This window comes from Helicoverpa zea, chromosome 31 (genome assembly GCF_022581195.2).
Source record: "Helicoverpa zea isolate HzStark_Cry1AcR chromosome 31, ilHelZeax1.1, whole genome shotgun sequence".
Taxonomy (NCBI): domain Eukaryota; kingdom Metazoa; phylum Arthropoda; class Insecta; order Lepidoptera; family Noctuidae; genus Helicoverpa; species Helicoverpa zea.
Genome location: NC_061482.1, coordinates 12,434,020 through 12,543,333, shown reverse-complemented (window position 1 = coordinate 12,543,333; position 109,314 = coordinate 12,434,020). Strand labels below are relative to the sequence as shown.

The 109,314-nt window shown below is 38.4% G+C and overlaps 5 protein-coding genes across 10 annotated transcripts; 4 read left to right on the top strand and 1 right to left on the bottom strand.

The window, feature by feature from the left end:
* Positions 1-14,943: 14,943 nt before the first annotated feature.
* On the bottom strand, positions 14,944-62,854 carry LOC124645170 (intraflagellar transport protein 122 homolog). Its single transcript, XM_047184932.1, has 23 exons — positions 62,620-62,854; positions 61,444-61,674; positions 60,924-61,134; positions 60,501-60,648; positions 59,889-60,043; positions 59,042-59,239; positions 58,552-58,689; positions 57,476-57,604; positions 54,214-54,378; positions 53,357-53,497; positions 52,154-52,251; positions 42,381-42,534; positions 41,312-41,470; positions 39,219-39,379; positions 32,906-33,034; positions 31,099-31,244; positions 30,386-30,542; positions 26,081-26,269; positions 24,892-25,000; positions 24,272-24,440; positions 23,622-23,803; positions 20,762-20,917; positions 14,944-18,655 (listed from the first exon to the last, which is right to left on the bottom strand). Exons 1-23 carry the CDS (start codon positions 62,679-62,681, stop codon positions 18,485-18,487), a joined length of 3,558 nt encoding a protein of 1,185 aa, XP_047040888.1. The 5' UTR covers positions 62,682-62,854; the 3' UTR covers positions 14,944-18,484.
* A 557-nt stretch (positions 62,855-63,411) lies between these two features.
* On the top strand, positions 63,412-71,713 carry LOC124645120 (nucleobindin-2-like). Of its 3 annotated transcripts, none has more exons than XM_047184868.1 (10): positions 63,412-63,567; positions 64,011-64,129; positions 66,048-66,155; positions 67,091-67,198; positions 67,336-67,506; positions 67,784-67,906; positions 68,347-68,449; positions 69,189-69,422; positions 69,982-70,085; positions 70,780-71,713. In XM_047184868.1, exons 2-10 carry the CDS (start codon positions 64,016-64,018, stop codon positions 71,461-71,463), a joined length of 1,749 nt encoding a protein of 582 aa, XP_047040824.1. In that variant the 5' UTR covers positions 63,412-63,567; positions 64,011-64,015; the 3' UTR covers positions 71,464-71,713. The 3 variants fall into 3 exon arrangements, with proteins under 3 accessions (XP_047040824.1, XP_047040823.1, XP_047040825.1); XM_047184867.1 differs by lacking the exon at positions 68,347-68,449 and adding an exon at positions 68,195-68,297; XM_047184869.1 differs by lacking the exons at positions 63,412-63,567; positions 64,011-64,129; positions 66,048-66,155; positions 68,347-68,449 and adding exons at positions 66,770-66,832; positions 68,195-68,297.
* Positions 71,714-74,939: 3,226 nt separating this feature from the next.
* On the top strand, positions 74,940-76,661 carry LOC124645099. Its single transcript, XM_047184843.1, has 3 exons — positions 74,940-75,372; positions 75,769-76,182; positions 76,370-76,661. The coding sequence occupies exons 1-3, from the start codon at positions 75,195-75,197 to the stop codon at positions 76,423-76,425; spliced, it is 648 nt and encodes a 215-aa protein (XP_047040799.1). The 5' UTR covers positions 74,940-75,194; the 3' UTR covers positions 76,426-76,661.
* Positions 76,662-80,908: 4,247 nt separating this feature from the next.
* Positions 80,909-100,809, top strand: LOC124644992 (chitinase-like protein EN03). 4 transcript variants are annotated; one of them, XM_047184705.1, is made up of 10 exons: positions 80,909-81,082; positions 93,134-93,405; positions 94,423-94,555; positions 95,092-95,262; positions 96,400-96,568; positions 97,328-97,458; positions 98,456-98,581; positions 99,164-99,205; positions 99,906-100,005; positions 100,442-100,809. In XM_047184705.1, the coding sequence occupies exons 1-10, from the start codon at positions 80,974-80,976 to the stop codon at positions 100,551-100,553; spliced, it is 1,365 nt and encodes a 454-aa protein (XP_047040661.1). In that variant the 5' UTR covers positions 80,909-80,973; the 3' UTR covers positions 100,554-100,809. The 4 variants fall into 4 exon arrangements, with proteins under 4 accessions (XP_047040661.1, XP_047040662.1, XP_047040663.1 ...); XM_047184706.1 differs by having other exon boundaries at positions 80,910-81,082; positions 93,155-93,405; XM_047184707.1 differs by lacking the exon at positions 99,164-99,205 and having other exon boundaries at positions 80,910-81,082.
* A 1,384-nt stretch (positions 100,810-102,193) lies between these two features.
* LOC124645171 (kunitz-type serine protease inhibitor A-like) lies at positions 102,194-108,614 on the top strand. Its single transcript, XM_047184933.1, has 5 exons — positions 102,194-102,302; positions 103,010-103,091; positions 107,268-107,377; positions 108,100-108,193; positions 108,485-108,614. Exons 1-5 carry the CDS (start codon positions 102,203-102,205, stop codon positions 108,612-108,614), a joined length of 516 nt encoding a protein of 171 aa, XP_047040889.1. The 5' UTR covers positions 102,194-102,202.
* The last annotated feature ends 700 nt before the right edge of the window (positions 108,615-109,314 follow it).

Below are 109,314 nucleotides of genomic sequence, written 5' to 3'. Positions count from 1 at the left end.
ACAGTAGAATGCATTATATATTATATTTATTATCACTTATCGATATACATTGCAAATTACAACAAAAAAATTGCTCCAATTAAAAAGTTTATGCGACTTGTGACAAACATGACATGACAAAAAATAAAAAATGCTAGGTACTCTCTGACCATTTTGAATCCTAAAATTACGTCCAGAGTATATTCTAACCAAACCACGTTCAGCTGTGTGATTTTATCGAAGCGGCGAAACTTGTCATGAAGTCAATTTCGGGAGCTGCCCTCTCATTAAGAGTGGAATGGCAGCATCCAGCTAACTTATCCAAAGCTTCAAATAGCAAATTGAGATAGCATTTGGAGGAAATGCAAACTATTCTTAAAGCTAAATCGAGTTGGATATCAATAAATAATACAGTTTTCGATTGCGGGTAGAAAAATTAGAGTTTCGGAACTAACAAATGGTCGTTTTTATTAGACTTCTGAAGCTGTGAAGCCTTTTATAGTCAGTCCGGAATCGAGATTTAAACAAATAGAATCGAAACGATACCTTTTATTGTGTCTCCAAAGTTATTGCATTTTACAAAACAATACTGCTCAAATATGTTATGTTTAATTATTTATTACAGAAAGTATGTCTAGCAGTTTAGATTATGCTAGGCATCTTCCCTGTCTAAACACATGCATCAATATTCATAACATTTTTGCAATAGGTACATACCTAAAAATATATTTGCACATAATAAGTTAGGTATACATCTATTTTAAAAGAAGAACCCAAGTGTCATGGCAGTCCTTACGGGTAGTCAGAATCCAGAAGTTAAGTTTGACAACCAGTCTTACCAAGAGGTATTGGGTTGCCCGGGTAACTGGGTTGAGGAGGTCAGCAAGGCAGTCGCTGCTTGCAAAATACTGGTACTTAACTGCATCCGATATCCGAGACTGGAAGCCGACCCCAACATAGTTGGGAAAAGGATCGGAAAATGATGATGATATTTCAAAATTTCACATTCCTGTTAGGTGACCTATATAGGCCTCTAACATCTTTAAACGTCGAATACGTATGTTAATACAAATAAAATGAAAGTTCTTTAAAAGGAAATCTTTGAAAATTTCTCTCTTGCATCCAATATGCAGTATTGGTTTAGAAATAAATCATATGTCGATAGGGATGACAGAACTGTATTTGTAATAAAGCTGCAATCACTGTGAGATATGAAATAGTCTCTCGATATCTTATAGAGTATACTGTAGACTTTTTAGTCGGCCGATAGTTGGTTTAGGCTCATAAATCAGTATGAAGATGAATGGTACATACGTAACAACAATCAGGTGTTGCGAAACAAGTTTTTTAATAACTAACAATATCAGGTATTTGTCCGATATCAGACAGACTTAACAACTTTGATTAAATTCAGGATTACCAAGAAAAAAAATTTTTGTTCCGACTACTGGGCCAACTATCGCCCAACTGTTTAGTCTACAGTGTACGGGTACTCCGCCCTTAACCTGATTTTTTATATTGCTGTAGAACTCTCCTTTGAATCGTTTGTAACTGTTTTGGTTTCAATTTTTTATGTGGTGAAAAACCATTTACGGCTTCTGTATTATAGTTTTTATCTAGCGCATGCATGCTACCACCATTGTCATCGTTATATTTTTTTATCAACATAGAAGGATTTATTTCGTAGGTACCACAATAAGCGCTTACATCACATAGAAATAGCAGCCTGAAGCGTTTTCAGGTTATGTGTGTTCTAGCACCGTTACTTAGCGGAGATCAGCGTACATCTAAAAATTCATCGTCATCTGTCCAGTCTTTTCCCAACAATGTTTAGTACACAGACTTTTATTTGGGTGCGGGAAACACTTCCCTCGGGACACGGGTGAAATTGCGACCAAAAGCTAGTAAGTACCACATATTTTTTTTTACATTGGTACTATACACTAAATGACACATTCACTAACTACAAACCGATTTTGATTCCCGCATAAAGACTTCATTTACGTGAATAACATAATGTGATGCACCCATTTATAGTCATTTCAACGTTTATGTTGAATGGCCATTCAGCAATTTGATATGAAGCCAATGAAACTGGCCATTTTAACAGTTGATTTCCCACGACATGTGCTCTTCGGCCACCTGGCAGTTTTAATACGTGGTTACAGGGTATGGTTACAAATTCCTCGAAAGTATAGCTAAATACTTCGAGCACCATATTAACGTGAGAGCTCAATTTTTGATAAGATCACAGAGTTTTGGTAAACAATCTTACCAAGTTTAAAAACTTAAAAATAAAACTGGGCATTTTTTTTGGATGGTCTATGTTAAAATTCTGTTAAGCTGAAAAATTGTTCAAAATACTTTTCTTGACTAACTGCCAATTTCTTCATCTAAAGTAAAAGTAACGGTCAAATTCGCTTTTTCTATTAGTTTTTCTGTCACTTTAGCCTTGAAAAAACGAATTTGACCGTTACTTTTACTTTAGACATTACTTTGACTTTTATGTTTGATGAAGAAACTGGCCGTTATAGAACTAAATATTTATACTCATTATACTCATGTCTAGCTGTTGAAAACAACATAATTAGTAAAACTAGCTCGCAACTAGTAGGAACAACTTCACACACCAGGATGAAAAGTTGGTATCACAATCATAGTTTGCCTGCGTCGTCTATGAATGGGCTATCTAAGTATCTAACACTGAAGTAAATTTTCAAATCGAGCTAGTACTTCCTGAGATTAGCGCACTCACACAAACTCTTCAGCTTCATAATATTAGTGCAAACATCTTCTATTTAATTAACGAACAGTGTCAAGTAAGACTATGTTTAACCACAATTTGCTTCTAGTAATTAATTTACTTTGAGTTGCTCATTATATGTAGTTGCTGATTTCCCTTTGTTTACTGTTAAATTATATTAATTAACGGTAGCTCATTTAAGGAACTTGATAGTCTTGTGTTGTCAGAAATGGATATCGCACGTGAAATACGGATTGACCGAGTACGTTTACTGTGCATAGTTTCTTAGCAGTTGCAAATTAAGCATTCATGACTATAAAACAATACAACTGTGTATCATACCTATCCATCGCCACACACGTCGCCTATCTAAATAAAATGCCTTATCAGCGCTTGACGTTTCCCTATCGAATATCACAAAAGCTGAGCTATATTTGTGCACTTGTCTCGGGGCGACTAGACCACTACTCGCACTCCCGAGCTTACGTATAAAAACAATTACATACAGGCAGTACATTTAAGTATCACAAGTATGGCCACCCGCTATTGTGAGATAAAACAACTATATATGTATCAGGATGTATCATGTCCAGTAAGTATCAGACTCCCTTTAATTGAAGAAGGTGACTGATTATCAAATGAAGTATTAACTCGCTCGTAAAAGAATAATGTTAAGAGATAGGTAGGTACTTTAATTTCAAATTGTGGAAGGGTCACAATTTTTCCAACCATGAAACTCGCTATAAAGAAACGTTTCAAAAGTTGTAATAATCGCATCCTAGTTTATTTATAAGCGACTAACAGTTAAGGAGAAAATCTTGCGAGTTAGTTCGATTCTCACGTCATGCTTGAGCTTTTAATGATGTACCATTTGACGTTACGACTGTAAAAGTGAGTGCAAGTTAACAACACAACATCGCTTGCTCGATTATCGACTACTTATCGAGTTATTGTAGCGATTGGTTCCTTCTTATTCTGAAACAAACTGTCAATTTATATTATTCTCTTCAAATGGACAGAATTGTAGAAGACTTCTATAAATATGTTCGACTGCACCGAGAGTTCGAGATGTTAAGAAAGACTGGCTGTCAAGAGCAATTCTGCTGGCTGACCGACCAATCCGATTGTAAATTTAGATAGAACCTTTGTATCTCGAGACTGAGGAGATGTACTTTTCAGTCTGCAAGGTAGATTAAATTTGTAATATGAACGAACATAAATTTCATCTGAAACAATTTAAACCAACAAACAAAGAAAGCGCTAATAAGTACACAATTCTTTGGAATAACTTTATAATCTATAAAGTAATTCTTGATAAATTATAACGGGCTATCGAATCAAAACTACTGAACTCCTGTAAATAATTTGGTACAGAGAGATGAGAGGATGAAAGCTTATACGTTAATTAAACGCGGGGAATAGCTACTTTTCAGTTAGTAAGTACCTATATCGTAAAAAACTTACAAACAAACAAGCACTGATTTTACAATGTATCAACTATCCTCCATTATGTATATGGAAAATTTATACAAAAAAGTACAAAATAACCTGCGTTCAATATGATCAAAACAAACTATATCGTTACTGAATACAGGCTCGCTAGCTGAAGTGTGTAAATTAGCCTCGTGCCGGCGGATGTGCGCAGTGCAATGTAGCAAACTTACTTTAATGATTCGCTTCAGCTTCATTGAGTATGTAGGACTTGAGAAATGTCCTTATAGAAATAGTTGTTAATTTATTTATTTATTTAATTCATTTATTTAATTCATTTATTTAATTCATTTATTTATTTAATTTATTTATTTATTTATTTTATATCTGAGGGATAATACCTCCCTACTTACAATATATGATACCTCCCTCCTTATGCGCACGAAATACGAGTTTCATCAAAATCCTTCCAGTAGTCGTTGTGTGAAAGAGGAACATTTTTATTTAGTTATATACCAAATCTAGCAGTTAGTTTTGCTAATATTTCGATATTTATTTACACTTCCATAAACTTTTGCACGAAACCGGGACTCGTCAATAATATTGTAATGTAAGGAAAATACATACCTACTGCGCCACCTCAGAGATCATAACTGGCACACTTAACTAGCGAATCCATAAGTGCGTATTAATTTATTCAGCTGTGTAAGTTACTTCCATATAAAGGGTTATTAGTTATCACTTATTTGCTTCGAAATCAGTGCAATCAGTGCACTATGGGCCTTTAATTTTTTACCGACCGAAATATAAAACTTTTCCCTTTATAAAAACAACATTGATTTTCATTTTTATTCCAGCAATCTCTGATATTCAGAGCTCGAAAAGCATGCATCTAATCCGTTTAAAATTTCACCTAACAATAACACTTTACAATTTTTCTGCACCATTTTTTTTTCTAATATTCGTCAATTAGATTTTTTAATAATATTATAATACGAAAGAACATTATTTCTAAGTACAACCCTACTATCAGAGTTCAAACGTGCATAGAAACTCTATTCGTATGAAAAGACGATGCGTGAAAAAGGCAGCCTCTACGAAACTTGCACCAAGTTAAGTCACCATCCAACTTTAGCATACACACGTAACTATTGAACCGATAAAAATAGCTGCAGAAATATACTCAAAATGCTTTGTCACCGTCCACGGTCTACACAAGTTTTAAGTCGGCTTTAGTTTTCTGTATACGACACATAACGTGTACGGGAATATTTTCATTTTATTTTCAACTAGCCGTTTTCCCGCGGTTTCACCCGCGCTCCGTGGGAACTACGGCAAGTAAAGGGATAAAATATAGCCTATATTACTCGGGAAGAGTGCAACTTTCTAACGGTGGAAGAATTGTCCAAATCGGTTCAGTAGTTTCGGAGCCTTAGACAAACAAACAGACAAACAAAAAAAATCCTCTTTATCATATTGGTATAGATTTTGTTAAAGTTACGACGCAACGTTTCTGTGGTATATTCGAGACCTGTAAAAGCATAGCTGTGGTTGCGTTGAAAAACATCGATGTTTTTGTACCGACACACACTGGTGTACCGTTGCAGTGTTGTTTCGAAATAATTGGTGAATATTTTTGGCGGATTTCAGACAGGACTGCCAACACATATGAAATATGCTTTTGTGTATTTCTTTCGATTATTTTGGAATGTGGAATTATTTTTGTCTGTTTGCTATTTCACCAAAAATCGGATTGACGTGATTTTTTATAGAGAATAAAATCCTGAGCATTAATAAATTCCACGGAATTGGATAACGGTGGGATGCAGCGGGGTGTCAGTCACTAAGGTGGCCAAAGTGAGTTTACAAATAAAAAAACTTTCTGATATTCCAATCAATGTCAAATTAAAAATAATTTCAAAATTATGAATTACATCATATTTTATCGCTAACGATGGTGTGGTAAAAATATACTTCTGAAACCATTTTTAATGTTCATGAAGCCAAGAAAAGTATGAAAATCCGGAAACCTGTTTCAACAATATGCGATCAAATATATTTGATACATCGCAACAGGTAAGTATGTTTATGGTAGGTACATGTTAAATCTGAATCAATTAAATCTGTTTAACCAACAAGTGGAAGGCTTTCAAGGAACATCAAAGGAGCTCATTTCAGACTTGTAACTTGTAATATTGGCGTATGATACGAGGTCCCGAATACACGTGCTGTACCAAGGTCTTAGAAGCTTGAACAATTTAATTTCCTTGTCACATTTTATGCTTATTTTATTCCTGTAAGCAATCATTTGACAACTAATAGTGTATTGAGAACACTGTAAAATGTTAGTCAGCCAATAATTTAATATAAGTATTCAATGAGATTTAAAAAGAGGTACCTACCTATTTAATGTTGCTAGTATATATTTCATATCTTTATAACAAGAAATATCAGTTACTCGTTTACACCTTTGCCTATTCTTTAGCTAAAAATTGCAATCGTTCAGCAGCCGGGTATCTAAGTAACTTGCAATGGCATTATACCTTAATCGATTGCTTACAGAATTGCCAAACACAGATCTTTGCAATGTGGAGAGAGAACTACAAGCGATTGGAACTAAAGGTACCAAACAATATAGCGATACGAGTATCTGTAAAATGTTAGTCGGCCAATAGTTTGTATGGATTCAAAAATTGGTATGGTAGTGGGCTGAAAACCTTGATTGACTGAAAACTTTGATGGAGTCAAGAATTTCTTTAAAAAAATGTTTGCCAATCGAAGCCAATCTAGTTGAGAAAATGCTCAGGAGATAATGATGTTTTCCAATTATCGGGTCAAGTGTAGGCCAACTGTTTAGTCGGCAGTGTGTGACAGATTAAATCTGTAATAGTGAATCGAGGAGCTAGGCTACTGGAACTAAGTATGTTGTCTATACTAATATTATAAAGAGGAAAACTTTGTTTGTTTGTTTGGTTGTAATGAATAGGCTCAAAACTACTGGACAGTTTTTAAAAATTCTTTCACCATTCGAAAGCTACATTATATATATTTTATCCCGGTACGGGCAGTAGTTACCACGGGACGCCAGTGAAACCGCGGGAAAACGGCTAGTATTAGATATTAGAAAACTTTTGTGTCTTGAAGTAGTTAATTGAAGTAACATTCTTTTGAAAGTAATTGAATGAACACGAGCTATTCTGAATTATGACCATTGGTTAGGTTCGTGGGTGTTGAGGTTTTTTGTAGGTACAATATGAAAATCTGTAGTACTTACTTTGGGTTCTCATTGTGCTTCACAATTTCATTTTTTGAACACTAAAATGATGTGCCCATCGTTGAGTATTAAGTAAGTTTTAGGGTTCCGTATCCAAAGGATAAAACGGAACCCTATTATTTTCGCTCCTCTGTCCGTCCGTCCGTCCGTCTGTCACCAGGCTGTATCTCATGAACCGTAATAGTAAGAGAGTTGAAATTTTCACAGATGATATATTTTTGTTGTAAACTAGTACAAAACTTGTTTGTGAAAACTAGTATAAAATAAATACTTAGGGGGGCTCTCATACAACAAACGAGATTTTTTTTGCTCATTTTAAATAATGGTACGGAACCCTTCTTGCGCGAGTCCGAATCGCACTTGGCCGGTTTTTATCCTAGGTTACGTTAAGTTATTTTTTTTCTTATGTCAGTTTTAACGCATTTTACATCTTAAGGTGTTCGTTCTTCAAAAAAAGCGGTACTTGTGTAAGACCACTTTGTTGTCTATCTGTCTCGACGCTTCATTTCGGACATGCAACGGAGGACTGTATTTTATTTAAACTGTATTTACATAGAAGATGTCAAAAATTAAACTTAAGTTTATGTAAAAAGATGCTGGCGTTTTCCCATTCAGTCAAAAGATGCTTTCAACACTCTCAAAAGAATCAAAACCTACAGCGCAATACCCGTTGACTTAGAACAGTGAAAGGACAATGAGCGTTTTGGTCTACCTCTCCTCTAGAATTAAGTGATACATCGATAGAAAGCTTATTTCATGTATTTTCTTGTATGGCGGCTACTGTCATTTGTAAGTATTAAAGGCGTTATAACGTGTTTAATGAAATGCGTTATAACGCGTCAAAAATCTGCTCTAAGTATTTATTAATTTTGTTTGAATTTTTTTTTTTTATTATTACGTTTTTTTTTTTCTTTTTACGTAAGGGGAGTACATAAGGGTAGTACATAAGGAAGTACATAAGGAAGTTTATAGATTTGAAAAGATAAGGGATTACAAAATTGGAGTATATAGGTAAGGGGAGAACATAAAGGGAGTACATAAGGAGAGTATATAAGAGGATTACATAAGGAAGTTCATAAGGGAAGTACATAATAAAGAACATAAGGGTAGTACATAAGGGTAGTAGATAAGGGGACCCGATAACATAAGAAAGTTTATAGATTAGAAAAGATAAGGGATTAAAATATGGGAGTACCTAAGGTACCTAAGTACATAATGGGAGTACCCATTTCGCCCATTCTCCTTTGGAAAGAAATTTTGTAGATCACAGTTCACGGTTGAGAAAATTGCATGCAGGCTTCCAGCTTCAACCGTTTTAGCGTGAAGACGCGACAGAAAGATTTACTTTCATTTGTAACTACGAATTTCCCGCGGTTTCGCTCGCGTCCCGTGGGGACTGCTTCCCGGTAGTTATTCGACTGTTGCGACTGTTGTTGTTTCGCTGTAGAAACCATTCTTGGACTTCAAAAAAGAATAAGTAAAATTGGTCCAAGCGTGAGTTATGGGGTTATAAACACATTAAGCGATACATTTTTATATTACCTACGTATAGATATCAATAACGATGTATGTATCATGTTCTTTAAATTAAAGTGAAAGTATACATTTTTTATTACTTGTTAATGGCTATTTAAATGGAGTACAATGTATCGAGATGTTCGCTCAAAAGACGGGATGCGCCCCGTTTTTTTAGTCTCGGTTATTGCAAGTATTGTGTCAACGAGCACATGGTTTAAGCACCTTTGGCTCGCGAAAGATTTATGTAACAATAGTAGAGGACAAACAATACATCGGCAATCTATTGTAAACACCACATGACAGTCAATTGAATAGGAAATGAACCGCCACAGCGGGCTGACTCGATCTATTTTCTGATTTCACTTTATCAGAAAAATGTTAGACTGTATTTTTATTTTAGGTACCTAGATTACAAAAAGTATTATGATATTTTTTTGATTTTGCAATCAGTCAAATGTTTAAATATCATAGAATATAGAAATAAAGTATCATAATACTATTACTGCACATTATTATCCTATTAATTGTAACTGCTCAATTTGTTTTTATTCTTTCAGTTCGTGAGCTGAGATTTTCCGTAAAGAAGGGCTTTTGCTGTTAACAAAAATTTTTTTATCGCCTGCATCTGACTAAGATTAGCAATATGCTAGGCTTATTATTAAAATGGAAATTATATCTCTTATGTACCTACCTATTCGCTCTCCCTCAAATAGATCTTCAGTTTTCCAATTAAAATTCTTACTACACTAAAAAGACAAGGTTTATTAAGAAACTGTCTTCATTTTGATATCAAAATAGAATTAAACAGATTGTTATTGTTTTCATTCCCAAATCTGACACCTGGTATGTTCGCTCTATACCTACATACAGTTGATACACCTATTTGCAGAAAAGCCGGTCAAGCCTGGACAACAGCACACAGAATCAATTAGGCCTTAAGTTCCTGACCAAACAAATGTATTTAACCGCAAAGCCTACGTTATTTGTAACTGCGGTCGGGAAATTGCACAAAAGGAGGTTTGCAAATGTGCATCTCGCCTTTATTCACGTTATGTAGAGGTAAAAAGGCTACTGTCGCACAGAGTACGGTAGCATGCAGTTTTCTTGTGTCGGCGAACACTATTATGAAAAACTATATTTTTAGTCGGATCGCCTCATTAACCTAGTAGGCAAGTTGATAAGCAAACAACAATTGAATATAAAATCTTGGCTATAATGTTATTGTATTCCTGAAAGTATCTAACATAGAATTCATAAACATTTAATGTGCTACTGATTTATTTAATGTTGCTAGTGTACAGTAAATATCAGTCACTCGTTTGCACTAGTACCTATCTTAGCCCTTGGCTGAAAATTGCAATCGTTCAGCAGCCGTTGCAGTTATTTGTATTTTTTAATTAAAAAGTACTTGGTTACAAATGGCGCAATACAAACCCTTAGCTAAGTAAAATGCGCTCTTCTCTTGATAAAACGTGTTCACTTCAAAGATACCAAAAATAGTCTAATACAAAAAATGTATTTTAAGCCCCTTCTAATACATTCACAAGTCTTCCTTAATCTTGGATGTTTTCTGAACACGAGTGGGTAAGAGTCATTGTGCAGACACCGAGGACTCGACTTTTCAACATTTTCCGTTTTTAATCAGAGTCCCCTTTTGTCTTGAGCCCTCTGTTCTGGTAAAAGGGCTTGCGTAAAACGAAAACATTGTCCAAGCGTACGTTGCTCGTTGTACCGTATGACTACATATTCATCTCAAATTACGTTCTAAGTTCAAGGAAAATACAATGTGTGACGGGAATGATAAAATATTGATACGAGATTCGTGTATTTTTATGCCGTTCAGTGACATTTACTTGTTATGCGATTTTATTTAAATTAATATGAGCTCGTGTACCTATGTATCTACTTATATGAACTAGGTATTCTACTAAAATGTATTTAAAACTAAACTAATATTACTCGCTGTACTAAAGGAGTTTTTTTTTTCATACCCACTCTTCTTAATAAGATGACACTTAGTACTTAGCTATAATTTATTAATTTCCATATTGAAGAACTGTGCTTTTGCTGCTGTAGCACAGCTTTTGCTTAATTTGTAATGATTTTATGATTATGTTTCATGAACGGATAGCAACATAATATTTAATTACTGCTGATGGACATAATGAAGATTCATGCATTCGGAATTACTCTGTTGTTGAAATGATCATTATATTAATACTCCGAGCAGATTTTGGTGGTACTAGGTACTTCATTCTATGAATCGTGTTAATATCTAAATATAAGTAAGTAACTACTTGAATATATAAAAGATTGATCGCTTACAACAATTAGCTACAACAAAAACATCAACAGAAAAAATCTTCATTGCATATTGCTATCTACTTCACCTTTTCGAGGACGCGTGAGCTTGGCCCGTTCACCCACGTGCTTATTACTCGCTCTTTAAGGAATATGAGAGAATTTAAACAGCCGTAAACTGCTCTGCAGGGATTTAACAACTGTGTGGGACTAATGTACTAACACTTACGAAGTTTTTTCGATGATATAGGCAGCTGTGTTTTTGAAGGCAACGAGGACAGCCGGTGCGTGCCCGAAGCGCGCGCTCTGATACTTTTGGACCACATTGTTATTAACGACAGCTGCAGCACACGTCCCTTTATTTTATATGCGACAGTTGAACATCTTCCATGGATCTCGGGTTCCGCGTAGTGAACATTTTTGAATGGGTCTTTGCGTGCGTAGGCAAGCACTCACTTAAATGAATAGTTAAGCTGTGTAATTAAAAATGTGTCTTCTAAGAGCTAAGTATGATGAAAATGGATAAAGTAAGCAGCTAAAAAGCTTCTGTCTTTACCCGCTACTTATCTGAAAATCCTGAAGCTGTTAAGACTTAGCGTTAATACTTAAAGCATAGACAGCAAGTTCTTGAATCAATCAAAGCTTAATAAAGTAGGCGCTTTCTCTATCGAGTTTTCTCAACACTAGCCAGTAGTTTACAAAGTCCACAATATTTAGCGGCTGCTCGCTGGCTCGGTGAAGTTGGCATGTAAGTTCGTCTTCACACAGATACCTACTTACAAACTTAACAGCATACTTTGTACTTTGGACATGCTTCATTACCCGGCAAATCTTCAACGCTTGACAACTTTTACAAGTGACAAGTTTAAATTTTTATTTTATTGGCTTCATTTAAAGTTATCATTCTACTGAAGCGTTTACACACCTGCTTTAAGGAACCCTAAAATTAAATAGGCACAGCCGATCACTTCTACCTGAGCCGCATTTTTTTGGTTTCCTTATTTCTGGCTGTACCTTTCATGTTGTTTATATTTCGGCATTAAAGATTCGTTCGCTCTTGACTGCATAATTATTAAAATTATTATTTAATTAACACCTGCCTCCAAATTAAAGACATTAAAATGCATGCTTCACTCGTTTCGAAAAAGTAATAAACTTTCATAACTTTCTTATAATATCCAAATTAAGCCAATATATTGGTAGGTAGCGTGGTAGGTAGATACATTTTGAAGGATATAAAATTTGCACACAAAAAATCATATGGATAACAACCAACTGCATACATGCGGAGCTGAAAATTATGTTTCATAAGGAAAAGTAGGTGCTTTGTTAGAATGAATATTCAAGGACGGCATGGGTTCACTTTTCACAGAAGCATTTCTCAGATGTGCACTTTTAATTTTCTCGTAGCTTCATAGGTACTTGTCCTTCAGACACATGAGTCACCAAGTCTTAACTAATTTTCCCAATCTTAAAGTTCTTTGACCGATGTGGATGAAGATGACTAAGAATTTACTTGTGCAATATTCTGTCATCGAAGTTGATTCGCAAGAGCCGTGTAACGAACACATTTTGTATCTCTACAAAATCAACAATCCTCTCAACTTGTCGAAGTCATTAACTTCGCTATCTACCAGGAACAAGTTTGCCACCTTGGCAGATCAACAAATCCGAGCTTCGTATAGATAGATGAGGGCGCTTGGTGGGAGTGGCGTGCGTCCGGCCGGCCGCGCGGGCGCAGCGCATATGCCGCGAAGCATCTGTCCTATCTCGCGAGTCACGTTAGCATAGTACCGCACGGGCCAACGATACAGGCTGTTGCTTTGTGTTTAGGTAAATAGTGGCACGTGGTATATTTTTGGGGTACTTTTGGTAATTGACCTTGTGTGACTGTGGGTTGATTAAGGCTTACCTACATATCAAAGATGTAGATAACATGTGTCAACATTATTTTTCATTGAAGTTCCCTGGGATATGGCTTCGGCCCCATGTTCGCCTACTGAAGTCCGGGACTCAGTAGATGCTCGGGCATGGCAAAGGAAGAACAAATCTTTGTTTATCAAATACCTTGGCTGATTTACCAGGTGTTCCTATGTCAAAAACAAACACTTAGATACCTACTTACATCGATACTTAGTAAAGCCATTGAGTGAGAGAATCGATCGATCAACATCAACCTGTGTACCGATATCGGCTGAGATCGCGGGGACACCTGCGCGCGCACCTGCCCGCCTCTGATTCGCCAAAAACGAACACGACGCATCACCTGCCGCCGCATCGATACTCCGGCGCAACCACTATCGATACTTTATACTTTTATATCGAGTGTAAACTCGATCTAAAGTTTGTTAATCCATATTTAAATATGCAATTATGAGTTATTTTTGGTTTTTAAGTGGGAATATTTTAGGGGGTCAGTACTTTTTAAGTTGGTACCTATTGTTGTATAACTTGACAAAACTTTCACGTTTTGCCATCCTGTCCTGTTACAGCCTTTTTATCGTCCCACTGCTGGGCACAGGCCTCCTCTCACACGGAGAAGGATTGCCATATATTAGGAGGCGTTTTGCCATATTCCAATAAAAAAGCAGCAAAAAGTATTTAGGGAAGGTGCTTACTAAAACGTACCTACACGTATAAATAAATATGTTTTCCTGAAAGTATTCAAAAGTAAAGAGAGAAATTACCGTTTCCTTAGCAAAACCTGTGCTAAAATTGGCGGTACATACAGACAGCATCAAAGCAGGCTGTGTTTTGCACATGCCATTGATTTACTATCATACAGGATATTCATAAAAATATTCAAAGTACAAGTATAAGATACAGTTGTAAATTCAGTCGCAAACAGTGCCACTGGGTCACAATAACATACCATTTACGACTCGTCCTTCCAGGCTAGAACCTAATTACTCGCCTTACGTTCGCTCCATCTGGTATACTTTTATGGGTATTCTAATGAAGTGTCTAGAAATAATTGGTGCCTACATGCAAGGTACAGGAACGTAAAATTATTTTATTTTTGCAGCTATGTACGTGCATACATACCGTCTCATTACCGTTCGCAGGCTGGACATAATACATTTTTTTTACTCATGTAAGTAAGATTGCAATTTCACGGTCTTTACCATATTTTTCGAAATTTTCTTAAAATTGCGAAGACCAGTCTTATCATTGACGTATCATAATTATTTAATTCCACCAAGCCTCTTCAATTTATCAAACCAATGATATACCTACAGATATGAGCATTGGAACATGGTGGATATGTCGCAGTCATGCGGTTGAATCTGCTATTTGATTGAATGACTAGATCTAAGACTGCCTACATGAGCTTGCCGCATGGTGTCCCCGCCACAGTACTTTGTACTTTTCCAACAAGGTTCACTCGAATATCTGTTTTCATTATATACTGTGTTACAGTACCGAGTGTTACACGACAGTACTTTTAAGTACATTATTATCATCCATTGTGCCAACAAACCGCAGATATTGAATACATAATTGTCTACAAGGGACAAACAGTTCCTTTAAAAAACCTTACCGCGGCTCATAAAAACAAGCAGCTGACATATGGCAGATTCTTAATAAACTAAAAAAAACTCTCAAGATGTATAACAGGTGTATGCAAGTATGGATTGCGTGGTTACAAGTCTTTTAGGAAATCAGGGCTCGGGGCATTTTAAATAATAAACGGTCATTTTGTATTTACATTTATTAAACAGTCGTTGGGACGGTCGCTTTTATCACAAATGTTTTCCATTCAGTTACAGAAATGCAAGTATATTTAACAGCTTATTTTCTTATTAAATATAATTTAAAAATTCAATTCCAGTCCGACAAATAAAAATACTGCAACAAATGTGGTTATTAAAAACTTATTGATACATTTTTGCCTTTTCCAATAAAATTCGTGACTTCATTACATGCCAATTCTACTAACAATTTAATTTTTGTACTAATTTTGGTGGGAATTTTAAAATTATTTATCAGTGGTAACATCCCTAAAGTTATACCTAATTATAATACTTACAATACTTTCAATAGAAATAATTATTAGGTGCGTTATACACACTGTGCTTACTGCACTTGATTGATGAAACTAAGTATATGTTTATAATGTAAAACTTTCTAGGCTTTTCAGGAAACCTTTCAAATATTGTTCAGAAAACATGGACTTAATCAAAATTAAAGCCTGCTTGTTACTTCGGTATAAAAGGCCTTAGCCCTACTTACTGCATAGATATTATCATTAATACAGGCATTTGATATTTTGTTACATCATATCGAAACTTATTCAATCTACACCTTATTTATACAAGGACGGAATATTCATCATATTGGCCGTGTAAAATTCGTACATTAAAATATTACTTCTAGTTAATACAAATGCAAATGGCTTACTATCTCATTCATTGGCCCTCATTTCGAAAGGTAACTTTTTAGTTTTATTTAAAAAATATACATTTGTGCCAGCATTACGAACATTTTAAAATAAGAACAAACGAACCAGACAGATTAATTACGATCAAAACAAAAAAGTGTCTACACTTAAAATAAAAATTAAAAACTATCTTATTGTAAAATTAATCTTATTTTAAGTAGTCATCAAAAAATCATTTGTAAAATATATTCATGACACTTTTTACAGGTAAGGCGGGTGTACCAGCTTGGACTATTAAAGTCATTTCGCGAATAATTATTGAGTTGTTACTGTGGTTGTAAAAGGATAAGGCAAGGTGGTGAAAACCAATTATCAAAGTGAACGTCTGCTAATTAATATAGCAGCTCTTCCAATCGCTCTGGATTCTCGAAATTAAGAGCTTTTATCTCCTCAATAAAAATTGTACATCAGTGAATGATGTAAATAGTATTTGTTAATCTTTTTTGATACTTTAACTGCAAAACAATTAAAGTTTTTATTTTTATGGAATGATGTATGCAATTAGCTACAAATAAATTAAAATATTGTGCTAGCTATCTTCGTATATGAATGTTTATTTATTTACGAGGGTAGCAATTGGTAGCAACTAATGGTAGCTGGCAGCAATTAGGTAGCTGGCAGCAATTAGGATCGGTGAGGAGTGACAGCGAAAGATTTTGGTTTGTAATCTTTCAAATCAGAGCATTGAAATTACTGATACTGGATGCAAGTTAAGCTTCTCTACGTGTGGACACACGTAGAGAGAAGCTTAACGTAATACGTACAAGTAATAGAGAGCGGTGAAGAGATCAGAAAAGTGAAATTATGTTTTATAGCATACACTTTTCGCTTTACGGGTATTTTAGTACCCTGTATAACAAACAAATTTCGACAGCAACATGTACGATATCGACGGCCCCTGGGTAAATCATCGAAACTGCAAAAATTGCATTTTCCTTTGTTCTAGTGGTAAGTAGATAAAGATCTATAATTCTATATAGGAATTATGAAAAAAATCATTCGTACAGCTAAGCTCTTTTGTAAAGAAAAGCGGCCACGTATGCAAAATTTTGGTTTTAACGAGTTTTTATATGTTTCAACGTTACATACGTTTTAATGACCGGAGTAAGTTATTGGCCAAGCATGCGCAAAAGTGTATTCTAAATTTGAATTTTGGAGAATTGCTAGGAAATTAGGTTAACATTGTTCTGGATAAATTCTTAGTAGAAACTTTGTCTGCGTTTTGAACAGTTTTCGATGTGGTTTAAGGAAACTGATAATGCAGTTTTAATAACTAATTAATTTACCTTTCTGTGCTTTTGGAAAACTCTGCACATTTGGGGAAAATGTCACCTGTACTAAATGGTCTATGCTGATGATGGATGGCAATGTTGAGAGTTTCGGTATTTTTCGTGTGAACCGTTCTACTGTTTGCATATTGTACTCGCGCGGTTTAAAATATCCCTTTCTCACAAATAAACACAATTTAGAGGAGTATTAGTACTTTGGACTGCAATAAAACCAATTTAAAGTTGGTAGGGCCGATCACAACCTTACTAGAAAAACTTATAACGTTCGATGGTCAACTTGAACATTTTGTCATAGAACAATATCGAAGCTGGCATATACGATTAAAAATTACCAGCGGTAACCAAGTAAAGTATCGAATGTGCTAAATTAAAAAACTATAACAATTATTGGAAACTTTAGTAGATACTATAAAACAGTCAATATTTCTTATATCACAATAAATATTTCATTACAACTTTCAGAAAAAAAAAAAAATTGAAACTTCAAATTGCTCTCCTGTAAAGTAGAGGTTTTGCAGTTTGGCCCGAGTCACACCGAAATGGCAGTGACGCGGCGAATACTTGTAGTGTGAAATAATCGGCGCCGCAGGCGGTCTTGTGACCTTTTCAAGCTTTTCAAGCGACACAGGTTTTTTAAGATGAAAGTTTAAAATGTTTTCACAGTGAAGTGGTCGCCGCGTCTCTGCCGGCCGCTGCTATTCCGGTGTGACTCGGACCTTACGATGATTTACGTGGAGACCGTCGATATTTTGTTTAGGAAACCACCTTAAACTTGGCTCTCCTGGTGGCTTGTACATCACACCACCAGAAGAGTCAAGTTCACAGTGGTTTACCTAAAGTTCTTCAACTATAACAGTCGGGATGTGTTGCGGATACATTTATTGCTACAGTCGTCGTTCTGTCAACCAGTTGGCTAAGACATTTGTAGGTACAATTTAACTGGAGGAACGCCTAATTTTACGTCCTTACGTGTAGTAAGAAAAACATGCTGTAACTATCAGACAACTACTATTTCTATATTTCAATTTTCATGTTACAAAATTGGAAGTTGAATATAAGCTAGCCATTATCTACCAAAAACTGTAGTCATTATAAGGGCCTCGTAACTCCTCACCAAGTATTCGACAAAACGCACAAGTCTACCGTCACTAGTAACTAAATTAACAATTAAAAACATCTACAATTTAAAACAGATTGTTCAATCTTCGAAGAACAAAGTTCTTTGTAGAACATACAATACGAAGGAAAGTTCTCGAAGGAAGCAAGTACCTATCACCAGGAATCGCGGTCGTTATCAGAACTCGTTGGTGTAAGACTGAAATCGTTTAGAAGCGAGTCCTAAGTTTCTTTTTCATCACCTCAATTCTTTTCACCAGGTATGCAACAGACTTGTGTATATGTATTTCTTCACTAGCTACTACATAAACTGTTCAAACATCTACTTAATACAGTTTGTTCATAGTACAAAATCCTTACGGTGGAATGTTCTCGAAGTATGCAGGTACTTATCACCAAGAACTGCGGTCGTTGCTAGGACTAGTGGGGGTGAGACTGGAGTCGTTTAGAAGCGAGTCCTCAGTTTCCTCTTCATCACCTCGGGGCTGTTCTGCTGGGTGACGGCAGAACGGACAGTGGCCTTTTGTCACCACCTGGATCTCAAAGTCTTCGAGGTAGAATAGCTGGAAATTAAAAGGATCTTAATTTAAATTGTGTTCTCTTTTCGTTAAAGTAGGTGTAAGACTGGGTTTGTCCGAAAATGTGCTGCATTTGTCATGCGACCCGGCTGACCCAGCTCCGAGTCTGCGAGTGTTAAATTGAGCACTTATTTGCAGGCGACCAGACCCCAGTTGCTGAAAATATTACTAGAAGAATCATCCGCGTGGACCACCTATCTATTAGGAAACGTCCTCACGACCCTGCTCTGATCGGAAGTCAGTCGGTGGATCTGTTCTCAGATGAGGAAGGTCTGCCCGCCCCGAAATTGCTGACCACGCTTCTGCCAATCCCCCCTCTCAGAAACGCAAAAGCTGTTGCGTTGCGTCCCAAAGGACCAATGATACATACTCCGCGTTCCGTAGCTGTGATGCTCACGCTGCTGAGCCAAGAGCAAGATCAAATTGACAGATCTTGATCTTCAATCCGTCACCCTCAGGCCGGCTGCCACGAGTGCGCGGCTGTTTGAGGTGGCCGGTACTGCGAGCGGCAGTGCTGAAAAGGCTGTCGCTCTGGCCTCCAAGCAGAGGCAGGTCAGGGCACCTAGAGAACGTACGGCGTCACCAGACCAAGGAAAACATCAGAGGTGCGGATTGCTGGTCTGGACGACTCCGTGACTTCTGAGGAGGTGGTCGCGGCCGTTGCCCGAAGCAGAGTGTCCACTACAGACGGACTGCACATATATACCTACACACCGTCGCCACTGGCCTGGGCATGGTCTAGGTTCGGCGAAGAGGAAACTCCTGCAGCCGGCTTTGCTTCGAAATACTGGTAAAATAACCGTCAAAGTTCAAATAAACAATAAAACCTCTTTTTTTCTGGGCTCTCATTTCCCGCTAATATTTTTCTAGAATTATAAAGTCAGAGGCCGCAAGGCGTTGACTTTGTCAAAAATTTTATGGCATTCAAGGGTCCACCAATTGCGGCTCAAATGTTCTGGGGACTTAGTGAGCTTCGGTAACGTAACCATAGCGCGATGCAAAATTCACCCCTATTTGACGAACGCCATCTATCGAGCTCGCAGTCAGACTCAGTACTGACTGTTTCCGCTAGGGCTAGAGGATAAAATAACAGGTTCAAAGGTAGAAAGGGAACCCCTCCTTGGGAGCTCGAGGCATGGGTGCTCGCCAGAGTGTGCAGAGGGTGCTAAACCGGCGCCTGGACCCGATAGAAAAGGAAGAGGTGCGTGAGGAGGCAAGGGAGGCAATAACTCTGCACTGAGCCAAAGACTTTGCCTCGGCAACGTACGGTCGCTGGACGCTGGATGCCATCGGGCCTGTCCTGAACGGATGGCTCGATCGGCGGCATGGGTGCCTTTCGATGCGTCTAGTGCAGGTGCTGTCCGGGCATGGCTGCTTCGGATCATACTTGCACCAGATTGGGAGGGAGGAGACTCTACAGTGTCACCAATGCGAAGCCACGGTGGATACGGCAGAGCACACACTTCAGGTGTGCCCATCGTGGATTGACCCCGCCGCGCCCTGATGGCAGTGGTCGGGAACGACCTCTCGCTCCCCAGCGTGATTGCTGAGGAGACATGGGAAGCATTAGCCTCCTTCTGTGAGGACGACATGTCACAGAAGGAAGCGGCGGAGCGCATACGGTAGAACGACCCTCTCGCGGTGCCGCTCCGTAGATGAAGAAGGGGCCGAAGACGGCGAACACGATGTCCGTCCTCATCCTCCCGGGTGATCAGCGGGCGACCGGCGCGGGGTCACCACCGCCTGTATCTAAAGGATCACCCCCTGTGCTCCGCCCGTTATAAGGACCCTTCCCCGCTGGGGGCAGGTATGAGGGACATGCCGTAAGGCGGGCAATCGCCGGTGGGGGACTGGACTGGGCCTTTTTAGTGGGTATACCGGGAACGTCTTTGTCGGGGAATCCCATATACCCCTCTCCCGTTCCCCGACGGGAAGGGTATGCGTAATAGCATTTTTAGCCTAGCGACAAAAAAAAAACAGGTTAACGTACGGTCAACGACGTTTCCACATATTATAGTCGGATTAGGGCATGCATACAAGTATGGAACGAGCTTTATGTGGTGCTAGTGTATGTTCGATCAATGTACTTACATTGTGGCAGTGCTGGCAGGCGGTGGCAGGCAGTTCTGGCAGCATGTTGCGGTACAGCAGTGGCGACAGCGGCGGCCGTTGGATCACCACCACGCTGGCTGGGCTCAGCTGCAGCAACGCACCGCGACTGCATACAACCACGCCTAGGTCGTCGTCCTGGAAATTAAAAAAGAGGAATCTGATAAACTATTATATTACTGGACAGTAATAATAATAAAGCTTCATTCAATTCCACATTAATAAAATTTACACAGTAAAATGATCTTGGCATGATTCCATTTACATAATATCCAATTCTTACGAATGATAAATTTCAGAACTAAATGCTATTTATATAAATTCATTATTATTAAAATAATTGATTCGTGAGTAAAAATAATAAAATAAGGGAAATTATAAATCTAGCCACAAAATTATTTATTGGACACATGATTAAACTTCTAATTTTATAACTAAGCAACGGGAAAATGACATAGCCTCTAATAAACTAATTCGTCTTTTTTACAACGCCAACTACTAGAAAGCTTCAATAAAAGATCATCAATTAGTGTAACTTGTCCTTCTTATTTATACATTGTCATCTAATTTACTAACTCGGCCTCATTTTTCCAAAAAAGAGCCAAGAAAAACGAGATCAACGTTTTTCTTGGCTCGTTTTTTTTTTAAACGGTTTTATTTAGCTCACCCCGTTTGTTTTATTTATTCTTGGGTCAAATTTAGTAATTCAAATTTCACCCTCTTCCTGTCAACCGATTAATCTGAAATTTTGTATACACCTTTAATTCCGATGACAATACAATATAGTAATATCAATAACATTGTAAATCCAATATGGCCGCCGGCACAAAATGGTGGATTACATATTGAGGGGGTAGTCCCCTCAATATGGGTATCAAATGAAAGGGCTACACAAGTAGAATACTGTCAGCAACCCCAGCGGGGCCCAACAGGGCCAAGGCCTGCCTGGGCTGCGGGATTGTTTGAAAGAGTTGGTACATAAAAGGCCTACGACGAAACATAACTGTTTTTAGTCAGTAAGAGTCTGGCACTCCCTTACCGCTGCTGACCCAGGGAGGGGTCACTTGATGATTTTTGGCGTCGTTAAAAAAAATATACTTTTTTTAATTAGATTGTAATAAATTATCAGGTAAGAGACCGTGAGGCCCCGTGAGGTGAAAAACGTGGGGCCCCTCTGAAATCCTACCTATGGCAAAGCATATCTTTATACTTTGGTAGATCATGAGCTCGGCGTTCGCTGGCGAAGCCGCTACGGCTGATTATTGATTGTCAAAATCTCCAGTTACGATTATAGTAAGTCGATGCAATCCACACCTATTATACCTTTAGAAGAAAGTACTACAGCAATAGTTAATGGGCCCCACGTTTTTATTTTAGTCTAATATGACCGGGACCAACTACGTAGGTTGACAGGTAAGTAACTCTTTTTTTATTTTCTAGTTTTCAGTGCACATAAGATAAAACCGTTTAACTTAAAAGTTTTTTTACCGATTTTTTATTTTGATGGTAGAATTTAATTTGAATTCATTTAATTTAGCATATTGCCATTTATAACCTTCAATTAAAAAACATTGTATTAAAAATTGAAGTTAGTGACGAAAACGAATCGCTGCAAAACCGACTCCACGTAGTCTTGTCTGCCCTACCCCTAGAGTGCAATTCAAAACCGCGTAGGCGCGGAGGGGCGAGGCGGCCTGCGAGCTGAGGCACAGGTAGTTTCAGCGCTCGCCGCCGCGGCTGAGGCTGGCCGGCTCGGCCGGCCAGCAAGCCGAAGCTGCGGTGGTGAGCGTGAAAACCATCTGCGACGATAAGCTCGCATGGGACCGCCGGAGCCCCGCAGCGCCGGAGCCGTGACAGAAGCCATGCTTGCTGCATGTTGCATGCTTACTTCTATGCTGGGTCAATTATATGGGGTGTGTTATATTTAAACAAAAAACTCAGTACGAGTTAAAAAATTAGAAGCTAAATAATATATTTTATGATGTCATTTAATAGTATTTAAGAAGTTTACTGTTAGAATGCATGCGACAAATGTAGATGCAAAAAAATAACCATCATGCTGAGTTGTATTTAGAGTGGAAGATAACAAGTGGCTAAAATAGTATTATTAAGATGCTCGACGCTTTATTAATTGTGGCCGACTTAGTAATTTAGAAGGCAACATACATTTTTGGGGGCGAATAATGACATTAAAAAGAAGCCTGTTTAATTAGCACCCATAAAATAATATAATGATATGTTTTTTCAAAATGATTTATTCTCGCAAATGAGACTAGAAATTTATATAAATAACTAGCTTCCCCGCCTGGCTGACCCACGGATTCGGCTGTGTTCCAAAACTACTTTCCATACCCGGCTGGGGCTAAAAAAAGTATCCTATATCTCTATAGTCTCCTGGTTAACTTTAAAGAAACGTAACTAACACGATGATCGATGGAAGGTGCACTTGTCACAAAAGTTTTGGCGACCAACACAGATCACCATCGACTTGTTAACACTGCGTTCGTTTCTCACAAGTAAATAAACAAAAAATGCGTGTGTTTTAGTTTTTTTAACTATTATTTTTATTTTATACTTTTTTTGTATCCAAGATAGCAAATCCTTTCATTTGATACCCATATCATGGGAGTGGATTTCAAATAGCCAGTCCGCCATTTTGGAGAGGCCACCATATTGGATTTGTAATGGCGTTTTTCAGCTAATCATGTATTGTCATTAGAACTCAGAGCGTGTGCAAAATTTTACCGGGAAGTGGGTCAAATTAAGATTCCAAGATTTTCTTACATACATAGCTACAAGTGAAGCTAATATAAGCGTGTTAAAAATGCAAATAAAATCTCACCTCCTCAACCTTATCTAAGAAAGGATCGCTGCCATCAACGTCCCTGTCTATCCTCAATATCTCAGCGCCGTCCGAGCTCTCTGTGTCCGTCGACTCGGGCAGCGGAGCGCGTTCTATGAGATCGAGCGCTTCTTCGTACGTTATACCCTCGGCAGGCTCGAATTGTACGAGGGGTAGCACTTCTGTGGGAAATAAGTTGGGTATTAGAGAGTGATAATGTATATTGTTTTAATATACGTTTCGTCCTGGCTTAGTGGGTAAAGAGCCAACTTCTCGAGTATGAGGGCGTGGGTTCGATTTCAGATCAGGCAAGTACCAATGCAACTGTTCTAAATTGTATGTACTTTCTAAGTATATCTTACTGTAACTGTAGGTCCCGGCTGTCATTGAACATCCTTGGCAGACGTTACGGGCAGTCAGAAGTAAGTAAGACGCCAGTCTAACCATGGGGTATCGGGTTGCCCGGGTAACTGGGTTGAGGAGGTCAGATAGGCAGTCGCTGCTTGTAAAATATTGGTACTTAGCTGAATCCGGTTGGACTGGAAGCCGAGCTCGATGTAGTTGGGTAAAAGCTCGGGATGATGATGATGATGAACTGACCGTGTTTCCCAAGGAAACGGCTAGGCAGATGATGCAGATGATGAACTCACCGTGTGTCGCGAGCGAGTGCGCTAACGCGTGCCTGCAGTAAGGACAGCGCGACGCACACAGCGGCGGCGCGTGTCGCCGACACCGCCAGCACAGTGGCGCCACTTCATCATCACGAGACTCAACCCCTGTGCTAGCGCGGGTCTTCAGTATTAGCAGTTCTACGCTTTCCTGGAAACCACAAAAAAAAATGTTAGTTGGATGATGTCCTCCCAGTCGATTTACTATCGGCAACGGCGGCTGTTCTCATGTAAGGAGGTCCGTCAACTGCGCAGGACATATTATAGTGCACAAGATTTTGCTTGGACACCGGTGCACTCACTATTTCTTACTTCACTCTCATGACGCGATGGGACGGCAATTCGACACGACCGGAGAGAGATCACAAGCAGGACCGACATTTACGTGCTCTCCGATGCACGGGTGTATCAATCACTAACTTCCAGGCTTCGGGTTACTTTGTGAAAGTTTCTAAATAAAATCCACAAAGCGATTTTGGCACGATCCGGGAATCAAACCTGAGACCTCGTGCTCAGCAGCCGCGCTTGCGAAAGCTAGACCAACTAGAATAATTTAGATAGAATACAGGTAGAATAATTTAGATACATATTTCGGTACTTACTTGAAACTTATGTGGTATCTGCAATCCAAGTATTTTGTCTAACATCTGACGAGCGAGCGTATTTGCGTTCAATACCTTAGCTTGTTTCGATAGACATAAGTATATACAACTGGACTGCGATAAGGAAATTATTGTTGTATAACATAATAATTACTGAGATTTAATAATTCAAATATCAATAACGTCGGGACAACCGATAGTGAAAACGTGTACATATTGTGCGAGACTATTATAGACCAATAGAAAATTCGTATTACAATTGTGTTAAATGATCAACCAATAGGAAAATTGAAAATAATAGGATAGATCAGTTCATAGTATAAGTATTCTGATAGTTAAAAGAATTTTCTAATAGGAATTCGTATGAATAAAGAGCAGATTGTCTGTATCCACACAGTCAGCAGACGACAACAGAAGAATAAACATCGAGAAAGAATCTTCAACCCGTGGTTTAATTTCAGCAAATCCAGCTATAGCAAATGTATCTAGCACATATAGATATTTTGGTATTGTTATATGGGTGGACCGTAGATAATAAAAATGCAGTGTACTCTATTTTCGAGATGGGAAATTACCTCTATTAATCAGATTCAATACATAAAGTTGTACATTAAATCAAATCTTGAATTTGGTCTTCCATATTTTATTCGTTGCCTGTCTGAAGTTGGAGTAGGCTATTAGTGACTTCATATCACTCAAAATATATGAACATGCGCCCGCGCAAGGCGACACACAGCTCCGTAGACACATAAGAATATCTGACGGCTTTTCTACTCTTTACGATCATCATCAGCAAGCAGTTAATAAATGTCCGAATGATTTTGTAATTTTTCAAAATCATGTTTTTTAGTTTTAAAACTATAACTTTCATTTTATACTTTTTTTACACCACATTTCAAATAGCCATTCCGCCACCTCGGGACGTCGGCCATATTGGACTTAAGTCACGTGACAATCCTTTCATTTAATACCCATATCATGGGGTTGGATTTCAAACAGTTAGTCCGCCATATTGGGGAGGCTGCTATATTGGATTTGTAATGATGTTTCCTAGCTAGTCATGTATTGCCATCAAAACTCAGAATTTCAACCTCATCGACAACCGGGAAGTGGATCAAATTAAGATTCCTACATTTTCTTACATTCATAGTTATGAATGAAGCTAATATAAGCCTGTTAAAAAGGATACAACATAGAAACTCCACTCGGCGGCTCGGTATCAATCAGTGCGAGTATATACCGAGCGGCATTGAGCAACGCCTCGGGCTGGCTCAGAGAGAACGGCTCGTTGACGCACCGGTGAACAACGTCGTACGCGTGGTAGATGCGGGCTAACCGATCGTTGTTCCTGTAGTCACGGAGCGCTGTGTTGCGGTCCCTGAAACGAAAATGCAAAATATAAGCACATTTAGTACATTTATTTGTGTGTTTGAAAATAATATGGTACGTTTAAATAAAACTACTTTTACTGTGATGGAAAATGGCTGCTGGGACAGAAAGCGGGTGTTGCATTAGAAAACGTGTGCTGGGACAGAAAACGGGGGCTGTGATGGAAAACGGCTGGTGGGACAGAAAACGGATGCTGGAACAGAAAACGGGTGCTGTGATGGAAAATGGCTGCTGGGACAGAAAGCGGGTGTTGCATTAGAAAACGTGTGCTGGGACAGAAAACGAATGCTGGAACAGAAAACGGGTGCTGTGGTAGAAAACAGGAGCTGTGATGAAAAATGGCTGCTGGAGCAGAAAACGGATAATATCATGAGAAATGGATGCAAGAACAGTAAACGACTGCTGGGATAGAAAATGGCTGCTGGGACAGAAAACGGGAGCTGGGATAGAAAGCAGGTGTTGCATCAGAAAACGTGCGATGAGGCGGAAAACGGCTGGTAGGACAGAAAACGGCTGGTAGGACAAAAACGGCTGGAAGGACAGAAAACGGCTGCTGGAACATAAAACAGGTGTTGTGATAGAAAACGGGCGCTGGAACAGAAAACGGGTAATGTGATGGGAAACGGTTGCAGGAACAGAAAACGGGTAATATGATGGGAAACGGTTGCAGGAACAGAAAACGGGTAATGTAATGGGAAACGGCTGATGGGACAGAAAACGGCTGCAGCGACAGAAAACGGGAGCTGGGATAGAAAACAGGTGTTGCATCAGACGTGTGATGAGGCGGAAAACGGCTGGTAGGACAGAAAACGGCTGCAGGAACGGAAAACGGCTACTGCGATGGATATCAGCTACTAGGACGGAAAACGGCTGCTGGGACAGAAAGCGGGTAATGTCATGGAAAACGGTTGCAGGAACCGAAAACAGGTAATGTGATGGGAAACGGCTGCCGGGACAGAAAACGGCTGCTGAGACAGAAAACGGGTGCTGCATTAGAATACGTGTGCTGGTACAGAAAACGAGTATTGGAACAGAAAACGGGTGCTGTGGTAGAAAACAGGTGCTGTGATGAAAAATGGCTGCTGGAGCAGAAAACGGATAATATCATGGGAAACGGTTGCAAGAACAGTAAACGACTGCTGGGATAGAAAACGGCTGCTGGGACAGAAAGCAGGTGTTGCATCGGAAAACGTGTGATGAGGCGGAAAACGGCTGGTAGGACAGAAAACGGCTGGTAGGACAGAAAACGGTTGGAAGGACAGAAAACGGCTGCTGGAACATAAAACAGGTGCTGTGACAGAAAACGGGCGCTGGAACAGAAAACGGGTAATGTGATGGGAAACGGTTGCAGGAACAGAAAACGGGTAATATGATGGGAAACGGTTGCAGGAACAGAAAACGGGTAATGTAATGGGAAACGGCTGATGGGACAGAAAACGGCTGCTGAGACAGAAAACGGGAGCTGGGATAGAAAACAGGTGTTGCATCAGAAAACGTGTGATGAGGCGAAAAACGGCTGGTAGGACAGAAAACGGCTGCTGGAACAGAAAACAGGTGGTGTAATGGAAAACGAATGCTGGGACAGCAAACGGACGCCGGAACAGAGAACGGGTTATGTGATAGAAAACGGTTGCAGGAACAGAAAACGGCTGCTGCGATGGATATCAGCTACTAGGACGGAAAACGGCTGCTGGAACATAAAACAGGTGCTGTGACAGAAAACGGGTAATGTCATGGAAAACGGTTGCAGGAACCGAAAACGGGTAATGTGATGGAAAACGGCTGCAGGAACAGAAAGCGGCTGCTGTGATGGATGTCAGCTACTAGGACGGAAAACGGCTGCTGGGACAGAAAACGGGAGCTGGGATAGAAAACAGGTGTTGCATCAGAAAACGTGTGATGAGGCGGAAAACGGCTGGTAGGACAGAAAACGGATAATATCATGGGAAACGGTTGCAAGAACAGTAAACGACTGCTGGGATAGAAAACGGCTGCTGGGACAGAAAACGGGAGCTGGGATAGAAAGCAGGTGTTGCATCAGAAAACGTGTGATGAGGCGGAAATCTGCTGGTAGGACAGACAACGGCTGGTAGGACAGAAAACGGCTGGTAGGACAGAAAACGGCTGCTGGAACATAAAGCGGGTAATGTCATGGAAAACGGTTGCAGGAACCGAAAACAGGTAATGTGATGGGAAACGGCTGCCGGGACAGAAAACGGCTGCTGAGACAGAAAACGGGTGCTGCATAAGAATACGTGTGCTGGTACAGAAAACGAGTATTGGAACAGAAAACGGGTGCTGTGGTAGAAAACAGGTGCTGTGATGAAAAATGGCTGCTGGAGCAGAAAACGGATAATATCATGGGAAACGGTTGCAAGAACAGTAAACGACTGCTGGGATAGAAAACGGCTGCTGGGACAGAAAGCAGGTGTTGCATCGGAAAACGTGTGATGAGGCGGAAAACGGCTGGTAGGACAGAAAACGGCTGGTAGGACAGAAAACGGTTGGAAGGACAGAAAACGGCTGCTGGAACATAAAACAGGTGCTGTGACAGAAAACGGGCGCTGGAACAGAAAACGGGTAATGTGATGGGAAACGGTTGCAGGAACAGAAAACGGGTAATATGATGGGAAACGGTTGCAGGAACAGAAAACGGGTAATGTAATGGGAAACGGCTGATGGGACAGAAAACGGCTGCTGAGACAGAAAACGGGAGCTGGGATAGAAAACAGGTGTTGCATCAGAAAACGTGTGATGAGGCGAAAAACGGCTGGTAGGACAGAAAACGGCTGCTGGAACAGAAAACAGGTGGTGTAATGGAAAACGAATGCTGGGACAGCAAACGGACGCCGGAACAGAGAACGGGTTATGTGATAGAAAACGGTTGCAGGAACAGAAAACGGCTGCTGCGATGGATATCAGCTACTAGGACGGAAAACGGCTGCTGGGACAGAAACCGGGTAATGTCATGGAAAACGGTTGCAGGAACCGAAAACGGGTAATGTGATGGAAAACGGTTGCAGGAACAGAAAACGGCTGCTGGGATAGAAAACGACTGCTGGGACAGAAAACGGGAGCTGGGATAGAAAACGGGAGCTGGTATAGAAAACAGGTGTTGCATCAGAAAACGTGTGATGAGGCGGAAAACGGGTGCTGGGATAGAAAACGGGTGTTGTGATGGAAAACAGCTGGTAGGACAGAAAACGGGTGCTGGGTCAAAAAAGGGTGCTGGGACAGAAAACGGTTTCTGTACTGGAAATCGGCTGCTGGGACAGAAAACGGGTGCTGGAACCGAAAACAAATAATGTCATGGAAAACGGCTGCTGGAACAGAGCACGGGTGCTGTGATGGAAAACGGCTGGTAGGACAGAAAACGGAACACCCGTTATCTGTCCTACCAGCCGTTTTCCACGCAGTAGAAAACGTGTACTGAGACAGAAAACGGGTGTTGAAACAGAAAACGGGTGCTGCGATGGAAAATGGTTGTTGGAACAGAAAACGGGTGTTGTGATGGAAAACGGGTGTTGCATCAGATAACGGCTGCTGTGACGGAAAACGGCTGCTGGGACAGAAAACGGGTGCTGCGATGGAAACCGGCTGGTGGCACGGAAAACGATTGATCTTACCTACAGCGGAAGAGGGTAATTTAATGACTTCCCATAAAAAAGACCTTGTAACATTCCTCGTCTCCCGAACACCCGCATTTCGGCTCACAACTTACTTCGTAAATTCTATATTATGACATCTCCGCTAATCATGTGTTTTATACAAGATGTTAATTTGCATTTGTGCCATATTTCAGGAGGGGGACATAAAACACGTAAATAATCGATTGGAATTACAGTAGACGGGAAATAACTAATATGCACAGCTTTTTTTGTCATTGTACGAGTAATGTCGTAGCATTTCAGAAGTAATCCAATTTTATGAATGAAATTTATGAGTGATCGTTGCGTATGCTTTGTGTTTGCGTTTGTGTGAAGGCGCAGCACGGTTTTAAGGCCAGTGACACCAATTTTTTTGTTGATTTGGGTCGAGAATCATTAGCATAATGACGTCCTTGAATATGGCACGGATGCAAATCAACAGCTTGTATTTAACTTACTTATCAGTAGTAGCAGCTGCAGCAGTATCAAGGTATTGCGAAGCCAGCAGATGGTGTAGGTACCCTGCGTCACAGAAGCGCTCTTCGGCGACCGCGTTGCCCACTAGTATGGTGAACACTCGCATCGCTGTTGCAGTCTCTCCTGCCATGTGGTATGCTGAAATGTTATTATAAAACATATGTTATGTAGGCTTATTTATTTTCAAAATCCTGCTAATGTCATCAAAGCGAAAATTTGGATGTTTTTTCGTCTATCACGCAAAATATATCGAAAGGATTTGATGAACCATGGAAGTAATTTTACTTATTTATCAGAATAGTACCTCCAGGAAGCGGCCAAAACCACCGGTAGAAGCTAGAATTACAAAAGTTTTGTGTAGGCATGAGATTCTATGAGACAAGCAAAGATGTCTTGGCGCTGAAGTGATGATGATGAAAATTAGACATCAAATGATTGAGTGAACAGAAATTAAAAAACGATCACTCAGTTTACAAGAGTTTCTTTGTTATAATCCATTTCCTATTTGACGTTTGGATTTCTTTTATTCAGGAATAATATTTATTATCTTTGGACATCATCTGCATCTATGGAATTCACATCGTTTTGATTGAAAAGGTCTTTTCTTTATATTTTATGAATGAAAATCATAATTTAATATAGCCTGAATATACGCATTAATAAAGCTATATAGATATGCAATGCCAAAACGAACCTTTCTGAGCATCAACGAATCTGTTCTCTTGTGCCATTCGATGCGCATACGGTAGATAGACCTCCCGCTTACACTCGGCATGTTCTCGCGCTAGATTGAACGCGCGCGACCATTCGCCCGCCGCCACTGCTAATTGTGCTACTTTACTGGAAAATACATAGAAAATAGTAAGGTTATTCTGGTACAAATAGATTTCAAGGCAGGCAATTTGAAAGTAACTGTGTAAAATTCTGTAGTACAAGGACAGATTCTCCTCCCCACCGACGGTGTCTCCACGTTATCGTCGTGGTGGGGCTAGCGTGCCTCTATGATCTTGGAGCTATAGCGGTAGAAATACTTATGGAAAGGTTCAAGGGGTCAGACGAAGTGGACCCCAGGGGCCGCTCTTGCAGAGTCGACGCTCGAGGACCTGGCCTGAAGGATACGTCAAGGATCCGCAGAGGGGTGCACCGAAGCGCTCGTCTGTCTTCTCGTTTATCAAAGAACAAACCGGTCGGACGGATAGCCAGTCGGATAGCCGGACATGCCTAATGCTGCTGCAGAGAGCTTGGCTTAGCTGCCCGGCCCAGAGGATGGACACCACAAAGTTTTTTACTTTTCGTTTTTCAGTGACAAGCATTGCATAGTTGTCAATATCCGCATGAGTAGAAAGTTCTCATCACTACGAATAATATAAGCCCACACAAGAGGTAGTTAATATGTACCGTTGCCGAGTTCCCTCGACCTTCTCTCGTCTCCATCATCAGGTCAGCTTCAAACCTTCACTACTGCATAGTGTTATCAGACATACGCCTCAGTGACCAGTTTTTACCCTGCGCATGCCCACAACTTTCGAAACTTGCTCTCGATGCATGGTGAGCGCAGGGAGCACCAGGTCAACTAGCGAGCTCAAGCGACCAAGACCAGGCATTGACTCAGAATTGGACTCGTCCCTGAGCGAAGTAGCGGTGCCGCTTAAAGCCGGTATTAAAAAGGAGAAAAGGAGGGGTAGGCCAGCTGCGAAATGCTGACGCGTCACTAGGACAGGAATACTTGGGAGGGAGAAGACTCCAAAGTACCACCACTGTGAAGCCGCGTTGGATACGGAGCACACACTCGAGGTGTGCCCATCGTGGGCTGAACCCCGCCGCACCCTAGTGGCAGTGGTCACGAACGACCTCTCAGCGTGATTGTTGCCGTGCTGGGAAGTGAGGAGGCATGGGAAGCGGTAGCCTCCTTCTGTGAGGACGTCATGTCGCAGGAGGAGGCGGCAGAGCGCATGCGGGAGAACAACCCTCTCCCGGTGACGCTCCGCAGACGAAGAAAGGGTGGAAGACGGCGAACCCAACGTCCGTCCCCATCCGCCCCGGGGGGTGATCAGGGGGCGCCAGGCGCGGGGTTGCCACCGCCTGCATCACAAGGATCGCCCCTTCTGTTCCGGCCATTATAAGGAGCCCTCCCCATTGGGGGGAAACATGAGGGGCCTGCCGTGAGGCGGGTAATCGCCGGTGGGGGGCTGGACACCATAGATTCCCAGAACCCCTCCACTCAGGTCGGAGTGCAGCTGGCTTTTTTTAGTGGGTATGCCGGGAACTTTTGTACCGGGGAGCCCCACATGAGGGGTATGTTGGGGGGCGATGGGAAGGGCATGCATAATATGAGGACGAGGATGCCTTCGAACATCTGACAGGCCAATACCTGTCGGGCCTGCGGAACAATGCTAACAAACTGTAAACAGTAACTTTGCTAAGAAATATTACTGAAGTTGTTACTAATAGTAACATTTACATTGCTGCCCTTACTCTTAATAAATAAACTGTTTACTCACATATAATCTCCAAGTCGTTGATACACGTCAGCAGCAGTTGCTGGCTCGCCCGCCTTCACTAACGCCTCGGCCACGTAGCGAAGCGAACCGCTTGATCCCTTGTCCAGCTTACGTGCTAGCTCTATTAGCCTGAAACAATATTGTTTTAATTATAAGATATGGAGCAGTAAATAATCATAAAGTAATAAGTATGCATTACCTATCTTTAGCGTATTCTTGAACATAAAAACTGTATATGAATTGATATTTTACTCCTCTTTCGTGCAAAAGGGATTTTGATGGAAGTAAGAGAAAGCGAGCGCGAATTGTTTTCTTAATTTGAGACTTAAGACAAAAAAAACCGACTCCCAAAAATACCGAAAAGTAAAAAACTATTCTTGGGTGCACCTGTCTAGAAGTCTAGTGTAAAAAGTTTTATATTTTTGGCTTTTCAGTGACAACTATGCTTGTCCGCATTAGTGGAAAGTTCTCATCAATACGAACACCATAAGCCCAAACACGAGGTAGTTTACATATTCAATTGTCGAGTTCCCTCGACCTTCTCTGGTTTCCAGCATCAGGTCAGCTCCAAACCTTCACTGTTGCAAAGGTCTCATCAATACAAATAATATAAGCCCAAACACGAGGTAGTTTCCATATTCAGTTGTCGAGTTCCCTCGACCTTCTCTCTTCTCCATAATCAGGTCAGCTCCAAAGTTTCACTGTTGCATATTTATCACACAAACATCTCATTGTCAGGTTTTTAACCTACGCATGCCAATCAGTCTCCAAGCGCCTCAGAGTAATCGGTGACGAAAAAAAAAAGATCGCGACTAATTGAGAACCTCCTCCTTTTTGGGAAGTCTGTTAAAAAGAGCTTGTGTACAAGAGTGTGCGAGCGGAGCAAGCACGAGTTCTTTGTTAGTTTGAGGACTAATCATAGAGAATGCTGGGGCAGAAAACCTCCAAGTGGTGCGAGCTATGCATGGTGGTGTGATGGGGCGGCATCTCCCCTTAGATTTTTCCTGAGGATAGTCGGTACCCACATGCTGATGCTGTCTGGCGAAAGAAAAAGAAGACGACCTGGGGTCTTTCTATGGAGGTCATGGGGTTTCACCCAAAAAGAGGGACAAGGGGCCAGAAAGCGGGAACCACTGAGGGAGGAACAGCTTAAGGGAGCTCCTCCGAAGAAGACTTAGCAGTCGCCAGCTTTGACAAAAGAGCGATGAGCAAACTCCGCGAGGCTGTGGCTGCTTTTCGAGACCTCTCCTAAAGCGAGGACATGGCTTCCGCCTCAATCATCGCAGCAGCAGGCTAATTTTAGGCAGGCTTCCAAAAGTAAGTTGGCCAAGCTGCAGGAGGAGGTCACTCGCCTCACGGCTGCGATGGAGCTACTCCTGGAGGAAAGTAGGAGTCTCCGGCCGGATCTGACAAAGACGCGCGAGCAGGAGTCCGAATGCAGCGAGGCCACTTAGGAAGAGCGTTGGCAGCGACAGCGGGCACAGGCCTTTCTGCGCCCACCCCTCGCGGCACCCAAGCACACGGAGGGCCAAAGGGCAGCTTCTTACGCGGCTGCGTCAGCATCCGCGCAAAGAAGGGGACCGCCGAGCACCAGCTGGCGCAGTGCCGATCAGGCCGTCCGGAGGGCTGCTGCCCAGCCAAGGCCTAAGGGCGCAACTACGGCCCGGGTGCCGAAGATCCCGGCACCAGCACCGTCAAAGGCACCGGTGGCGAGTCGACCACCAGGGCCGACTCCGCTTTCGACCCAACCTTCTCTTGCCACGGAGTCTGACTGGCAGGTGGTGGAGAGAGAGAAAAAGAAGAGGCGAAAGGTGGCTAAGGCGTCTAAAAAGAAGGCGCAAAGACAACGGCGCAAGGGGGAGCCTTCGCGTCCAAACTCCGCGCTCCTAACACCGTGACTAAACTACAGGACGCGGTGAAGAGGGGCACCACGTACATCTCACCAAAGCTAAGGACGCGGTGAACCTGGAGAGGTGGGAATCACCGAGGGCCTTCGGCCCAGGGTGACCGAATGCTGGAGGTCCCAATAGCGGCCAGCGGGCCCGCCGCAGACGCTCTGGCTGAAAAGCTCAGGACAGGCTTATGGTAAGCGCGGACGAGGCCTCCGAATCTCCAGGCTCTTCAAATGTGCAGATCTGCTTGCTACTAACCGCGCCATTGCGTTTTTTTCCAGGTGAAGATCAACCACTGGCTCGTGCCCAGGACCTGTTACTCCAAAACGCAGTGCTCGATCAACATCGCCGTGGTCACTGAGCCATACTTTGTCCTACCCAGGTATGACTGAGTGAAGGACCCTAGTGGCTCAGAGACCATAATATTGTACGCCGTTGATACTCCTTACCTCGAAGGAGTGAAGAGCGGAGGAGCGTGGCAGCACAGTTCGGGAAAATAGTTGTGATGGGTGTCTACTTCTCCCCGAGCAGAACTCGCCTAGTTCCACTACTCCCTCTTGGAGTTGTCAGCCATCGTCGGAAGTCATTCCCTCCCTGTGCTATTCGGGAGCTTCAATGCCAAGAACTAGGCCTGAGGTTCTCGATTCACGGACGCGCGGAGTAGAATTGTCGCGGACTGGAAAAAGGCCTGGTCGTCCTGAACCGGGGTTCTATCCCCCCTGTAAGTCGGGGCTTATCAGCGGTAGACATTTCGTTTGCCAGCTCCGCCCTGCTACCACGTATCATTGACTGGTGCATCGAGGAGAGTACAGACCTACTAAGTTCACTGGTACATCCAGTTCGACGTCTCTGCTCAAAACCCCAACGAGCCGGTCCTACAAAACCCAAATGGTCTACGTTGAGTGCCGAGACAGCTTTTCCAGGAGATTCTCCTCGAAGCCTCAGTCGTTCGGGCTTCACGACGGCGTGTCATTACCGGACAGGCTCGCTGACGTCACGAATAGACGGAGTGGTTCTGGGAGACCATTTACAAAATCTGTGACGTAACCATGCCCCAAGTTAGGTCAAGTGGCGCCCGGCACCAGGTATACTGGTGGTAGCGCGAGCTTGCGTCTCATTGGGAGGCGTGTATCCCCTCGGGACACTAGTACACCAGACCCAGCAGGCTTCGCATTCGCCCTCTAGATGCGGAGGCCAGGATAGTGGAGTCCACAGGGATACAGAGCTGGGAAGACCGACCTCCAACTGCCAGGCCTTAGAGCCAAAGAGGCCAAAGAGGTAGCCATCACCCAGGTGAAAGAGGTGGAAAATGCAATATGTGAGATGCTGGGAACTCTAGACCGAAATATGTGGAGGCGCCCATATAAAATGGTACGGAACAAACTCGACCCCTGAGCCATTCCACTGACAGTCTCCGACCTCAGCTGGTGGAGGAGGCACTCAGTTCTCTTCGCGCATTCGCCCTGCCCATGCGTCCGCAACTCGCGGTGCCGGTACTAGACCACAAACCCGATGATGTTGTCCCAGAGGTGACTGGGGTGGACCTTAGAGTGGCGGAAGCCAGGCTTAAAGACGAATATACCGCCTCGGGCCTTTACGGCTTGCCTGGCAAGACCTGAGCTCCCGAGTCCCACTTCGTTGGAAGGCAGGGAAATCCTTATTTGGAAGTGTCATCATCCCATCGTGCTGCTAGACGTGGTTGCACCAAAAGGTGGCCGACGCAACGTGGGGTTTTTATAATCATCGACAGAATCTGGCTACTGGGACTGGAGGTGGCCTTGCACAAGTCCCAGGTTATGTGGTTTCGTAGGCCTCGGAATGCGCCACCTTTAGGCTCCCAAGTGGGAGGGATTCCCATCGGCTTCAAGCGGGCAATGACTCGTCCTCGACTGCCGGTGGAACTTCATCGAGCATTTCCGACGTCTGGGCCCCAAACTTGAGCAGGCAGGCTCTTTACGGTATGGGCACATTCGGTGCGGCTGCGAGCTATCCACTACCTGAACGTGCCCCAAACAGTCATAGACATAAGGCTGATCCAGGGGTATCGCACGACCTCCCACGAAAAAGCTGTTCTACTTGACGGATTACCTCCGTGGGATCAGGAGGCGAGGGCCCCTCTCACGCCTTTACGACTGGCGCGAGGAGTCACTGCGCTGGGGGGAAACTGTTGCTGCGACAAATTATCGCACAACGGGCGGTCTTCCGGGGCGGTCTCATGGTGGCATGGTCGCACCACAGTCGTGGCGATAAGTGCCCTCATTGAGGAGTGGCTCAGGAGGAGTCACGGCGCCCTCACGTACCGCATGATACAGGTCCTCACCGGACACGGTTGCTTCGGGAGGTACCTGCATGGGGTCGGGCGTGAGGTGGTGCCCGGGTGTCAACACTGTGCGAACAGCCCTAGGCACATGGTGGAGCAACCAGTCTAGTTATGCCCTGCCTGGGAAGGGCGTGTCGCCGTGTCCCCGTGGAGCCAATTGGCAACGGCGACATCTCGCGCCCTTGCGGCCCTAGTTCAAGCCTTGGTCCGATCGAGAGGGAATGTGATGCCGTCGCCTTCTTCTGCAAAGCAGTCATGCTCGAGGAAGAGGCGGCGGAGCGGCTGAGAATTCGCACTTCTCATCCCAGCAGCTGCGGTGGACATTTAAGACCACGGTCGCTAGGTGTCGAGAGACGACTACCGGCCATCGTCGGCGTGGCTCTGTGAGTTTCGGCTGGCTCATCGTCCGTTACTAGGAGACATCAGGCTAGTGTCGGCAGGTCGCGTTATTCTCAAAGAGAGTCAGCCAACCCTAGTAGGACCCACCAGGACCAAAGCCTGCCGGGGCTGCGAGCGTGTTCGAAAGAGTTACCGCGGCCATGGTACATAAAGGGCTTCAGAAGGAACATTATGAGTTTTAGTCAGTAAGATTCTGACACTTCCTCACACTGCTAACCCACACCGGTCATTCCCATCAAAAATGATGCAACTTTGCTAAGTTTGTATTTGTTTCGCAGGGCACTTTGAACTGTAGGTCCCGGCTGTCATTTAACATCTTTGGCAGTCGTTATGGGTAGTCAGAAGTCAGTAAGTCTGTCAACAGTCTCACCAAGAAGTATTAGGTTAACCGAGTAACTGGGTTGAGGAGATCAGATGGGCAGTCGCTCCTTGTAAAACTCTGGTACTCAGCTGCATCCCGTTAGACTGGAAGCCGACCTCAACATGCACAAAATGCTCGGGAGATGATGGTCATTATTCTATACTAGCTTCCGCGGACGGCTTCGCCCGCGTGGTGTGTTGTAAGAATGTGTACAAAGTTTCATGATGATCGGTTAAGTAGTTTTTGCGTGAAATCGTAGCAAACATACGGACTTTCGCATTTATTATATTAGTAGGATTTTCTGACTAAAGCAACATTCAACCAGGCCTCTGTCACTCGACGTACTTGCGAGCGATAAATGCCTACCGCTCGCTGGGTTACCGGTAGCCCCACGCGGCTCAGGGCTTTCAATAGTCACACGCGCCGCGCGCGTTCCAATATTATTATTTTTATTTCGTGGCATGTTATGCTGTTGGTTTTTATTAGGTTTTTTAAGCTACCTAACAAACTGATGGATTATTTTGAGTTGGGTTGGTTTATATGCGACTATTGTAAGATTTAGAAACATTTTCTATTTATGAACTTATCTAGTAATTCTATTTTTTTAAATAAATTAATACTTATCTACTTTATGATTTTAACAACAGAGATCATTAGGTACTTATTTTACTTTAGATACCTACTTAGTTATATGAACTGTATTGTGAGTTTTGTAGCTCAAAACACATCTCGAGTGTAAGTAGGTATAGTTCTGGCCCAACTTAATGACGACTCGGAACATTACGCGTGTCGCTACGCAGAAACCAATTTTAGGTATGTATCAACACACTCGACGGAATTGGACCATATGGGGTATGGCACTTGTGCTCAAAAAATAGTTGGAAACCGCCTTTGATTTTGACGAAAGCTTTACTTAAGTATTTACCTATGCTTACGTATTAGTTAATATTTAGTAATATGTACCTACACTCCATTTTAGTTGGCAATACAATAGTTAACTAAAGAAAAATATTATTGATATTACTTTTTATTTAAAAACTCAGTTTTAAAAAAGGCTATCTTAAAATAAGCGTAACTTTGTTTTCCTACTTAAATATTAATTAATTGTAAGAAGCAACCCTAAGCACGGCCACGGCACGGTTGCGGTCACTGAACTGTGCGCTATCGCATTGGAATAACAATCAAGCGCTCGAGCTTTTAAGGTTCATTTTATAACGCAGCTAGGAATTTGTAGGTAGTTGGGGAACTTGTAGGTGCTTATAACAGTAGGTATGGACCTTTTTGTATGGAGTGATTTATCTGTTACGTAGTAACTATTATATAATCTGTGATTCAACTCACATATCCCTCCTCCCAGTTTCGGCCATGAGTTCAGCAGCGCGTTTCACGTCGCCAGCCGCGAGGTACATTTCTGCGGCGGCGCGGGGTTCGTTCACGTGTCTCGCCCATTCAGCACGACGCCGGGCTAGAGCTGCTAGGCCTTCACCCTCGCCTACGTATTCCTGAAATGGAAAGTCGAAGGTGAGTTGCACCATTTAACTATAAAGATAACCAAACCGTTGTCAGTTGCGAAATCGCTGATTTGACCAATGGTCGGCATTTTCTCGGTGGTTATAGCTATAATAGTTAAATAGTGCAACTCACCCTTACAGTCTTTTATTTAGCAGATGATACAAAAAAGGAGCAATTTTGCATTTTAGGAAAATAAAGAAAATCCGTCGAAAGTAAATAATAGGTTTAACGTAGTAAAGTGTCTGTTTAGTAGTTAAGTGGTGTAGCATAACTTGGGCTATTACAAAAGAATAAAGGTTGATTATGAGTCATCCGGTTAGACTGGAAGCCGACCCCAAGACAGTTGGGAAAAAAAGCTCGGAGGATGGATATGAATCCTAAAGTGCTATTTTTTACTGTGTCATATAAATAAATGTTTACTTTTGATTTCCGCAATTCAACCGAATTTGGGGTTTCAAACGAGTTATAATAGGTGCATTTTATTTGTTTTCGTGTGCAATTTACCTGGTTAGCATCTCTATCAAATATCTATTGTATTAGCAGGTATTCTTGCAAATTCTTGTAAAGGGCGGACATTTTAGTGGCTGTTTAAGGTGTTGTGAAAATTTGACCTTCAAAAAGTGCTGATTTTCAGCCTAATTGGAATAAATGACTTTTTACTTTACTTTAAAATCAAAGAACAATGTCAGACGTCCATAGTAACTTAGGTTCAATAAAAAAATTTCATGTACAGTGAAAATTCGACTGTATCATGGAATCTCGAAGTTCAAAATGCCGAAGTACTGAAGCCATAAAGTACAAAAGATCGATGCACGTGACTTAGAATGTACGCTACATCGAAGTACTGAATTGCGAATGTTCATGATACCGATGTACGGAATATCGAAAGTTTGTTATAGCGAAGTACGTGATTGCGATTGTTCTGAATCCCGATGTACGGAATATCGAAAGTTTGTGACACCGAAGTACCTAATATCGAAGGGTTTAAAATCACGGTATCTGCGGTAATTGGTAATATCAACCGGAAATGCTTTAAATATCGTATTTTGATCAATTTCCAGTAAAAAATGCATTGTTTTAATGTACTTGTGTTAAATCTACGAGATCTTATGTTGTTATTCCACGACTTTGTTTTCGATTTCTGTCGTGGTTCACATTTATTCATTATTATTTGCCGAGCCTTTCCCAACAACCACCCACCCACCTAACATTGTATTGAGGTCTGCATTATATATTATATACACTTTTTGTTTTCAGCATTATATTGAGCCTAGCCTTTCACCAACAACAATGTTGGGGTCGGTCTACGAGATCTTATGTTGTCGCTCCTTGTAAAACATTGATGCTCCGATTGGAAGCTGGCCCCAATACAATGCAGAAAACAAAAAGTGTATATAATATATAATGCATCCGGATTCAGAACAATCGCAATCACGTACTTCGCTATAACAAACTTTCGATATTCCGTACATCGGTATCATGAACATTCGCAATTCAGTACTTCGATGTAGCGTACATTCTTAGTCACGTGCATCGATCTTGTGTACTTTATGGCTTCAGTACTTCGGCATTTTGAACTTCGAGATTCTGTGATACAGTCTGAAAATTCTTACAGTTTTTTGTGTAGTTTAATGTCAGAAGCTTTTCTATGTTTTCCACTTTTGAATTGAACTTCTCAAAACCAAATTATTCCAAATTATTAAATCGAAAAACCTGAACTCGATAAACAAAATAATTACTTATTAAAATGATTTTTTTTTTTGGAAAAGTTCTAGATAACAATTAAATATTTTATAAGAAGTTAGTATTTTATATTTAAATTGTTGTAGTAAAGAACTTTGTGTCCGTGAGAATTTAGTTTTAAAAGTTGAATGGGTGGGCCGAAACCTGACATTGTTCTTTAGGTATTTTAATTTTCTTACCTGAGCTTTATTGAACATTCTAAGGTCCACGTACAAATTCAGTGCCCTCTCATCACGACCAACGCTTTTGAAAGACCGCGCGGCATCGGCGTATCTTCCGCGGTATGCTAATACTTCACCTAGCACGACTGCCCTTTTCTCACCGGCTTCAAATCGTTCCTGGAAGTAATATATACAGATTATATTAATGATCTTATAAGAAAGAAAAGTAAGAAAGAATATACATTTATTAACGCGTATGACACATATACAAACAAAAATTATAGTAAAAACTGAAAAATAATCGACTACAATAAGAAACAAAACGAGAAAAAGTACATTACGGGAATTATGTGTCACACCCATGGGAAACAGCCTTCGCTCGGCATAATGCAGACACTATATAGGACAAAGATTCAGCGCTGATTTTCAGCGAAAGCCGGTAAGAAATACTGACTACATGTAGTTTTAAACTGGTGCATTTTTTGTGAACCTATTATGCTTGGATTAATTCTTGCGTTGGCTAGAAGTTGGAAGGCAATTATTTATTCAACATCACATATGCCTCCTATTAGGAAGCACTTTAGAGTGGTGAATCTCGACTGCCATTGGTAAGTCTGTCTTTGGAAGTCGTCATCGGTAGTCAGAAGCTACAAACTCTGGCCCGATACCCCTTGATAATAAAGCAAATTTTACCAACGGGCTTTCGGCCCGAGTTTTAGTGGTAACATAACCAGTCTTACCAAGAGGCGGCGATGCAAGTCAAGGCTGCGGGATTGTTCGAAAGAGTTACCGCGGCCCTGGTACATAAAAGCCCTTCGGAGTAACACTATGGGTTTTTAGTCAGTAGTGACACTCACTCGCCGCTGCTAACCCACAGCAAGAGGGGTCATTTGGTTATTTTTACCATTGGAAAAAAGTCAAGGTCAAGGTCAAATGGTTGCTCGGGTACCTTGTTTAAGGAGATATTCAAAGCGATCCACAAAAAATCTAAAATCCTCTTCCAATTTCTGTAGTAAATACATCATCTACTACAACTAACATAGTCCTACGTAAAAAAGTAACAAAATTATTGCTAAACTTTGCTTACCTGCAAATGATCAATAAGATTTAGGAACACGATGTTCTCGCTTCTCTGGAAGGCTTTCCTCGCGATTTCAAAGGACAGTTCTTCTAAAGCAGCCACGCCGAGCCTCTCCCAGTCCAGTGACGTCACACCCAGGCACGCTACTGAATACGCCTCGCTGAAAACATAGGAAGATGATTATATTTAATGCACTAACACTTGTCTAAAAATTGTCCTCCATTTGAGAATGCACGTAACTAAAGGCAATCAAAGAAAACTGAAAAAATTGTTATGATGATAAAAGCTATACTTTGATCATCAACTAGAATAAGTGCTTTCTGTAGTATGAAAATTTGCTGTTCCTCGCGGTAAGGGTCTAGTAAGCTATCATTGCACCTTTTCACTTGCATCTGTTAAGCAGTTCAGAAGGCGATGAAGCGAAGACAAACAAACAGAATTATTTTCGCATTTAGAATATTAAGTGATACTTTGGACAAGTAGATACAGAGAGAAAGACAATTACAAAGAAAGAGGCTATAATTAACGAACAAGTTCTTGAAATAAAATACATTAGGTTTTGTAATCTGTAGATTCAACACAGCTCATAGAGGATGCGAGTTATTTGCCAACTACCATTATAAAAAAATTAAAATAACTAGAAAAAATCTAGAATCAGCAAAAGTATAAAACTTCGAGCATAGAAAAGCGAGGGCATTTAATAGCTATAAATAAGAATTTGCGCTATTCACCTGTGATTCTCATGACGACTGTGGAATCTTGATTGACAAACAAATGAAACAAAAACATATCAAAAATCCAAATTTATTCAATAATCTCACTCAAATGTCATTTTCACATAGTTAATTGAACAATTATTGTTTCAACAAATGCACCAAAAATTACATTTTATCGCAAGCACAAAACAGATTCAACATTTGAGTTCAGAAACATGTAGTTATTCTTAATAAATGCAAGATGATTTCTTCCAAAAGTATCTACAGATTAAATTTGTCTTATAAAAGTAATTTCTATTATTTCAAAGCAATTTCAAGTTAAATACATAGTTGAATATTAGGACCACTGTTTACAATTATATTTGTTTATTTGTAAGATAATCGTGAACTTGCAAGTGTGGTTTTTTAAACCCAAACAATACAATTTGCGATAGTTGACAAACCAGAGCGTTTTCCCGAAACCTTATAAAATGACTATCGCTGTTATTCACAAATATTTTTTCTTTTAAATCAAATTCAATTTGTAAAAGAAAGTATGATAATATTGTAAATTATGATTTCGTTATGTCCGAAGGTTGGTGATTTATTTTTAAGGATTTCATTCAGTAAAGAATCTTGAGCTTTTGTTACTACCTCGGTATTGTCCAAAACTATAGATTTCCATCACAATAAATTCGCACCGGGTAACACTTATTGTTAGTCAATTGTTTATTTTGGTACCAATGTCGTAAGATTAGATTATTATATTTAAAGAAACTTTTAAGATTTGAAGTGGTACAATTTTCTTGTAATTAATTTATAATTAAATGTTAAGGCACAAAAACAGTAGCCAAAAGAACTATTTACTAAAATTACTTATTTAACCGTTAAAAGCAAGTAAAGCATTTTTTTCAGTCCCAAACAGAAAATGTTAAAACAGGCTCTTTCTAATAATAATGAAAAAAAGAATCGATTTTACAAGCTGTACCAAAATTCAGCAAAAGCGATTTATTGCATTATCAGGTAGGTATCATCATATATTATTTAAGTCTATTTAAATAAATAAAAAATGCAGGCGGAGTATGTATCGACAGATATCAAATACTATGCTTATGAATGTATCTACGGGTAAGATAATTTAATTACAGAATAAGTATTCGTTGAATGTTCAGATAATACTCTTAATATGTAAGGTTCAGCAGCGGGATATTAAAAGGGCTGTATTTATAATTATATACTATTGTAAAATAAATATTGTAAGTTCATTTCTGTAAGTCTTTTTAGGTGGTATGATAAACGTAGAATAGTAGAGAAATTAAAATAAATATTGTTTGCCAAATAATGATAAAGCGTAGCAAAGAATTCTCAACGTAATGTAAAAATGGGGGCAAAGTAATGCAAATCAAGGGTTTGGTAATGGGTAAAGTAATAGATAAGCATATTAAAGCATGTTGTACCTTTTTGTACAGCATTAGGGAAAACCTTTAAATTACAATTACAGTATAGTCGGCCAAAATGTGGTCTATTTCTCGGAAAAGTGAAACTTGGCGATATGTGATCTAAAAGAAACTTTTGTCAAAACTAGTAGGAACCTTTTTGGTCGACTTCACATGAAAGCTTTGTATTGATAGCAGGTAAGTATACGGCACTGGAGAAGGAAGAATAATCACTAGGTTGGGTATATATTTTGATAGGGGATTTCGTGGCAGGAATAAAATTAACAAAATGATTAGGATATCGGTGGATTATAGACAGTTATAGGAAAATATTTCAAATAGAGGGGGTGATAAATTCAAATGGACAAGATATAGGATAAGTAACGCATGGATAAAAGTGGAAAAAATGGCATAAACTAGAAAAACACAGTTAAAATTAGCATAAAGCTAAAGGCAAAAAAAGAAAACAAATTGAAGCATCGAAATGCAATGGATTGACGTGGATCATATTAGTCCTTAGAAAACCATTGAAAAACTGCAGAAAATGTTTGAAGGCAAAGCTTGTAAAGCTAGAAAAACACTTGTGGCTATTCAAAAACACTATTAGAAGAAAAAATAATAAAACACTCAGTATTTAAATGTATGATTACGCTAAGACGATTCTATGACACTATTCCTAAGAAAATACCCAGTGTTCCCATAAATAGGGGAAATATGAAAAAACCTAGCTCAAACACACAGAAACACTTATAGGCACTCAAAGTAAATAAACTATTATGAGGTAAATTGTATGGTCTTATTGATTATGAGGTAAAATGAGCTCATCTACGAAGACATGTAAATAGATGCCAAAAATAAAATAAATAAATGGCGTTGAATTGAGAAAAAAAAAACAGAAAAATGGCTATATCACACATCACACTAAGAGACAATCCTATACCAATTTTTTAAAGATATACCTATTTTTTAAAGATAGGTTATTGTAACATGTTCATTATTTGAAGTAGAAAGTAAATATCTAAAAGCTTTTCACAAGATTTTCACTAACGAGTACCAGACTCGTTAGTGAAAATCTTGTGAAAAGCTTTAGTTATTATGACCATATTTAAAGTATTAGCAAAGGGTGACTTAAACTAGTGGCAAAGATACTGGCATAGCAAAAACGCGACACAAAAACTGCTAAAATGTTAGATATCACACAAGTATTTGACGATTGGATTACTTCCTAAGAAGCTAATGAAAACTACAAACAAATTAAAGCAAGGTAAGTTAGGGACGAAGTAGTTTAGGAGAAGTTAAACTTAGCCTTTTGTATTGAGAGGTCCAAATTCAGTTTTTATTAAAAGTATTAGCAAAGGGTAACTCAAATTAGTAGCAAAAATAGTGGCTTAGCAAAAAGGCGACAAAAAATCATAAAGAAAAAATAAACTGCAAAAAATGTTTGATATTGATCAAGTATTTGTCGAATGGAAAATTTTCATTACTAACAAACAAATGAAAAGTAAAAAAAATTAAGCATATTAAGTTTAGGGAGGTCCAGTTTTGGAGAAGACAAACTTGGCTTTTTGTATTGAGAGGTCCAAAATAAGTTTCTTATTCAAACTATTAGCAAAGGGTAAGTAATTAAAATAAGTGGCAAAAATAGTGGCAATGCAAAAAGGCGACAAAAAAAGGAAAAAAACTGCTAAGAATGTTTGATATCACACAAGTATTTGTCGAATGGATTACTTACTAAGAAGCGTATGGAAACTGAACACAAATTAAAGCACAGTAAATTAGGGACGTCCAGTTTTGGAGAAATTAAACTTGGCTTTTTGGATTGAAAGGTCCAAATTAAGTTTTTTCATCATGGCAAGTTTTGCACAGAAGGGATTCGAGATTATGTAAAATCATTGCTAAGATTGAAATTAGATCCGGAAACAAAGGAAAATAACTATCCTGCCGATTACTAAAACAACGTGACTGTCCTAAACCACTTAAATAGGTACCTTAGATCTAAAAAAAAACTCACGCGAACAAACGCAAGAAAACAAAAAAGAAGCTAAAAATGTATAAAAAAACTACTCCTGCTATGTAGAAAAAATATTATCTATTTACTCTGTATGAATTGTAAGGCGGCGACTTGTGAATGCATTCAACTAGACATCTGGTGCGCAAATATACGTAGCTTAGCTGAAACTAGAAAAAGAGAAAGATATATGAATATATGAAACTACAGTAAACTATCTATACAATCTATCTATTTGATCACTTCGGTCTTTCATGTGGGAGTACGTTAAAATATATTACATTTTCGTAACTATAAGTATGAAAAAACGCTTCTCTAAAAGCAAGCAAAATAAAATATAGGAAACACCATAGACACTACACTTGACCCTTAACATTGCATGGGGCTTCTTAAAAAATAAGGCACAAAAAATAGCAAAAACTAAAAAAAAAATAAGCTAGAAAAGAAAACTAAAAAAATTAGAAAAAAAAGCAAAATTATTTTTTGGTTTTCGACAGTTGTCTGAATGAATTTGAAAATGTACTTTATAATAGATCGTAGCAAGTCTTATTAGTGGTTTTTAGCAATACCAACTGCAATACCATTTTATCGATTTTTATCGACAAAAAATTTTAGGATATTTTTGCTTTTGTAATCCAGTGAGCTGTTGGTAGAACTTCGATCAATGCTGTATGCTGATATGTTTTCATTATTTCGTATCATACGAAAGTAATAAACGATGACAAAAATAACAACGAAAACCTAAAAAAAAAATAATGCAAAAGAGATAAAAACACATTTCGAAAAACAAACGCAAAACTAAAATTGGAAAAAAGAAGGGAATATCATTTTTTCGAAGATGAGACAAAAAAGGAACAAACAAACAAACACACACACACACACACACACTCGTAAAAGGGAGAAAAAAAACTTTGAGAAAGTTTTTGATTTTGTTTTTAGAACACTCAATATGAACAAAATGAATGGAACTGCGCTATATAATCAAGCTTCAAGAATAAGCATATTTATGGTATAATATTACGGGTGTATTATGTATATCATTACTTATACTATGTTTTTTATTGACAGTTAGTAAAGATGAAAATTAAAAAATAAAAGTGAACGTTTAAGGTGGTGTGCAACTAACGGTAAATGGAAGCTTGAGCCAATAAATTTATATTTTGAATATATTGCAAGGATTTTCAATTGTCCTTATTATATTTAATACAATGAAATAATCGCAATTTTTATTTTCAAACATTCACTTTTAAAATTATTTTATTTTCCAAAGCATTTTTGCACGAGCATCTTATTAAACCACTATGTTATGTCGAAGACAAAGTTAAAGGCAAAGATAAACAAAAACCGTCTTACCACAAAAACTTTTAAACGTCAGTTTATGCCTTGTCTAAAAAAATGTCAAATTATGACGTTGACATACAGCCTTGGCCAAAAGTATTGAGCACCTTACAAATTTCGCTAGATCACGGTAATTATGGGAGAAACTCGAATCTATCGTTGAAGTATTCTTTTATCGGTTATTTACAAAGATTTTAAAACAATGACTTATGCCTCAGCTGACAATAAAACACCTGGGTACAAAAAAATGTGTCTTTTACAATTTTTGAATTTATTCTTCAGTTCGCTACCATCGCTCGTTGTGACAACATCCAGTGATCTAGTGCGCCTTTGGTATTTTATTTCAAAGTTTTAAGCGTTATAGTTGCGATATGCCAAAACAAAACGAACTTTCTTTAGAATAACGAGTGCAGATACAGCTTCTGCATGAGCAAGGGAAATCACAAGTAGAGATTTCCAAAACTGTGAAATGTTCGCGCCGATCCGTGCATTATGCTATTCAGCGATTCTCTGATACCGGATCACATCAAAATAGACCGAGAACCGGGCGCAAACGCGTCACCATAGGCCGTCAGGATCGTCAGTTACTGAGAGAGTCATTAAGAAATAGGAAAAAAACATCTTCAGAGCTCGCTGCTGAGTTTTCAGAACAAAAGAAGAAAACAATTTCTGCTCGAACTACTCGTAGAAGGCTTCAGGAAGCTGGTCTAAAAGGCTGTAAAGCTAGGAAGAAGCCATGGCTCTCCGAGAGCAACAAAAAAGCTCGGTACAAATGGGCCTTACAACACCGAACTTTCACTGCTGAAGATTGGTCAAATGTTGTGTGGTCAGCCGAATCAAACTTTGAGGTGAGTAAGTCAATTTAATGCCCTCACAAAATAATATAAAATGGTTTAAATTCTAAACGCATAGAGGAAGTTTTTTTTATTTCCGGAACTCAATATTTTTCTCTTTATTGCAGATTTTTGGTACACCTGGTGTGACCTTAGTGCGTCGCCGGGTGGGCGAAGAATTTAAGCCAGAGTGTGTGGTCCCAACCGTAAAATACGGCGGCGGCAGTATAATGGTCTTGGGTTGCATGACCGATTCTGGAGTTGGCGAATTGTTCGTGTGTGAGGGCCGCAAGGACTCTTCTAAGTACATAAATGTACTAGAAACCGCGTTGCTGCCTTCATTCACGAAACTTTTCGGTGACACGAACATGGATAGTGATAAATTCCAGCAGGATAACGCGCCTTGCCACAAATCTGCCCGCACTATGACATGGTTTCGGGAAAATAGCATAGAGCTTCTTGACTGGCCTGCCCAGTCGCCAGATCTGAACCCCATAGAACATTTATGGGGTTTATTAAAGCGTCGAGTTAGGCACCACACAATTAACAACAGAGAAGAATTGAAACGCTTCCTGCGCCTAGAATGGAACGCGATTACTGCTGAAGACTGTAAAAATCTTGTTAGCAGTTTACCAAAAAGAATTTCTGCTGTAATTAAGGCAAAGGGTGGACCCACAAAATATTAATTTTCAATTAATAAATAGTAAATTACAAATAAAAAAAAAGTTTTGTTTTATTTTTATTTGATATTCCACATAGAACTGAAAGATGTCATGGGTGCTCAATACTTTTGGCCAAGGCTGTATGGTTCATTTTGCAGCCAAAATTTTATTAGACAAGTGTAAAACAGGGTTTAAAGTTTTTGTAGTAAGGCCCAAAGTGAATTGAATAGGTTTTAAGTAGCCCGGCGTTAAAGATAAATTATTGTAATTGATTAATGTAATTATTATTTATATTATAATATTTAAATTCACACGGAAAACGTCACTCAAAGTAAAGTATAAATTTCATTCAAACTTCATTTCGAGAGAACAAGCGCAAAGCTTCAAAAATTCGCAAAGCTGTCAATGTACGCAAAGCTTGTAAAATATGAAAAAGATAATTAAATACTATGATTATTGATTCGAATAAATATAAAAGAGCATCTGTGAGTGTGAAAACGGGACTGGATTATGTGGCATAAATCAAATACCCAATTTTATGACCACATGCGGTATCTTCTTTGTAAACCAATTTGTCCAGCAATATAATTACTGATTTTAATTACAAATCCGCATAATATATTCCTTAAAAAAATATGAATAATTTGGATGTGCATAATTCATTTTTTAGCATAAATAAAAAGTGTTTTTCGTAAAATCAAACGAAGGTATCGTTTAAAACCTCGGCAAGCATATCATTATGTTGCAATTTTGTTGTCAAGCACAACAACTTAGCAATTTGAATATAGAATCGCAGTTATGAGGTCTCATATCAAATTAAATTGGGTGGGCTTTCAAAGATACCAGTACTAATTTAAAATGAAACCAACTGAGCGTCTATGGGTGTTAAAGTTGAATTGTAAGAGAAGTTGTGCTTGATAAGTTAATGATGATCATGTTTTAGAACTAAATGTTATGCACAATCAAGTTATACCTGGTCTATTATGCGGATTAGTAATGTGACAGTCAACGGTATGCCATATAAGGGAGCCCCGTTATAGTCTAAGGTTCTTGTGCATCATTTTCACTGGTAATCTACCGCCATCTTCTGATTGAAGCGAGAGAGAGAGAGTTGTAAAAGCTCCAAATTGAAAGCAGGAATTGGTTGCAAGAACGTTTATGAGTAACATCTGAAACAAAATAAAGAAACATGTTATTCCAAATTCGAAATATTTGATGAGTTTTGAAAGAAAATTTAAATGTTCTACAATTCCGAAGGTTTTCATCGAATATTGATGCCTCGTGTGGCGACCTCTAACTTAAGGCAACACCACATAAATATATGCATAGATATCAAATAACTCAATAAAATACAGGCACTATTAATAAATAAAACCGTTTAAAATACAAATGTATTTTATAAACTTACCTTTGACAAAAGATATTTCGGGAAAATATTGCACAAAAAGCATTATCTTCATATATCACCAAGCTCCCATCATTGGGGCTTGGTGCAGGACAAACAACGGGATCCTAGGCCGACGCATAAGTCCCGTTCTGATGTCCCTCAAGAATTTTGCCACCCTACAAGTGAAATCATAGCTATTAGATATACACAAGAATACTGTTTAAATACATAATAAGTATTTAAATAACTTTTTTTGTACTAGAGTGTATTTTATAAGTCTTTTACAATCGCTCATTTAAAACCATTTCAAGTACCAAAATAAACGTTATAAATTCAAGTTTTCAATAACAATATTATTTTAGAACCTAAACAATAGGTGGTAATAGGACATGAAATTATATAAAATTAGATTAATGCAAAAAGAAAAATGTTACTTACTTGTATAAACTGGTGTTAGACCGCACGTTGATAACGTCACCAGCCATCACTATTTCTTTAGATTCAATTACAAGACCAAACACTGGTAACACCAAGTAATTTTGTTAATCGACAAATTCATTTCTTTACACACTGTGACGCACTACCGAACCAGACGGAATACGAAACTGAAATGATAAATTTGGGAACCCTGACTCCCTTTTTATACCCGTGACGAGAAACGAAAGGGGTGAGCTCTTAGCAACGGTACATCACACGGTAACATTGAATTCCAATAAGAATAATATTGCATACATGTTTGCAGCTGTAACGGTCTAAGATTCAATGATACAACAACGAATCAAACTAGTACCAACAATTTGTATACATCGAACTTATTGTTGCGAATACTGTAATTTGCATCTCAATAAATGAAAATTTGAGATTCGCGAGATATGAATGGACTCTCAAAAGCTTGCAGAGGGGTCAGTCCCTTTCATACGGAGAATTAGTACAGAATAATTCTGCGGGTAATAATAGAGAGAGGACAAAGGGTAGGATAATGGACATATTATATAGTGGACTGGTTAATATCCTGACCACTTTGAATGGTCCACGTTTTACATTGAAAGCACAGCTTCTGGCTAAATGTCTAGTATTATTACGAGACTTAGCGCCCTTTTATTTGTGGATGCCGTGGAGTATTACGGTAAAATAGCTGATGATAACTCTTAATTGCAATGGAAAAAAATGCCATTTAGATTAACCTATTTCCACTATCTACCGATAAAACGGTTAATTTGACATTTGTAGTGGTTATGGTAACTTATAAAATTGCTTACACAAATATAAGGCGTGATTCTTGTGTGCGGCACTGTGACGCACGCAAATATTTCTTCAACAGTAACAAATCGTGTGTGAATTTGGTGGAATTTCACCAATACGTAAGCAATTGCTCATAAAGTTTACTAGTAATCATTAAAATATAGTATTAAATACATACTTGAACATCTTATGGTGTATGTATTGATGCACGGCGTGTGATAATGGCACGTTGATAGTTTGCATCGAATTCGCTTGCAAGCAGAACACTCGACCACCCTGAAAACCATTTCAATAGCTTATATTAGTTATCGTATACTTATCGTATATTCACCTACAAAAATATACAAAATAAATATTCAAAATTACTGGCCATTGGCAGTTGCTCCTGTGTAAAAATATGGTACTTCAATTATTATATAACACAGAAAATCCTACTCGGTATAAATTTTGAACTTTTTATTTATGGAAGTGCAAAAAAAGGCCGAATCGATCCGAACGAGTGAACAGAATCATAAGAAAAAAACTACAAAATTGTGTAAAAAATGCTGTGTGACGATATGAAAAAGTAGCTTTAATAAAATATGTATGGAAAGACTTTTTTAATGAGTTCAAAATGGTGGCGTTTCGTGGTGTTGTGCAGTAAGATTTTATCAGTATATACCTGTGTCATCCACAGATTATCGCTGCTAGCCGTTGGGTTCGCAGCGACCTCGAAGCGTACCTACATACTGATAAATTATTACCACGATCACTTTTCGCCATTAAGTCTTGTTTTTAACCGACTTCCAAAAAGGAGGAGGTTGTCTATTTTTCTTGAGGTCTTTTCAAAATTAAACATTCGCCTTTTTCAGGTTGAATTTGGTGTAATTCAGGAAAATTTTAATTTAATGTTCGTAGTTCTTTTACCTAAACAAGCCAACAGCTACACCCGAATAGGTAAGCATTTCATGTAATGTTTATGTAAAACAGAATACTTTTCATTACATTTGTGTTATCGGCAAGTGCTATGGTGTCCCAATGTCATTTCTGAAGAATCGTGGTGAATTAAAAGCAGTCATTAGTATTAGCATATCGAATAAGTGTTCAAAAATTTATAAGTATTTAAGTATACGCAATAAAATGATAAAAACGTTTGGATTATAAAAATAAAACTATATACGTCATGCCAGATCGAATTATTTAAAAAGTTACCTACAAGAATAGGTGAGTTACACCAATTAACTACAACGACATCCGAACCATAAGCAGCCGAGAAATTGTCACCCATTGATAAAATCGGTTATTTGACAACTGAAAACGTTTCGGTTACCATTAAAATTAAATGGTGCTTTCAAAGTAAGTAAACAAAAGCAATATTAGGGAAAATTTCTTCACTTCTTACCTGGAACCCTACCACGGAGCCAGCTAGAGGTTGTGTAGCTGGTGGAAAATGACATGCCTTGATAGACAGCAAGCCACCTCCCGACAGGCTTAGCAGCTCATCACACCACGAGTTCCATGAAACTGATGATATGTTCTCCTCCTGGAAAACAGTTGGTAATTTGCTGGAGTAAAATTATTGTAAACAATTGGAAAGCACGTAAATGTTGGTCCTGCGCCTGATCTCTCTCCGGTCGTGTCGGGTTACCGTCCCATCGGGCTATAATCATAGATTATCACTTTTCAACAATTTTATTTAGCCTATATGTACATAATAAATATGGAAATGTTCTTATCTTGCCTCAGTAATGCAATTTTCGCTAATATTTTTATTCAGTTTCTAGAAAGAAAGCTATGGATAGCACGTACCTATTTCTCCCTCGAAGTTGAGGCGGTTGAGGGTAAAGAAAGTAAAAACGAAAAAAGAAAGAAAGTAAACTGTGCGGGTTCGATTCCAGATAAGGCAGGTACCAATGCTTTGTATGTACTTTCTAAGAATGTCTTGGATACCAATGACTGTGTTTCGGAGGCCAAGATAATCTGTAGGACCCGGCTGTCATTTAACATCCTTGGCAGTCTTTACGTGTAGTCAGAAGACAGTAACTCTGACAGCAGTCTTACCAAGGGGATGCCCGGGTAACTGGGTTGAGCGGTCAGATAGGCAGTCGCTCCTTGTAAAACACTGGCACTAAGCTGCATCCGGTGAGACTGGAATCCGAACCCAACATAGTTGGGAAAAGGCTCGGGAGACCTATTTCTTCCTCCTGAAAAGTATTTTTTTTATACGAGATTTGAATTCTAAGATGACATACTACTTACGGTAAACAGCAATTCACCAGTCGATAAATTATAGACCCTGCAGACTGAGGACTCGTCGACCACGGCAAGGTAGGCCCGGGATGCGCTCACGTCCAAACAACGGACGGAAGCTGGAGTGTGAAGCACCATCTTAGCGCTGCCATGGTGAGGCTCAACTTGCCAGATCTGAAAGAATTAGTCAAAGTATATTAGTAAGCTAATTAGCTAAGCACTTTTTAACGTCAATGTTACAAAAGGACAGCACCCCCAAAACACCCCCCTTTCACCACTTCCTAGTGTTATGGCTGGACAGAAGAAGCAGTGAAGAACAAACTTCCCAGCAACTCAGCTGTTTATAAGAATGTAAAAAAAAAAACACGTTTTGTCCACTTCAGACTATATGATAGGTATACAAAACATGAAATATATGAAAACACTGGTACTCAACTGCATTTGGTAAGACTAGAAGCCCACCCTAACAGATTCGGGAAAAGGCTTGGCAGAGATTACAATGATAGAAAACATAATGGTAACAGGTAGTAATAATATAAGGTTGTTTACGAAGACAGTTTTTGCAAAAAGTGGGGTTGTAAAATTACAAAATTATAAATTACTAGCTTCCGCTCGCAGCTTTGCCCGCATGCTGTTGATAAAAAATTGCCTATGTGTTAATCCAGGGTACCACCTATCTACATACCAAATTTCAACCAAATCGGTCAAGCCGTTTTTGCGTGAAGGAATAACAAACATACATCCATACATTCCCACAAACTTTCACTTTTATAATATTAATATATAATAGGAAATATTAGTAGGAAGTAGGATAGTAGGATATTAGTAGGATAAATTGTTGCTCAAAATGTCTCTACGATTAAATCATAGATCAAAGTCCATTAGTAAGTCTGGTTGTCATATCTTCAGACTTTTGGTATTCATTCTATTATATGAAAATTGTAAGCAGGATCGTAAAGATTTTTATTCATCGTTATTTTTCTCGAAATCCAGATAATCGAGCATCGCTATTATCCGTCTAACCCTCTTAAACATGCAATACTAACATTATGTATCATACCACATTTTAACGGTAATTTCTAGTTTCCACAACCCAATATGAACCACTGTCTAATCATAAAAAATAATCTTTTAAAAGCGGATTCCGATAAGAATCTCAAGGGTCAGTCAGTCTAATAATAATCCCCATCAAACTCATACGTGCATCTCATTTCAATGCACATTTCTCACGGGTCACGGACAAAAGGTACATATCGTATGCAATCGCTTTTTTTTTCGATCACCCATACGTGAATAATGTGTGGAAATAAAGCGCCGGCTGCATGGAACACCCGTTGTATTTCAAGGTCAACTAATAATGAGTCCCCTTCCTGATTTCATTCCAATACGCGGATTAATATTCTTATTAATCTTGGTTGGTTGTATCGCGTTGCAAAAGCCAGGTGGTCAGATGCGGTATTTAGTTTTGTAAAGCTACTACAACGGTCAGAGAGACCAAGCGCGGATCCAGCCCTCAAAAAAGGTTGTGGTCATGGCTGATTTACATTGAGTCAGTAACTGACGTCAGTCCACTGACAAGTCAGTGCTGACCCGGCACTGCCATCGTGTAAATTGATTGTGTCAGTACTGTACTGACTTCAAATCAAAAAACGACAAAATAAAATTACGAACCAATCTAATCATGCTAAAAAGTTTTTTTTTTTAATATATATAAACTCATATTATGCTCACTATCAGTTCCGTCTCTAGCTTATGTACCGGGTGCAATCATTACTAAAGCACCCCTATGTATAGAAAGATTGTGAGTAGTTTTGTTTTTTGCGCGAGCGTAGCAAGCCGGAACATTTTTAGATTTCGTCGTAGTTACCAAGTTATAAAACCAAAAGCGAAGACGTGGAATAAAGCTGTATAAATTTGCGCGAGCGGAGCGAGCGCGAAATTTTTGAGTTCTGTGCCACAAAAATACCTATAGAAATTATGGAAAAGTACTGTGAAATTAAGAAGTTGTGAGCGTAGCGAGCGCAAAATTTTGGAGTCTTGGGACACGAAATCACAGAAACAAGTAAAAAAAAGCCACTGCTAAGTGAAAAAACCGCGAGCGTAGCGAGCGCGAGATTTTTTGAGTTTTGGTACTGTTTTGTACAAAAAAATGTAAAATAGTGACTATTGTAAATAATAATAATTTTATTGTAATAGACAGCTGTGTTGCTGTTTTGTTCTTCACCGCTTCTTGTTAACCAGAAAGTCCTGAAAGAGGGCGTTATGGGGGTGCTATCCTTTTCTACTTTCAATTTTAACTTAAACTAATCTAACGTTTTCGACATTGGGCTTAAACCACCGCAAAGTGAAAAAGCCGCGAGCGTAGCGAGCGCGAATTTTTTTGAGTTTTGGGACACAAAAGTACCTCAAAAACTAAAGCTGTTAGAAAAAAAAATATGGTGATCTCGAATTAATAAACAACAGTCATAAAATTAAATGCAACAAAAAAAGTATTATTTTGTTCCCTAGTGTTATCATCAGCCTATCGATTTAAAAAAACCGTAAAAGTGTGATGTCACAAGTCTAGGTCTAGGTAATAAGGTTGTGGGCATGCCCATCGTGCCCACAACGGTGGATCCGCCCTTGAGAGAGACGGGGCTGCAAATCGGAGCTGATGATGTAAGTATATTTTATATTATTTATAGTAGAATTAATTATTTATTTAATGCTTGCCACAGATAATTTACGTTATTTTTTTATACCTGTTTCCTTTTTGCTTGTATTTTTCTATTAAGAATCTAATGCGATTTTTGTTTCGGTATTGTTTTACTGCCGATCAATAACATTTCTGGATTTATTTTGTTAGAAAATGAAGAGGGGTCGTATTACACAATTATCTAAGTTGAGGAGATAACACTGATAGTTGCTCGATATAAAATACCGACAGTCGGATGCATCAAAATTTATAGGATACATGCGTTTACAATTTTTATAGACTCAATGGTACTTTTTTTCGTATTATTCAATTTGATGTTGTGCAGCAGACGTTCATATCTAAATCAAAGCCACGCGAATCGATCGATCACAAAGTAAAGCAACGCTTGGCGCGGTCGGTTCGTGGATCGGTGTTCTTCCGTGTTTCGAAAAGCACGATAAACTGTAGGTCTCAGCCTTTTACGTCACTCAGCTGTCTGCTCACAACTCAGTCGTCCGTGTCAGCAACATAGATGTAAAGGCTAGGCAGATGATGATTCAGTCGGGTCTACTAAATTTTTTTTAAGTTTTATCTCACCTGTCCATTCATGAGTCCCAGCAGCAGAACTTCTTCGAAGTAAAGCGTGGTCACCTTGACATAGCGTATCGGCGCTGGCACTGTCCACGATTTAGGTATGGATCGTCCTATTATTGAAAGTTTCGTATCCTGAAATGGTATGCAATTACAATGAATATTGTGGCTAGTCTCTTTCAGCCTTACTACAAAAACATAAACATCTGTTGAACACTTGTCTAAAAAAAGTATGGCTGGAAAACGTATCTTATTTCAATGTCATAATCTGACATTTTTTTAGACAAGTGTTCAGCAGACGTTTTGAAGTTTTTGTGGTACAGCGGTTTATGTTCTTGAGATATTTTTTAAGGATTTTGTCCTAATTTTGAATACAAAAATGTTAGTTAGAATAGGACAATATGTCTGTTAACAGACGCGTTGTTTATTTTGTATGTATGGTTCCTAGTTTCTGTAAACCATCATTATGATTAATCTGTTCAATATCTGGCCTCTGATGATCAAACCCAATCTTTAACGTGAGCTAACTCAGTCCTCAGATTGAGGAATCCGCTTTTTCTCCATTACTTATTGCAAAATTTTAAATCAACCTTGCGCGATACTAAGGGCATCCCGCACTGTTTGTCGTTTCCAAGGCTCTGATCTCTATAATATCATGTTACCAAATCGAACACCTTACCTTGTCAACTTCGTTTGCGATATTGAGTTACTTTTGCTCATTTCATACTTTATGCCGCCATGTCTCCTCTTTATTCTATTAGCATAGTATGACTGCGACACCGTGGGTTTTAGAAACTTTCACGAAGCAGCCCGTAGTCTGCAAGTTGGTGATTGATACACCCGTGCATCGGAGAACACGATAATGTCGGTCCTGCTTGTGACCTCGCTCCGGTGGTGTCGGATTGCCGTCACATCGCGCCATGACAGTGAAGGAATAGTGAGTGCACCGCAGTCCAAGCAAATGCTTGTGCAGTGTATGTCCTGTGCAGTTGGCTGATCTCCTTATAAGAACAGCCGTCGTGGCTGAAATGGGCCTTAACACTATTATTATTATAGAACAGAAATATAGATGTTAAGTATACCTGACATAAAAGTAGAGCATCACTGGTAGCCACTAGGAGTGAGCACTCAGTCTTCTGCGGCAGTTTCTCCCGCACCCTGTATAGCATGCCTTCGACATCACCCTGTTCATACACTACCACGCGTTCCGGTAGTTGTACCTGGAATATAACAAGACACTTACTTTAATAGTTCTCGCCAAACTTTTTGTCGTCAAGGGACATTGCGCATGTCACTGCGCAGAAACTATTTCATAGACCAAATTATGTATGGGTTAAGAAAGAGTTTGAGAGAATTGTACCGAGGCACTAATAGTAATTACTGAATTAATTTGGTAATGGACTTTTAGATTTTTTTATTGTAACTGTTTGTAGACTAGCTGATTCCCCGTTTTGACCGATTTGACCGTTTTGAAAAATGATTACAATCATTTTTCTAAAGCTACCTTCCCTCTAATTTTCAGCTTTACCGGTTCAGCGGATTCATTTTTAGATAAAATTATGTCATACATACCGCAAGCCGATGCTTATAAATGGCAATCTTCTGCACCCTGTCATGGCATTTGATGCGCACTTTGTTCCCAGTTGTCAGATGCTGAATGATGACATCGGTCATATTCTCTCTGTACGCGTAACGTTCACGGTATAGACCGTGCACTGTGCTGAACACTATTTGGTAGCACCACAGTGTCCCGTCTTGGCAGGCGACCGCCTAGAATAATTTGTTATTGTATTTTAAACACAGTTTAAATAAGCTTTTTTTGTGATGACGGTTAAAAATAAAACCAAAAGCTGGAGATGATGTAGATGCAGGAGCAGGATTTGTATCAGAAATAATATCGCTCAGCAACATCAACAGCAACATCTGAAAATAATCGCAAAAGGCCAGAGGCGATCGCAAAATCCGAGGCATAGCATTATTCGAGAGGTAACAAAAATAGAGCACCAACGCCGATATTCGAGGGGCAACCACATAATTTTAGGGGAAATACAAAATTCGGTAGGCATACTCAAATTCCGGTGGGCTTTCGCAAAATCGTCAGACAAACGCAAGCTCTGAAGCTACCTTGGTACGCTTTATTATAATTCTGAATTACGATTTAACAATATAAATGTACATCACTACATAGTATAAAATATAAAACAAAGTCGCTTTTTCTGTCCCTATGTCCCTTTGTACGCTTAAATCTTCAAAACTACGCAACCAATTATCATGCGGTTTTTTTAATCAGATAGACTGTTTAAAGAGGAATGTTTACATGTATAGGTAATAACATACATTAAATAGTGGGGAAATACTGTTATCCCGTGCGAAGCTGGGGCGGGTCGCTAGTGTACATATATATATAGAGAAAACTTACCAGATTATTAAAAGAAGGTGACGGAGCAATATCCCATACCCACTCTTGAGGAGTGCTCAATATTGGCACCCCTTCCGACGTTAACACCGCCCAACCGCCCACGCCACCGACTAACACGAGGGCTCCAAGCATCGTCACTGATAGTGCTGATATACCTGGAATTTTATGAAGGAAATCGTTAGGGTAAAAATTTATATCATCAATAGGTACTTTATATCGTAGGTACGTAGTCTATGGTACTAGGTTTCGTCTATCGCCAATAAGGGAACTACTTGATCCCGGATAAAAGGTAGCCTGTCGCTGTTTTCTTGGTACCGCTAATCTTCAGTTCCCATTTTCATAATGATCAAAGCATCTTTTTGTTATAAGTCTATTAGATAGCGTTATTCGGGATTCCATCAGATAAATACCTATCGCTAACGAGTTACTAGTATGCACATAAATAAAGCCATGGGAGAATTTTGAGTTGATTTGTCGTCATTTATTGTTTATTCTACATTCTGTAGTTGTTTGTTTCCCCGGGACACTGCTAATACCATGGGGAAAAGCTAGTTAGAAATAGGCGTATAACATGCTTTAGGCAAATAGTCACACAAATTATATGAATTTTACCTATATTTCGGTCCTTCAGAATCTGTTGACCCTGAGTGTTATAGAAGGACAGGGTATCATTCCAGTCAGTGACTACCAGAATTGATTTCGAGAAGGCAACCGCCCACACAGCAGCTTCACGGGTCACGCGATATATTTCATCACCCATCTGAAAAATACATGTTTTATTTATTTTTATGTTTATATCAAATAAACTCTGAATGATTTTTATTAACATAACAGTTCACAAAAGTCATGCATGCTTATTATTCCAGCATGTTTTATTATTCTATACCCTTTTGTTTGCCGTCATCTCACTAGTGTCAATTAGTATTGAGTCTTCCACAGACATCATCAAATAGTTCCTTATATACTTTAACCACAGATATTTGACTAGTACATTTCCATTCCAATGTAATGTAAACCTTTTTAAAACAAACTTACTTTATCTCTAATAGAAACTGCGCCAACAGCCAGTCCCACGGCTAAGTACTGGCCATTAGTAGACCAAGCGCAGCTGGTGATCCGCCCCGGCACCCGGAACTTCTGCACTGCTTTCACATCCATAGACCAGAATGCAAAGTCGGTGAGAGCACATGATGCCAAGTGGAATGTCACCGGATTGTAAGCAAGGCACTGGATTGGTTCGCTGTGCCTGTAAAACCAAAGAGCCAATCAGGAAGTAGGCATATATAGATTGCATTGTTATCGGAACATCATCAGCCCTTTTTATCCTCTCTTCTTTGTGTGAGATCTGTGTGTCATGCCAGTAAAGCACTGTCATCGGAACAGTGTACCTACATTAAAGTTAACCTACCTCTGTCTTCAAAATAGTATCCCTATATCTAAACTTCAAATTAGGTCAGCCATTTTAGCACTTAAGATCCAACAAATAAATAAACACACTTTTGCATACTTTAATATTAATAAGCATAAGCCATCAGACTATAATTCATCAACTTACGAGTATTTCAATATGCCTTCCATCTTGGAAGTCCAAATGATAACATTTTTATCGGCACTACCGCTAGCAAACTTCTTGCCGTCTCCACAGTAGGCCACCACATGGACTGCACCTTTGTGAGCCTGGAGTAACTGGACAAGAGCTCCATCTCTGGGATCATAGACCATCACCTTCTCTCCTGCACCTACTACAAGCTGGCTGCCGTCCGGACTGAAGCATATTGTGTGGACGCTGGAAACAATGGGATTACAAACCTCTTTATTAAACTGGAGTGGCAGAACTGGAGCAATTTATTTTATAGAATATGTTGGTTGGATTGGAGAGAACATGCACTTCTGTACTGCAGTGTTATTATTGTTCAGTGAATATTAAAAGGTATGTGAACTTATTATTATTACACAATGCTAGCTGTTTTCCCACAGTTTCACTTGGCTGGTGGGAACTTAGACCCATACCTGGATAAAATGTATCCTTTGCTACTTCAGATTGTGTAGCTCCCCAACAGGGAAATAATTTTCGAAATTGGTCCAGTCATTTTGGAACCAGTTAGTTCCATTCATTATATGGATCCAGAAAATCATACTTAACTAAGAAATGATATCAAATTGAGTTTAATACAACAAAACAGATTGCTAGGTGTTTTAATATGGTGAATTTAGCTATCTGAGATAAAATTAGAAAACCAACATTGATCTTTCTTAATTGATACTTCATTCCCATTGGGTATCTCACGTTTTAAATAGGAATAGGAAATTTTCCAAGAATAAATAAGTTTCCTATAAATGATACCAACCTTACCAATATTTAGTGAATATTAAGTCGTAAATTGGATAAATTGTGTAACAAGGCACTCAAAAGCCCATTTCAATAGCATTTCTAGACCAAACCAAACGCTTATTACCAACTACAAACTTAGCTTTTTCATGAAATGACAATGCCTACATTGGTTTGGTGATTATTGACTAATGCTCCTGATAATCTCTAGATATATTTGTGTCTTTACTATAGACTGCTTTACGCTAATACAAATTAAATTGGCGGTTCTACAAGAAAACAACCTCAATAGGTACTGTACCAAGCTAATAACTGCAACCAAAACTATGGCAATCAATTGAATTTCAACCACCACGTTACGCACGTTGTTATTTAAATAATGTCTAAGACAATCTGCTTTACCTGGAAAACTCTACTTTGTCGGCTTCGTGAATTTTATTCACCCACTTCGGGACAGTCCTCATCTTGTTTTATTTTTTTCAAAGGTGATATTAAAGCTACAAACGCGTATTACTTCTGTAGTTTGTCAGGCGCATATTGTAATTGTGCCACTCATTGCTCAGTTTCATACAACATTGGTCAATGTTTGATTAAATTGTGTTGGTTGACAACGGCGTCTCAAAAAATGTAAACAAACGGTAAATAAGAATAGGGAAGGCCGTTCATTAACGTCAAATCTGTCAATAACCATTACATCACAGATTCATAATATCTAGGAATCTATTTTTGTTTGAATCGTACTAAACATCTTAAATAGGAATCGAATAACAAATTAGCAGCGTAATAATATTTAAGCGTAGTAATATTTAATAGGAATTGATTTCGGTATGATGATTTCGCCTGCTGACTCGTTAAACCTACAAAAAAGATTTAGCTAAGTAATTTTCTACGTTAATGCTGCAAATTATCTACATTTGATAGAGGAATATTGTTATTGTCACGAATCGATGTGAATTTCAGTTTATTATAGTTTAGTGCAGTTTTTACCTATTTACCAGAAAAGATCTTCAGTTTTAAGAAACATTATTGGTGGATACAATATCCAATCGTACATACTATCAGTATGTAGACGCATATCTAAATACTATTAAATAATAATGCAATTTGTCACGTTAAGTCCATTAACTGGAACTAATCGTCTAACCAATATAGTAACGTCAATCGAGTGCGCAATGCGATGTAGTCACATTCACATCTCTACTTTCATGGTTATGCGATGATTGGGACACGTCAATATGTTATTTGATTATTTCTTTCAATTTCAACAAATGTGACGAAACTTCTTCCGTATTTCCGTAGCGTTGTGTGTTTAATTTAGTTTTGTTTAAAAAAATAATTTATCACTAACTGGTAAGTCCCTTGTCCTATTAAACTATAGTTCCTTTTCAATTTAAATCTGTTTAAAACTACATAAAATTTTAGTTTTGCTAACTAGAGATCGATATATGTTTTTTTGTAAATAATCAATAATTCTGCAGTTAATTTCCGATAACATGAAACAACTTTATCATATTATGCTAAAAAGAATCTCGAGAAAATAAAGCAAATGGCTGAAGACAGAATTATTGATTAATTGAGTGTTCTAATGCCTAATATCCGCAACTTTCACTGCTAACTTCCTGGTAATTTCTCCACCATTATTTATAGGCATTACGTGATGATAAATTAATTGAGATAGTAAATCATCAGAGACAATAATTACTTACACTTATTATTCTTTTATTTTTCGTAGCTAATTAGGTGTCTGTTATAGATAATAGAATCGCAAATAATAAGATAAGGTTTGTTTTTAGGTACTATGCGGTGGTTGTCGAGTATTTTGTGTCTCCTGGTGATTCTTCATTGCTCATATGCACCGCCAGTGACTCCGGACAAGTCCAATGAGCAGGACAGTGAAGTGAAGGATGACTTGGTAAGTTATTATCATTTATTTTCAATAATTAAGTACTTTGTTCAAGACTGTGTGCCTACTACACTTGCAGCTTGCAAAAGTTCACAAGTGATATAAATAGAAGCGGTTGACCTTCTAGGAAAAGCTCAGCAACAACAGCAACTTACAAAGATATGCGTGTGTACTTATAAGCAACTAAGCACTGAATGTTGCATATGTTGTCTTTTAATTTCATTGCTTTTATTGTGTGGTTAATACTCCTGTATTGCAACAAAAGCTTTCCTTCTTCAAGTAGAGTAGAACTACTAAAAATAGATATGACATCTGAAAGATTTTTTTAAGTCCAGAGGCTGTCCTCTGAGGACAACTGGAATGGACTTGAATAGAATAGAATAGGTCTAATCAAAAACTTAATTGTGTATGAGATGGATCCTTTTGCATTATTATTGTTAGTGACTAATATTGTTAGTCAGGGTGTCCCACAGAGAATTGCTTTTTGCTAACACCATCTCCAATTACCAAATAATTCTTAGATAAAAATTGTAAACAAAAAACCATGTTATGACAACATGAGTTGGTATTACTTGTTCTGTGAGATTGAACAATGCATCATAATATTGTTTGCTTTCCTTTAGCTGATTCTTGTGAATGACAACACTATGAAAGAAAAATAAAAATTGTTTATTTATAGCATGTGAAATAGAATGACAACATTTGAGGAATTCATTTGTCATTCATTCATTTGTAGTGTGTTTTTTACTCAGTGTCCCACAGGACTGGTATTCCAGAAATAAATAACTTCTGTATGCAGCTGTGCTTTGTATGCCTACCTCTACCTCTACAAGCTTATGCGATTTCTATATCTAGTAGTCACCATCTAAGTATACTTCTTTTCTTATATTATGAAACAACTGAATATGGAAGGTAGTTTCCATGGGAAGTGGTTGAAACCGTGGGAATAGTTGGTATTGTTACATATTTTTGAACCTATAAGAAATAATGTCTGCCACACTTACTACAAAATGGCAGATTTAGGTATACATAGGTGAACTTAAAACTTGTAACATTGTAGAACAACAGGTTCAGGTAGCATTTATATAATTAACACAAACTAGGCACACCTCTACCATACACTTTTGAATGAAAAGAATCTTGTATCCTTATTATGTGTATTCCATAATAAATTTAGTACTCTGCACACAAATACTTTGTTTTTTTTTTATCTTCCAGTCATATGCAGTAAGTTAAAGATGAGTTACTGTAACAGTACTAGCCAAGAAGTGCCATAGAATTAATTATATTTATCAAACAAACAGATTGTATTTGCTACTGCGAATTTATGGTATTCAGAATCAAATAACATTAAAGCGTAAACAATCTATTACTGCAGTAAAAAATAATGGCGTTCCATTTTCTTTTAGTTCCAACATTTCTTATATTCATATAATAATGAAGGCATTTATGATTTGAAGTTTTAAAATATTGTGGCTTATTTTATTTTTCTTTAAATAGGACTAATCTGTGTCTTAATTAATCACTGTTCTAAAAGCACAGCTGCGTTGTGGTTATCGTATATGTATGTGTCTCTACTACTTTGTGAGTGAATGTTTCAGTACATGTCTTATCCTTGGTTTTTTTTCCCAAAATTATATTGTAGAATTGACTTTCTACTTCAAGAAATGTTGCTAGGATCCGTTTATTGGTTAAAAAATACTCATTCGGCTCTTTCAACTATTTCATGAAGTGAACAATTCAACGACATATTTTTTTACATGTCTGACTTGTTTTAAAGCATGTACATGTAGCAAAAAATATGTACTTGTTCTTATGCATTGCAATTCCTTGTTTTACAACAATAATATGCTTGGTGTTGTACCTACTACATAAACAAACGTTAAAAAGAAATGTCTGAATTACATTTATTATAATTTGTTCACAGGAGGAGTACATGGAATATCACAGGTATTTGAAAGAAGTTGTCCAAGCTCTCGAAAGTGATCCTGACTTCAGGGAACGCTTAGAAAAAGCTGACGAAGAAGATGTTCGGGTGAGAGTTTACACATACTTTATCATTATTTCATTCAAGCCCCTTAAAAATAGTAAAGTTTAACAATAGTTGACGTTAAGAATGTTGCTGGAAACACTGCCTCTTATTGTCAACTCACCAACAGGGAGTATTGCCAGCAACTGATTATAAACAAATGTTCACCATGAATAGGGGACTTTGTTGACAAGATTAAGACTAGTTAGCATAAAGTGTTAAATGCCTTTGTTTGAAAAACGAAGTGGGCTTTAGGTATGTATGTTGACCAACTAAAATAACTGCCATTGACATGATTCACCTATAACTGAAAATTCTTAGCCTATATTTCTAGCAATTGAATGATAAATTAAATGTTCAACAATCCAAAACTGCAATGACAAAAAGCTACTGCAGATTATTCTTATAAGGAAACATAAATCCTCCACTCCATTTGTACTTATTGGTCTATAAGGAAACCATCTATTCTATAATAATCAATAACAATTACCTATTGATCCACTAAGGGCTTACTTGTCCTTGTAACATTAGCAGTCGTTTGAATAAATTATACGAGATAGAGGACAGTGTAATTGTGTGGTTCTTTGATATAAAATGTTCTAGATTGTAAAGTTAACTTAATACTTAGTATAAATATGTGTGTATCTCTCGTATTGAATACACTGATTTCAAGTACAGTGCAGGTAGTATTTGCAGCATTGTCCAAATACCTGATAGGTACCTATATTGTTTGCTACTAACAGATAGGTGGTTGGTTGGTTATTTTTGGAAAACAAAAGCACAAAAGAGTGAGCCCATTGTGCTTATAGAATACTTATTTATATTCTATTCAATCGTATTGTAATTGTTACACAATACATAAGTTCCGTCTAAGCCTTGAACAATAATTATCCCCTTGACAGTTAGTAATATTACAATTAAAATTTATTTTTACTCAACAGTCTGGAAAAATTGCCGAACAATTGGACTTCGTGAACCATAATGTCAGGACTAAATTGGATGAAATCAAACGTCGTGAGCTGGACAGGCTCCGTCATTTGGCAACCAAGGTAAGTTGATAATGATCACAATACTTTAACTCTACCATATGAAGGCCTTTGAAATATCTTAGCAACAATAGTGAGTAATAGACTACAATTATCACTTTACATAAAAATATTAAGGGGATTTTTTGTATTTTCCACAGCAATTCGAATTGACAAATAACTTGGAACAACACACAGGCAAGGTCGCTACTAACGAACATTTAGATCACAACAACCCACACACATTTGAAATTGAGGATTTGAAGAAACTAATCAAGAAGACTACTGCTGACTTAGAGGCTGCCGATAAGAAACGGAAGGAGGAATTTAAGGTGATTACATATACAAAATGTTTTGTTTACTTATACTAGTGTTACTCTCATCTTATGTCTCAATAGTATGACGTCATTCTTAAGGCAAGTTCTACAACAGCATCATACAATTGTGTATTGTAATTGACATGTTACGTGGTGTCCTCGTAACTCACGCGATGTCACAAAGGCTCGGGTTAGCCTCGTTGCATATTTTATTACTTGTTCATTGATTCGAATATTTTATGACCCCATAACAGTTTTTTTATCGCTTACCTATTTGTTTTGAATTTTATAGGAATATGAAATGCAAAAGAAATTCGATGAACATCAGAAAGTAGAAGGCATGGAAGAAGCTCAGAAGAAAGAATATATGGAGAAACTTAAACAAGAGGAAGAGGCTATCAAGCATCACAAGCCTGTGAGTGACTAGTTATAGTACCTACACATCCTTCACACCTCCATTGTTCAAACAATGTTATGACTAACTAGTCTCAAGGAAAATGAAACTCTATAATGTGAATTCCCTTTTACGTCAGATGTTGTTGAAATTAATTCAAAACAGTGGCGATATGACGGCAACGTGATAAGGCCGCTAATATTTTCTTTCCACATGTAATTTTTGATATGGTTTTCTACTTTCAATTAATAGTAATTGACTATAATATTCTAAATCTTACATTTTATAAATGACCTTGATAAAATGCAGCTTCACCACCCTGGTTCTAAACAACAACTGGAAGAGGTTTGGGAGAAACAGGATCATATGGAACAGCAACAATTTGATCCCAAAGCATTCTTCATGATGCATGGTGAGTGGTAACTGGCAACATTACTTATTAACCGTCTTATTTGTAACAGCTACACCACCCCGTGACAAAGGATCAATTGTTAGAGATATGGAAAAACGCCGACAAAATGGATTCAAAAGATTTCAACCCAAAGGTGTTTTTCATGATGCATGGTAAGATCCATAGCGTGCAAGTACGACTTAGAATGAATTAGTAAGTAGGTTTTATAGGTAGGTGACTCGTTAATAATAAAAAAGAAAACGAGTTCCACAGAGGTTTTTCGCACGCTATTTTGGATTTTACATACCTGCATGTATTTTGAGTGTTTTGTTGTTTGTATTGTTTTTTTTTTGTTGTTATGTTTTAGTGCTTTTGTTCTGATAATAAATTATTAAAAATATTTACCTATTACATGCAATATTCTATCAAAATGAATGTGTTTGTAGTTCTAAATAAATATTTCATGTCATAATGTATTAAGCTTTGCATGATATTCATTCTACACCGTTTATTATTTCTAGAACTTTTATTTTATTGTTTTTGCGAGTTAGCATGCCAAGCTTTTGTATTTTTTATAGTGAATTGTCATAGTGAGCATCATTTCTAAAGTAAAAATAAGTACTATACTTAATATCATTATTAGCATGTGGTACATCTCTAAATATTTAAATTCATGTGAAAAATATACCAATATAAATATACCAGAATCACTATAGATATCAGTTAAACTATAAATATCAACAACATAAAGTTACTTATAGTAAATACTGATTTTACTTTCAATTGGTTTATGCCTGATCTCACTTAAAAGACGTGAGCTTATTTAACTCAATCACGTTTGGTATGAAAATGCTCGCAATTTTCAAACCTAAACCTTCTATCCTAACATATCTCGTTTTTTACAATCAACAGATGTTGACGGAAATGGCGTTTGGGACGCTGATGAAGTAAAAGCTCTTTTCATTAAGGAGTTAGACAAATTGTACGGCCCAGGAGGTCCAAACAAGGACTTGCATGAAAGAGCTGAAGAGATGGAAAGAATGCGAGAGCACGTGTTTAAGGAAAACGATAGGAACCGCGACGGACTGATCGATTTCAACGAGTTCATGACCGAGACTCAGAAGGCGGAGTTTAACCAGGATGAAGGTAACTTGATGTTATATTGGGTGGCAAAATTATTGGGCACATCTATATGTTTTTATGCGATTGGTTACGTTGATTCTAATATATTATCTTCTTCTTTCTACTGCCCTACTGTTCCCAATTTTACTTGGGGTCGGCGCAATATGTAATTTTCTTCCATTTTCCCCTGTCACTCGTCATACTGACACTCACTCCCTCCTATTCATATCATCTTTCAGGCAATCCATCCATCTTTTCTTAGGTATTCCTCACCATCCATCTACATAGTGATCTCTGATTCTAATATATTATATGTGATTTTTTATTGCACATTATATCAGTTCAAGCAGTATAGATCAAGTATCAAAATTCATATAAAATTATGTATTTTTGTCACATTTAGCATGCATGTCTTTTAATCAAGCTGGTATCAAAAATGTGTCCATATAAGTCTAGAAGTCGGTTATGGTTCAGTAACAGCCGGTTATTTTCCGATTAAAAAAAACCATGCAAAATAGTACCTGAGTAATTAAAAAAAATTACAGCTCGTGATTATAATTCTTTATTTTCTTACATTTTACAGGATGGAAAACTCTTGAAGAAAACCAAATTTACACTCAATCTGAGTATGATGAGTACGAGAGGAGGCGCCTTGAAGAGATGAGATATCTACAACAGCGTGGCTTGGTAGGTTTCTTTTAACATACTTGTCTACAAGGTTCATCATCTACCAAGCCTTCTACCAACTGTGGGGTTCCTGTCGTTCCTGATGCAGCTGAGTGCCAGTGTTCTACAAGTAGCGACTGCCTATCTGACGTTCTCAACCCAGTTACCCTTCAAATAAAAATAGAACTACATATTATTTTGATGGAGTAAATACTTCATAAATGTTAACTTTTCATTGTCTTCGAGTTTCATCTTAGCCCATATAAATTTCACCAAAAACTGCTCAATCGTGTTATCGGAGCAGGCTTATAAATCGTCAAAATTATTTCATGTCATCCATTTACGCATGAACGGCGCTACAACCTTAGAAAACGTGTTTAACCTATCACAATTCAATGAGGTCAATATCCTTACGTCGACTTAATTACTCATAGTTGAAACTGTGTAACAAGTTGCTGCTAAATTATTATGATTATTCTGTTATCTATACTTTATAGGCCGCATATATCCGCTTCCAATATTCTGTCTGTCTGTTGTTTTGTCTTACTAGAGATAGGAATTTGACATTACTTGTATAGGGCTAATGTAAAATTTCTGTCTCTAGTAAGCAAATCAACAGATGGTTAAAATACTGGGAAGGATCGTAATTAGTACTGACCAAATCTTGATAGATAATAAACATCAATAACTTACTAGAGATTCTCTTTTTCTCCAGGTTGACGCTCATGGCCAACCCATCCCCGGAGCCCAGCATCAAATTCACCAAGCGCTGCAACAGTACCGCGCTTACCAACACCAGCAAGCTTACCAACAGCAGATGCAACAACAACAATTCTACCCCCCTGGCCAGGCCCCGCAAGGTCAAGTGCCCCAAGGACAGGTCCCTAACTACCAACAGCAGTACCAGCAGGGACAACCACAATATCATGGACAGTACCCGCAGCAACCTCAGGGACAATTCCAACAGCCGCCTCAGGGACAATTCCAGCAACCTCCCCAAGGTCAATTCCAGCAACCGCCTCAAGGACAGTTCCAGCAACCTCTCCAGGGACAATATCAACAGCCTCCGCAAGGGCAATTCCAACAGCCTCCCCAAGGGCAATTCCAACAGCCTCCCCAAGGGCAATTCCAGCAGCCTCCCCAAGGTCAACAACCTCAAGGACAGCAACCTTCTCAAGGCCAGACACAAGGTCAAGCACCGCCACAGAATAATGTGAACCAGGGCCAAGTTCCAGTTCAGCAACAGCAGTCGACGACAGGACAAGTTCAGCAGGGTCAAGGACAAGCCCCACAGGTTCAAGGACAGGCTCAACAGGGAGCTCAGGCACCACAAAGTCAAAACCCACCCCAAGCACAAAACCCGCCAGCTAATGCACAAAACGTAGGAGTTAATCATTAGATTTTACCAATTTGACTCGATGTATTATTATTATTTTTTATCATCATGAATTTATCTTAATGACATATTGACTATATTTATATATTTTTTTTAACATAATTCACAAATGAGTGCCAAATTCATCTCACGCTTGTTTTTATTTAATTATGTTTCCCGAAAATGCTCGTTTTTATTATTTATTAGCTGTTCTGACCTAGACAGAATTATGTAAATTAGGTAATTAAGTAGTTAAATAAAAAATAGCAAGCCAGTGATGTTCTTTTTATTGAATTTTTAGAGCCCCTAATTAAAGCTTTCGCTAGATGCAGCTTTCTTCATAAGAAGGACTCTTACACTCTTTACATGATTCCACGGTAGAAAATTAGATGAGCTTGGAATTCAGTCAAATTGTAGTTGTTCAGAGTCAGCTCCATACCGTACCATGATGAGCTTGATTTTTTACTCTAACAATATTCGTCTATTCCGCATAGACGCACACTTAGTAGCAAAATAGTAGAATCTAGCACAGCACAGTTTTTTAGAAGACCCGGGGCCCGATTCTCCTAAGTTAATAATGTCAAAATTAAATAGAAATCGAATCGCAATAGTAGTTTTAACCATATCGGGCATTCTGCTACTAATATAGAACCAATCGTATTCCAACGACATTCGATTGCTTAACGATTGGTCTGCCTGGGTCTGCCATTTTGGTGATTTTGGTCTATACGGTAGTTTGCTCTACAATCATATTGCAATCGTAAATAATTTGCAGACAATATGATTAATTATTAAATGACAGAAATGGATAAAAACGTTTATTTCAAAGAAAAAATAGCGGTTTGCCCCGTGGGTTTGCCAAATACGCTTCAATCGTAATTGAGTCGTGATTGGATCTCAGTCGAATGTGAATTGTATGTCGCTTAAGTAAAATTAGGAGAATCGGGCCCCCGTTTTCCAGGCGTTGGTTAATAAAAAAACAAAACTGCGAATAGAATACTCAGGGGTGTGCCGAAATTATTTTTAAAGAACGTTGAAATCAAGGAATCAGGCGTTCGTCGCTTATTATTCTAAACTTGCTAAATATGGCATCTGAGTAAGATGGCCAAACAAGCCCAAGCTCTCTAAGGGTGGAGACTGTAGCCATTCCTGCTCTTATGTTGCGCTGTACCGTAACGAGCAGTCGTTTTTAGTTTTCCGTATCCAAAGGGTAAAACGGGACCCTATTGTTTTCACTCCTCTGTCCGTCCGTCCGTCCGTCCGTCCGTCCGTCAGTCCGTCTGTCACCAGGCTGTATCTCATGAACCGTGATAGTAAGAGAGCTGAAATTTTCACAGATGATGCATTATTGTTGCCGCTATAACAACAAATACTGAAAACTAGTATTAAATAAATATTTTAGGGGGCTCCCATACAACAAACGTGAAATTTTGCTCATTTTTGCTCTATTACGGAACCCTTCGTGCGCGAGTTCGACTCACACTTGGCCGGTTTTTTATCCTACTGTAAAACACAGGAGTTTTCTCGTACTGAGAAGGAATAAGCGTTAATCTCCCTTATTTGAGGCCGATTGACAATATATAAGATTCGTAAAGGTTTTACAACGATGGTTCTCTCAATAATACACTTAAAAGTGGTAACTTGCATCAAATATATTTGTTCCTACTTTTGCCCGATTAGAATATCGAAATCAAACGAGCACTACAGAAGCACATAGGTGCTTAACCATTAAGGCGCCACGAAAACACTGTTCAGCGCTTACTTTATTGACGACTTTTAAATAATAAATTAAGTATGTAGGTATCCTATTAAGCAATAGCAATTAATTAAAGCCTTAAAGCATTGTTACGTACTTGCTATTATTAAAACTGAATCTGCCATCGAACCTAAAGTTAGGTATTTATTCTTGGAAATAAGTACAGTCCAATCATCTTCTTACTCCATTCCAATAGCTATCAATATCTACCTAGAAAATTCAAAATTATGTCGGGGTCGGCTTCCAGTCAAACCGTATGCAGTTAAGTACCAGTGTTTTAGATCGAGCGACTGCTCATCTGACGTCCTCAACCCAGTTACCCAGGAAACCCGATACAGTTTGGCAAGACTAGTTGTCTGACATCCGGGCTTCCGACTTCCGACTACCCTACCTACAACAATACGTACTTGGTACCAATAATATTTCAGAAAGCAATGGCATCGATTGCCACAAATTGTGGCTATGATGGTTATGAATATCCAACATTACGAGACTAAAAACTAATAGGCTCATGATGAAGCCATTGAAAACAATAACTTAACTAGCCGATTGAAAGGACTTGTTTTGACTTCAGGTTTTAAAGACTCTTTTATCACAGCACACTTTCTGGGTAGGTATGTTACGACGCGTACAAGATGCATCGTGTGACCAATATGTATCCCCCTAATGACTACAATGGTCCCGACACTTGCACACAGACACTAATTGAATCATATAAAAGTGGGCCAGTTTATTTATAGACAGGATTGCCCAATTGAAGGACCCTCTTAGGTACCACAGATCCATTACAATACGAGATGTAAACTACAATTTTATTGGGACTCAGTGATTTATTGTATAAAGCAGGGACATATATATATGTATTTTTTCTCATTTATGTCATTAACTCGGTTTCCTTTAGGCAGTAAGCTCTGAAGAAACCTACTCAGTATCCTACCTGTTGAACCTTAATGCAAAAATTACGGAACATATGGCTGGGAGTTTTAAATGGTAGGTAGGTAAATGAAGTTCTCATTGATTATAATACAACTTGACAGTGATATCCATAAACTGGTATTTTATTACCGAAATAATATTAGGTAATTAATAACGAATTCTTACTACCTATTAACTTTTGACAAAGTTGGTTTGCCAAGAAAATAGGTTTGTACTCAGTTTATTAAAACATCGCAAAATATTCCCAATATACGTCTACAACTGCTATAACTAGGAATCCTTTGTTCTTTGTTTCCCCGTATGCAAGCCTTTTTCAGGTGCATACCTATTGGGTACTTGTTTTATTAGCCTAGTCAATTGATTATGAAGTTCCAAACTAAGCCAATATTAGGTAGAATGAATATTATTTCAAAGCAAGTCCGATTAATTTTTCCGGTATCATAGCAGAGGACGAAGCACTATACAAAGAGCTATGTATTTCAATACCAGGAATATATTAATTGATATTTCGCAGTAAATCTATGTGCGCAGGCTCTAAGGGTGTATCTTTGCTACGGAAGCGGGCGGTCATAATATTATGCAGGTGAATGCATTCTCCCTTGATGATACAGATTTAGGGCAGAATAAAAATATCTGCCTAATTTCATGAAATCTCAAGGTAAATGAGAATTAGGTTCGAGAATAGAAATCAGCGATTATTTGATATACTAGCAAAAAAGTTTTCTCAACGAGATTAAAAAATCCGACCACAGATAATCGCATGAGTCACGCGCTTAGTCGGTCTCCGCGCGAAATATTTACAAACAAAGGCGACGCTCATTTGGTATAGAGGAAGCGTTGACCAGTGGGTTTTGTTTTCCATGTCCCGCTTCCGCTTGTCACTGGGTTAACCTAAAGTGGTCAAGGGGATGAGTTGAAGGGATGAGGGGTTGCGCGCGGCGCCGTACCCCGCTCGATGCTGCGCAGCTTTTGCACTATCGATTGCGTTATTCCCTTCGTAGCCTCCTCGAAGTAGGACGTATCGGGAGTTCTGTGGTTTAAGTGAGATAATATCTGAATTAAAATGGCGAAGAAGATTGGTCCAGAGGAGAACTACTGGTCGCCCTTCCAGCAGGACATAATGAAGATGGTGCAGCGCCATCCCATCACCTACATAAGGGATATCATGATGACCCCGACGCAGTACAAAGCTGCTGTGACCACTGCCTGGGACAGGATCTCCCGCGATATACACATGCCGCGTAAGTCGTATTGTTTGTATACATACCCCTTTTCCTACATTGTGCCTGCCACTACGTAGGCACTTTGTCATTCATTGTACTCCTTTATGTTTATTTGTTATGATTACGACGTGCGAAAGGTTTTATTGACTGTAAATATTGTTATTTTTTTTGTATTAAAGTTTCGCTCGTTTATGCTGTGCCTCTACAGATGGGTAGTTTCGAGTCTATTATGTTTAATGAGCTGGCGATCAGGTGATCACGTATATGCTAGGACAAATAGAAATTCTTAGGACATCTAGAACATTTAGTGAGCATTTTAGCTAAGCGTGATGTTACATGCGTTCTTTATTAAACTTATCGATTAATAGCATATATTATATACAAATGTTAAATACACTTTGTTTATCTTTCCAGAAAAACTGTGCAAGCAAGAGTGGACCAGCATTAAATTCAGATATGCAAAACTGAATAATATGATCCGTTATGGGAAAGTTACTGAGGAAATCATCCAAATGCACCCAAAAACTAGCAAGTATCTGGATGGGTCCCTCGACTTTATGGATGCGTATATCTACGAGATAACAGACGAGGAAATACCAACTTGCATCCATAAGCGATTCAACAAGATGTTTGGGGTTACCAACAAACAGGTGGTAACTAAGGAGATGGTACAGGCTTTGCTAAAAAAAAGGACGCAAGAGGAAGAACCTAATGATGAGATGGGCAAAATTCATGTTCAGAATCTAATGAACATTGTAGAGAATGCTGTAGAGCGTTCACTTAGGGAGATGACTTCAGCTGACGAGCAGCCGGAGCATCGAACCGCCGGTTAATTTCATTCATTTTTTCATCTAACTAGTAATATACACGTATATTACTACTTAGATGAAATTGCCTGCTTAAGGCAATGTTATTGCTATTACTCACGTAATCTTATTGTCTTAACTTTTCATGTATGTCATCATATCAATACTAAATATTCGTAAAACTTTTATGATGTCTTTGGGAAAGACAGGACTGGAAAACGACCGCGAGGATATTGCTCAAGAGGGAGCCAGTAACTGGCAGTAGAGTGGACGGCGAGGTGCAGACTGGAAGAAGAGGATGGTGCAGCGGTGTACCCACCGAAAAAAACGATCAAGAAAAAAAAATGAATGAAGAGATGTAGACTGATAAAGGAAGCCAAATTTGGACTTTTTTAATGTTAGACGTAGTAACTATTTGAAGTCATACAATATACGGTCAATGTATCAGTACCAATGATATTGTAGATCTTTGAAATTAATTAAATGTACTCTTTCTCTTATGAATAAAACTGGTGTTTTATTTACCTATTTCCCTGAAATCTAAAGCTAGCGATGCAAAATACATACCTATATGTCTTGGCGAAAGAACCATTTATTTCGTATACACCTTCCTTAATTAGAACTGCATAAGTAGACGGGTATTATAATACAAGCTTTGAAAACCCTACCAATTTCAACCTCACCGCTCATCATTGCTGAGTTCAAAAATCCACCTAAATATTTTACACATCATGTTCTTCTTAGCCACAAATAATCCGAATAAAAGCCTGCGAAAGCGAACTACTAAGCAAATTATTTTAAATTATTATATGTATTTACAAAAAAGTAAAAACAATTAAAATGGCATATTATGAAAACTCTGCTTTCAGGCTTTTGTTTCGGGCCGACGACACAACACAACAAATAAATAGGACACAGAAAAAAATGTGCGTAAATCATCAAAAAATTGATTGAAGAAGAAGATCCGGTCTCCCACGTGTTAGCAAAATGTATTCTGCTAATCTCATCATCTCGTCTTTATCTGGTGACCGCAGTTTATCAGAGACGGACAGTGAACGAATTCCAACTGTGATATCGGTTTGTTCTGAGATCAAAAAATTCTTAAGGGACGCTTCAATAGAGAAAGAAGCTCAAAAAGAAGCGACCCATCGAAGACTATAAAGTCTAAGAACCAGGATACAAACTTACGTAAATTATGGAACTTGCAGGTGGCTACGCAGCACTGATTGGCTACTGCAACAAGATGGCACATAGGAATTGCATTGTCCAATATTTAATTCATCTTGCATAACCAGAAAGCTGGGCTGCAGGAGGATTGTGTGGAACCTCGACCTATACGGGTTGGAGAGGAAAAGCGGCTGGGCTTTACATTACCTAAATAGTTGAAGGTTCATGTTCGACTGGTAAAATTAAGCAGATTCGGGCAGGTTCACCTGATGGCATCTGTACCATAATTATCATCATCATCATCATCATTGGCCACAGAGCATCTTGGTCAGATGATTGTGGCAGTGCTTGTTTATGCGGTTATTAGTGCCGCAAGCACTTTCTGTACCATAATTAACAATTATTACTACAGTAACATGGTTAAATGCAACTCAACAAACAAAAGATATAGTGGAGTCTCCGTGTTTATCAGATGACATGAACATTTTTATTGGAACCACAGAGTAGTATTCAAAAATAGACAAAATATCTTCTTCTTCGGTTCCATTGAGATAGCAAAACTGGACAAGGAAATCCTAAAATAATTTGTTTCAGAAAAAAAAAACTGGACATGCTAGTAAGTATATGAAGGGCAAAGGGACACGAAAACCAGTTTTGGTAAAGGGCAGGGGGCTAGCAGACATATGCACTTAGGTAGATAGGTACTTACTTTACCTATATGATTGATGATTAAACGAACTTGTTTCTTGATCGGAAATCATCAAATGACCCCTCCCGCTGTTGGTGCCGAGTGTGGTAGGTAGTGTCAGACTGACTAAACCAGAGCCGCGGTAACTCTTTCGAACAACCCCGCAGCCCAGTCAGGCTTAGGCCCTGCTAACTTGATCCATAATGATTTTTAGGAAAATAAAAAATGCTTGGTAAATCTATTGAATTATTGAACATTTTTCTGTCATTCTCCAGGGCAATAAACTGATTATGACGTAAAAGCTATTGAAGAAAATTGGGGTATTTAATCCTAGTTATGATCATAGTCTACCTTCTTCCGTAAGTCTGTCTTGTCGAATCTAGATTACACAGATAGGTATCTACGCGTGGCTTCACATAGTATCGCTCGGAGACGCCACCTAACAGCGAAAGACTGAATTTCGAGGTACATTGAACGAAGGAGTCATGACTATTCAAGCCTCATAGCAGACCATTATAAGTAAGGCAGTTGAAGGTTCCACTATTGACTAAGAGATGGCGCTAGGTGTAGGTAGCACAAATTAGTGAGATGACAAACTTTAGTCCAAATAATAATTTTGGCAGTCTTTTTCCTCCTCTATTTGTAAATAAACAAAGTCGTTTAAATACAGGTAGTTCAAGGTTACGGCCTTTCATTGAATATGAGCATAATAATCGAATTTCGAGGAAGAGTTGTGTACCTTTTGCAACCGGAATTTTAACGTGATAGAACATAACTTCCATGCTATGTGACAAAACATACCGGCTAGCTACATGTCTACACCATGGTGCTCCCACTGGAGCTCCGCGTCGCTGGCAATTCGTGGACTTCCTTGAGCAGCATGGTCTTGGTGCCGAAACCAGAATGAAAGAAACGTGAGGATGGTCAGTGATGAATGGTGAACGACGTGAAGGGACCAAATGGGATGTAAGTTTAAAACACCATGGAAGATGGGAAGGATTGATGAAGGTCGCACCATGCATCGATACCCCAACGGTGTATATCCCACTTTATCAGTAGGTACACACACACACACACATAAAAGCCGTTCTTTTGCTTCTGCTGCAAATGATTGTTATAATTTTATTGTGTATTCTAGATAAAAAATTGCACTTTCGAATTAAGACCTCAAAAGACATAGGTCATAAAATCACAACAATTCGTTACAGGTATGTTTCAATCATCAATGTTTTGGAATCATAAGCAGTGATTTAACAATCTGAGAATTTATTTTAGGTATAAGGTAAGTATAGTCCACAAGTATGAGTAACATTATTGTTCTGACCACTTAGCCTAGGCATGTTAGGTGTTGAAAAACAACGTAGGCTGTTGTGTGGGAGGTACCACATCTACATACAAAGAGTAACACCACTGAAACACAATAAGGACTATATTACGTTTTTAATTCAAACTTCCTTATGACTCAGACTTGAAAAGATTCTGAGAACTGTATTACCTCAATACGACATTAGGTAAGATTTAAATAGAGGAACGAAAATAAGTAAAATCAAAACATTCTTATTTATGTACGTGCTATGCTAAATGTTTCTAATACGAGCCTATGCTTTAGTAAATGCCGGATGGGTGACCGTGGTCCATGTCATACATAACAAGTTACCTTTGTTTTTCGGAAAGGGGGTCCCAGGTGCAATTCGAAATTCTTTTGAAGTCGTTAGGGTTAGTCAGAAGTCAGAGTCTTACAACCAGACTAACCAGACGGTATAATTAGACTGGAAACCCACCCAAACAACACTGAAGGAAGGAGAAAAAAGAAAGTTTAAGCAGATGAATATGATTTTATGTGCCATGCTAAAAAGGGAACACAGCGATGAATTGGGATCCCCCTATTCCTTATTCTACAAATCAGTAGCCTTTATCAATAGACCGACCTTTGACATAGTAAACAACTTTTATCAATTTGAAATGTCGTACATAGCAAATTATATTCGTCCGCAATAAACTTGCTATTCCCGTAGTGTTTCTCATGTCCTCAAGAAGGGATAAGATCAACAAAACCATTTCTGTTCTTCAGCTTCAATTTATTTCAGTTAAGAATTTAATCACTATCGGCTTAGCAGTTTAGTAGTTGAAGCTTTAACTGACTTGTGATTACATAATGCTAATAGGTAGGAAAGATTATATTTTTGGTTATACGAAACTGGTTGAACTTGTTTTTGGGGACCATACCAGTTTGACATGATTTAGACTTGCATTTGACGTGTGGCTTCTGGTTATTTGTATGTATGTATATTGTATAGGTATTGCGATTGTGATACGAAATCATTTCTACTGGCTCGATGACATCATCGAGGTCCGTCATAGAATAAGACGAAGTTTTATACCTATTAGTATTTAAGTATTATTTAAAAATCGGAATGTAATTGTATTAACACCAATTGAAGGTAATTTTGGTGTCCTGAATTAACTAATTCGAGTCTCCAGCTCTCTTTTTTAGCCTTTTGAAAGAACTAAAGAAGTCAGAGATAACAATAATAGTTGGAAGGTACTTAAATCTTTTTCTTAACTGATGTAGGTACCTACATCATTATAGATTAAAATCGATTTCTAATAAAAGGCTAAAGTTTATTATCTACCCTATTTTAATAATGTAAATAATTGGGAGCAAGTAGAACTCGACGAGAATAACAAGACCACAATTACATATAACGTAATATTTTTCTCATAAATAACAATATTTCTCGTAAATAAGGCAATAAAGAAAAATGTAGGCAGCTTGTTTATCTTTTTCCGAGCAAAAGAGGTTAACATCACAAACAGATAAGGTTCGGCGAATTGATGTGGTCTGTGGTCTTTATAATCTATGACCTGAGCGCACCTTCTGAGCGCTGTAGTGCTTGAGTCTCATTCACCACATACGCGCAGTGGTGATCGGTCATTTAGCATAGTTAATTTACAACCATGAACGTGCTCATCGTTTTAGCCGGTTTCCTGGCTATTGGGGCTGCTGTCGGCCCAGCCACCAGCAAGGTAGTCTGCTACTACAACAGCAAAAGCTATGTCAGGGAATGTAAGTATTAAAACTTTTTGCTTTGCGATTTTTTTATGCGAATTCTTATTTTGTTTGTACGCCGGTTTCGCAACTCTTCCGAGATTTTTATTTATGTTAATTTTGTTTTTTTTTTTGTGTGTGAGGTTAAGAGATGTTTTTTTGTTGTATTATTTTATGTTTTCGCTTCTTAATTATATTATATTTTTTTATTTAGATAGGTAGGTAACCACAGGTGGTAGTAAAAAGTTTTTACGTATTTTTTTGGGCATCACTATACTTTTATTTTTCTTTATTTAGGCCTGCCTAAAAGTATGGTTTACTTTTTCAATTATTTATTTTTCTTCATATTTTTGGAATTATTCTCAAAACAGTATTTTTTATTGTTCCGAATTAAGCCACCCTCCTTTTAACCTCGAAGTCGAAAAAAAATTATAACATTTCTTTTTTTAACGCAACTAAAAAATAGAATCAGCAAAATACCAAGAACTGCATTCTAGTGAAAGGTAATCTCCAATCAGTAGATATTGTACCAGTTAACTGGCATAGTTAGTGAGTGTTACATAAAACACGATAAGAATAAAAACATCGTTAGTCGATTGCGGCTTTATTTTCACTCATTTACCAAAATGATTTATGTCTAAAAGTCAAAAGTAGTTTATGAGACATCGAATCTGCTGATTCCATAACCGATCCATGCGTTGTTTTTCGATTAGAGATGGGGGCTGCCAAAATTCAATTAAAAATCGCAAATAGAAACGGATAGATCTGCAGTTAGCCAATCAAACCAAACAAAGAAAAAACAAATGGCGGTTCAGAGTTCTAATTTTAAATTATTCTGGATAGGAAAACAAATGAAGAAACTAGCACAAAGCCTTAAATAAGCCTTAATTAAGCATGTGTAATCCAATAGGTTATCATCTGTCTACGACGGATACAATTAGCTATTTAGTGCCCATTAAAATTTGCCGAGCAGTTTATAAATGAGAACATTATGTGGGTATTAGGAAAAACATAATAATGATAGATTACGGAGTTTCTTGCCGGTTCTTCTCCATAAGAGTCACCTTTTGGAACCGCGCAACTAAGTAGCTTGATGTTTCTTTCGCACCTGTAAAAGGTCTATATGAAATAAAATCTATGAATTTGACTTTGATAGGCCGTGACCATTTTTTCACCAGAAGAGGTTTTAATGCTTGAGTTAACTCTAGACTATAGAAAACGTTATGTCAAAATTTATATTATTTTTTTAGTGGCGCACACGCATCTATTGTTATTGATTATTTACGCAGTTTTCATAAAAACGTTTTATTTTTATGACATAACACTATTTTGTATAAATAAATAATAATATATGTACTTTTAATAATACATTGAGTTTTGACATTACCTTGTGGAATAATATGACGTCATTTTCCACTAGCTGATACAAGTGAGGTCTTGATCGAGGTCCTGACCTTCTTCTGTCTGGTTTGGACGAAACATTTAGTTGTTATGAAGTTTTTTATATGTATTTAAATAAATAAATAATAGTAGCTTCATATTAGGTTTGGACATTCCCATGGTCGCACGAACATCACATCAGATGAATAAACTTAGGAATAATGGTCCAGAGCAATTACGTGGTTTAAACTAATTAAATTCAAATCAATTATCAAGCAAAAAAATGCATAAATTATGACATTTTCTATACTAATATTATAAAGAGGATACTTTGTTTGTTTGGTTGGTTGTAATGAATAGGCTCAAAAACTACTGGACCGTTTTTTAAAATTCTTTCACCATTCGAAAGCTACATTATCCACAAGTAACATAGGCTATATTTTATCCCGGTACGGGCAGTAGTTACCACGGGACGCGGGTAAAACCGCGGGAAAACGGCTAGTGTTTGATATAGGAATTGAACTCACTAATCCTTATAAAGATAGATCAGTACTAGTTTCCTATAATTTACTTATTCATAAACAATTTTGTAAATAACATACACCTTATACATACGCAACAAGAATTCCTAAACAGATCATAAAAGAAAGCCAAATACCTAATAAAAACCTCCTTAGAATTAATTATTTATTTATGTGGAAAAACAATATTGATAATACAGACAAGTAGCTGTTATCGACCTCCAACCTTTTGATAAAGATTAGGTACAAGTGACTTGTGTAGTACATACAAATGGACTACTGATATAACAAGCGTCATAATAATATAGAATAGGTATTTCTCCGAAACCGAAGGGTTTGTATGTGCAATTATGGACGAAGTTATCCTTACGAATAACTACCGGAGATATATCGTGAAAGACGGGACGGTTGACATATGTCGGGCATGTCACCATCCGGGTGAGTCTATCAGACATATTATATCTGGTTGTTCTCGTTTGGCTAATGGTGAATATTTGCACAGACATAACCAAGTGGCCAAGATTATCCACCAGCAGCTTGCTCTGCAATACAACCTTGTAGACCTTGAGGTACCGTACTACAAGTATGCGCCCGACCCAGTTCTCGAAAAGGACCATATCACGTTGTACTGGGATCGATCTATCATCACTGACAGGACTATTGTAGCCAATAAGCCTGATATTGTGGTGATAGATCGATCAGCGCGCCGCGCGATGATAGTCGATGTCGCCGTTCCGCATGACGAGAACCTTGTGAAAGCTGAGAAAGAGAAACAAATAAAGTATCTCGACTTAGCGCACGAGGTTGTCGCCATGTGGAGTGTCGACACGGCTGTTGTTGTGCCGATTGTCGTTACGGCCAATGGTTTAATAGCCAAGAGCCTCGACGAACACCTCAGGAGGCTCTCGTTGGGCGGCTGGATCAAGGGACTGATTCAGAAGGCAGTACTCCTTGATACGGCACGTATTGTGAGGAGGTTTCTGTCTCTAGGAACCTAACCACCGGTACCTTGGACCCTGTGCCCGATATCGGTGGCAACCTATTTTTTATATTTTTAAATGTTTTTTATTTTTATATTTAATATTTAAAAATGTAAATTATATGCTTGAAAATAAATAAATAACAACAAAAAATAGAATAGGTATTCTTAGTTAAGAAGGTACTTACTTAAAAACCAAAAAGTATCTGGTGTTTAATCTATACTAATCTATATTATCTATACATATAATAAATCTGTAAAAAAACTGTGTCTGTACATTGAATATATTTAAAAAATAATAATTGGGTGGGGTTTAGAAACAGTAATGGAGCACAAATCCAAAAAAAAAATTCTGTCTGTTTGTCTGTATGTCTGTATGTCTGTATGTCTGTATGTCTGTATGTCTGTATGTCTGTTTGTTTGTACACGCTAATCTTCGGAACTACTGAACGGATTTCAATGATTTTTTCTTTGTTGTATCAGTATTAAGCCTGGTCAACATATAGGCTATAATATATCTTCGAAACTTGAAGACCTGATGCAGAACTCCAACAGACCAACAAAACTATAAGAGATATAAAAATGGTGCCATGGCAAAAATTGTTTCATGTGATGAGCATTTTTAGTTGAGATAATAAATTTGAAGATCTGGAACACCTGATGTGGAACCCCAAGAGCCCAGCTTCTCTGTACCATATACAGGTATGGCGTTTTAGCAAAAGTTGTTCAATTTGATAAGCACTTTCTATTGACTTATACAAATTGAAGATCTAAAACACCTGATGTGGAACTCCAGGTGCCCAGCTAGACTATAGCATATAGAGGTATGACGTTTTAGCAAAAGTTGTTCAATCTGATAAGCACTCTCTGTTGACTTATACAAATTGAAGGTGTAAAACACCTGATGTGGAACTCCAGGAGTCCAGCTAGACTATAGCATATGAAGATATGACGTTTTAGCAAAAGTGGTTCAATCTGATAAGCACTCTCTATTGATGTATAAACATCGAAGATCTGGAACACCTGATATGAAACTTCAAGAGCAATACTACACTTGAAATGTATAGAAATGAATGTTATGAAATAGGTATGGTGAATCCTATCCTAAAATAATGGACACGTATTTTTCTTTTCTCTCTCTCTCACAAACAAATAATAACGAAGATACAACAACGCTTCGTTAAGTCACTGCTTAGTACAAATTTTACATACTTAGACGTGGCGTCACGAGCCCTCACTCTCCGACTTTGTTGCGTTATATCTCATTATTATTTTGTATGTCTCTTCCAGACCTCGGGACTACAGAGTTCCGAATTTTTGGGAGGCAAACGTGGGGCCGAAGCCAACACGCTGAAGCCCTTTTGAGACAACTTTAATGAAATGGTGACACAATACCGTCGATTATCCCTTTATACACTATAGAAATGAACCCAAGGACATTCACCGGTGGACGTCGTTAAAAAAAAGACAATCCCCGGTTCTGTGCTAAACTATTGCTAACTATTGAGGGAAACTACTTGGGCTATTTGTGATGGGATGTTAGTGGATGTCAATGGTACATGTAAAAATGGCAGGTGGAGACTCGCCACCTCACTTACTGGGCCCCCGGGAACCTGAAGCGTGAGGATACCTCGGCGGACTTTAAACACAGATTACGCGCTCCCTGTGCTTACCATGAGGCACCTACCCTCCGAGCAGGGCTACTAATCCTGCTCTAGCGACTCCACTCTGGACGGCCAAGCCAAGCCAGAGGCGTGAGACCTACCCCCGTCATGGTTCACTCCGACCGGCCGGAGATGGGGGATACTCTCCCTGGAGAACTCAGCATATAGTATAGCCCCGCGGGGTTGCTACTCCCCGTCATCAGCCTCAGATGTCCTGCGGTGCCTATATCTCATTATTATTGTCGTTATTATCTCAAGAGCCTTTGTCCCAATTATGTTATGGTCGACTTCCAGTCACGATGCAACTGAGTACCAGTGTTTTACAAGGAGCGACTGCCTATCTGACCTCCACAACCTGGTTACCCGCTCAACCCAACATACCTTGGTAAGACTTACTGGCTTCTGACTACCCATAACGACTGCCAAGAATGTTCAATGACAGCCGGAACCTACAGTTTAACATCCCCTCCAAATAACGGTTATTGGTATCCAAAATATACGTAGAAAGTACATACGAACTTAGAAAAGTTGCATTGGCAGGCACTTGCCAGACCTGGAATCAAAGACGCACGCTCATACTTGAGAGATTGGTTCTCTACCCACTAAACCACCACGACTTCCACTAAGTCACCACGACTTTGTCATCTATTTAATGTTTTTTTACGTAATAATACGTGTAACATTTTTGCCACATAACTTAAATGCAGACTTATTAGAATCACTACTTTTATCCCTATGATCACGCCTATTGCGGTTCAGTTCTCAGCGTTTTGTTTAGTCCAATTTAATTAAATATATGGAACGTTTCTAATGTTTATCCGTATTCCGTTGTTTTCAAGTCAACGGGCCCTTAAAATTCAATATCAGACGGTTCAGATCTTTGATTTTGCTGACCCCGTAGTCGCTGGCATAAGGGACAGGATCCGCGTACGAAGTCGCGGGCAGAAGCTAGTTATATATATAAATGAATTGCTGTTCGTTAGTCTCGCTAAAACTCGAGAACGGCTGGGCCGATTGAGCTGATTTTAGTATTAAAATGTTTGTCGTAGTCCAGGGTAGGTAGGTCTAAACGGTGAGCAAATAAGGAAAAAACAATTGCGAGTAAGATTCCCGGGACGGGAGTGATTAGACAAAAACCAACTTACGGAATGCCGCAGAACCACAAAAGTAAAGTACTAGGACAGCGTAATTCACCTTAGTAAAGTATACCAATAACGAAATTTCGATGCAACTGCTCACCATGTACTAGGCTAGCATAACTTATATGAGTATACCAATACCAAGTGTAGGTAGACGCTACTGCTCACCATGTACCAGAGCGGCAAAAAATACACCGGGCGCGGGTAATACCGCGGGGAACGGCTAGTATAATATAATAAGGAGACAACATTTTTTCAATGTTTGTTTTTTAGGTTCCAAAACTATTGAATTGATTTGAAAAATGTCACTGTTAGAAAGCTACACTCTTCCCGAGTAGTCAGGCTGTATTTTATTCCTGTGCGGACAGTAGTTCCTACGGGACGCGGGTGAAACCGCGAGAAAACGGCTAGTGGTAGCAATACTCGCTGGAACTCCACCAAAATTCATCGAATTTTGAACAAAAAAAATGTACTGTTCGGTTAACATCCACTGTCAGCATGTGTTTGCGCACAAAGGTTGCAATTTTGCAGATATTCTAGAAATGTTTACTCGAAATTATGTCACTGTCTAGAGAGAGTAGACCAGTGCCGCACACCTGTGGAATCTCGCCTTTAGGCAAAAGTTACTCGCTTAGCAATATTACTATACTCCATTCAAAATAACATTAGAAATTTAAGTAAACCTTTTTTACTGTTTGTTCAACCGATTTTGACTTCTATTGCTTTAGTAATATGATTAATGGCGGCTGCAGTAAATACTTGGTATTGTAACCACTATTTTGCTTTCAATTCCGTTCTTTTGTCTACGGAATAGAAGTCAAAATCGGTTGAACAAACAGTAAAAAAGGCTTACTTAAATGTCTAATGTTATTTTAAATGGAGTATAGATCTTCATATATACATAGACACATCGGTCATAACAAATTGCATTTTTTAAATACTAGCTGTTCAACGCGGTAACCGCTGTAAAAATAGCCAATAATACATGTTAAAAGCACAGATAGTGAAGGTTGCTTCCTAACACTAAATATAATAATAGACTAATAAATGTTCAAATCAGTTTAGTAGTTTTGGAGACTATTCGATTGAAACAAATAAAAAATCTAATATTTCCTCCTTATACATATATTAGTTTAGAGGCAAGCAAATTATAAACTTAGATAAATACAGGTACTGTCAAGTTACACTGTCAAGGATCATGTTTTACAATGCAACAGTGACTCATAAATAAAGATTGAAGTCTTCGTTCCATCATTGTATTTAAAACATTTCTTCCACTGTTGGTATTCAATGATGTAGGCACAAGCTGCGTTTATATGGAAACTAACATAAATAATAGGAAAAAGTTGTAAGTAATGTAATTACTTCCTCAGTTTTCAAATTGCATGTAACACACTTTTGTAAAAAATCGAATTTAAGTAGTTTAGCAGCTAAGCGACCACTTTTTATATGAGCTTATACCAAAACTTACCTCATGAAACTTTATTTAGTAAATCCCCTCACTAGTGAATCCTGAGCATAATATAGACTGTTTAAAAATAAATAGGTATTACTCATAAATAAGAGACAATATTGCGTAACGATCATGTTATGTAGTAATTTCATCCTTTGACATTTAAAAGCCACGAAAAACCGGTAGCAAAATATGACAATAATATTTTAGCGTGTACAAATTGGCACAAGTAACATCTCATGTTTGCGCAAGCGATGCATCATACAAAATTACGACAAGATTTCAAACAATAGTTGTAATGTTATAACACAACTGTTTATATATTTATTTTTGCTTCAAATATAGTGTAAGTCTTGTCAAGGTATCATTTGTAGCAAATTAATTTGGGAGTAGGTACTTACGGCTGCTAGAATTGTTTGTTTTAAATGAACTTGATCTCAATTTCAACCTTCATTGCGGAGCAGTTACAGATTACCTATTCTAATTGCGGATTAGAGACGTAAGCAGCCAATTATACTATGCCATTTCTGGGTACGAAAAATGATTGTACAAATAAGATTTTTTATTACAGTTCATTTAAACAGGTTTCTTTATTTACGCATGAAAAAGAATCTTCTATTCAGAATGTGTAGAAAATCGGTTAGTAAAGCCCAAAGAACCTATAATTGGTTCAATTTCGGACAAAAACTCCTATGCAAAATAAGGATCGAGACCCAACAGTATTCAGTGAAAAAGGGTTGGACCATTACATGTATTAAAAACCCAGTTTAATACCGAGCCGTAGCCGTAACTATTTAGTTTTATAGAAATACGGGAAAAGTAAAATACGAATAAAAGCGAGGCCATTGCAATAAATATTGGTTTGAAAGTGATAGTGGGGGTAATACCGTATATTTTCGCTAGTTATCGGAGGGACTGTTTTGGCAATGGCGACACCCGCATGCAACATTTATTTTACTCTGACAATATTGTCGTGATGGCCTAGTGGCTTGTTAAGGCCTTTGATTGGAAGTGCTTTCTAAGTATCTTCAAAAACGCTGAAGAATAAAAAGAACCTGAAATCGACAATTCGCCTTGAGCAAGCGAAGTGTTAACGCTCTTTTTGAAAATATGTTTAAAGGCCTGTGTCCTGCAGTGGGATGATTATGTTATGTACCTACATACATCAGTCTGGCAGGAATCAACATCACCAATGTTTTTGTAAAGCTTGCGTTTGTTACACAAATGATGTAGGATCCTGAATAATAAAGAACATGTGGGAGTGCCCGTCACAGAGTCCTTACCCACATCTGAATATTTTATTGTTCCGAGCATTCCATTACAAACAGAGAGATTGTTTAAAATTAGATTCTGCCGGTTAATCAGGGGAGCATTTGACATGACGCCTCTCTCTAATTCTATTTAAATAGTCTAATAAATGACGGAAGTACCGTTCTATATTGTATTGTACTCTGTCTTAAATTTTGACAAAACTGTTTATTTATTTATTAATATTATTATTCTCTGCATTGTCGAATCTGAAAGTCTGTAGCTACTCTTCATATTTGTCTTAAAAATATTATATGAGTTATAAAAAATAATTGCCTGGTTGCGCAAAACGCCTTGCAGATGCGATTATATCTGGGTCATGTTCTTCAATTAGTCATACGTAATTAAGTATGTAGGTATTACTAATTTCATTTTCTAGAAATGTTTTCACAATTTACTGAGCTGTTGTCAAATTTTCGGGACAGAATGTTTGGGCATTGTTTCCTTTATGTAATTAAGCTTTGTATGGTGACCTAGGAATAACTTGAATGTTTGTAGGTTTGCAGCTTCTATACCACGGATGGAGGCCGAATAAACAAGGCTTTTTCTTTGAAAATAGTTTTTATGTATCCATCTAACCTTGATTTTGCTAGGTATAAATCAACCGAATCAGTTGGTAATTTATATTCGATTACGCAACCTAAGATTTATTGAGGAATAAAATGTAATAATAGGTATGCTTAAGTGTTGGTAACGCCCGCAGAATACATAATTAAAATGTTTTTGACCCGAAATTGGAAGACCTTGTAAATACACGAGCTCTTGGCACTTGGAAACAAACATTTGTTTTCGAATTGATAACCCGAGCGAGCATTCTGTAAAACTTTTGATAAGCTTACGAAGCCTGACCTAAGTATCATGAGTGTGACAACACGAGGGCATAATGATAACCGTGACCACAAACATTGTTATCCTAGAAATACTCGGAATCGAATAGACAAATACTGTGGTACAGTTCGTGAGATAATTGACAATCGCGACCACAAAACTGACAAATATACCTGACGAGTTATTGCACGCCAGTTTCCTTATTTTTTTATTCTTCTGAACGGTCGTCACCTTGTAGCTTGTAACGTGCCTTGCAAACATAAATAATAGTAGTAGGCATTAGTAGTTATATTACGAAGTAACTTGCCTATCATAGTTATATATATAGTTTTTTATAGTCAGACTTTGCAAACGAAATTTTTAGCTACATTTTACCTTTCTAGACTTCCATTCAAGCTACAAAAAACAGTCTCAAATTACCATACGAAAGGGTACTAGGAATATGACTTCATCTACCTACCGAGTTCTTGTTGTCAGACTTAATTCTTACCTACATTCAAATCAAGAAAGCTTACATTGTCCTCTACCTTTGCGCTGAAGAACTGTCTAGGTTATGTTTCCAGAAAACTTATTTTTTTTATTTTTTTTCCAGAAAACTTATTTGTAATGACTTATTCGTGATTTTTTTTCTTTATAAACTTAACAATAAAGGCTAGATGGTATGTTTGTTGAGGTCGTAGAGTCGATGTCCTCAGGTTTAGTTAAACATGAATTAGTGATTACCGTATTTGTCTGGTCACGAGGTGATGTAGCACAAACAATATTGACTTATCCTATATATGCATAACACTATCTATCGAATTCGTGTCTTGAGTTAACAACCGCAAATGAGTGGTCGGATATACGAATGTGAATTGGCTATATGATTTTGACATTGTCTTTTGTATTGCAATTTTCAAACACGATTATTCGAAGAGTTCCTTAACCTTACTAAATGTGGACGTAACTTGTCTGTCTGATGCGCTTTCAAGACAAAACTTCTCAACTAATTTAAACGTTTGGTATATCCTAGATAGTCTAAAGCCTGAGAATGGACATAGGCTAGCTTTTATCCAGTTGCGGAAAGCAGTTAAGACCTAAGGACACGGATGGAACCACGGGAAACAGCCAGCCATGAATATTGCGATGCGCTTAACTGCATGTCTAGAATTTTAATATCGTTGTGGAATTTCTCAGTAGATGCTCTGTGTTCGGTTTTATACCTTGTGGATAGACTTGTAGATAACAATATGGATTAAAAATAGTTGGAATACTTGTTAGGAATATTAGAATATTCTTTACACAGCTTCATGGTCTACTCAGTTTTAAATAAACATGACATAATATATTATATCTAGAGCGGCTTACTTCAGCCTCACTTTATTTATATTATTAGTAACAGGAAAACCCTGTAAGATGTAGGCAGGTAACTAAGTGAGCGTTACTCATGCGAAGCAAACGAGATGGTACTTAATGCTGTTGGTTTTCTTGCAAGGCAAATATGAGTCAATGAGGAAAGTGGCGATTTTTCAGACGGCAACAGATGTTTGTTACTTACAAGCTTTGGATAAAATCCAATACCAACAACAGATAGTTAGCAGTTTTTTTAAGATAAAAGTGATCTTATATTTATACGTTCAAAAATAAATCTCAGATTTTCCCGTCAAGATTTAAATTTTTGCAATATTTGCTAATTTCTTAACTTCCATTCATGATTCTAAGTTCTAGTATTCCTTAAGTGTTGTATCCGTTTGAAGCATTTATCCCTCAGTTAGCGTTGATCACGTCATTTTGGTAGCTACAATATGTGGCAGACGTTAAGTGGTTAATGTAAGGGAAACAATGGACGTGAGTGTTCTCACTCCATACAATAGATATGGTCATCTAAGGTCTGATACACACGTGCGACTCTGCGTAAGTCGCATGCTTATCAAGAGCTGATGTCATTTTGCGTTGCATACTTACTTAGTTCTTGTAACTTTGTCATATGGTCTGTGCGTGACTTTGTATTGTTTTTAAATGTTTTGATGTGTTTATTGTTGTCCGGTGATAAGTCTTAATTAGTGAATGCACTATCTTGGGACGTCGATAGATATTATTAATTGGTTAATAATTCGTTTCGTAGGATTATAGTTTCGATAGATCAAAGATCAACTAGATGTTTCTAGATGCGACCCTGACGATTTATAAAGACCTCTCGTAATAACAGATAATAGTGTTGAACATAATGTATTAATCTCCTTGTTTACGGTTAAAGTCCACATGTTGTAACTGTTTCGAGTAAGAGTTGCGAAATCGTATACATGTTTGTCTCCTGTACAGACGCCAGTAGGCCAGCTTACCCGAATCTGTCATTGCCAATCGAACATTAACCTTCAACTATTGTGTTAAGGTTGATTATATATAAAAGATGGCAGATTAAGGTAAGCTGATGAGCTGTCATCTATACACAGCCTTTAATAAGACTCGTTGGACGACTCATTTTCAAAAGACTACACCCACGGCATGATTCATTTACTTCATAAAAAATGCAAATTATTATGTTTTGTTTTTGCTGCCAGAGATTATGTTGACCTTTGTAAAATGTCATTAAAGGCTTCGCTAAGTAAAAACTGAACTGATTTTCCTGACATGTATTCATACACTACATTATATGATCTAAAATGATTATTTAGCTTGATGTCATTTTACAAATACGCTAACATGTAGTAGTCTGGTCTCTAATAGAATGCCTGATAGATTACTGTTTGTAACAAAACAAAGAAACGGGGTCATACAACCTCGCTTCTTGTGTTACATCATAAACATGTTAATTCAGTCGAAGGATGCATTTATCCAGCTCAAGCGCGCATGCTGCCTTTGGACTTGGACCCAGCTCTATCCTTCTGCACTCACCTCGTCTATGGCTACGCTGGCATTCAACCCGACACCTACAAAATGGTGTCTCTCAACGAGAACCTGGATGTCGACCGCTCTCACGCGAACTACCGTGCCATCACCAACTTCAAGACTAAGTACCCCGGTCTGAAAGTCCTCCTGTCCGTTGGAGGAGATGCCGATACTGAGTCACCTGAGAAGTACAACCTTCTGGTAAGTGGCAATAAAAAAACTGCTCTAATCAATTGGCCTTGGGTTTAGAATTGGTCGTTGTAATTGGGCTGGATATTCACTAATGGTTTTACAATTGCTATTTTTTAACGACCTTTATGGATGTTTTATTGTATAATGTTTACTATATAGTTATACAACACTAGTGACTCTAGGCTATACTTGATTTCCGAAGAATTCGTGAACGTAATTATCCAAATTGGAATTACCTATAACATGTTCGCTCCGCCAAACCTATTCTAGTAGGTACTTCATTATTTCGAACAAAGGATACTACATAATTTCAGTGAATTCAGAACCCGATCAAGTATCAATAATCCACATTAGTGATTCGCTGAACATATAAACTGCAGGATTAGTCAAAGGACAGATAATACTCTGATTAGTATTATATTAGTATTTGTGGTTAAGTTTAAACTAATTGAATGTATTTGATGTCAACCTACAAACGTGATTGAATTTAGCTGAACGTTCTAGTACCTACTTGGTTAGTTTATGCAAATTATAGCCAATTATTGGAATACATTGTACACTGAAATTGTATTGGGAATATGTAAGATTTATTATTGAGTATTAGTGTCATAATTACGAATGGAATTCGTGAATTAGTCGATACCGCTGTATATCACGAAGTACCTATCGGAATGTGTGTTCCGAACTTGGTATAATCGATAACACGTTCATTTTCTTCGTCCGTGTCAAATATCGTGTCATTAACGTTAACAGCTGAAAATAAAATGCTGCCAGTACCTTCCACCTTGTATATTGTTTTTTCCTGTCCCACATTTCCCGTAGGAATCGTAAATTCTTACGGGATGTGAAGTAATTTTAAGCAATTTCCACAAAAAGGCAGAAATTCTCAATTCAGCTGTTTTGACTTTAACAGTTATTTAGATATTTTTAATTCGCATTTATTAAATGGCTTTAGGTCATGGCGTCTCGCATTACCCATAAAGTATTTTTAAGAAGAGGTTTGTTAAACAGTACTTTTGTCTATAGTTGGAGTCTCCTCAAGCCCGTACTGCCTTCGTGAACTCTGGAGTGTTATTGGCTGAACAGCACGGTTTCGATGGCATCGACCTGGCTTGGCAGTTCGCCAGGATCAAGCCGAAGAAGATCCGCTCCACTTGGGGTAAGCCTTGCTCATACTTGTACTAGTTCATGCATACATTCTACCTGTGTCAGTATTTCTATGTCTTGTCTTTGTTACCTTCAATAGAGTGTTGAGCTGGTGTTTTTAATATCTGCCAGACATTTTTTTAACAAATAAGTGTTTTTAACAAATAAGAAATGTAGGTAATTTATGCATCTGTATCAATTGGTTTTGTAAATTAAATATAAGGTTGGTCTGTGTAAGAGCATGACTCAATGTCTGGCCGCAGCTAAAATAGAGCCAGCAAAACTGGTATATGCTAATTATAAACAAAAATCCTTCTCATATTCGTCTATGAACCGCAATATGGCGAACAGTTCAAATGTTTTTGAGAGAATGATGTACAGGCATTCAAATCGTGAAGTTCAGCAAGTTCAGTCAGTCTTCCGAATAGTACTAGAGTACAAAGGTGCTTTATTAATAAGTACAAAATAAACGTAACGTTGACGACATTTTGACCCAACAACTACTTCATATTTGTATGTCTTTTTCATCAACTCCTTTCTAATATCCAGGTTCCATCTGGCACGGCATCAAGAAGACCTTCGGCACCACCCCTGTCGATGACAAGGAGTCTGAGCACCGTGAAGGCTTCACCGCCCTCGTCCGTGAGATGAAACAGGCTTTGAGCGTCAAGCCCAATATGCAACTGGCCATCAGTGTTCTACCTAATGTCAACTCCTCCAGTAAGTATACATTTTATCCTGTGTAACTCTGAGAAATGAAACTGACTTTTGAAGTGTTCTGGACATCACTAGCTTGTGGTTAAAAAAAGTATCGTGAAAGCATCTAAGCTGGTATAGAATCATAAAAGTCAATCCAGCTTAACTTAGCTTGTTCAGCCCTCAACACGAGAAGAAAGATCTCTTAAATTAATCATAGGGTTAAAAAAATCGAGTTCATCTGTGAAAGATTATACGCTTATCTTTACCAGCATTGTCCAACTACAAAATAGCACGTATCGAAAAAAGTAAAAAAAATACACAAAAAATTGATCCGATAAAAGCGAGGCGAGAATTAAAAATTGCATGGCTTTCGATCCTCTATTAAAAGCTCTTCTATTTTTTTTTGCGTCACCTAGTCTCGTAATACAAAATATCAATTCCCTTGCCATTCAATTTTAATTCTCTCTTCGTTCCCAGCGTTTGGGGAAGCATCTTAATAAGCATTGTTTTAAATTAATAGTAGCACGCCTACCTAGTTGGAATTTGAGCTTTCTTCCCTCACTTTGAGTAATAAGCTCATTATGTTCTGCGCTAATGATTTTTCTTGACATTCTTTTGTCACTACTACTTTTCAGGTACGACTAGTTAGGTAGGTTATATTAAAGCTATAAATAAAGTTATTTATGTTTATAAGGATATCAATACGACCTCGTGTATGTGCGGCCTATTATCGTGATTATTCTGTTATGTGCACCCACGGCATTATCCTTATGTGAATCACAAGAGCTAACAATCACTTACGTACATTTTACAAGCACAGGCCATGATCCAATTTATTTAATTTGTTTGCTTCTACGTCAATTGAATTTTGCGAATACCTACTAATCTTTTTAGTAGTTCAGTTATTTTATTCAGATACGCTAAGAATATGAGAGCGATGTAAATACACGTATGTTTTTAGTATCTTTTAGCTATATTAAGTAGCAACTTTATGACTTATTGATTGGATTTTATGCTTTGAGAGCAAGTTACAAAATTGAATTTCGATTGCAAGTAATTTGCAAAATTACCCGAACCCCTTTCTAGTAGCCGTTTTCGTAGTTCCGTTAGTAGAGTTTCATTTAGTTAATAAAACTTATATTTTTCTTCTCTTTCCAGTCTACTACGATGTCCCCGCTATCATCAACCTTGTGGACATGGTGAACCTCGGCGCGTACGACTTCCAGACTCCTGAACGCAACCCCAAGGAGGCTGACTACGCCACTCCCCTGTACACCCCTCAGAACCGCAACCCTCTGCTCAACGCTGACGCTGTTGTCACTTACTGGTATGTAACTTCAGTTTTATTAAAACTTTCCTTTTTTTCTAAAGTACAGCTAATGTTAGACTTCATAAGAGTAACAGCGTTTTCATACTGGCTTTTTTCCCTCGGTTTTTTTTTATTACGTCGTGCTGATTCTAACGTCATGGTTGTGCCGGTAGTCGTCAGTTGATATATGAGTTGTCGTCGTTGTCTTTGCAGATCATAAGAATCGGGCATCCACTGGTGTGAAATGGCTGTGCAGTTTAGTTAGTTGTCGCTGTAAGAGAAAATTAAAATAAACGAATAATAAAAAATCTAACAAAACTGTTCAACTTTGCAGTGCTATGTAAACTTTCATAATTAAAAAGCTATTGATTAACTAAAGCAACGTGTTAAAAGGTGTAAAACTAAAAATGATAAAGTAGCGTTCGACTTATAGTAGTTCGTTATAAAGTTAACGTGTAACTATCGATCACTTTTATCTAAGTAATTGGCTACAGCGAAGACTTATGCCTAGTATGTTTTGATAAATGATATTAAATAATCAACTAACCTGGTCTTTCGTAACATATTTCTAAGGAGGTGTTGACTTTTACCGACTAAAACCTACGTTTGTTCCTTCTGGAGCCCTCTGTGCATCAGACCTTCAGTAACTCTTTCGAACAGCCCCGTAGCACCAGCAGTGAGCAGAACCCAAAGTGATTCCTCAGAAGGAACTAGACTCCCCAGCAACACACATTAGTTCCAATACTTATTCTTCTTCTATTTTTCTTCAATAAACAGGCTCCAAGGAGGTGCCCCAGCTCAGAAGCTCGTCCTCGCTATTCCCACTGCTGCCCGCACATGGAAGCTGGACTCTGACAGCGAAATCGCTGGAGTTCCTCCCCTACACGCTGATGGTCCTGGAGAAGCTGGTAAGTGGAACACAAAAATATCAGGGACCTGATAAAGAAGAAAAAAGTTTGAATACACCGACATGCTTTTCCGTGTGGTGGTCATTATCTCAGCATCTCCCGAGCCTTTTCCCATCTATGTTGGGGTCGCCTGTGCCCATAATTTTGTCATTTTGTCAGTCTTTTGTTTTGGAACGACTACAAAAAAGAGTGAGTCACGCACGGCGATTAACATTGCTGTGGTGTCAACATAATTATGATATTGTAGATAGAACTAGCCATTTCATGTGTTTGCTCTAAACAATTGTGGCCTCGTGAATATTTAGCAAAATTATGAATAATTTATTATGTCTTAATTTGTGATGACCGTAAAGTCGTGGTGGCCTAGTGGGTAAAGGACCAACCTCTCAAGTATGAGGGCGCGGGTTCGATCCCAGGTCAGGCAAGTACCAATACAACTTTTCTAAGTTTGTATGTACTTTCTAAGTATATCTTAGACACCATTGACTGTGTTTCGGATGGCACGTTAAACTGTAGGTCCCGGCTGTCATTGAACATCCTTGGCAGTCGTTACGGGTAGTCAGAAGCCAGTAAGTCTGACACCAGTCTAACCAAGGGGTATCGGGTTGCCTGGGCAACTGGGTTGAGGAGGTCAGATAGGCAGTCGCTTCTTGTAAAACACTGGTACTCAGCTGAGTCCGGTTAGACTGGAAGCCGACCCCAAAATGATTGGGAAAAAGAAGGCTCGGAGGATGATGTGATGACCGTATTTTTTTAACTGCATTGTTTGGTTCTTTAGAAATGTCTTATCTGTTTGGCACTGTACTGAGTCCTTGTCGTTACAAATCGGACTCAGTGACTAAGAACACTTAGCAGTCTTGTATGGCAATGGTTACATATACTAGTAATCATTTAACTTTTTATGTTTAAGCAGACCTCCTCCAATTTCTCCAAAAAAGCTTTCCGTACGCAAAAAAAATGGAACAATTCAATAAATGGAGTTTTGTTTGATTTGCAGGTCCTTACACCAAAATCGAGGGTATCTTGAGCTACCCTGAAGTGTGCGGCAAGCTCATCAACCCCAACCACCAGAAGGGTATGCTCCCCCACCTCAGGAAGGTCACTGACCCCAGCAAGCGTTTCGGTAAGTGAACATACGTACCTATTTGTCCGTGTATATAATAATGATAGTGTATAATATTACGGGCTTAGGCTCAAAAATTCTTACCATAAACTACACTTTCAGATGGTCTTTTAAGTCTTTCAAATAAGGAAAATATCAACTTAATTGAATTGTGTTGTTTTGCGAAAAGATTTGGAAATCTATTCTTAGTTTTTAATTGCTGCTGTAAATAAAAAGCCTCTTAGCATAGCTAATTTAAGATCCTTCATTGTTGGTGCTACATTATCATCTTAGTGATATACCTATATGATAGATAATATTTGCAATTACACCTAATTATTAGTGACAAATTGGAAAAAGAACTCCGATAATTATGTTGCTCAATGTAGCACCCTCCAATAAGGGATTAGCAAGCTTTAGGCCCGTGTTACACGACTCGACTCTGTAATCCGATGTCAAGTCTCGTGGCGACTACTCATTACTCTGGACACGCGACAAAATTCTGTTAAAAGTATTGCAGAAGTCGCCGCGAAACTTATACGTCGAAAGCGTCGCGTCGTGTGCGACGGGGCTTAGAATTAGCTAGCTAATTTAACTTTTCAGAGAAGGGCTTAACCAAGGACCAAGACTTAACCCCTCATTTTGGTTGGTACTCATTTATAGTAGGCTTTTGGCTTCATATAACACACAATACTAAGCTAACAAGCGGTAACTATGCGAAGTAGATTGTCCTTAACATGCCTCTTGCAATGTTTCTATGTAGGTACGTATATCATTTGAGTTTTAACTTAGAATGGTTTGCATGAAGTGGTTTTATGTTGTGATTGTCCATGAAACTTTACGTAGGTAGTATAATCCAAAACTGAGTATAATTAAACTAACGAAGTACATTACGTCCAAGAGTAGGTAGTCATAATTAATGTTTAACATTGAATTTAATAAGACTACTTACTAATGCACTCTATCTAATCGAATGTCTATTTTCGTCGCCAACATACATATTCATTTCAAAACTTGACTTCCATCTGACAGAGGTCTCTGAAAAGTCGTCACTATAATTAGCCAAATTATATAATTCACTTACAATGATAGCAAATTACGAAAAGGTCATGACTTGCCTGATACCAGTATCAAGTAGACTTTGTTCAAAGTCAAACGTAACAGTTCATTGTTCTCATCATTTTTATACAACAATCAAATCATATCACCTGTTTACAGTATCAAGACTTTCGCGAATGTTCGATAACATAGTACCAGTTATAACCTTGTCAAACTCATCCTCAAAGTATCATAGTGTCCTAAGATCCCCGCCAGACGAATCAATTTAATAACAACTGTTTCACAGGAACCTACGCCTTCCGTCTTCCCGACGACAGCGGTGAGGGTGGTCTGTGGGTGACCTATGAGGACCCTGACACCGCCGGCCAGAGGGCTGCCTATGTCAAGTAAGTATTTTGTTTACAAACTTTTGTTTAGGTTTAACTGTCCTGGTAGGCTGCCCTATGATCCTGCTTGCATCGCATCTATGAATACCTGATACATTTACCAAGGAGTTTCTTGTTGATTTTTCTTCAAAAGACCAACTTTTTGGAACCGTGTTTTGAGAGTCTATATAATATTTGACTCAGTGTTTGCGAATGTGTTTTTCTTCTTGTACGTGTTCATAATTAAAGGCTGCACTGAAACAGATACCTAAAACACACCTGTCCTACACACCCCACACGTGTGAGCATGCGGGCTCTGATTGTAACTGAAACAGTTTTGTAAAATATCTAAACATTTGCACACAAGGCTTAACTATGAGTTACACTATTTATCTTCCTTGTCAAAAGGATGTAATGAGTACTTAGTTCATAATAAATAATTGAACGTTTTTTGCAGGGCCAAGAACCTTGGAGGAGTTTCCATCGTTGACCTGTCCATGGATGACTTCCGTGGTTTGTGCACTGGTGACAAATACCCCATCCTCAGGGCCGCTAAATACCGTCTTTAAATGTAATCAAGACAAATTAATTATGTATTCTACAGTAAAATAATAATTTCCTACACGATACAAATATTATGTTACAAAGCGCATACCGTGCCTTTTGCCGCCTCATAAAACTTCAACTTTGTAATCAATCCTAATATCTTTGACTGCAATTATAAAATGCTGATAAAAATTGCTATGAAACTAATTATAATATGTGTAATTTCTACAGTACAATATGAATGTTGAATTATTAAAAGAACAATGTTTTTATGTGCTATGTTTGTGTTTCATTTAGTGAAAAATCCGTTTCGTACCTATGTCTAATTAAAGCTGACCACTTAACGCCCACAACTAGAAGAAATTTGCTTTGCAACTGTCCTCTTAATAGTGGTCCCTCTCTAGCGAAGTACCAATTATTTACTATTTACCACCAAATAGTACCGTACTAAAACTTGGTATTGCTCAAACTTCCAAAATCTCTTAGTCCAGTCATCCCGTCGTAGACTTAATTAGCAACTAACAATTTGATAGTTCAGAAGTCAGTAATTGTACAAAGGTAAACTATAGTACAATAAATAGTTTCACTCCAGTCCAATTAACTGTTATAAGGGGTTATTCTTTATCTATACCTATTACTAACATTGTATAACACTCAGTGACAGACTTAGGAATGGAGCCAAAAAGTTGGCAATAAAAATTCTTTACGAAACGCGAATTCAGGAATGTAGTAATTAAATATTTAACTAAATACCAAAGGTACACACATATATACAAGAAAGAGAGAACATTAAGATGTGTAATTAAAATCTCTATTCGTATAAATGAAACCCGCTTTCCGTTGTCACGACATAACATGAAAACGGCTAGACCGATTTGGCTGAAAATTAGAGGGGAGGTAACTTAGACCCGGGAGAAGGTTTTAGCATAGTTTTTGTCACCATCCGGCAACGGGACGCGGGTGAAACCGCGGGCGAAAGCTAGTTAACAATAAATCCACTAACAAGAACCTCTTTGATTTTCTGTGGAGCCATACACAATTATCAAAGGCGGTCTAGTTGGAAGCAAAGGTTTAGTTAAAAATCGCTGCCGCAGCGTAATGTGTAATGTTTAAGACATAAATGATTGCAAGTGTGACTGCTGAAGAATGTGGATTCAGGCTCTATGAAAAAAAGTAACAGGTAATAGCAGGCTGGAACTCCGAGGTTGGGAAAAGACCAAGCAAGCAGAGGCTGAAAGTTCCGTCGTAGTGGAGTGACAGACTCGAACTTCCCTTTGCGGATGCTAGATGACATAAATTCTCGGATATTGGGAAAAGACCAAGCAAGCAGAGGCTGAAAGTTCCGTCATAGGGGAGTTCCAGACTCAAGATTCCCTTTGCGGACACTAGATGATATAAATGCTCGGATTTTGGTTTTTGGAATATTTATTTATTTTTTCTTTTTCATCAATTTACATTTAACACGACTGTTATAAAAAACCACGTTAGCCATCAAATATGACTTTTATGTTCCATTATCTCAAAATTTTATTTGCAATAAAATATTTCGATAAGAAATCATATTTTATAGTGCTTCTTAGGTTTTATCAAGATAAATAGAAAAGTTTACATTTTAACAAAAATGTGGCTTGTTTATTTTCAGGGAGTTTTGTTAGCATTGTTAGCATTTAATATGCATTTAGTGGTAACTCAGAGTACTGCAGCTGGTAATACGACGAGTGACACAAATGTTACTGAAACAACTGAAGCAACTACAACCGGCCCTGTCAAAGGTATGTTGATTTTGCATGGGTAAGCATCGAACCCAGAATAAAGCTGTACAGCTGTGAAGGTACGTTTGTAAAAATGTCACTCACACACGCATGTACATAGACGAGCTGTTATCAGTGCAGGGGCCCGATTCTCCTAAGTTAATAATGTCAAAATTAAATAGAAATCGAATCGCAATATGATCGCAATAGCAGTTTTAAACATACGCTTCAATCGTAATCGAGTCGTGATTGGATCGCAGTCGAATGTGAATCGTATGTCGCTTAAGTAAAATTAATAGAATCGGGCTTCTGTTAGTACTGAGTGTCGTTCATAGAGCACATGCGTGTGTGAGTCACAGTTACAAATGTTAGCACGTAGCTTCACAACTGTTTATAACAAAATAACCCTTCCTGCTGTGGATGCAGCGAGGTTGACATCTAAACATTTAATATTTAGGTTTTTTTTTTGCTTATTTTATTCGTATTGGTGAATCATATAATATGATAAGTATTATACTCAATTAGTGTCAAATATTAAATTACGTAGGCACTGAAAATTTAAGCCTTTGTAATGTTAGAATTCCTCGTAAAAAATTAAACATTCCATATACAACATTAGTAACCGGCTTCACTCAATTTTACCACTGTCTTAAATTACGTTTCCTTTGAATCGCTTAACTTACTTTGCTTTATGATTGATATTTTTGTATTTTTATCTCCTATTTTAGTTAATTTAGCGAGGCTTTCCCCGGATATTCATTGCAAGTTTCAAGCTAACGCACATCATTGTACCACAAGAACACAGCGCAGGTTTGTATCCCAAGTACGACTATTTTTGTTCAACGGACTAATCATCATCATATCCCGAGCCTTTTTCCAACTATGTTGGGGGCGGGTTCGAATTTAACCGGATACAGCTGAGTACCAATGCTTTAAGCTTGTGGCACATTGTAGCAGCACCGCAACAGCACGGCTGCAGCACGGCGTCGCCTCGAATCAAGACTACGGCTAGCTGCCAGCGCGCCAACCACGCGCTGTCCGCTCGCCGTCGCTCGGCGCGCCGTCCGCTCGCCGTTGGATTTTTCATATTGACATTACGAAATATCTATATCTATATACATATAATAAATCTGTAAAAAAACTGTGTCTGTACATTGAATATATTAAAAAAATAATAATTGGGTGGGGTTTAGAAACAGTAATGGAGCACAAATCCAAAAAAAAAATTTTGTCTGTATGTCTGTATGTCTGTATGTCTGTATGTCTGTTTGTTTGTACACGCTAATCTTCGGAACTACTGGACGGATTTCAATGATTTTTTCTTTGTTGTATCGGTATAAAGTCGGGGCAACATATAGGCTATAAGTTATCTTCGAAACTTGAAGACCTGGTGCAGAACTGCAACAGATCAACAAAACTATAAGAGATACAAAAATGGTGCCATGGCAAAAATTGTTCCACGTGATGAGCATTTTCGGTTGAGAGAATAAATTTGAAGATCTGGAACACCTGATGTGGAACCCCAAGAGCCCAGCTACACTGTAGCATATACGGATATGACGTTTTAGCAAAAGTTGTTCAATCTGATAAGCACTCTCTGTTGACTTATAAAAATGAAGATCTAAAACACCTGGTGTGGAACCCCAAGAGCCCAGCTACTCTGTAGCATATACGGGTATGACGTTTTAGCAAAAGTTGTTCTATCTGATAAGCACTCTCTGCTGACTTATAAAAAATGAAGATCTAAAACACCTGATGTGGAACCCCAAGAGCCCAGCTACTCTGTAGCATATACGGGTATGACATTTTAGCAAAAGTTGTTCAATCTGATAAGCACTCTCTGTCGACTTATAAAAATTGAAGATCTAAAACACCTGTTGTAGAACTCCAGAAGCCCAGCTAGACTATAGCATATAAAGGTATGACGTTTTAGCAAAAGTTGTTCAATCTAATAAGCACTCTCTATTAACCTATAAAAATCGAAGATCTGGAACACCTGATGCGGAACTTCAAGAACCCAGCTACACGATAGCATACATAGGAATACCGTTTTAGCAAAAGTTGTTCAATCTGATGAGCACTCTCTGTTGACTTACAAAAATCGAAGATCTAAAACATCTGAAGTTGAACTCCAAGTGCCCTACTACACTTGAAATGACGTTTTAGCAAAAGTTGTTCGATCTGATGTATATTTTCTGTTGACTTATGAGAATCGAAGATCAGAAACAACTGATGTGGAAATGAAAGCTATCTCTAATTTCACTGTATAATGATATAATAAGCTGCAAGTACCTCCAAGCGGCAAAGGCGGTAATAGTTTAGGACAGACTTTCAATGGTGATTCTATATCATCGTCAATGTTACTCTTTTACTACAAAACTTTTTAGAATGAATGTTCGAGTTTTAATGCTATTTGAGTGTTGTATTCTTTTCCATTTATCTTCGTGACAGGGTACCCTTCTCAGTACCGCGGGGGACGAGGGGGCAGTCAGCTATTACCATGGCCAGAAAGAGGTCGAATCTTTTCCAATGTTCCTAGGGAGAGAATCATAAGATCCCAACGATATACCGAAGAGCGCTTGGAAGGACTTGATGCTGTTCGAGAACATCATTCTGCAACTTGCTCCGAGGAAATCCCATCGGATCGCGAAGCGCGCTTCCATCATTGGCATGTTTAAGCATCTACATCCATATCTCTAGAGAACTTCTCAAGGAAAGAATATGCTACTCATTGTCTCGCGAGTCGGAGACGTTCACTGATACAAATTATACAAAATAAGCATGGTGAATCAAAGAAAGTAATAGTCCGTCTTTTAGATAACCCTAAAATAATGGACAAGTATTTTTTATTTTCTTTCACAAGCAAAGAACAACGAAGATACAAAACGCTTGAATTTTGTGTTAAGTCACTTCTTAGTTCAAATTTTACATAGACGTGACATCACGAGCCCCCACTCTCCGACTTTGTTGCGTTAAATCTCATTGTTATTATTGTTATTACCTCAAGAGCCTTTTCCCCAACTACGTTAAGGTCGGCTTCGATGCAACTGAGTACCAGTGTTTTGCAAGAAACGACCGCCTATCTGACCTCCACAACCCGGTTACCCGCTTAACCCAATACATCTTGGTAAAACTGGTCACACTTACTGGCTTCTGACTGCCCATAACGACTGCCAAGGATGTTCAATGACAGCCGGGACATACTAGAAAAGACAGCTCCTCCAAAAACCGGTCATTGGTGGCCAAAATATTCTTAGAAAGTACATACGAACTAAGAGAAGTTGCATTGGCAAGTACTTGCCAGACCTGGAATCGCAGTCACACACTCATACTTGAGAGATTGGTTCTCTAAACACTAGGTCACCACTACTTTGTTATTTAAGGGTCCGTTCAGAAAAACCACTTAAATGCGGACTAATTAGAATCACTACTTTTATCCCTATGGTCACGCCTATTGCGCTTTAGTTCTTAGCGTTTTGTTTAGTCTGCTGTGCTTTTGCCGTTGACGTACAAAAGTTAAATATATGGAACGTTTCGAATGATTTTGCGTATTCTGTTGTTTTCCCGTCAACGGGCCCTTTAAATTCAACATCAGACGATCCAGATCTTTAATTTTGCTGACCCCGCAGTCGCTGGCATAAGGGACAGGATCCGCGTACGAAGTCGCGGGCAGAAGCTAGTATTATAATATACACGATTTAATGCTCTAAATTGAATGACAACTTAAATGCTGGTGTGGAGCCGTGCTGTTGCGGTGCCGCTATAATGTGCCATAACCTTTACAAGAGGCGACTGCTTATTGAACACTAAACACACCACAAACTTTTAGTCGGCCGATAGTTGGTTTGGGCTCATAAATCAGTTTTAAGACGGATGGAAGTGTACACGTAACAACGATCAGGTATTTGTCCGGCATTAGACCGACTTAACTTTAATTGTATTTAAATAAAAATTCATGAATTTCTAAAAAAAACAGCCCCCTGGTCAACAATTTAATGTGCATCTAATGTTAAAAAGGTATTTTACATTACCAGTAATAAAATTGAAATGCGAAACTGGTATTTTTTTCTATATAAAACATTGAATGATAAAACTCTGTGGTCTCATAGCAAATTCATTCGGTAGACAAACTGAACTCAAAATATTGACTGATCTATTTGTATAAAAACCAAGTTTTCTCATTTAACTTCTACTCTATTAAACGTGAACCAAACGATCCGTAGGTACCTGTTCGTTTACAAAACAAGAAACATTTTGTAATATAGTTTTCAAATTGCACCGCTTTGAGGGTCTTCATGCAAATATAGCTTATAATGAAGCCGTGGTTTTCGTTTATATAACCGCATGGGTAATTAAACTCTCGGCCTCATTACGCTCGCGCCTTTGCTTTGGGCTACCGTCCAAAGTGTAATTAGTAATGGCTACTGATCCCTAAGTTAAGAATAACAAAAATATATACTACTAACCGATTTCGCGCGGTTTCACCCGCGTCCCATAGGAAAGGGTTATAATATAGCCTACTAGTGGCCCGCGTGCTTCGCTAAAAAAAAGAACCGATCGACTGATTTAGTGCAAACTTCACATAAACCATCATTCACAAATCCTAAACATTTGGTTTGGATAGTCGAGCCCGTTCGTGAGTTATGAAATTACAACTAGGTATATAGCCTAGCAGGCACGGTGGAGTGATGACTTGCGCAAGACGGCTGGCAGGAGCTGGATGCGAGCAGCCGAAAATCGATCTCAGTGGCGTGCATTTGGAGAGGCCTATGTCCAGCAGTGGACTGCTATAGGCTGATGATGATGATGATATAGCCTAGTTATATTACTCGAGAAGTGTGTGGCTATTCAACAGTGAAAGAATTCTAAAAATCGGTTCAGTACTTTCAGAGCCTTTAGGCTACGAATAACAGACAAACAAAAAATGTGTACTCTTTATCATATTAGTATAGATATAGAAAAGCTCCTAATCGGATCTTTTTTCAGGTATTACTTTGATCTGCAGTTACATAGATGTGAGCGGTTTGATTATGCAAGTTGTAATCACTCCTACAATATGTTCACTGGCAGACACGAATGCCTCAACACTTGTCAAGGTAGGTAGGTCATTGTTTTCAATGAAAATTAACGCACGACACTTTAACCCTATAGAATAGACGCTAGAAATATATCCCAGTTACTAAAAGCCATTGAAAAAAAAGAGCAAATTGTGGCGACTGAGTGAACGAGTAGTGGCAACCGTGGCATCGTCGCCAAATTGCCAGAGTATCCAGAAGCCATGTAGAGATTGTAGCTCGTGGCCACGCTTCCAATTTGGTGACGTTGCCAAACCGTCGCCAAGTGAGTTTGATACCATACATTTCAATATTAACTGCTTGGATACGTAGCCGGCGAAGTCGCCAATGGTGTCCTAATGAGGCAGAGCTCTTAGTATCTTTCCCCCCACATTTTGTGATCATCTTCCAGCTTACACAGACTTTATGCCTTCTGGCTAGCTGCCTCGACTGTTTGTGTAAATGATATCCGATATAACGTGACATGTGTGTTATGAATATAAAAAGCCTGGTTACTTAACTTTAAAACTGAAAGTATCCATATATAAATGTGGGATCTTCCACTTGTTATCAGGTATCTTGTGAATTTTCAGATAAATAGTAATTTTTACTTATATTACGAATCCATGCAGTTAGACATATTCAACAGGTTTTCTTTAAGCTGTGCTATAAAGGATCCATATTGTTTCTAGACTGTACAATGTACCACCTGTTTAACATACAGCATGCTAGTAAAGGCTTGAGTATTGAGTATTTTTTTACAGATGTGGCCTATGCTAGAGCTCCTGATAATGCCACAGCAAATGTGTTTTGTCGATTTCAACCACAGTTTGGTGATTGCAACTCCTATCATCCTATGTGAGTAATTTGGTTTGAAACTGAAAACATTGCAGGGAAAGTCAAATAAAAACAAGTTCAAAAATGTGTAAGCGGAATATACCTATCAGAATACTTCATTATTTAATGAAGTCTTACTTTTCGAAATTTTAATCAATTAGTTTACTTAGAAATGCATGAAATCAGATATCCACGTAGGTAATCAAATGAAGCTAAAAAATAGTGAAGTGAACCGAAAAACACAGTCTTCTAAAAGTTATTTATCAGTTTTCGAGAAATCAGAAAATGTTTTTATTTTTTTTTATTTTTCAGGTGGTATTTCGATATTACGATAATGAAATGCAGGGGTTTTGCATACAGCGGTTGTGGGGGCAATTTTAACAGGTTCCATACAAACCCTGAATGCTTATCTACGTGCGGAGCGGTAATTTTAAAAGATTAATTAAAGAATTTTGTTTGATATAACATTTTTTCTTCTGAAAATAATTATATCACAGCGGTTTAAATTTCATATCATCATCATCGCAGTCGCTTTATCGTCCCACTGGGCACAGGCCTCCTCTCATACAGAGAAGGATTGAGCGTTAATCACCACGCTTGCTCAATGAGGGTTGGTAATTTTAGACTTTAAGTATAGTCTAGGTTTCGAAAAATGTTGGCAAGATACACTTGGAAAGTACATAGAACTCTAGAATAGTTGTAGCGGTACTTGCTTGGCCCGGAGTCACACCCACTACTGCTCTTATTGCTCAGGCGATTTCCATCTGTTTCTTCTTCCCACCAAGAACATATAGAAAGTGGTGAAGGGTTACAGTTTGACCCCACTAGGTCACCACGACCGTATGTCATAGTAACAAAATTCTATTGTGAATAAAACCGTATCGTTACCTCACATAATTATAGAGCTTTTCTCTATGAAATTCGCATGAATGTAAAACTCAGCCAATTTCACGGGTGTATTACTTTTAATAAAAGCATACCCTTTCAATATGAACATTCATGTAGGCATATTTACTGTTTCGGTTTATAATAAGAACCTTTTTAAATACAACCTACTTATGGAATAATGTAATTGGTTACGCATGAAAAGGTAGGAACCCTTATAATTGCCATATTAGAAATTGTTTTTAAATAATCACTTA

Excerpts from the sequence above, each read along its gene's own strand:
- LOC124645170 (XM_047184932.1), bottom strand. The coding sequence starts at position 62,681 with ATGAGGACTGTCCCGAAGTGGGTGAATAAAATTCACGAAGCCGACAAA. Across the intron at positions 41,471-42,380 it reads ATCTTATTGATCATTTGCAG|GAACGATTTGAAGCCGGTGA; the intron begins GTAAGCAAAGTT and ends TATTACTTCCAG. Across the intron at positions 39,380-41,311 it reads GAATGTTCAATAAAGCTCAG|GAATACGTAGGCGAGGGTGA; the intron begins GTAAGAAAATTA and ends TTTCCATTTCAG.
- LOC124645120 (XM_047184868.1), top strand. The coding sequence starts at position 64,016 with ATGCGGTGGTTGTCGAGTATTTTGTGTCTCCTGGTGATTCTTCATTGC. Across the intron at positions 64,130-66,047 it reads GTGAAGTGAAGGATGACTTG|GAGGAGTACATGGAATATCA; the intron begins GTAAGTTATTAT and ends ATTTGTTCACAG. Across the intron at positions 66,156-67,090 it reads CTGACGAAGAAGATGTTCGG|TCTGGAAAAATTGCCGAACA; the intron begins GTGAGAGTTTAC and ends TTTACTCAACAG.
- LOC124645099 (XM_047184843.1), top strand. The coding sequence starts at position 75,195 with ATGGCGAAGAAGATTGGTCCAGAGGAGAACTACTGGTCGCCCTTCCAG. Across the intron at positions 75,373-75,768 it reads CCGCGATATACACATGCCGC|AAAAACTGTGCAAGCAAGAG; the intron begins GTAAGTCGTATT and ends TTATCTTTCCAG. Across the intron at positions 76,183-76,369 it reads GCCGGAGCATCGAACCGCCG|GACTGGAAAACGACCGCGAG; the intron begins GTTAATTTCATT and ends TGGGAAAGACAG.
- LOC124644992 (XM_047184705.1), top strand. The coding sequence starts at position 80,974 with ATGAACGTGCTCATCGTTTTAGCCGGTTTCCTGGCTATTGGGGCTGCT. Across the intron at positions 99,206-99,905 it reads AGACTTAACCCCTCATTTTG|GAACCTACGCCTTCCGTCTT; the intron begins GTTGGTACTCAT and ends ACTGTTTCACAG. Across the intron at positions 100,006-100,441 it reads CAGAGGGCTGCCTATGTCAA|GGCCAAGAACCTTGGAGGAG; the intron begins GTAAGTATTTTG and ends CGTTTTTTGCAG.
- LOC124645171 (XM_047184933.1), top strand. The coding sequence starts at position 102,203 with ATGCATTTAGTGGTAACTCAGAGTACTGCAGCTGGTAATACGACGAGT. Across the intron at positions 107,378-108,099 it reads ATGCCTCAACACTTGTCAAG|ATGTGGCCTATGCTAGAGCT; the intron begins GTAGGTAGGTCA and ends ATTTTTTTACAG. Across the intron at positions 108,194-108,484 it reads TGCAACTCCTATCATCCTAT|GTGGTATTTCGATATTACGA; the intron begins GTGAGTAATTTG and ends TTTATTTTTCAG.